We start from the raw sequence: 143,781 nt of genomic DNA on the forward strand, positions 1-143,781 counted from the left end.
AACCTTTCATTTCTTTAATTTCCCTTCTTGTAAAGTGGAGTTAATTAATATGCTTCTTAGGGGACTCTCTTGAGAACAACTTACGTTATCATAAAGACTTAAAAAAATAGTGCTACATAAATGTTGAGTGAAAATAAATTGTTCTTCCTCATTATATAAGCTCCTCCCTTAAAAAGTCAGCTGACGTTTATTTATGTACTCTGTGTTCCTGCTACTTTATCTAAATATTTGTCTTTCTTTCTTGGTTAGCTATGTGGATTGGGTCTGTATCTTCATTTGGTATAGTGGCCATTGTGGCCACTAGTGACTCAATTGTCATTCGTGTTCATGATGTTTTTGACAGTGATGATTCTGTCCTGCCTAATTCCCCAGATCATCAATCAATTTGAAATGAGTTCTTGGACACTTTCAAGAGAGAAGAGCTTGTATTCTTTCAACCAACCAACCAACCAACCAACCAACCACATGTGAAAAGCAGAAAGATATGTGGGTCAAGACTCTGGCCCTGAAAACACGGTAGTAAGGGACAAGGCACAGACTTGGAGGAGAGAGACCCATGGATGCTCTTGCCAGGTGACTTTCCTGCTCTTTTAAATTAATACTATTTTTTTTCCCTCCAACTCTATTGAGGTACAATTGACAGATAAAATTGTTTATATTTAAAGTGTACAACATGATGATTTAATATACACATACTTTGTGAAATGATTACCACAATGAACACATCCATCACCTTATGTAGTCACCGTGTGTGTGTGTGTGTGTGTGTGTGTGTGGTGAAAATGTTTAAGATCTATTCTGTTAGCAAATTTCAAGTGGTCATTGTGGGTTTTCTTTCTTTTCTTTTCTTTTCTTTTTTGGCCACACTGCATGGCTTACGGAATCTTAGTTCCCTGAACAGGGATTGAATCCGCGCCCTTGGCGGCAAAAGCTCAGAGTCCTAACCACTGGACCACAAGGGAATTTCCTCAAGTGTTCAGTATAGTATAGTTAGTTATAGTCATCATGCTATACATTGTATCGCCAGAACTTATTCATCTTACTGAGGCTTATATCCCTTGACCAGCATCTCACCATTTCCCCCATCTCTAGCCCCTGGTAACCACCATTCTACTCTCTGTTTCTATGGGATTGGCTTTTTTTACTTTTGATTCCACATATAACTAAGATCATACAGTATTTGTCTTTTTCTGTGAAGCTTATTTCACCTAGCATAATGTCCTCTAGGTTCATACGTGTTTTTTGCAAATGGTAAGATTTCCTTCTTTCTCATGGCTGAATACTATTCCATTATACTCTATCCACGTATGTATGTATCTATCAATCTCATTTTCTATATCCATTCCCTATCTTGGCTATTGTGAATAATGCTGCAATGAAAATGAGAGTACAGATATCTCCACAACGGACTGATTTCATTCCCTTTGGATAAATATCCAGAAGTGAAATTGCTGGATCATACAGTTCTCTTTTTAAGTTTTTTGAGGAAACTCCATACTGTTTTCCAAGGTGGCTGCACCAGCTTACATTCCCACCAACATTGCACAAGGGTTCCCTTTTCTCCACATCCTTGTCAACACTTGTTATCTCTTGTCTTTCTGACGATAGCTATTCTAACAGGTGAGGGGTGATATCTTACTGTAGTTTTGATTTGCATTTCCCTGATGATTATTGACATTGAGCACCTTTTCACGTACCCATTGGTCATTTGTTCGTGGCTTTTTTCAATAGTAAATACTACTACACTATCTGCAGTTAGTTGAATACGTGGAGGCAGAACCTCGGATATGGAGGAACCTCGGATATGCAGGAACCTCGGATATGAGGGCCAACTATAAGTTATACATGGATTTTCGACTATGCGGAGGGTCAGTGCCCCTAACACCTGCATTGTTCAAGGGTCAACGGTAGTTATTTATTTATTTATTTTGGCCGTGCTGCGCGGCACGCAGGATCTTAGTTCCCCAACCAGGGATTGAACCTGCGCCCCCTGCAGTGGAAGTGTAGAGTCTTAACCACTGGACCACCAGCGAAGTCCCCTGTAGTTATTTTTAATACTTTCGTTCTTTAACCTTTATACTAGAATTAAATGATTAACACACCACTATGTTACAGTATTAAAGTATTCTGAATTTGATTATATACTTACTTTTATTTTATATGCTCATATTCCTAAGTAGCATCCTTTCATTTCAGCTTTAGGAATACCTTTCAGCATTTCTTGTAGGGCAGGTCTATTGGCAATGAATTCCCTTGGCTTTTGTGTGCCTGGCAAAGGGTTTATCTTTCCTTTGTTGCTAAAGGACAGGCAGCTTTGCTGGGTAAAGTGTTCTTGGTTGGCAGTTTTTTCTTTCAGCACTTTTATGTATCACCCCACTCTCTCATGGACTGCAAAATTTCTGCTGATAGCCTGTTCAGGGTTCCTTTGTATGTGAGATTCTTTTTTTTCTCTTGCTGCTTTAAAAATTCTCTCTTTGTCTTTGATTTTAGAAAGTTATATTGCAATGTGTCTTGGAGAAGACCTCTTTGGGCTGAATCTGTTTGGGGACCTATGAGCTTCATAAACTTGGATGTCCAAATCTCTCCCTAGATTTGGGAAGTTCTCAGCCATTATTTATTTAAATAAGCTTTCTGCTCCTTTCTCCCTTTCCTCTCCTTTGAGGACTCCAATAACATGTTGTTTTGTCTGATGGTATCCTATAATTCACATAGACTTTCTTCATTTTCATTCCCTGTGATAGCTTCTTTGCTTTCTAGAACAACAAAGTATCCCAGGATCAACCTGTACATTTCTGCCCCCAACATGGAATTAATGATTTTCTTTAAAGAGTCCTGGCTCCTTGTATAGATAGAAAGGAATGGTGTTTAGGGATCACCTCCTGGGTGTCAGGGATGTATGCTGTTATTAAACCCAGCAATAATGCATCACATCAAGGATGAAGAGAATGTACAGAGCCAGACAATAAACTACAAGTTCATACTGATATTTCCAACTTAGTTTTCAGATTGTAGAATTTTCCCTAACTTCTTTGATTTTATATTTCTTTTCTCTTACACTGAAAATCTTGATTCTGAATGAATTTACTATAATTGATTATTTGCTTATTCTAACTTATACACATTACTGAGTAATAAAAATATTTCCAAGTAATATCTCTAAATACATGTTTTTAAGAATGTTTGTAAAACATACCAATATTACTTAGTAACAATAAGACTATGAAATTCAAGATTTCTCTGTTCTTTCTTTCCCTTAGGGTATATCCCTTTGGTAAACAAAACTGTGTTTTAAAGTCACGTGAAATAATTTTTGTTTGGTTGTGCTACCCACTTGATATACAGTTAAGTTCATTTGTCTCAGTATGGTTTCAATTTTAGGAGCTACTCTTCAGAAATTAGATTTAATTTTTCAATTATATTAAAGGTTCCCATGGTTTCAAAGTCAAAACTATAAAACAAGGTGTATTTAAAGAAGCCTAGCTTCCCTATCTTTCCCCTCTACTCTGTTCCTCCTTATAAGTAACCACTTGTCTTAGTTTTTGGTTTTCCTTCCATTGTTTCAGAAAATATAAGCAAATGCATAAAAATATCCACCTCTTGTTATTACTCTAAAGGTAGCATACTATAAACACTTTTTCCCACTTAATAGTATTTTCTGCCCACTAGCCCATAGTGTTTTATCCTAGTGATCCTCCCATGACTCAGTGCACAGTTCTCTATGGTGTGAATATATCATGGTTTATTCAATCATTCTCTATTAATGTACATCTGGTTCCCTCATTCTTAATCCTGAGCGGATAACCATCTGAGGAAAATCCATAACAAGGAAAACAAAACAAAAAACAGAAACAGAAAAAGGAACCTGGAAAACAGAGCCTATGTAGAGAAAACAAAAACTACTATATCTGCAGGGAAATTAGAAAAGTTATGTAACCATGGAAAAGAGAACAGGGTACTCCAATGAAGGAATGCTTACAGAATAAGAAAGAGCTCTTGGAAAAATCAAAGTGTGGAATCAGAAATTTAAAAAAATAAAAAACCAAAAACTTCATTAAGAAGGATCAGAAGATAAAGTTGAGGAAAGCTCTCAGAAATTAGAGCAAAAAACCAAAAAACCAAAACCCCATAAAGATGGAAAATAGGAGAGAAGTGATTTGAAAATCAGGGGACTACATCATAGAGATCAGTCCTGGAAGTCCAATATTTGAATAATAGGAATTCCTAAAAGAAAGAATAGGGAAAATGGAGGAGAAGAAATAACAAAATTATTTAAGATAACTTCCAAGAACCAAAGAGCTTGAGTTTCAAGACTGAAAGAACTCACTCAGTATACAGTGGATGGATGAATAGGCTTGCATCACAGAATATCATTGTACAACTTCAAAACATTGGGGAGAAAAAGAAGATTTTTTTAGATTTCTTACAATTAAAAAAAAAAAGAGGTCACATAAGATGAGTAATTGGATGTTTTCAGAATTTGCAACAGCAGAAGTGGAAGCTAGTGGTCATTGGAGTAATAGCTTCAAAGTCCTGAAGGAAAATGATTTCCAACCTAGAATTTTATACCCAGCCAAACTATATTGAGGGTGAAGGTTTTCAGACAAGCACAATCTAAAAAAACATAAATAACCCGATGATGCATAAAACTGGAAAAAAAAAACCCCAATAAGAAGTAGAATGTTATTTACAGACACAAACACAGCCATCAAAACAATCAGCTAACAGAGGTAAAAGTGGTTGCCCCTGGGAATAGATCATATGGGAGGGGGGAATTCTCTTTCAACTGTGAGAATGAGTAATTTTGATAAAAATAGCAGATAAAAAATATCAGAGAGAGAAGAAACAATTTTTTAAAAAAAGATGACTTTTGAAAACTGTTTTAAGTTGATGTGACTGTTTTGAAGACTATGATAAAAGATACAGAGGAAGAAGTATGACTCTGAGATGTTTATGGAAACTGGCTAAAGCATCAAAGTTTAGAGGCACCTTTTAAACCATCTGCACTCACCAATCTCCTGGCACCTGACTAGGCCTTCTGGAAAAAGAGACTCCTTTCAGTTGGTTAAAAAAAAAAAAAAAAAAAACATGAGAAAGAGAGACATGCTGGAAGAGCTGGCTTGGGCCTTTCCTAAATACAGAACTGGGAGATGTTGGGAAAAACATTGAAGAAAGGATATGTCAACTTTCTTAAAAGTGAAAGGACCAGTGATGCCAGGAAAATGCCAAATAGCTCCAATGATTTGGAGAGTAATAGTGTTTCCCAAATTTATTTCATGTTATAATCACCAGGGGAGCCTTTAAAAATCCTGAGGCCCATATCATACCGCATACCAATTAAATCAGACTAAGTAGGAGTAGGGGCCAGACATCAGTATTTTTTTTCTTTTTTTTTTTGGCCATGCCGGGGGACTTGCAGGATCTTAGTTCCCCCACCTGAGCCCTCAGCAGTGAAAGCATGGAGTCCTAATCACTGGACCACCAGAGAATTCCCCGACATCAGTATTTTTTCAAAGACCCTCAGGTGATTCCTGTGTGCAGTCAAGTTTGGGAACCATTGGGGTAGAGTGTGTGTATGAGGAGGATAAGACTGAAAGGATAGGGTAAAATTGTGAAGGGTCTCAAATGCCCAGCTACTAGAGGGCAATGGAGGTGCCACTGAAAGCTTTTGAACTGGAAGTGATGCAGTGTGGTATATGGGGAGATTAATACATAGAAGAAGTGGGAGGAGGTGAGTTCCAGAAGCACGGAGAACACTGGCTAGACTGATAGTCTAGTTCTTAAAGTCAGAGGAAGCAGCACAGAGAAGTACGCAGGCTGTGTGCGTTTGGTGTGTCCACGGGTCACCAAGTCCTCCCTGCCTCATTGGAAACTACTGTTCCTCTCTCTCAAGCTCCATGGGGCCCGTCTGGTGTTGTGGTCCCCCAGATGGGTGGGAAAACCACCAGGAAGCAGTGTCGGCCAAAGCCCGGCCCAAGAGAGGGCGGCGGACTCTGCTCTCTGATTGCGCCAGATCCCCGGCGTGGAGGAAAGTGATCCCCGTCCCGGAGAAGTTGAGGACCAAGCAGGGGCGGTGGGTAAGGAGGCTGTGCAGCTTTTTGCGCCAACAACCGAAGGGGCAATGACAGCCTGAGGTCGTCCTAACTGCCCCCCAACTCCTTAGGTCGTCACTGCACTTCCTTGCTATTCCCGCCTGCGGTGAGAGGTTCACTCCTCTGCCGGCGCCATGAAAAAGCCAGTGAGGATCTAGAAGTCGGCGGCCTCGCCGGCCTCTTCCCACCCGAATCCCCAGGACCCCTACAATGGAGGGCCGAACGCACAGTAAGTACTCCATATGCAAGGAAAGACTCAACGGAGGCAAACAGGAAGTGGGAGCTGCTGGGCACGAGGGGCATCGACCCCGGGCTTGTCCCCCTAGTTTCTTTGTTGTCGGGGACGGGAGGCCAGGGGCAGAGGCGGGCCAAGGCCGTGGGCTGACCATTTCCTCAGTCCCCCCGACAATCGCGGCGACCTAGCTAGGGCGAGAAGTCACGGTGACCGAAACCTTTTGGAGGGGGGCTGTATGCTCGCCCGGTCCCTCGTGGTGATCGGCTCGAAGCACTCGTTTTCCAAAGGCGGCCGAGAGCCACCCCACTGGAGCGCTCGCCCGCAAGATGGGATACATCGAAACGCCTCTTTTGAACACACGTTGACAAAGACCCCCTCCCACACAGCGGCGACGTGCACGTGACAGTTTTCGGGCCGTCGCAACTACGTGGGAACTTGGAATAGGTCTGCGGCTGCACACAGCCGGGCGCCGGGGTTCCCGCACCCACACCCCGCTCGTCAGGGCCCGGGGTCCGAGCCACTGCGAGCAGGGACCCCCCCCCGGGGACACCCCCCCCCCCGCCGCGTCTGTCCCCCGGGAAGCGGCTCCCGAGGCGGCGGCGCCGGCCATGTGGGACCCGCGGGCAACCAGGTGCGTAGCGGCGCGGGAAGCGCGGGGAGCGCCTCCGCCTTCCGGGCCCCGGGCCTCTTTCCGGAAAGAGGCGGACCCGCGCTGGGGCCGGCTACCCCCGAGGCTGCGGTCGGGCGGGCTGCCTTCGCGCACATCCAGGTGCAGACTTGGGCCTGTTGGGCGGGGTCGGACGCGGGGGGCGGCTACGGCCTTCCAGGCGAAGCGGGACGGGGCGCGCGCTGCGACAGGACTGCGGCGGCGTGCGGCCTGCCTCGTCCCCACCCGGGCACCGAAGATGAGGCTCCCGGGCCCATCTCCCACCTCCTTCCGGGGACCCCGGGGCCGCGAATGAAAAGACCAGAGAACGCGCCCCCGGGGCACGCCTCGGGCTGGCAGGCGCCTGGGCGCAGGGCGGGATTTGTGGGGAACTTGGGAGAGTGCTGGCCACTTCCCGGCCGGAGGAGGTTGGCGATTCCAGCTCCAGGCAGGCTTCTCCCCCAGCCTGCTGGATCGTGAGCTGGCCTTGCCCGAAAGGGGCTTCACGACCCACCGTCCTCGGCTAAACGAGTGGGAGGAGAGGATTGCAGTAGGGGCCCGGGGCTCAGAAGCAGAGTCCCCAGAAGCCCAGGCTTCTGCTTCTGAGCGTTTGCAAACGCGGACTCGGAGCCCGGAGCCTGGGAGGCGCAGTCCACCCCCTCGCCGCGCGCCCACTAGGAGCCCTAGCCGGATGAAATTGTGACTTTCTGCAGGCCCGCTCCCAGCTGGGGGCGTTTCTGTGAGGCTGCAAGCTTTGGTGCTTCCCCGGGAAAATACTTCGGGAGATGTGCAATTTGGGGAAAAAAAAATTTAAAGAGGAGAGAGAATGGGGGCCTCTGAGGTCTCTAGTCCCCAGCCCAGTTGCTTGTGGTCCAATCAGTCCATACTCGGGAAGAAAGCAGGGAGCCAAGGGCCTTTTGTCCCCAGCACCCAGGTTCTGCCCCCTGTCTGGTGCTGAGCCTCCAAGGTGGAAGACGCCTTTCTGAAGAAAGGCTGTTACCCGGATGGCTTGGTCTTTTGTAGTTCACACTGTTTTGTGCTTTATAGAAGTACTACCTTGTAGGAGAGTCAGAAGTTTGTTTCAACTGTTTTGTAGTCAACTCTGTTTTGTAGAATTGCAGGATGGATGCTTGAGTTCTAAGTACCCTGTGCTGGCCCTTGCATCCTCCACAGGGCATGGAGGTGGGATGGGTGTGTGTGGCATTCGTCCCTAGGGTCAGATCCCTCTGCTTCAGGCCTGTGATCTTTTCAGTCTTTTCCTGATCAAGATCCACAGTAGAGAAGCACACCCACCCACACACATCTATAAGTACAAAACCGCAAGAAGAGCTTCACAGGATATTTATTCTCTCTACAGGGAGAGACACAGTGATATTTTCTATCCTATTCTATTTTCTGATTTTTAAGAAAGCTAGTCATAATCCCTTAACTTGATTTGATGACTGACTAACCAATTCTAGGTGGCAAGCTTTCTTTGGGGCACACCCAGAGGAGCTGAGGAGAGAGCATCAGCATTTCCCTGGGAACTGACTTTGGAAGGGATGAGCTGGTTGATGAAGAGACATGAAGAAGGCTGAGATTCAAACTTGAGTAAGGAAATTCATACTTGAGTAAGGAGAGTATTACAGGTTGTGGCTGCAAAGGTGGGCTGAAGGGTACTTCTGGTTACTCTGGCTCCATGTGTCTGGCCCTGCCAAGCTGGCCGCCTGCCATAAGCACAGTGAGTGGGGTCTTGTGTGAGTGCTGGGGAGGTAGGGGAGTAATGGCTTCTTGCCATCATGTCTTTTTTCTTTTCTTTTCTTTTCTTTGGAGGAAGAAGGAAGGAGAGTGCTGAAAGGCTGCCACGAGCTCTGCATTCATAAATTCGAAAGGGGACTCTTAAGTCTCTGCGTAGAATTTCACAGCAGGGCTGTGAATATTTTATAGATGAGGAGCCTGAGGCCCATCACCTGGTAGTCATTATAGCTAATTAGTAGTAGGTCTGGGGTTAGACCAATAAGAGGCTTTGTCTTTGTGGAATTCTTAAACTTCTCATTGCTGACCAGTCCTGTTGTCCTGCACTTGCTACCAAAGTCTCATGGCTATGCTGTGTACCCTCTTATTACTTTATTTTTGCTTCTTGGGATGAAGATTCTGTTAGCAGGCAAAGTAGAGCTTGCAAGCCCCATGTTTGGGTGGGGAAGGTAAGTGACCCTGAGGATGTTTTTAAAAACTGAAGTGGGGGGCTTCCCTGGTGGCGCAGTGGTTGAGAGTCCGCCTGCTGATGCAGGGGACACGGGTTCGTGCCCCGGGCCGGGAAGATCCCACATGCCGCGGAACAGCTGGGCCCGTGAGCCATGGCCGCTGAGCCTGCGCGTCCGGAGCCTGTGCTCCGCAATAGGAGAGGCCACAACAGTGAGAGGCCCGTGTACCGCAAAAAAAAAAACTGAAGTGGGGTTGGGCTGTGGGCCTCTGGTCATTGTCATGGTGTTGGCATTGCTTTTATTGACCTCGAGGGACAAGCTCTCCTCTGCCTTTCCAGATGAAGAAGTGGAGCTGACAAATCAGTGCCCTGCCTCTGGGTTTCTAGTCAGTGACACAGCTGACCTTGGCTCCTGGCTTTTGTAATAAGTTTCCTTGAAGTGTAGCCTGAGGTTCTTAAGGCCAAGAAATCTTTGTTATGAGAAATCTTTACAAGAAAGAAGACTTTGGGGGAAATGGACAGTCTCTTTAGCAAAGATGACACTTTACGCCACTGCTGAGATTGATGGTGTGGACAGTGGCAAGGGTGGGGATAAAATTTGGGTTTAAACTTTATTTTTTATTTTTGGCCGTGACACATGGCTTGTGGGGAGTCTTAGTTCCCCGACCAGGGATTGAACCCGCGCCCTCAGTGAAAGTGTGGCGTCCTAACCACTGGACTGGCAGGGAATTCCCTGTTTGTTTGTTTTTTAATATTTGTTTATTTGGTTGCGCCAGGTCTTAGTTGCAGCACGGAGCTCCTTAGTTGGGGCATGCAAACTCTTAGTTGCGGCATGCGTGTGGGATCTAGTTCCCTGACCAGGGATCAAACCCGGGGCCCCTGCATTGGGAGCACGGAGTCTTAACCCCTGTACTACCAGGGGAGTTCCTCCCTGGGTTTAAACTTTAAAATAAAGGTATTGAACCAGGTAAACAGACATCTTGTGAACCCCAAAATCTCACAGTGCCCAAACCAAGAGCAGTGTTCTTTCTTTGGTTAGTGAGGTTGTCCATTCTGCCTGATCAGACTTTTTTCTGTTTCAAATTTCCTAAGTAAGCATTGCCTTGTTTCCTTGATTTTGTGGAAAATCTGGAAGTGTGAATGAGCCTTACCTCTGACCCCCTGACCCAGCTTACCTGATCTACTCCATCTTTCGCCTGGGCGTTGAACATCAGCATCAGTGCCCACCTGCACCCCCGTGGCACATTTGTCTGAGCTTCCGTGAGCCTGGCGAGCTGGTGGGACCTCCTGTGTGTCTGTTGGAGACAAGCCACATCTGAGTTTAGCTATGTCTATGTTTGAAGTTCCGATGACATCTAGATTGAGATGTTTTTATCTTTTAAGCACTGAGTCCTCCGATCAATGGGGTCAGCACTTGGAAAGGGGGCGGGATTGCTAGCCTTAGAAAATGGTGATGACCTTTTGAAGGTGTGGGGGCAGAAAAATGTTCCCGTCTTCTCTTTTATGTTCTTTGGCTGGTTCTAATAATTAAATTGACATAAGAGAGTAACAGGAAAAAACCAAATTTAATTTCCTGCATATGGGAGCCCCATAAAAACATGAGACTCAAAGAAGTGACCAATACAGGAAGCTTTTATACCTTTTAGGCAAAGAAACAATACATTTGTGAAGCATTACAAAGGGGCTTGGGGTAATAAATTGGTGAAAAAGTAACAAGGTTTGTTTACACAGCTCTCTTGGCCCTAAATTCCCTGTCTCTGGTGACAAGGATGCCTTCTACCCTCCCGGTACAGGGAGGGTGCCTTTCACATGGGAAATTTATTTTCTGCTTCCAGGGGGACAAAGGAGGGTCACAGTGTCCTTTTCGCACTGGCTGTTTGTCAAGTACCTTTAATTCGAAATAATCACTATGCCAGAGGGGCATATTATTGGGTGGCATATTCAGAGGAAACCGCGCCATTTTGGGGAAAACTGCACAACAACAGAAAATATAGAGAATTATGTGCTCTACTGAGCAGCTGGATTTACTGTGAAAAATACTCTGGATCACAGCCTTGAACTGGGATGACCTTCGTGTCCACCTGCGGCCCCTGGGGCTGTCTCCTTTGGTCACCCTCTGCCATCAGAGTCCACTGCACCTGGAGGCTCCAAAATTGGTGACTTCCAAGGCTTATTGGCGTCTGGGGTCTGAACTCACTGTCCAGGTACTAAGGGTCCCCGTAATCTGGCCTCAGACTTTCTCTCTAATAGACCCTTTCTTCTCCCGTCAGTGTCAGTGTCTCACCTCTTTTTGCTTTTCTGTTTTCCAAGGCAGTTTCCTCATATACCTGAGGGCTCGTACTGGCCGATGGAAGGTGTAAACACCCAAGACCTAGGCACTGCTAACGGGGTCAGAACAGAGGCAGTGCCAGGCAGCCCTGTGAGAAAGGGTGAGTGGACCTGCAGACAGGCCCTCCAGGAGGGTTCCCAGATCCTGAATCCTTCCCAGGACGAAGTCTGGGAGGTCAGCTTTGAGCTGTGCCCGGACAGATGGAGGGCACTTCAGCAGGCAGATTGAGGGGCGCCAGGAGGGAGAGGGGACATTCCAGGTAAAAGGGGCAGCTTCGGGCTTCCCTGGTGGTGCAGTGGTTGGGGGTCCGCCTGCCGATGTAGGGGACACGGGTTCGTGCCCCGGTCTGGGAGGATCCCGCGTGCCGCGGAGCGGCTGGGCCCGTGAGCCATGGCCGCTGGGCCTGCGCGTCCGGAGCCGGTGCTCCGTAACGGGAGAGGCCACGGCAGTGGGAGGCCCGCGTACCGCAAAAAAAAAAAAAAAAAAAAAAAAAAAAAAAAAAAAAAAAGGGGGGGGGCAGCTTCTTATGAAGAATAATGGCGAGCACCGTTTCCTTACATACAAACTAGAGGTAATAAGACCTTGAGAGCGTGTTTGGAGGTTCTGACTGGGAGCGAAGCTCCTTTTAAACCCTGACTGAAAAGTGGTCCTCCTCTATGGGGGGAAGGGCGTGGTCTTCCACCGGACATGCGCAGGAGGCCGTGAGGGAGGAGCCGCGGCAGATGTCATTTAAGGGTACAATCTTGCAACTACTAGTTTTGGAGACCTAATGCACAGCCTAGTGATTATAGTCAACAGTATTGTATATAAATCTCAAAGTTGCCAGAAGACTAGATCTTAACTGTTCTCACCACAAAAAAGAAATTATACTTGTGTGTCATAATAGAGGTATTAGCTAATGCTATGGTGGTAATCATATTGAAATAGATAAATATCGGGAATTCCCTGGGGGTCCAATGGTTAGGGCTCCATGCTTTCAGTGCAGAGAGCGTGGGTTTGATCCCTGGTCCGGGAACTAAGGTCCCACAAGCTGTGAGGAGGGGCCAAAACAAAAAGATAAATATCAAATCACAGTGTACACCTTAAACTTACAAAAGGTTATATGTCAGTTACATCTCAATAAATTTTTTTTTTTTAAAAAGAATAGTGGTGGGCTTCCTGGTGGCGCAGTGGTTGAGACTCCGCCTGCCGATGCAGGGGACACGGGTTCGTGCCCCGGTCCGGGGGGATCCCACATGCCGCGGAGCGGCTGGGCCCTTGAGCCATGGCCGCTGAGCCTGCGCGTCCGGAGCCTGTGCTCCGCAACGGGAGAGGCCACAACAGTGAGAGGCCACAACAGTGAGAGCCCCACGTACCTCAAAAAAAAAAAAAAAAAGAAAAAAAGAGTAGTGCTGAGCAAAAGGCCTTATACGCACCGGTATAATGATAATAATAATAGTTGACTCTGTGCCAGGCTCTATATTAAGTGTATTTCATATATTTTTATTTAATCCTCGTAAAAATATTATATTTTATATATATATTTAAATATATATATTTATATATATATTTATATTTATATATATAAATATATATTTATATAATTATATATATATTTATATAAATATATAAATAAATATATATATATATAAAATATATATAAATATATATAGTTAGTTGTATATAACTATATATAGTTATATATGTATATACAATATATACAACTATATATAGTTGTATATAACTATATATAGTTGTCCATTCCATATATATATATTGGTTAGTGAGGTTGTCCATTCCATATATATATATATATATATATATAATATATATAAAAATATTATAAGCAATCTCCATTGTACAGGTTTATCTGCACCAGAATGCTTCATGAGGGCAGCAGAGGTTTGGGTCAGTCCTGCTTATTCCCATGTCCCAGCATCCAGCAGAGTGCCTTGCACACAGGAGGTGCTCAATACTTGTTGACTGGCTGAGGAAAGAGGGAGTCCAGTCATGTAGGTGATACTGTCCCTGTTTTGCACTAAGGAAACTGAGGCCCAGGGTTAAGGGAATTGGCTACCTGACACCAGGCCTGGGAGAGGCCCAGTGGAACTGGATCACAGGTTTCTGGACTTTCTCTTCTGTGAGGAGGAGAGAGACACTCCTATCCTCCCCGTGGTGCTGGCTGTGCAAAGGCATGTGACAGGGAGGGAGCCAGATGAATTTGGGTTCATGTGGTTACAACATGGAGAAGGGTGGAAAGGGAAGTTGAAAGGGGTGTGTGTGTGTGTGTAACAGCTTTGTATTTTATTTAGAAGGCTGGGAGAGTGGGTGAACCACATCTTTTCAGCCTGGCCCAAGTTCGTATTTTTTTCAAGGCCAAGTGCCAAGCCCTGTGTTTCAGGAAACTGTCAGCTGGTGTTAGAACTTGGGCTAGACCTCAGGTCCCCCCAGCACTGCTAAGGGATCTCCCTTCGAGGGCGTGCCCTTCAGGTACACCTGTAGTCTCTTATTTATGGGGAGCTCCTGGGCACCTTTGGATCCTTCCCATGCCCCAGTGGATGGTGTGTCAGGCTCTCCGCTGTGTTTGTCTTGCCTTTCAGACTGAGGGGAAAGCAGGTTGCTGTGGTCTTAGGGGTGGGAGGTGGGACAGAGGCCATTAATCTGCATCTAAAGTATTACAGAGGGGCTTGGGGAGGGATGTGGAGGTGAGCGTGACTGGGCTGCTGTTATCCAACTTGAGTTCTCCTCTGAATGAGAAAGCACCGTTGTTCATGGGCTGTCACAGGGGCGGGGTGGGGGTGGGGCTTATGCCCTTGTAGGGGCTGCTCCAACTTCACAACCATCTGTAGCTCCCAGGTGCTCTGAGGGAGAGCGGGAAGCCTAAATGAAGGGATTGTGGCAGTAGTTGGGCATCCTGGATTTAGCACAGATACTGAGTCAAGACTTATGAGCAGCCTGAGCTGGCCGATGTGTAACTTCCTCATTTGTCTTGGGGCAGAGTGTGGAATGCCAGCTTTTCAGGGTCGCTTTTTTCCAGGTTTGATTTTAATTTTCAAGGCCACCCTTCCTGTTTCCCCCAGTCCCCCCTGACTTCTTGTTCACCTCATCTCTCTGGGGTATTGTGAACACAGATTTTGGTATCAGACTTGGCTTTGTGCCTTGTTTGGAGAAGTCCCTTTTCTTGTTATTTTTTTTTTTGTCCTTTTTAAAATAAATTTATTTATTTTATTTTTGGCTGCGTTGGGTCTTTGCTGCTGCGCTCGGGCTTTCTCTAGTTGCAGCAAGCGGGGGCTACTCTTCGTTGTGGTGCGTGGGCTTCTCCTTGCGGTGGCTTCTCTTGTTGCAGAGCACGGGCTCTAGGTGCGCGGGCTTCAGTAGTTGTGGCTCACGGGCTCAGTAGTTGTGGTGCGTGGGCCTAGTTGCTCTGCGGCATGTGGGATCGTCCCGGACCAGGGCTTGAAGCCGTGTCCCCTGCATTGGCAGGCGGATTCTTAACCACTGCGCCACTAGGGAAGCCCCCCCCACCCTTATTCTTTGATTAAACCTGTTTTCTGATCTGTAAAATTGGGATCATAATTATACTTCCCTCACTGGCATTGTCAGGGACATTTGATGAGAAAATGTCCGAGAAGGGCTTAGCATAGGGCCTGGCACATAGTAAGTGCTCCGTGAATGTTACCTGTTACCACACAGCTGCCTGGGACTACTCTCATTCGAACTGAGCAGTGCAAAAAGGCCAATCTGTGACACCCATGGAGGAGAAATTGTGCCCACCCCCAGCCACCAACTGGGAGGGGGGGGGCCTCCTTATGGCCTTCCTCTTTGGGGGTCAAGTGATTGAGACTCCACTTCAGAGCCAGGAGTTGAGATGCATCCATCTTGGCCCTTCAGCGATATTTCTTGAGCATCTTCCAGGGACCTGGTGGTTTTAGGTACTTGGAACATCTGCCTTTCAGGGTCCAAACCATCTGCACTCTATCCAAGACTAACATGTGCTGGAAAGCTCTTAGCTCTTCCTTCCTTGAGAATGAATTTCTTTAGTCTGAGTTTACATTCTTCCTCCTATTTATTTATTTATTTATTGGAGTTAAAATACTCCTCTTGTGAAATTGTGGGGACAGCAGATGGTACACCTTTATTTCTTTCTTTATAAAGATGGTACACTTAAAAAAAATGTTCTGATTTGGCAAATTAAGGAGTTGGCAACCTTATTTAGATTCCCTTCGATTTCTTTTCTGTGTGTGCAAATGTTACTGTTTGTCAGTTCCAAAAGTCTACCACTGATCTACAGGATTATTCTTTGCTTTTAGCCTTTCTGAATCTCTGGGGCTATCATTTCACAGGTGATACGTGGCCCTGTTTGCTGACTGTTGTATTTTCAACAGGTGCTTGTAAATTTGGGTAAACGTCTTTCTCCTTTGTTTTCCCCAAATTGCCAACAGCTTTGGCAGTTTTATTTTGGTTGGGGTCATCTGGTTGTTTCTGGTTTGTACTTTGTGTGGTTGGCTTTTATTAAATTTGTGTCCTTCTCTGAGGGAACAATTGACATTTCTTGGCTTTCCCCGGAGATGGCCAGAAGGCCAAACCACCAGTGAAATCGGCTAGTTTAAATGAAACCCCCCCAAACCTTTCTTCCTCTCCCATTTCTCCCGCTTAATCTGTTTTTGATAGGTAAAGAAAGCCAGAGAATCATTTATTCAGGCAACAACGCTGAGTCCTCGGTTGCAGAAATAATAAAACTTAGTAAATTTAGTAAAACTTAGTTTCTGCCTTAAGGGTTCAGGCTACTGGGGAAAGGCAGAAAAACAGTGTCTAGCATGGAGCTTTTGAGACCTAGCACAAGGCCTGCAATATCGAGGTTATGGGGGAAATACATGTTGAAAGAATGATTAGATCCTAACTCAGAGCGTTAAGTGGTTATAAAAGCTACACACAGGGCCTGACAGAGGCGTTGGGAGCAGCAGTGGTGACTTCAGCTGGGGTGAGCGTGGCAGCTGACAGGTTTGCAGGGATGTAGAGTGTAGGGGAGAAGGGCCACAGAATCTGGAAGTCCTTTGGAACTTTCATGGAACTTGTGCTTGAGAGGAGGTGGGGGTGGAGGAGGCCTCATTCATGATCCTGGAGGCTTTTTTAACCTGCGCACAGCACATGATCTGATGGATCTGGGGACTGTCTTGCTGATGGAGATGAAGAGGCTGAGCGGGAGCTGGGTGAGTGTGGAGCAGGGAGCGCTAATTACAAGGCCGATATGGTAGCAATCCAGGCTGATGGGGGCGATATCTCTGGAGGGTGTGTGTGAACCCAGCTTGGGGACACCTGTTCCGGGGCCTGCATGCCTCTTTAGGGGAGACAAAGCTGAGGGTGAGGTGGGGAAAGTGACTTGCTGTAGGGCACTTTGGGTGTTCGTGCTTGGATGCACAAATTGATTTTGGCCCAAGTCTTTGTTATGCAAATTAGGAGTGGCACACAGGATTCATCTGGGGCATGAAAGTGTGGCCACCTAGAATGAATGTTGCCAAAAGGATTCTGAGGCCTCCTCAGGCCCTGCGGGCATGAGTAATGTGACCAGAGGCATCGGGTGGGAGGGGCAGGACCCTGGATAGGGACGCTTGCCTAACGGCGAAGCGAAGTCGTAGAGAAGGGTGAAATAGGCAAGCCATTCTCACTTCCTTCCTTTCTAGTGAATGAAAGAAAAAACTCCAATGACTTAGGCCAAAGGTAGAAAGTTCTAGAAGGCTGCTGCTGTCTTTGGCAACCAGGGAAGGTGCAGGGCAGCTGCTGGGCCTCAGAGGCAGGGGAATGTGGACTTGTGGGGCCCCAGAAGGCCCTCCTTCTGCCTCTCCTCTCTCCAGGTATAGGAACTGTCATCTCTCTCCCAGAGTGGTTTCTTCTCTGGGCTGGGGGTAAGGCCACACACACTCCTCTGGAGCCTCCTACCCGAGCGGCCACCACCAGAGGAACTTTTCCCAAAGTTCCAGTCAAACCCTCCCAGGAAGGGGGACTCTCTGGCCTGGAGGTCTGGCACCCAGAGCCCAGTCGAGGCCCTGGGCCTGCCTCCACACACTTGGGCCCATCCTTTCAAAGGAGCAATCCCAGTAGAGAAAGATTTGGGGCCATTTTCAGATGTTAACACCGCTGATCCCTCCCACCCTTCATTCAAGGCCTTGAATCACAGATTTTCCTCAGCTGCTTAACTGGTAATTTCAGGGAACCCCTGTGAAAACCGGCAAATCCTAGGGCTGTGGTTTTGCCCCCCCTCCCCTCAGGGCTATGTATATATGTTTGTGTGTGTGTGTGTGTATATATATATATATTTTTTTAATTGGAGTATAGTTGATGTACAATGTTGTGTTAGTTTCTGCTGTACAGCAAAGTGAATCAGTTATACATATATATATATCCGCTCCTTTTTAGATTCTTTTCCCATATAGGTTATTACAGAGTGTTGGGTCGAGTTCCCTGTGCTATCCAGTAAGTCCTTATTATCAATACTTATCTATTTTAAGCCAGGACATGGAAGCAACCTAAGTGTCCATCGACAGATGAATGGATAAAGAAGATGTGGCACATATATACAATGGAATATTACTCAGCCATAAAAAGAAATGAAATTGAGTTATTTGTAGTGAGGTGGATGGACCTGGAGACTGTCATACAGAGTGAAGTAAGTCAGAAAGAGAAAAACAAATAGCGTGTGCTAACACATATATATGGAATCTAAAAAAAAAGAAAAAATGGTTCTGAAGAACCTAGGGGCAGGACAGGAATAAAGACGCAGACGTAGAGAATGGAGTTGAGGACACGTGGAGGGGGAAGGGTAAGCTGAGACGAAGTGAGAGAGTGGCATGGACATATATACACTACCAAATGTAAAATAGATAGCTAGTGAGAAGCAGCCGCATAGCACAGGGAGATCAGCTTGGTGCTTTGTGTCCACCTAGAGGGGTGGGATAGGGAGGGTGGGAGGGAGACACAAGAGGAGATATGGGGATATATGTATACATATAGCTGATTCACTTTGTAATACAGCAGAAACTAACACACCATTTTAAAGCAATTATACTCCGATAAAGATGTTAAAAAAATAGTTATTTTATATACAGTAGTGTGTATATGTCAATCTCAATCTTCCAATTTATCCCTTCCCCCCTGGTAACCACAAGATTGTTTTCTACATCTGTAGCTCTATTTCTGTTTTGCAAATAAGTTCATTTGTACTGTTTTTTTAGATTCCACATATAAGCGCTCTCATAGGATATTTGTCCTTCTCTGTCTGACTTACTTCACTCTGTATGACCCCAGGGCTATGTTTTTAACAAAATATTTTCTCTTTGCTGGATAAACAAAGCAAAGGTTCTGTAAATGTTGCAGGGATCACCACAGCCCGTACTGCTAACCTGAACCTTCCTGAACTGGGGGCAAGACCAGGTTCTGGTCCTGGCTTTCCTGCCCACTCACAGGCGGTGTGGCCCAGGGTGCTGGGTGGGGGCAGGAGTCAGCCCAGGTCTCACCCCTGGTGCTCACCACAGTGTGACTGTGGTCAGGCCCCCGAATCTCTGAGCCTGGGGTTCCTTGCTCGGGAAAGTTTAGTCCAGCCATCTCACTTTCTGAAATCCTTTCTCTTTATATAATTCTGGGAATATATTCAGAGAGGTGTTGTATTATGTTCCTAGGTCTGCAGGAAGTAATTGTGCAACCACAAACTGGGTGACTTGACAGAAAGGTATACTTTCCTAGTTCAGGAGCATCTTCCCCAGTTTTTTCAGATCTGCTCCTCAAAGATCACCACTCTTATTCATTTCTTTTTTTTTTTTTTTTGCGGTACGCGGGCCTCTCACTGTTGTGGCCTCTCCCGTTGCGGAGCACAGGCTCCGGACGCGCAGGCTCAGCGGCCATGGCTCACGGGCCCAGCCTCTCCGCGGCATGTGGGATCCTCCCGGTCCGGGGCACTGAACCCGTGTCCCCTGCATCGGCAGGCGGACTCTCAACCGCTGTGCCACCAGGGAAGCCCAGCCTTATATTTTTAACAACTATAGTGTTCTCTACTGAGCTGTCCATTCTTTATGTAAACGTCTCCACTTGTTGGACTTTTGGATTTGTATCCTTTTTGCTTTGACAAAGAATGAGGCAATTAACATCCTTATGTACTTGAACGAAGTAGGTCTGTAGAATAAATTCCGAGCGGCTGTGTGAGAAGTTTGTGCATTTCTGAAGACAGATGCTGCACCACTTAATCTTGCCATTTTAGCTGTATGTGAGAGTGATTCTCCACCCATAATCTTGCTACTTAGGATGTTATTAAACTATTTTCAGGGCTTTTTGATGTACAGAAGTTTTAAATTTTTAATGAATTCATGGCTATCACTGTATGGTTTCTGTTTTTGGTATCATTAGAATGGCCTTCTCAGATGTGAAGATTACATACATTTTTTTCATTGCATTAAAACCTTTTCGAATTTATGTAATTCAAGAATCAAAAAATACAAAAAGGTTACAATGAAAAGGCGGGATTAGATCTCTCCGCTCCCTCCTCCATCCCATACCCCAATAAAGGTAAATAATTTTATTTCTGGTGCATCCTTCCAGAATTTCTTTATGCATATATAAGCAATTGCAAATATATATTCTTATTCAGCCCTCCCCTCTGTCTTTTAAAAATTTTGCACAAAATGGAACGTAATGTACACAGTTCTAAATTTGCTTTGTGCAAATATATTTTGCAGATTATCCCAGATCAGTAAATACAAAGCATCTTCTTTGTGTTTTTTTCTTTCTTTCTTTTTAAAAACTTGTGTAATACTTCACTGTGGGGGGGGGGGCTACGCTATAATTTATTAAACCAGTCCTCTGTTGATGGGCATTCAAGCTGGTCCCAGTCTTTTATTATTGTAAACAATTTGACAGTGAATAACGTTGTACATCTACCATTTCCTGTGTGTGCAATCGGTCTGTAACATTGATTCCCAGAAGTGGAACTGCTGGGTCGAAGGTCCTATGTATGTGGCACTTGATTAGATCTGACCAAGTTTCCTCCTGGAGCAGTTGAAGATAATCTAAAATTTGTAGCTATGGTTTCTTTCTCTCAATGCTTTTTTAAAAAGCATTGGTATAAAAAAAATGAGATATTTGCAGCTAATAAAAGGCACAGATTTTAAGGGTACTGTTCAATGAGCTTTAACCAATGTATATACCTGTGTGACCACCATCCCAATCACAGTAGAGAACATTTCCATCCCCCAGAAAGTGCACTCACACCCCCTTTCCAGTCAGTCATCCTCCCTCCTTCCCTAGGCAACCACTCTTCTGCTTTCTTAGATATGCCAGTTTTAGAGCATCAGCCAAATGGAATCACACAGTATATAGTCTTCTGAGTCTGGCTTCTCTTGCTTAACATAATGTTTTTGAGGTTCTTTACGTTGCTGTGTGTGCCAGCAGTTTCTTTTTATTGCCGTGGTGTCTTTTATTTTTTAACCTTTTTTTTAAACACTTTAAAAATTTTTATTTATTTTATTCATTTATATTTGGCTGCGTTGGGTCTTCGTTACCGCGTGAGGGCTTTCTCTAGTTGTGGTGAGTGGGGGCTACTCTTGGTTGCGGTGCGTGGGCTTCTCATTGCGGTGGCTTCTCTTGTTGTGGAGCACAGGCTGTAGGCACGCGGGCTTCAGTAGTTGTGGCACACGGGCTCAGTAGTTGTGGCTCATGGGCTCTAGAGCGCAGGCTCAGTAGTTGTGGCGCACAGGCTTAGTTGCTCCACAGCATGTGGATCTTCCCGGACCAGGGCTCGAACCCATGTACCCTGCATTGGCAGGCGGATTCTTAACCACTGCACCACTAGGGAAGCCCCTGCCATGGTGTCTTTTTAACACTAGCAGTTTTTTCATTGACTTAAACGAATTTTGGTATATGATGTGTTAGTTTTCTATGGCTACCATATTAAATGTCCACGAACAGTGGCTGAAAATCATGCAGATTAATTACCTCACAGTCTGTAGGTGAGACATCCGGGTTTGCGCAGCAGGTTTTACAAAGCTGAAATCAAGGTATTGGCTGGCCGGGCTCTTACAGGGAGGGTCTGCCAAGAATCCTCTTCTTTTTTTAAAAAATATTTATTTAGTTAGTTATTTGGTTACACCGGGTCTTAGTTGTGGCAGGTGGGCTCCTTAGTTGCAGCATGTGGGCTCCTTAGTATCAGCACATGGGCTCCTTAGTTGCAGCTTGCTGGCTCCTTAGTTGTGGCAGGCAGGCTCCTTAGTTGCGGCTTACCGGCTCCTTAGTTGTAGCACATGGGCTCCTTAGTTGTCGCAGGTGGGCTCCTTAGTTAAGGCTCCAGGGCTCCTTAGTTGTGGCATACATGTGGGATTTAGTTCCCTGACCAGGGATCAAACCTGGGCCCTTGCATTGGGAGTGCAGAGTCTTATCCACTGTACCACCAGGGAAGTCCCCAAGAATCCTCTTCTAAGCTCAGTCGTGTTGTAGGCAGCATCCAGTTCCTTGCAGCTGTAGGACCAAGGTTCCTGTTTCCTGTCACCCAGGAGCCTCTCTCTGTTTCCAAGGCCACCTGCATTCCTCCCCACGATGCCTCCCTCCATCTTCGAGGCACGAAGTGATGGGGCTAGTCTTTCTTGGGTTTCACATCTGCTGCTGCATCTCTCTTGCCTTCCTCTTCCCCAGCATCTTTCTGACTCCAGCCAGAGAAGGTTTCCTGCTTTAGAGGATTCATGTAATTAGATTGGGCTCACCCAATCCGGGATAATAGCCTTGTTTTACAGTCTGTAATCTTGATTACATCTACAAAGGCCCTTTTGCCACACAATGCATTGACAGGTTCTGGAGATTGGGGCATGGGCATCCTTGGGGGAGTGTGTGTGTGTGTGTGTGTGTGTGTGTGTCTATTATTCGGCCTATCAAATAGTATGAATTAGAAATTTGACTTCTTTTCCAGATATTTCACCAGTTGTGTCAATGGATTCATTCTTTCCCTATTTTAAAAGCTGCCTTTTTCACACATGGAATTCTTTTATAGTGTATGTTTATTTCTGGACGTTCTGTTTTGTTCCACCGATCTGCTTGCTTTCACGTTAGTATCAAACTTTAAAAATTAGTTAAGTTTTATGAATACATTTTAAAATGTTAGAGAAGGTTTTTCTCTTGATACTTTTCTTTTTGTTAAGAATATCTTGGCTATTCTGTCTTGTGTATTCTGAGATGAATTTGAGAATTCTTGCATTAATTTCTTTAAATATCCTGTTTTTTAATTGGAATTTTGTTGAAAATACATTAATTAATTTAGAGAGGATTTGATATTTTATAATAGTGAATTTCTCCAGACAGAATAATGTTGAGTATTAAAAGTTAAAATTCAAGACTGTTTATTGTTGGGTTTTTTTTGGCGATATGCAGGCCTCTCACTGTTGTGGCCTCTCCCGTTGTGAAGCACAGGCTCCGGACACGCTGGCTCAGCGGCCATGGCTCACGGACCCAGCCGCTCCGCGGCATGTGGGATCTTCCCAGACCAGGGCACGAACCCGTGTCCCCTGTATCGGCAGGCGGACTCTCAACCACTGCGCCACCAGGGAAGCCCAAGACTGTTTTTTTGAGTAAAGTTTTTTTTGTTTTTTTCCATATCAGTTTTGCAATTTTAAGAGTGCTAGTGGCTATTTTATACGGAGATTTTTTTTAAGTTTCTTTGAGAATTTTATGTGTAATAGATACTTACATTTTTTTAGTTAAAAGTTTTCTTATTACTCTTTTTTCTTTGAAAATCTGTGTCTGTTCCCTCAGGTTGGACAGATAACAAGGTTTTTGTTTCTGCTTACTTGGGTTTTTTGTTGTTGTTGTTGTCCTGTGTTAATTTAAGCCTGTAAACATCAAATTGTAAAGCAGTGTAAATATAACTGACTTCCCAGGAGTCCTGCTTCTGCTTTTCTGCACATAGTGACATGTTCCATTTGTAATCGAGAATTTAACAAAAAACATGCTTTGAAGTACTGTTTAGTTGCAGGAGAGGAGTGAGTCAGTCTGAGGTGAATCGAGTCAATATGAATATCTGGGGAAACAGGACTTTCAGTTGGCTGTATTGACAGGTCTGAACAGTAGGGATCAAGCTTGAATAGTGGACTAAAACTATTCTGTCCCCCTCAGACAGAAACCAAGCTGCTTCATGAAATCATGTCAGAACCTTTTCTTCTTTATGCTTGCTTCGCAAGGTCAATAACAGCTTAATTGACTTGTACCTTGCTTTTGCACATCTTTGCTCTGTTTAAGGGAATAAGTAGGATGGAAACTCAAGGTTGTGTATTTATGGGGAAGCTATGGAACAGTGAGCTAGTTTCTAGTTGTACTACTGCGGCCACTAAACGGAGGATATGTGGCAACCTGTGACCCCACGTTCTATGCCGAAATGTGGTGCAGAAGTAATTCCATGAGAACTTAGCTCCTGATAGCAGATATTATTCATCCCAATGTGTTAGATGTTGTGTGGGATAGAAAGACAGCAAGGTGCTCAGAGGTGGGAATAAGATAGTGCAAGGAGCGTGGAAATTGCACCCCTTCCCCCAAGAGAAAAAGAAAGAAAAACAAATTGGAGTCCCCAGAATGAGTTCTGACTTTCGATATTTATCCCGGACTGTCTGTACCCACCTTCCTGTGGGGAGCAGGAGGGAGTCGGTTTTAAGAATTGCTGTCTCTGGCCTCAGTCTGGAATTGTCTCTACACCCAGCTTTCCAGAGTTGATCTTGAATCATCCACTAATTTGGGGGTGTTTTGAAAGGATTTTAATAAAAAAAGAAACATCACCACCAGAAACCAAAAACAGTAAACACATTTGCTGTTAGGATGTCAAGTCGTACCCAGATAAGATATAGGGGAAAAGCGTCTCTCTGCCCCTTTCAGCTGTCCCGAGCCCACCCCAGTTTTCAGTTTTGCTCCTACAAGTCAGTTATAGAAAATTTCATGTGTATATACACAATGGAACTATAATGGAAAAGAATTGAAAAAAAAAGTATAGATATATACATATGTATGTGTAACCCAATCACTTTACTGTACACCTGAAACTAATACAACATTGTAAATCAACTATCCTTCGATAACCAAAACACACACACACACACACACACACACACACAAAACTATAACAACCTGCATCTGCTCTGTTTCAAACTTGCTTGTTTCAGAACCTCCCCCTTGCGTTTGCATTTTTCTTGCATCTCCTTCCTCCATTGTTGCCAGGCAGCCCTGGCCACCTCCCAACAACTGGACCTTGAATCCTCCTAGGGACGTAGTGAAACTGAGCAAAAGACAACTCTACCCTGTGAAACTGCCTTTACGTTCTAATCTTTCAGCTTTAGCCCCGCTGACAAAACTGAAAGTGCAGGGGTGTGATCGCTCCGTGCCAGCAAGTGTCACGCTCTGAGGGGTGTGACTGCCTGCTGACCGTTTAGCCTCTGCCTTGGCTCTTCAGGGTGGAGTCGAGCTCCCAAAGTCAGCCCACCTACCTTTGGATTCCAGCACTACCACTGTCCCTGGGACTATGGGAAGGCGCTTACCTCTCCTTGCCTCAGTCTCCCCATATTGTGTCAAATGGGGACACAGTCAAGCCTACCTCCTGGGGCTTCTTGTAAGAATGAAATGACGTGATGCTGTAAAGCATGTAGCAGATGCTAACTACATATTCGTTCTCAAGGGTATTGGCATTATGGTAAATTATTACCACTTGTATTTAACGGTTTCATCCTATAAATAGACTGCTCACTTGTTAAAAAGAAGACTCAATAGCTGAGCCCTAAGTATTCAAAGGCAGAGATATAAAGCATTCTCCCCTGCAATGAGGATGTAACTGTAAATAAATCCTACTGAGAAACAAAAAACCTTCCCTGTGGTTGGCAATCTCCCTTTCCCCTGTCACGTGATTGCACCAAGAAAAAATAGAGATGTAAGTGGATGAATACATTTGATGTCTACTCACATAACGTTAAGAGCTCACTCTTGGTTTCTAGAGGAGTATGAAAAAAATTTCTGACGTGAATAATTTTTATTGTATTTGTAAATACAGTGGAAAGGTTTTGTGTTTGAATTCTTCAATTAAGCCCTTAAAGAGTCTCATTTTAATAACATTTATGGTCTGATTATGAAGGTGGAACATTCTTGGGCAACTGGAAATTCAAAAAGCACGAGGAGGAAGATTAAAACCCTACCTAATCCCTATGGTGTGGCTTTTAACATTCTGGAGTGTTTTCAATACATTAGATGTGTTTAAAATTTAATTTGGGATTATACGCCTTTTTATGTAGCCCATATCTTTCATTTACTAACATAGCCTATCATTAAGTGTTCTTTTACAACATGACTTTAAAAATAACTGTGTGGGGCTTCCCTGGTGGCGCAGTGCTTGAGAGTCCGCCTGCCGATGCAGGGGACACAGGTTCGTGCCCCGGTCCGGGAAGATGCCACGTGCCGCGGAGCGGCTGGGCCCGTGAGCCATGGCCGCTGAGCCTGCGCGTCCGGAGCCTGTGCTCCGCAACGGGAGAGGCCACAGCAGTGAGAGGCCCGCGTACCACAAAAAAACAACAACAACTGTGTGCTGTTCTGCCATATGGATATTGTACAACTAATTCAAATCCGTTATACATTATGAAATATTTAGGGTTATTTCTGGTTTTTCACTGTGGCAAACATCCATGAGGCTAAAAATATATCAGCGATGTAGTGTATTTACCCTGTAAAGAGGATATGACTGGGGCTTCCCTGGTGGCACAGTGGTTGAGAGTCCGCCTGTCGATGCAGGGTACACGTGTTCGTGCCCCGGTCCGGGAAGATCCCACATGCCGCAGAGCGGCTGGGTCCGTGAGCCATGGCCGCTGAGCCTGCATATCCAGAGCCTGTGCTCCGCAACGGGAGAGGCCACAACAGTGAGAGGCCCGCGTACCACAAAAAAAAAAAAAAAAAAAAAAAAAAGGATATGACTGCTCCCGCCACTTGGGGTCATTCTTTTAAGTATTTCCCAGTGATACCTTGCCATTTTAATTCTTCATTTCTTTGCTTACTAGTGACGGTGGACCTGGGTATCCACTCTCCATGTATTTAGCAATAACTTGTATTCGTTTGTGAATTTTCTGTTTAGGGCCTTACGCGTTTTGGTCAGGGTTGTTGGTCCTTTCTTGCAGTGAAAAGGTATTTATCAAAGAGGGGTATCGGGAATTCCCTGGCTGTCCAGTGGTTAAGACTCAGCGCTTTCACTGCCGTGGGCCTGGGTTCAATCCCTGGTCGGGGAACTAAGATCCCGCAAGCTGAGTGGTGTGGCCAAAAAAAAGGGGTGGGGTATTAACCCTTTGTCAGTTGTTACAGCCATTTCCTTTTTCTAGCTGTCCAAAACTGGCCAGTTTAAGATTATTCATTGGACACACTGGCCTGCAATATTTGAAAGAGAAACATGTTTTTATTCTCTATTCAATCAATTCTTTAAATTTTTTTCATGTTCTACTCTGTCATCTCTGTATAAATGTGAGCCATAAAATTGAGAGATTATCTAATGCAAAGTCTAGGTGGAATTTCATATTCTGACTTGTTTAGCAATCACATGCCTCATTCTGGTACAGCTCTGCCTGAGGAACGCAGGAATGCAGTTCAAAAGCCCAATAAGCTCATATGGGTTTAAAATAAGCCACCACTTCTATCTGCTTGAGTCTGCTTCCCCAGCCCCAAAACCCCTGGACAAGATTTGAAATAAGAACAATAAGAATTATTCGCTATCCAAGAATTGTGCTAGTGGAGAAGGCCTTTGGTAATCGTATGACCCCACAGGTACAGGGCCTATGCAGCCACCTGAAGTATCCTCATTTTTAAGACCCTCCCCACTGCCTTGCCTTTGCTGCTGCCATCTTGGGAGGAGAAAATTCTAAGGGGCATCTCTTCTGACCCCTACCTTTTCTTTGGCCACAGCGCGCAGCATGCAGGATCTTAGTTCCCCCAACAGGGATCGAACCTATGCCCCCTGCAATGGAAGCACATAGTCTTAACCACTGGACTGTAGGAATGAAATGACGTGATGGAAGTCCCTGACCCCCACCTGTTCCCTGCCTCGTTGGCAGCTGCTTCTCAGGGCTCTCCAAGGCCTCTCCTCTCCACTACCTTGGTTCAACAAACACTTGCTGAAGCCCATCAGCTGGGCAGGGCTCCAGGCCCTTCTCTCCAACCACCCAGAGACCACACCAGAGAGAATCAGTAACAGACAGCCTGTCTGAGTCTGGCATTCAAATTTATTACACCACAAATATTTAAGTACCCGTTCTGTGTTAGGCCATAGCATTACAAAATAAATAAAGCAAGAGTCATGAAAGAGGCAGGTGCTTCCTGGGGGATGCAGACAGGTAAGCAGGCAGTGGCAGTCTCAGAGACAAATACTCCGAGGCTTATTTTACTAGTGTTTTTAGGAAGAGAGGAGGGTGGGAGAGGCAGTGGTGGTGGCCCCGTGTCCTAGCCCCTTGAGGCCTTTAGGACTGTACCTCCCCTCCCCTTTCCCTCCTTCTAAGAGAGTGCAAGGACTGTCAGCTCCTTGTATGAGGAGGTGATGCAGGACAGGGTCAAGGGCAGAAATTTGGAATTGGAGTCAGAATCGGGGAACGCCATTAGCAGATCCTTAGGCAAGTGACTTGAACCCCTTTGAGCCTCAGTTTCCTCATCTGAACAGTGAGGACAGAGCCTCCTTCTGGGCTGCTGTGATGGATAAATCAGAGAGTAATACTAGTGGCGGTTATGGGAAGAGCTGCCACTACCTACCAGCTTTATGTCGGCTTGTGCATGGAAGCAGCCTCTTTGCTCAGAGCCTAGCTGGTCATTAACACAGAATAAATGGAATCATTCTGGCTGCTGCTCCTGAGGTCAGAAGAGAACTGAGGAAGAAACCGTCTCATCAGAGCAGACATCCAGTCTGGTTCCCGGGTGGTGAGGGGTGTGGTCAGGGTGTAACCTAGGCCGGTGGGAGGGGCCAGGATGAACCACCAGCCTCTCCAGACTCAGCGATGCAGATATAGAGGGGAAGGAGACCTGTTCAGGCGGGCAGCCAGCCTTTCCTCCGTCTCCTCACAGGATGGACCCCACAGCTTACGCTGAGCAGTTGAAAGAATTTGGCAACCAGGTTTTTAAGAATGGAAACTTCTCTTTGGCCATCAGAAAGTACGATGAAGCCATCCAGATTCTCCGGCACTTATACCAGTGGGGGTAAGTGTTTGGATTTTCTCCCTGCCTTTTGTTTGTAATTTTTTTAAGTAAAGGGGGACTCACTCTCTTGCTTTTGTTTTCTTCTCATTTGTTGCCACACCACCTAGTTTCTGTTTCCTTTCTCCTCCCACTTTCTGTTTCTCTTCTCTGCAGTGTTAGCTCAGAGACTAGAGGAATTCAGGAAACGGAAAGTGAAACATAGGGGACTGTTGATAAACATTACAAACTTCCCCTTCTTTCTGGTTCCTGGGATGACTGAAGCCCCCAAGCCCCTCACTTGTCGTTCATTTCATCTTGTTTATCCATTCCATCAACCCCCTGGCCACAGGGCACACCACCAGGAACTAAGCCTCACCTCTTCCCCTGCCCCTTCAACTTCTAGCAGACCTGTTCCCAAACATTTCAGGATCACGACTGCTTACAGGCAGGACCCCAGAGAGCTTTTGTTGATGTAGTTTGTAACTATCAATAAAGCCTGTATTAGAACTCAAAACTGAGAAACATTTAAAATATGTATTTATTCATCTTTTTTAAAATAGCAGTAATAAACCCATGACATTAACATAAGCAGCATTTTTATGAGAAATAACTATTTTTCAAAATGAAAAATTTGGTGAGAAGAGTTTTACATTTTCGCAAGTCTCTTTAATGTCTGTCTCAATGGAAGATGTCTGTCTTCTCACATCTGCTTCTGCATTTAGTCTGTTGTGATACCACACGCCAAGTAGCCTCTGGAAAATTCCCCGTCCACGTGAGAGAATGAATGTGAAAAAGGCACACACTGTCTTGGTATTATTGTATTAGTTTCCTGTTGCTGCTTTAACAAATGACCACCAATTTAGTTGCTTAAAACAATACCCGTTTATTATCTTACACTTCTGGAGATCAGAGGTCTGAAAGGAGTCTTACAAGGCTAAAATTAAGGTGTCACCAGGGCTGGTTCCTTGTGGAGGAGACTCCATTTCCTTGCCTCTTTTACCCTCGAATGGCTGCCTGTATCCTTGGCTTGTGGTCCCTTCCTGCATCCTCAAAGCGCATCATTCCGGTCTCTGCTTCTGTTGTCACATCACCTTCTCCTCTGCTGTGGCCGGCTCTCTCAGTCTCCCTCTTATAAGGACCTTTGTGACTGTATCATAATCCAGGATAATCTCCTCCTCTCAAGATCCTTAAATTAATCCCATCTCCAGAGTTCCTTTTGCCATAAAAGAAAACATTATTTGACATATATACACTAATATGTATTAAATGGATAATTACTAAGAACCTGCTGTATAAAAAAATAAATAAAATTCAAAACAAAAAAACACGTCATTTGGAAACCATTATTCAGCCAACTACAATTGTGAAGATATTTTGTCCTTGGGAACTACTGTTGTTCCCTCTGGGGGAACTACCCCCCAGAGTTTCCCAGATCATACTCTGGGGACAGCTGTAGTAGAGGAAGCAGAAGTTGGCATTTGTAGGGTGTATGCAGCCTAAACGTGTACCGAGAAGGGGCACTGACTTGAATTCCCGACACATGGCTCCCACCTCCTCCCTCCTTGGTGTCTGCACTCCAGCTGGACTTGAATTGACTGCAGTTGGCCTGAGCCTGTGTAGTTCTGTCATTCTGCCCCCTCAGGTCAGACTGGGCCTAGAGCTCCTCATTCGGGGGAAAACATTGACCTTTCTTGAAAAGTTAATGTTGTGTCATGGTTGTGGCCATAGACTGACCACACTGTGAGTACTCAGATCTCAGCACCACCACTTACTAGCTGTGCGACCACTAATGGGACACCTGCCTGCACCCTCACATGTCACCTGTCATGGGACCTTCCTGACACAGTTCCCCGTGCCCATCACTGCCTTCCTGCTGCTGCCAGCTGACATAGGGGTTTAGGGAATTGCGGTTAACTGAGCAGGTGCTCTCAGGAGAAGGGGACTGAGGGAGAAGCAGGATGGGGCAGGGATGGTGTCTCCGCTGGAGTCAGCTGCAGCCTGATCCCCTGGGGAGCTCTGGGGCCCCTGAGATGTACTGCAGAGCTGTCCCACTTTAGGAAAGGAGGCTGACCTTTTAATTCCCATGTCAGTCAGTCACCGGTCATAGGCTGTCTGGCCCCAGGAGTTGTCCTAGGGAGTGGGGCTGGATTAGTCAGCTCAGGCTGCAGTAACAAACTACCACTGACAGGGTGGAATAACAACAGAAATTTATTCCTCACAGTTCTGGAGGCTGGGAAGTCCAAGGTCCAGGTGCCAGCCAGTTCAGTCCCTGGTAAGTGCCCCCTTCCTGGGTTGCAGCCAGCCACATTCTCACTACATCCTCACATGGTGGAGAGAGAGAACGGAAACCCTCTGCCATCTCTTAAAAGGGCACTAATCCTATCGTGAGGGACCCACTCTCCTGACTTCATCTAAACCTAATCACCTCCCCAAAGGCACCCTCTCCAAATACCATCACTGTGGGGGCTGGGGCCTCAACGTATGAATTTGTGGGGGGAGGGACAGTCCATAACGGGGGTGTAACTTTCTGGGGAGAGGGCAGCTCCCATTAGGCTGAGGATAAATCTCTGGAGAACGGGGCATCAGGAGACCCTAGCTGCAGCCAACACTCATTCCTGCTGGGGTCGGCTGCACTGGCCAGGTGTCTGGGCAGGACACGTGGCGACTACTACACTGTGGCCACGGCTCCATTGTCAGTTACCCTCTGACAGCCCCACTGCTTCTGTGCTTCTGGGTCCTCATCCTTCACTAAGAGGGAATGATGGGCAGTGAGAGGAGCCGGATACACCAAGCACTGTGGGTAGGGACATAGTAGAGGAGATTTTTGCTTTGCTTTATTTTTGTGGGTATCTATATTAACTAACTTTTCTGTTTGTATTATTTTTACAGTTAAAGTATTCAATAAAAAAAAAGAAGCATAAGCCTTGCTTTTCCACCTTGTGTGTCTTGAATTCAGCAGCACTTGGGCTTCTGTTGACCTGTTATGGTATATTTTGTGTTTTGCTTCTTGCAGCCTGGTTTCAGCACTAACGTTGCAGCTGTGTGACCCCCTAGACCCAGGCAGGAGGGGCCCTGCCCTGCCAGGCTTTACAGGCCTGCTTTGGCCGTTCTCCAGCTGTACCCTCCCCACAGGTGGGAGTCTGGGGCCACGGGCTTTACCCAGCCAGAGCCCTTGCCTCCTCTTTCGTCCACACTGTGGGTACCAGGCCCCTGGAAGTCCTGTCCATGGACCCTACTCCTAGGGCCTACACAGGCCTCTTACCCGCAGTCCATTCTTTGGAGCGCCGTCCAAGGTCAGGAGTGTGGACAGAGCTTGGGATTGTGTCTTCTGCAGTGCAGGATGAAGGCTGAGATGGAAAGAGAAGAGGGAGTGGGCAGGGGTGCCAGCTTGGCTCACCCTCCCCTGACAGTGCCTGTGTTCTAAATTTGAAGCTTGCCTTTCAGTTATTATAAAGTAGGCGGCTAAAAGATATTTTATTGAACATTTGTAAGCGTGAGTTATGGCCTTCAAATACTTAGACTAGCACTGTCCAATAGGACTTTCTGTGATGATGAAAATGTTCTATAGCAGAGAATTTGGCTATTGAGTACTTAACAGGTGGCTAATACAACTAAGGTACTGAATTTTAAATTTTATTTAATTTTAATTAATTTTAATTTAAATGGCTACACGTGGCCTGTGGCTACTGTATCAGACAGAGATTAGCCACATGGTGTGAGGGCCTCCTTTTGCACTCTGGCCCTGGGTTCTGCACGCATTTGGGTGGCCCTGCCTATGTAGTAGAACAGTGTTCATCCTGCATCTTTCGCAGGGCCCGTGGGGACAGTGTGGTCATGTGTTCTGATGAGCTCTGCCTCCGTGCATGTGGGGTGGCTCCCACGGTGTCTGTTCTCTGCGAGGGCTCGGTGGGAACTCCCATCCTCTCCATCTTTTCGCAGCATCTTCTCCAATGGTCTCTAAAGGATAAAAAGACCTGTGGAGATCAGTAGGAGGTAGACCCAAGGTGTTGAGAACATTTGTTGCGAAAAGTTGGGAACAGGATTTGGGAGTGAGGAAGGGAGATTGGGACATCGCAAACATCCCAGGCTTTCCAGGCTATGAGGGTCAGATGTCATAGGCGTCATTGGGACGCTTCCTGCTGAAACTCCAGCACGATGGCAGCAACCAGCACCAGAATGGTGGCCTTCGAGCTTCTGTATTTGCAGGACGAAAGAACTATTTACTGACCACCAGTTGGTCCTTTCTCACAGGGTTCCCCGCAGGGACTTGGCTGTGCTGCTGTGCAACAAATCCAATGCGTTTTACAGCCTCGGGAAATGGAACGAGGCCTCCGTGGCCGCCAAGGAGTGTCTCCAGTGGGATCCAACCTACGTGAAGGTATGGTGACCACCAGATGCTGCGGCTGCTGCCTCTTCCTCTTAATCTGCCTCCTTACCTTCCTTCTTTTTAAAATGGAAATGCTAGGAGTGCTTCTCATTCAACTTTCTCTGCGCTTAAGACAGATGTGCACAGAGCACGCGTGCTGTATCTGGAGAAGAGCAAGAAGGTTGGTGGCCAAGTGTTGAAAGGCATTTGCAGGGGAGAGTGGAGCCGGGCCTTTTGGCAGATGGAGTCCAGTGGAGATCCCGGTGGAGCTCATTTTCTTCTGATGTAGTTGCACCAAAATTCATAGTCTGTTCATGTTCTTTGCAGTTTGCAAGTTTCACTGTCTTCTTTGTGGCCATAATAATTCTCCGGGAGAGGGGATTTATGGCAATCTATATTTCTTGGAGTTTTCTGCTTGTAATCAGAGAAGGGAGGCTCCAGGAAGGCTCCTTTCTTTCTTTCTTTCTTTCTTCCTTCCTTCCTTCCTTCCTTCCTTTTCTTTCTCTCTCTCTCTTTCTCTCTCTCTCTCTCTCTCCCTCCCTCCTTTCCTTCCTTCCTCCCTTCCTCCCTCCCTTCCTTCCTTCCTTCCTTCCTTCCTTATTTGGTTGTGCTGGGTCTTTAGTTGCAGCAGGCAGCCTCCTTAGTTGAAGCACATGGGCTCCTTAGTTGTGGCAGGTGGGCTCCTTAGTTGTGGCATACAAACTCTTAGTTTTGGCATGCATATGGGATCTAGTTACCTAACCAGGGAATGAGCCCCGGCCCCCTGCATTGGGAGTGTGGAGTCTTAAGCACTGGGCCACCAGGGAAGTCCCAGGAAGGCTTCTTTCTGCATCTGTTGAATCTCAGAGGCCTTCAGCTCAAAAGAATCCTTATGCCAAAGTGTCACATTTTGGGGTGATGTATTCTGATCCCCTTCACCTTCCTCCAAAATAAAAGGTGAAACTTAGAACTGAGGAAGGTAAAGAAATGGGAAATTCTGTACCATCTTGCTTGGTTGGTGGGGGGAACACCTTTTTTTCTTTCCTTTTTCTGATTGTTATCTACTGTTTTAGACTTTTAAATGACGGTGAAAACAAATCAGTAAATAATCAGGGATTTGGTATTTAGTGGAATTTCAGGTGCTTGCTTTTTTATGAACCCAGTTGGTGAACACTTTGTGTTATCTTAGACAGAAAATTGTTTTGGTACCTCTTGATACTGATTCATTTTGATGGTTAAAGTGAGGAAAGCAGTACGAATCATTTTGTTCCTTCTCGAGAGTTTGACAGTTTGTATACAGGCAAAACTGACCATTTTCTTGTATTAATCATTGTAATTTTCCTCCCTCTCCAGAAACCAAAAAAATTTTTTGACCTCTGGTGTATGTTGCCTATAATGTGGGGCTGGGTAAACCTCAGTGCTTGTCATTACCATTGGAAATTGTGTTTACTTTGATTGAAAGGAGCAGGGAACAACTCCTATGCTGACATGACAATCTCATTCTTCTCCAGAACACTGTATTCGTAGGATTGGTTTCATTCCTCCCTTCTTGGCCAGGCTGCGATTTGAAGCATGAATACATAAACCACACATGTCATTGGAACCAGGCCTGCTCCCTTCTCTCTGGGTCCTATGTTAGATGCTGTACATGTCATGGACTTGAAAGGGATTATTTTCTTGCCAGTTAAAAAATGGCAGGAACAATGTGGAAATCCTGTATCCAGAGCTTGTTAGAAATCTGTATGTACCTAGAAGTCAGACTCCTGCAGTCTGTTTCCTCACAGCCTCAATCTTGCCTTCAGCAGCAGGTCAGAAAAGATGGGTGTGTTAACGGTTTTGCTTTTCTTCGTTGCAGGGATACTACCGAGCTGGTTATTCCTTGCTGCGGTTGCACCAGCCTTATGAAGCTGCTGACATGTTTTTCAAGGGTCTGAGACTCGTGCAAAGCAGCCAGGACCAGACCCAGGTTGCTGATTTCTTGGTGGGAGTCTTCACCACGATGGGCAGTAAGTCAGGACTGGGGGAGGCCCACCCTCTTTCTTTCTTTTAAAGTGTTTGTGATTTCTTTGAAAGCCTCCTGGGGACTCAGGTTTCTGGGGAGATAATTACAGGGTGTTTTTCTTTGTGGCTCATTTATGTAGCTTGAATGAAACTGGTTTTTACACTAGAAAGCACATGGGAAGCTTTGTTGGCTGGGGCCTTTGTGAAAACAACTGGGTCTTTTTGCACAAATCACTTAAAGCTGTCCCAATTTTCCGGTTTTGTTTCAGACTTCTTAAGTTTTCTGTGTTGCTAGCCATAGGGATTTCCCTGCTTATACTACGTGTTTTACGTGATTTTTGCATGTATCTCTCCAGTGTGTCGAGAAAATGTTCCTGTTTGCTATAAAACCAATCTGAAAAGGCTGAGGGAGGGGCCTGTGGAAGCTGACAGTCTACGAGGGACACACCAGGTTGGGCGGGGGGGTGGCGGTTTGCATCACTTATTGGGTTATTAGTCTGAAGACCTGGCCTGTGAGATGGCTTTGTCCGTGGCCTGGAATTGGCAAAAATAGACAATTCTGAAACACAATGTAATATGCTCCCTGCCAGGGACAAAGGAGCTCTTTCCCTGGTTATCACAGCGCAGTCTAAAGTTCTGCCAGTGGTCAGGCTGTTGTTTTCAAATACTGTGTTTGGTCAAATTTAAGATTGCACTAATTTAAGATGCGCCACTAATTTATGTTCTGCCGTTGAGACAGCATCAATAGCAGCACATGCCCCGATTCTACAGATGGTAGAATGTGAACAATGACACATGTTAGAATTGCTGGAAAATGCTCTCAGCTTCAGAAATGGGGAAGTTACTGCTGACGATAGATTCAACTGATATAGATCCAGCTCTTCCCATTGCAGTTGTGGGCAAGCAACTTTTGTGCTCTGTGGATGGGATCCTACAGATTTTGGGAAGTTCGGCACAGAGAAGGGGAGAGAGCAGTGTCAGGCAGTGGGTGGGAAGGGGTTAGAGGTGGGCTCAGCTGTGTCTCCTGGCAGAGAAATAGGTGTCCAGACAGGTGCTAATGGGTCGCAGCTTACCCGTCAGCCTTTTGCCGACAGTGACTAAAGCCTGCTTCCCTTTCCTCTGAACCTGATGGCTTGACCCATTCCCTACACTTCCTCATTGTTCTCTGTGTCTTTTAAAAGCCACTGTTCTGTCAGAAGCCAGGCCAGAGTTATGGGAATTCCAGACAACTGTCTCTTGGTGACTGCCCCTCTAAGAAATCTGGATCCTGAGGGGGGCAGTTAACAGGATTTCTTAGGGTAACGCATCCCAGACTTTTCTACCAAAGTATACCTGTTTGGAGGATGAATGTTATGCCCGTGGCCCAATTTCTAAATTTTGAAAAATGTATTTATGAAAATTGTGTATCTTTTTTATACAATATATGTTTTACTATTTACTCATTTTTGGAAATTGATAATCCTAGAAGAGGTGCCATGTTATTCTGGCCCCTGACCTGTCGCCTTGGATGTTCGCATCCACGAGTTTGCAGGGTCATGAGATGCAAAAGGCCACTAGCTTGAAAGGGTGCAAATTGACCCAAAGAGCTGCTCGACCTGGGTTCCCGTCTTGGTTTCGTCATGAACTAGCTGCACGATAAGCCACGAAGCTTGATCTCATTTCTCATAGTTTCTCACTGTTGGATGAAAATGATATTTGTCACCTTTCTTTCTTTCTTTATTTTTTTTTGCGGTACGCCGGCCTCTCACTGTTGTGGCCTCTCCCGTTGCGGAGCACAGGCTCCGGACGCGCAGGCTCAGCGGCCATGGCTCACGGGCCCAGCCGCTCCGCGGCATGTGGGATCTTCCCGGACCGGGGCACGAACCCACGTCCCCTGCATCGTCAGGCAGACTCTCAACCACTGCGCCACCTGGGAAAGCCCCTGTCACCTTTCTTAAAGGAAGTGAGTTTTATAACTTCCCTTAAGCGCCCATTTCCTCCTCCATATATGGAGGTAATACACTGCCTTATTGGTTTGTTTGAGGGATTAGTATAACACCCATCACTGGGCTTGGCAAATAGAGAAGCTAAGTGAGTGTTAGGTCACATTATGCTGCCTTAGGGGACAGTTTCACCCAAACTTAAAATGATTACCACTTCAATTATATAGGATTTTATATACTTTGAGAAGGCCCTTCTTTTTAAATTTAAAGTTTTAAAAATTTTTATACAGTTTTTAAAGGTTGCTTTCCATTTACAGTTATTACAAAATATTGGCTATATTCCCTATGTTGTACAATACTTCCTTGAGTCTATCTTATACCCAGTAGTTTGTACCTCCCACTCCCCCAACTCCTATATGGCCCCTCCTTTTTTTTTTTTTTTTTTTTTTTTTTGGCTGTACTACGCGGCTTGCAGGATCTTAGTTCCCCAACCAGGGATCGAACCCTTGCACCGTGCAGTGAAAGCATGGAGTCCTAACTCCTGGACCACCAGGGAATTCCCAGTTCTCTTTTCTTTTTGATATCTTAAATTTATCATTTGTCTATGTGTGGTCTTAATTGGAGGACCTTTTCGTAGATGTTCTAGACTTTCTCTAAGTTAAAATTTCTAAATTCTGGAACTTTCTTTCAGGTGACCCTATTGTTTTGCAAAGTTTCTTGCCCTGCTTTGATTATATTTTCACTACTGGATTCTCAACTGAAGTGTGGCAATCTGTAATAGAAAAGTTGGCAAAGAAAGGATTATGGCATGTAAGTGAAAAGAGATCTTGTGGGGAAAGTACATTCTTGCTTAAACGATTTCTTTCTGCTGGCACTGGGGGATTATAATTTAGTACTTGCTTATCTTGATGCCAAAGTAACTTTTAAACTTTAACCTCATTAAAGATGAAAAGCCTCTGAGATATATTGGTTCGCCAGTTTCCATTTTTTAAGCTAGGAAAACAGTTTGTGGCAACCTCACTCTTGGCTGTGTCTCCACTGTCATCAAAGAAGTGTAAAGTCCAGATGCTAAGGGTGATGTGGAATGAGGGAGATAAACAATTGCCTATTCATCTTCATAATCCTCTCTATACGGCATTTGCTAGCCAAGGCCTGATAACGTGCCTGTGCTTCTCAGAGGGTTGCTGTATGATTTCAAGGGACTGTTACCCTCAGGAAGCAGCAAGGCTGTAGGACCTGAATCCAGAGCCGGGAATCCATAGGATGGAGGAGCCCAGTGGACTGTGGAAGCTGGGCTTCACTGCCACACAGGTGCCTCCCTGAATCCAAATCCTCCCCAGTCTAGTCTGGGCTAATTCCTTCCTCTCTGAGCCTCATTTCCTCATTTGGAAGTTGCAGGATATAAACCTTTTCCCTCCCGGTTGAGGTGAGGATTAGAAATAATGGACCAAAAGCACCTGATAATAATGTTCATTGAGGGTTTACAGCGTGCCAGACACTGAGCCAAAGGGGTTTTATAACACCTGGCACCTGTATGCTCAGTGCCCAATGAGTAGTAGCTGTCATTGACGGCAGCCTATAAGCGCTCTTGAGAATGGGCTGGCCCAGGCTGGGAATTTGGTTAGAAAGGGCCTGCAGGCTTTTTAAAGCCAGGCAGTCCAGAAAAGTCTGGACTGCAAGGGCAGCCTGTAAGGACTCTGGACCCAGGAAGGCTGGATGACTGTAGGATACAGGATTCTTCGGGTTTTGAGAAGGTCACGGGTGCTATTGGGAATCTAATGAAATCGATGGGACTCTCTTTGCACACACACATACACACAATTTACGAGTGTAGCTTCAGGGAGTTCATGGGAACCCCCTAAAGTCTGGCCACGGGCTCCCAGAAACACATCCCCATATTACAGTCTCGAGAACATGGCAGTGAGGGGGCGGAAAGCAGGCTGCACTCTTGGGGAACCAGGAATCAGAAATCCGGGGCCCTGTTAACAAGAAATCTGGGATCTTCTCTTTTCCGATAAGATGGGTAAACTAAGAGATCTTTCTAGTTTTATTTTAAAAAGTCCTAAAATTCTGTGATTCCAAGTGTTAGGGTAGATCTGTGAGTGGGAGGGCTTAGGCCTCATTAACAGGAAAGCAGTTCCATTTACAGCCCCCAGGAAAGAACGTTTTACGTCCCCTCTTCCCCACGTGGGATGAATGTGAATAGAGCTCCGTAGTCTATGTGGGGAGGGAGGGAGTGGGAACCCAGTAGCTGACGGGCTATCACCTGATGGGCTATCACCCAGCCAGCCATGGAGGCCCAGGAATCCAGCCCAAGTGGTGGTCCCATATCCTACCAGCAGTGGAGCCTAGGCCATTTTCAAACACTGCAGACAGAGGCACCTTATAAAAGCCAGGCCAGCCATCAGGATTGTCAGAGCCCTGAACCTGTCATCTGGGAGTGTCTGGGCAGTGGGATCTGTTTAGGGTGAGCAGTTAAGAGTGGGCATCAAACTGAAAGAAGCTGGAAGCAAGATGTAGCCACAGACTGAGTCCCTGTGGTGCCACGCCCACCGGCAAGAGCATATGTCAGGGACATGGATTCTGAGACTGGGTCTCCAGTCATGGCCATGCCAAGCCTAGAACTCCTGGACCAGCTGGCGTACCTGGATGATCCCAGTAGGGGCCTTTCAGGATTTGCTCTCTGTGTGACCTAGGGAAAGTTGCTTAACTTCTCTGGGGTTCAGTTTAGGGTCAGTGGTTTAACAACAGACTTTCTGAGGAAAAAAAAAAAAAAAAGTCCTGATCTGCAGCATTTGCCGCTTCCTGTAGTGTAAATTCTCTCGATTTCAATGGCCAATTTCAAGCTGCTAAGTCGACTGGAGGACTCACATTTGGGAAGAGATGTGCACAGTGAGCTCTCACTGATAGGAGCTGCCCCAGCACACCACTCGATAGGGTCTTGTGGACCCCAAATAGCAGTAATGTGCTAAAGAATTAATTGGGGTGGGCTATTTCAAAAGGATTTGATTCTTCTACTTGCTAAGCTTTAAGAACTTTGCAGGAAATTACTTCTTTACCTCCCTGCCCCTGTACTGTCCCAATGCTGCCCGCCATCGGCTGCTCCTGTCCTCAGCAGACTTTGAGGAAAGGTGGAGAGAGCTTAGCTCTCAGCACCAACAGGAAGTTTGCCAGACAGAGACACTTTGGTTATCATGGCTCAGGCTGAAGAGCTTGGCAGGTGACTTAAACAAAGAGACAGGGCTAGAGGGTGTCTTGTTCTGTTTTTTTGTTTCTGTGTTTTAAAGCTTAAGATTAATTTTGTTCTAATAACCCATGTGGAGACCATTATTGTTCCAGCTTTTTCTGTTTCTCCCCTTTCATCAGTCATTTCTACTTCTGTCAGCGAGAAAAGACCGGCTACCGAGAAATCTCCACGTCCCAAATTTATCACTGAAAAGTCTCTTTGAGGTAAGGTGGCTTCTTGACACATACGGTTTCAAGTCAGGCCACTTCTGGACTGTGGTGTTTGGGACCTTCCCCTTCAGCCACCTCACTGCAAATTTGTTATTTATAGTAATCTTAGGCTGGGGCCACAGCTAATCAGGGTTTTACTGATTCTAAACTTTATGGGTGGGGGGTGGGAGAAGGGGGAATTGGATGAAGGCGGTCAAAAGGTAACCACTTCCAATTATATGATAAATAAGTCCTAGGGGTGTCATGTACAACATGATGAATAGAATGAACACGGCTGTATGTTCTATATGAAAGTTGTTGAGAGAGCAAATCCTGAGCGCTCTCATCACAAAAAGAATTTTTCTTTTTTTAATTTAATGTTGTATCTATATGAGATGATGGATGTTCACTAAACTTGTGGTCATCGTTTCACGATGTAGGTAAAGCCAGATCATTCTGCTCTACACCTTAAATATATACAGTGCTGTATGTCAAACTATATCTCAATAAAACTGGAAGAAAAAGAACCCCAAACTCTATGGGGAAGGAGTTTGAAGTTTCATATCGATAAGGCCACTGCCATAATTCTTCCTGTGTATTTTTTTTTTCTCCAGAAATTTGTCTTCTTCGGATTTCATGAGAAAATGGAACAGGTGCCCAGGCTAGTCCAGTGGCTCATCTCCATAGGTGTGAGCATCGAGACCATAGGACCCTACCCTCTGCACGCCCTCATGCGCCTCTGCATCCAGGCCAGTGAGTTCTCTCCTGACGGTGCGCCCTCCACGCTGTCCTCCAGCTTGGACCTCAGGGACTGTGCTTAGCTCAAGTGAAACCAGAATGTGGAATATTCAGATGATTTGAATAGTTCATGACTTGATCATTCAGATGAATGAAGGCAGCAGGGAAACAGCATCATTTTTCCTTCTCCCGGGACCTCATAGCCAGAGGCCCACACTGAAAGGATGCTGTGTTCTCAGACAGATCCTGGCAGCAGAGTGGAGCCCTGGGATTCAAGGACAGGCCTTGGGACAGACAGCCTTTGCTGGACAGAGCTCTCAGGGAAGCTGTGGAGGGAGTTTCCTCCCGGTGGCAAAGGCAGCCATGGTCTTCTTCCGAGTTCATTTTCTCTCGACTAGAGGACCAACTACTGTGGGGAGTGGGAGGGGGGAAACCCCAAGGGAAACACTGGCTATTGCTGATACAGTTTGCTTGTGGTTCTTTTAAAGGAATCCTATTTTCATAGGTGTATATATAATTTGTCTTTTTTTAGTCTTCACCACCTGGCTATAGGATTTGAGTTTTTAAATATTTTTATCATTAAAACACACACATACAATATCCACATTTACGCTTTAGATAGAAGTCTGTTTTTCTTTTCGAAGCATATGTAGCTTCACTGTTGGACCCTGACCCACACTATCTTAGAGCCAGAAGGAGCCAAGAGAACTTGTCTACACTGTCTTCCTCTTTTAGGCTGTAGCATCTCCTCAGGATGGGAGTGGGGGTGGCCAGTGGCTTGAAGACCTGAGCCCCCATCTTTGCTTCAGCCACATTTGCCCTATCGTGATACATTTCATCTGTTGGAGAATCCATAAAAGGTTTCACTCTCATACAGTGGATAAAACATTTAAAAGTATGAAGTCTGACTAAAAGCAATCTGATCCAATCCTCCCAGTTTCAAATTAGGTGTGCCTCTGGGTATGAAAGTCACAATTCCTCTCTGTGTCTACTTTTTAAGTTTGCTCCTGCGGTTAGAGGCAGATGTGGATGAGATCAAGTCTTCAAGTTTATCCCCGATTTGTCTCTCAGAGGAAAACTGACATGGTGACAAATGGTGTCCACAGAGTTGGCAGAATTATGTGGCTTTCCAGGACTTACAAGGAAGGAGTCTGGGGAAAGAGTTTGAAATCTCTGTCCTGTTGATAGTAAGGTAGTGGGGTAATGATTGTTGCCCTGCCCAGGTCCTCTTTGCGACCAGTGCCCCCAGCCCCACCTGCTGCACCACAGCTGCCTCCTTTGCCAGGGAGCTGCTCTTTGCCAATAGGCACCATGTCCCTCTCTGGAGGTGGTTCTGTAGCTCTGGATTGATTGACACCGGGGTACAAAAGGTGAGCCCCTGCCTCAAGGTGGGTCAGCACTGTAGGGCAGTGCCTGCTCCACAGCTCCCCGTGGGATCAGGCTGAAGCCGACTCAGCTGAGGCCACATCACTGCTTGCCTTCATCCCCTGCCCTGCTTCCCTCCCCGTCTTTCTCCCTCTGTCAATAAATCACACGTACAAGAATCTCTGTCTCAGGCTCTGCTTATAGGGAATCTGACTTCAGTTTCCTATGAATAACTTTATATGACTCATCCTTTCAATGCACAAACTCTGTGTCTCCACACCTGTTTGTGGCAAGTGACAATGTGTGTTGGATGCCCCTTGGGTTCCCTCGGTGTGGTGCACAGTGATTTGCTTTGCAGCTTTTCTGTGTGTTGAAAATAACATCAGTAACTCATTCCTTCAGAGGAAAACCATCTTTTCAAGTGGTTAATGGACTACAAGCCCGAGTGGAAAGGTCACATCAACCAGAAGGACGAGGATGGCCATACCGTCCTGCACGTGGTTGCCGCCCACTCCCCAGGGTACCTCCTCAAGCGTAAGTGGCAGCACCCCTCAGAGCTGTGCTGTGGGTGGAGTGACTTCAGGCGCTAGGGAACCCACACAGCTGACCGCTTTACCCGTGCCATCCCGTGACAGGCTTTAATAGTCAAAAATATCAAATTATGCACTCCTTTTTTTATTGGATCATATTTTCAGTTGGCTTTTCAGAAAGAAGTTTACTCTAATATATTTTATCCTTGAAAGTCTTATCCAGTGATACTGTTCTTGAGCAAAAGTACTTACGTAGCTTTAAATTTTAAAAAACTTTCTGTGATTTAAGACTCTAAGCATTAATTTTTTTCTGGATTTAATTATTACAAAATTATTATTACTACAGAGATCACCAAAGCAACATAAATATATTAAATTTTCTGTAAGTAATTGGTAAAAAAAATAATTTTGGAGGGAGGTGAGAGAAGGATGTGTCATGGTGCCTTTTAAAAGGGGCTTGACAGCTACTTGATTTTCCCTTAGGTTGATACTCTGGAGGTCACGAGCTGTCACCTCCTTCGGGGCAATACTTTGGTAATTGCATGAGTTCTCTATACTATGTAACCAATCACCGTAAACTTAGTGGCTTAAAATGACACTCTAACTCTGTAGGTTAGTAGTCTGACATGATATGACTGAGTTTCCTGCTCAGTGTCTCTTGAGACTGTAATCAAGGCACTGGCTGAGGCTGCATTCTCATCTGGAGTTCCAGCCCTTCCTTCGAGCTCACATGATTGTGGCACAATCCGGTTCCTTGTAGTTGTAGGACAGAGGTCCCGTTTTCTTGCTGGCTGTCAGCTTCTACAGATCACACACATTCTTTGTCCTATGGCCTCCGCTGTCTTCAAAGCCAGCAGGGGAAAACCTCTAAACCTTTGACCTTTAGGGCTCATGTGATCAGGCCAGGATAATCTCCCTATCTTAAGGTCAACTGCTTTGGGACCTTAAATACATTTGCGAAGTCTCATCATAGCAGAGTTTAGATTAGTATTAAATGGGTAACTGGGAGAAGGTGTGTGTACACCAGGGGTTGGGAATCTCAGGGTCTGTCTGAGAATTCTGCCTATCACAGTGAGGTACTTGATGGGTAAGAAGTATGACTTTTTAATTTTGTCTTATTTTTGTAAAATGGGAGAAAAGCAGTTGTGACTGGGGAGATGGGGAAGGAGAGCATCACCAGCAGGACGATACCTGGAGTAGAGGTGCTTTGTTAAGGTGGTGAATTTTAGGAAAGCACGGTATGGAAGCTGGGAATTGGGCATTGATTCCTTTAACCTCTGTGCTCACATAAGTCTTGGTACCTCCAGGGATACACCTGTTACATTCTGAAATCTGTTGCACCTGTGATCACAGAGCCACCTGAATGCTTGGCAAATAGATATGTCAAAGCAGCAAATGGAGGGGCTTCCCTGGTGGCGCAGTGGTTGAGAGTCCGCCTGCCGATGCAGGGGACACGGGTTTGTGCCATGGTCCGGGAAGATCCCACATGCCGTGGAGCGGCTGGGCCCGTGAGCCATGGCCACTGAGCCTGCGCATCCGGAGCCTGTGCTCTGCAGCGGGAGGGGCCACAGCAGTGAGAGGCCCGCGTACTGCCAAAAAAAAAAAAAAAAAGGCAGCAAATGGAGCTGGCAGCCAGAGGTGGGGCTGCAAGGGTTGAAACAGTGACAAGAAGACCCTGATGCAAAAGCAATTGCCACTTTCTTCTCTTGTCTCCAGACAGGCTTTTTTTCTGGGAGTATATTCTGTTTCCTCTCTAGGGAATAAAGAAATCCGAAGTCACAGCTTGCTGTCATCCTTACAGCTGTAACTGTTGCCTAGTAACCAGATTCCCCCTCTCCTTGCTTGTTGCCAAGGAGAGGGGAGAAAGGTAGAGAGGAGCGCACTTCTGAACCTCTTAAAAGCTATTGTCCTTCCCACTCCACACAGGACTCCTTGCTCTGGGGACTTGGCTGAATTGCCCAAGGCCATCAGTTTCTGTAAGCAGAGAGGGACACTGGTCCCCTTGCCCCAGGCTGCTCAGGCCGGGAACTGGGCGGAAGTGCACTCATGGGGACGTCTCCTTATGGAAGAAACCATGACAAACCCCAACCCGCTTCTCACTTTGGCCTGCTCTAGGACAAACAGATGATGTGCAGATGCTCCTGAGCTTTGGGGCAGACCCCACTCTGCTGGATCGACAGTCCCGGTCCGCCGTGGATGTCCTGAAGAGGAACAAGAACTTCAAAGCCATTGAGAAAATCAACAGTCACTTGGAAAAGCTGGCAGCATGTTCTAAGGACCTCTCAGGTACAGTTTCCAGGGAATTAACTTTTTAGAGGGGGCAAAACTGGTTCTGCGCCATTAGGTACAAATCAGTTTATCTTTTCTTGGTACATGAAGATGGAAGTGAGCACCCCCCCCGCCACCAGTCTTTGGAAAACTTGTTTGCTTTTTTTGAAAGATAGAATGAAGCAACTCTTACTGTGAGAGTGTCTACCACTTTCTGGAAACTTGGCAAGTCTACCTTTGGGCAGTAAGCGTGATTTTTTTTTTCCATGCATGCACACAGTAAGAAAGAAAAAATTCAGACAGAACATGAGATAACAGAAATCAAGCCCACTTTTCAGAAACCGTAGCTAACAATTAAAACTACACTTATAGCTCTATTTTTTGATCTGTAAGTTTGGGACGGCATATATGGACTAATTGCTGTATAAGGTAAAGTGCAACAAGTCAGCTCTCTGTTGAATTTTGTCTAGTAAAGTTATTTGTGTCATTTACATCCTGTTCCTGAACTCTGGGTTTTCTGTGCTTCATCTATAGATTGATTCTGAACATTGAAAACCATTAAATCACATTTACATGGTAGTATGATTTCTACAAATAGTAGCATAGGTGGACCCATAAAAAAGAATCACCAAATGCCCTGAAAACTTTGCTCTTTAAATGTGATACTCTTTGAGCATCCTGGCTTGATGAAACATATACATACACATTATTGTATATGTGTGTGTATATATGTATGTACACACATATATTTTTAGACTTTATTTAGACTTTAACTTAGACGGTAGCCCCAGCACATATATATTATGCTTCTTTTAGTTCTTGCGCTCATATGTGGCTCTTGTGGCTCACACTGTCTGTCTAGATTTTTCTCTTACTCTGCTAGGTACCAACTCCAGGTACCAATATCATGGAGGAGATATGCATAGTAGACTTATGGTGTTTTTGAAAATGTCTTTATCCTTAGATTGAGAATTGGTCTGCATATAAGCACTGTATTTTATCGGTCCTCAGTTGCACTTTCCCCCCACATTTTGCCACCTTTGAAACGAATGTGTTTCACAATCAGTGACGTGTCCCAGTTTAATGGCAGCGTTTTCTGGTGTGTTTGACAATCTGGGGTCTCTTAGATTTATGAAATACTCTGTAAAACCTCGTTCCTTACAACTTGGTATTCTAGCCTCCGTTACTGATTAGATGTCAGTTTGATTTATTTTCCCTTTTAGAATTTTCTGTCCTTAGGGTTGTGGAATTTCCCTGGGATGTGTCTAGATGTGGGTCCGTATTCATTCTTCTTGTCTGGCACCTGCTGGCCTCTTTCAATCTAACTTTTTTTAGCTCAGAGAACTTATTTTCTATCATTTTGTTCCCTTCCAGCATCTCTTTGCCCCCACTTTCACGTGGATGAGCTTCCTGAATCTGTAACATGTCTCTCTACTTTCCCTAACGTCTTCTATCTCCTTTTTTTCTTTCGAGATCTTTAACTAGGACTTTAGCTTTTCCTTTTATAATTCAGCTTGCCTATTGCATTTTTTAATTTGGAAACTCAGTTTTCATTTCTAAGAACTCTTTCTGGTTCTCTGTTTCTTATCTGTGACAACTTGTGCTTGATTGACATTTGCCACTTCTCGAATGGCCTTTAAGAATGGTGAGAATTTTTTTAAAGACCGTTGTCCTCTCTTCTGTGAGTTATTTATGTTTTTGGGGGGCTTAGTTGATCCCTCTTCTTGCTTCTCTTTTGTGCTATTGCTTTTCCTATTTTATCTTCTGATCTTTGGATGGTTTGTATTTATGAATGAACAACTAGACTTATTAATACTTAATAGATGGTTAGTGCGCATTTATTGAAGTTATTTGGATGTGTTTCTCCAGAAACACTCCCCCACTGGAATGGGTGAGTAGGCGGCAGGTTGTAGGCAGCACATGGGGTGTGTGTGGTGGGGAGAGTGGGAGGCACCCTGCCAGGCTGGGGATCGTGGCAATTTTCAGGGTCAGGAAGGTTTTATGTGAGGGAGATTGAAGCTGCTTTTCCTTTAACACTGCCCCCTGTTTCCCCATCTATGTTTTAATTTTTATTCATTTATTTAAAATATCTCCTGTTGTTTCTGTGAGAACATGGGAATAAATGTATTTGCAGAGTCCTGTTTTCCTGGGATGTTCTTTTAAAGCTGTGATATGTCATGTTTAGTTTTTAAATGATTTCTCTTTTAAGGAATTGGTGGTGTAATTAATAAATTATTGTGAGAGGCCTCCTGAGAGCTTATACCTGTAACCTCAGTTTCGGGGTGGTTTCTACTGTTTGAGAAATTGAAACTAACCAAACAGATTTCTCTGCCAATGAATTTCAAAGTTTTAAAATAAACTTTTAGAGAAGGACCACCAATGAATGGTAGAAAATGGCTGACGTGCCTGCAAATTTATTGTTCATTAATTCTAATCTTAATGCTTAGAATGCTGTAGACTTTAGTATGTCATGCAGTTTTGCTGTTGTTTTTAAAGTTTTGATTTTTTTCAGTTTCCTGGTATAATAGAATCTTAAATATCTGCTGATTCTGCCTTTCTCACTAGCTGCTGGGGAAAGCCAGAGCCCACAGGGAGTGGGCAGGGTGGGGGTGTGAACCTGAGTGGTCAGGGTTACCTGTCTTTCCCGGCCTCTCACAGCCACCACTAGATGGCAGCATGTCCACCTTCTCCAGCAGCTGATGCTCTACTGTCCTCAGGACCAACAAGATTGGAGTCTTTGTTTTTCTCGCAGTTGTTTGTGATTTTCTCTGATTCACTAGTGCGTGGCCTTTCAGAGTGAGAACGAATCCAGGCCTCTGAAGCCTTTCTCTCTGGTCCTCCCCTGGGCGCCAGCTGCTTTCTGCTCTGTGAAGGCGCCCCTAGCTCTGCACTAAGAGGATGCGGACCTTCTCTGTGTGTCTGTTTCCCGCATAAACGGAGCCTGTGACTCAGAGGCCATGGTGTGTCATCCTCAAATCCTTCAGCACCACACAATGCCCTGTTTTCAGTAAATGCAGATGTGCGGCATTGATGATACTTCTTCCTCTTTATAAAGCAATAGATTCTTTTTTAAAAAAGAAAATTTACAAAATGTAGGAAAGGAAAACAAGAAAATATTAATTCTGCATAAGCCCACCTGCCTGAAAAAATTAGTATAGTTGTGATTTAGTCATTTACTCTTATTCTATGCATTTATAGTTACACATTTTTTATTTTCTTTTATAAAAATGAGATGGTTACATAAATTTCAATTGATAAAATATATGTAATAAAACTTACCAGTTTCACCTTTTTTAGCTCAAAAGGAAGAGTTCATGCAAAAACAAAATCTCTTTGAAATGATTTATTTCTATCTTCTAACACTTCTGAGTGCTTGCAGCTTCAGATCTCTTGTAGTTTTAATTTTTAATTTCAAATCTGCTTGTATATATCTACTAAATATGATCATTGTAGAAAATTTGTAAAAATTTCATTTTATATAAAAACAAAAATTTATTGTAATTACACCTTGGCATATTTTTATCCAGTCTTTTGGTTGCTGTTCAGTACTTATGTAGTCATCTTTTTTAAAAACCCGTGATTATCATGTATAAGCAATTCTATATCCTGATGCTTCTTTTCTCTCTTAGTAAGCTTATAGAAAATTTAGAAAAAAAAGAAAAAAACCAGGCAAGTTCAGAGTAATAAACAAATCACCCGTACCTACCCAGAGATGCTGACCCAGGGCTACCATTGTCAGTGTTTCAGCACCTTTCCTTTTATACTGTTTTATGTTGTTGATATATCACTCTCTGGTTTCTTTTCTGATTTCAGGACCCTTCCCTGATCTGACCGCCTTCTTAATTATTCTGAAGCACACAACCATGCGTTTATTATACAACTGCATCTAATTGTCTCTTTTGTCAAGCTTGGTATATTTCTGTTCAGTTTCAAGTGACTTTTGTACTAAACTAACTGCCCTGGTGGAGGAATGATGCCCTGAGGCATGAGGTAGGGGGACAAGTGGCAGGTTTCCATCTGCCTGGTGGTGAAGGAAGTTCCTCCTTTACCAAGCGTCATATTCTCCTGGTTCGTGAGTTTTCATTGTTTTCTGTGTCTTCATAGGCATTCTAGGATGAAGGTGGGATGCCGAACCCAGGGGTGCTAGTCCGTCATTGTTACACCACACAGTTCATGTTCTTTGCCTCAGAACAGGCAGCTCACTGAGGTGATAATAAGTCTTCCTTTGCCAAGGTTTTCCATTTCCTTTTCTCTGGAGGTTAGTGCTAGGGTTAATGTTAGTTCTTGCTTCCATCTGGCACCAGAAGGTCTCTTGATTAGAGGGCAGTGGGCGTTTGCCCCCGATGTTGGGGTGTGTGTGTGTGGGTGTGTGTGTTTCTGGTGCTCTGATCTGTTGAAAGGTGATCCAGGTGTGTATCAGAAGGCAGGCAGCTGACATCAGAACTCTGCTTGGGTCCCCTGGGTCCTTTCCCATTGTTGTGTGCTCCCTGGTGTGCCTTCACTTTGCAAAGCCAGCACCTAAGGCTCGTTCTCAAGGAGAACAGCCTATGGGCTTATGGAGCCTGTTTTGCTCAGGCTCCTTCAAACCAGAAGTGCCTGGGAATTTACATCCTCCCCAGGCAGTCTGTGGCCGGTGGCAGAAAGAGGTGAGAATCTGAAAGCCTGGTTCCCTTGCCTTGGCTGGCACAGCTCTGAGGTGTGACTCACTCCAGATCCCCCCAGGGGTCAGGCAAGGCACACCCCTACCCTGTGGGACTCAGCCTGAGCTCACACCCTGCCTGGTTCCTCCCTGACCCTGACCTGATTCCCCCACCCTCACTGGTCTCTTCCTTCATAAACTACATGCACACAAATCCTTGCCTCAGGGTCTGCTGTGGGAGACATGGCTGATAATAGGATGCTTTTATTTTTCCATCTCTAAAGTGTTCCTATTCTGTTAGAACATGACATTGAACATGCATTCACCTGTTCATCACATGATAGCACTTATGCTGTGGGCCAGGCCCATCTCATTGGGTGTGAAAACAGATGTCCAGTTATCTGTTCAGTAGGATTCCATTTTAACCAAGAGAGCTTTCTGAGTGTATAATCTGATACCAAATAAAACATTTGCCTTTTTTTAACCTTTCTTCAGTGGTTGATTTCTAATCATGACTACTTTCTCAGTAAATTAAACCAAGGGGATAATGTTTTCCCTCTTCTGGCCGGAGAGGTGGCTTCTTACTCTTGGCTTTTTCCACTTGCCAGTTAGATGCATGGGTGGCTGGCATGTAGTTGGATGTTGCTGCTGCAGTAAGCCACCCTCCTGCCATCACTTCCCTGAACTGTTGTATCAGTTATCCATTGCTGCATAACAAACAGCCCTCAAACTTAGTGGCTTAGAGCAACAAGCACTTATTTAGCTCATGATCCTGCAGCTCAGCCATTGAGGCTGGGCAGTTCTCATAGCCTTAACAGAACTCCTTCAAGTGTCTGCTTCTTGCTGATCGTAGCTGGGCTCTTTCACATCTCTGGGGCTCAGTTTGGACAACTGAACTGATTCCTCTTTGTTTTATGATGTTTCTTATCTAGCCTGGATCTGAATAGAACTAAACAAGGCCTCTTGAGGCCCAGGCTCAGAATTGGCACAAAAATCACATCTGCTGCATTCTCCTGGTCACAGCAGGTCATGAAGCCAGGCCAGAGTCAGGGTCGGGGAGGGGAACAGGCACTTCAAAGTCTCCTGGCTCCACAGAGGAGTGGAGAGGTGTGGTCATCCTTGCAATCTACGGGGCTGTGATCTCTGCAGTCACAAGCAGCACTCGGGGGTATTTTGCAGGACTGAGCAATGGCAGGGGACCAGCTAGCGAGGGCGACATTTTCCGGAAGGCCTCTGAGCAGCTAGTGACATACATGAATTCAGGAAGCCGCTTGCTGCAGAAAAACTTTTGGAAGCAAGGAGTGGTTCAGAGGTTCTTGCGCCTCCTTTCTTCTCAGCAAGGTAAGGTTTCTTACAACCTTCAGTAGTGTTCAAAGATGCTCTACGCACCTTAAAACTCTTTTCTACTATCTGTTTAAACATTGATTAAAAAATAAATGCCATGATCTACATGTAAAACATTCAAACAACACAGAACATTCTTCAGTGAAAAGTCGATCATCCACCCCTGAACTTCAGTCTCTAAATCTCATCCACAGAGGCAACCTCTGTTATTGGTTTTTCATGCAGCCTCCTGGAATTTGCATATACTATCCTTATTTAAAATACCACAGATGTTTCTCTTTTCTATTGGCTAGGACTCTACACTCCTTGGGTATTCCCAACCTTCCCAAGAAGCTCACGCACCAGTGCTGACACTGAGGTTCACACGTGGTTGAGTAGCATGACCCAGATAACTAAGTACTTGTTTATGGTTTCCCCACGTCTTAAAGATACTGATCCGTAACTTGGGGTGATGATGTCCCTCTGTGTTGGGTTTTGGCTGGGGACAGAAATCACATGAACCTTTTTCTGGAGTGTGGTGTGTTCTTGTTTTTGAAAGAAATCCCTCCCGACCTGGTCTATGACATTGACCGCGACTGTGCCAACGCCTTCATCAAGTTTTTACTGGAAAAACAGAAATGGCCTGAAGTGCTTCTGCTGCTGACCCGCAAAGTGAGTGGGGAGCCACCATCCGGGGACTGTCTCATCAAAGACTGTGACCTCTCGAACCTCAGCCTCTGTGCCATCCTCCCCCGCCTCAGCGCCTGGGACCAGCGGAGGACCCTGCTCCTGGGCCACCTGATAGACCACGGAGGTGAGTCCCAGATGCTGAGTCAGCACCGGGAGGACATCCCAGGGGAGTCCAGGTGCCACAGTTCATGGGGCTTTTTGCTTGATTTCAGAGACTCCTTTAAATTCTGCCTCATTCTCTTCCTCCTCCCTATCTTCTCATTGGAAACAGTGATAGGGTCGATGCATTTTTGTGAATTCTTCCCTTTCTCTCGTGTAAGAAACCTCAGGCCTGTGGAGGGGGCCTGGGCCCTGGTGTAGCCACAGCGGTCATTTCCTCCCAGCCTCCGACTGGACTTTTCCCTGCACTCAGTATGCCGCATGGGTCCTTGTCAAACGCTGTGACATTCTTTTCTGATCCATGGATTGGGATTTGTGATGCTTGTTTTTTAAAGAAACAGCCAAATAATGGGTGGGTGGAAACATCTGCTGTTTTAATCGGCACAATCAGGCTTGGCTGAATGTATGTCTGGAGTGTGCAGACGTCTTGCTGGATCAGGTTTTATTTTAAAACAAATTTGGAAGCACTAACCTTCTCCTTACGCTCCCCCCACTTAGGCCACTACTAACTGGCCACTGTAACTACTGACGTCTCCTCATTTATAAAATGGGAATGAAACTAATCCCCCTTTCTTAGAGCTGTTTGGAATATTCAATGAGTTCATGGACGCAGACTCTCGGCGGAGCGCCTGGGCTGTGTGGTTTTCCACCTGCCTTGCCGTTTAAGGGGAAATGACCTTCAGAAGGAGTGATGCCACATTGGTCCCAACTCTCAAAGTGACTTACAACGCCTTCAGGCGTTGGCTCTACCCACGGGTTTCAGGAGATAGATGGAAGGCCGCCTGTGGTTTATGTCTTCAAACCCATTCCTTGCATGGAGTGTTACTACCTTTGCCCAGAAACGATGGCGGTTATGGAATTCCTATTTTGTTCCTGATGAAGCAAGCACTTATTGAGGGCCTCCCCGGGGTCAGGTGCCAGGGCACAAGGATGGACAGTGAACATATGGCTGCCGGTGGGTGGCAGTGCAGGAGGGCTGCAGTCCTCAGGGGGTGGAGGTCAGGGAGCTTGCAGCGCAGAGGGGAGGTGTGGACTGAGCTAAAAAGAAGGTGATGTGGCAGTGGGGATGTGTCAGGGAACATGGCAAATGAGGGCCGATGGGCATTCTCGGGAAGAAGCTTCCTAGAAGCAAAGGATGTGGGAAGCACGCTCACGTCCAGGTCACCGAGTGTATGTCCAGGACTGTGTTGGGCAAACACTGGGAGTTCCGTTGTTCATGCCATCCCTACTCCGGTGCTGATGGTGGTCCCGTGGCGGGGTGGGAGGGGGAGATGGAGAGACAGAGGAGGTGAGGCCCAGGGACAGGACACCTGAAGGGGGCAGGCTTTCCCTCCAAGGGCACTGGGAAACCCTTGCCTCCCAGAAAGGGGGCGTGGCAGGAGGCCCTCAGAAGTCAGGTCAGCACCCCCTCTTGATTTGGAATAAAGGGCAGAATCGGTCCCGCCCCCCTCAGGTGGGCCCTGCTGACCTTGGCTCAGGGATGCTGCTCACCGGTCCCTTCTCTCTGCCTCCCCCAGCCTCGCCCGAGGGTCTCCAGGGCAGCCAGGAGCAGCCGCTTGTCATGTGCCTGAAGCACGGGGACTTTGAGCTGGCCTTCGTCCTCTTGACCAAGGGTGCGGACCCCCGTAGCATTTCTCTCACGGAAGGCGACACTCCTTTGCATGCCGCACTCCACATCTTTCTAGATATCGAAGGTAGGCCTTTATTTTGTAAGCAGTCTTTTTCTTGAGGAGGAAGCTGGGTGTTAGAATGGATGCTGTGCTCCTTGGTCTTTCCTGCTGGGAAAACTAACCATCTGGAAAAGGCCCATTTCTTGGCCAGGCCTGTATCTCCTGGCCCCTCACCCATAGCTTGATGGGAAGGAGTGACCATCATGGTGAACGGTCAGGGTGGGTTGATGGAGGAGGATTCTTAAGTTCCAAACTTAAGAATCGGCTGTCCATAGCTGCAAATACTTTCCATTTATTTACGCCATTTCAAGGGTCCTGACATAAAGGCTCTTACTGGAATATTTACGGTGATTTCTGGGTTTCTCCACCTTTGACAGTTGGGCAGGGTAAATCCTTTGCTGGGGGGGCTGCCTTGTGTATTGTAGGATATTTACCAGCATCCCTGGCCTCCACCCACTAGATGCCAGTAGCACCTCCTAAATTGTGACAATCAAAAATGTTTCCAGACACGGCCACCTGTCCATTGGGGAGCAAATCGCCCCCAGTTGAGAACCACTGGGTTATCAAATCCTTGGGGAAGTTCAGTGTTCTGAGGACCCCCGGCTGGCGTCTCTGCTCCCCAGAAAAGCCGTTCAGCACTCACAGGATTTTTGTGTCTTTCAGCTGACATCGGTTTTAACTTCCTCAGCCACCTGCTGGATCTGTTCTGGTCCAAGCCCACCGAGTTTGACTACCTCAACCCCAATATCCAGGACAACAGCGGTAACACGCTGATGCACATCCTCTTCCAGAAGGGCATGCTGAAGCGCATGGGGAAGCTGATAGATCTGCTGGTGAAGTTTGACATCAACCTCAACCTGAAGAACAAGGAAGGCAGAGATGCCCGGCACCGAGTGAAGAAGACAGACGCACTGCTCTTGGCCTGGAACAAAGCCCTGCAGGAGAGCAGGCGCCGGGGCCGACAGGATGCTGCCGCCCACCCAGGGAAGCCCCCACGCCGTGCAGCCCCGGCTCACACGGCTCCACTCAAGGGCTCCTCCAAGTCCCTGTCCTGCAGCAGCACTGCAAGAGCCCCACCCAGAAGAGCCGGGGTCCCTGAAAGCTGGGAGACCCTGCCGGATGCCCAGACTACGAGGCCAGAGCCTGGGGCTGCCAGGCCCTGTTCGCAGAGAGACCGCCTTGTGCAGGACATCACGGCTTTGATTCAGCAGATGGAATTGGATCCGTCCCTCCAGGAGGACTGTCCACAGGACTCCGAGCCTCTGGAGACAGGAGCTGGCACCGTAGGAGAGAAACAGGAGCTACAGGGCACCCCGGGGGCGGGGGGCTCTGACTGCAGTGGGAACAACCCCGCAGTCCTTGAGGCCGCGGAGGGACATGCGCAGGCAGGCCTCGGGACTCCGCAGCTCGTGCCTGCTGATCGCAGGGGGACAGAGGGCAGCGACGACCAGGACGACCAGAACGTGCCGGAGATGGAGGCCTGCCTCCTGGACTTCGAGAACATGACATGGGAGATCGAGTGCACTTCGGAGATGCTGAAGAAGCTGTCCAGCAAGGTCATGACCAAGTTCATGAAGAAGAAAATTATCCTCGCCATCCAGAAGCTCGGCAATGGTGAATGGACCAGGGGCCTGCGGAAGCGGCTAAAGAACTTGAAAGGAAGCATCCAGCTCTTCGAGGCCAAGCTGGACAAAGGGGCCCGGATGCTGTGGGAGCTCGCCATTGACTTCTCCCCGCGGTGCAGCGAGAACCCCGAGAAGATCATGGCTGCGGAGCACAGTGCGCATCCCACCGAGAAGGCGAGGCAGGTCTACACAGAAATCATCCGGATCTGGGACATCATCTTAGATCACAGCAAACTGTCGGACTCCATCAGGGCCATCTGCAGCGCCTACAACCGGGGCCTGTCCTGCATCCTGCGCAAGAAGCTGAAGGGTATCAACAAGCGCCAGGTGTCCGACAGTATGAAAATCCAAAAGCGGATACCCCGCTGCTACGTGGAGGACACAGAGGCCGAGAAGGGCGGGGCACACGTGGATCCTGAGTACTTCCCCCCTGCCAGCGCGGTGGAGACGGAGTATAACATTATGAAGTTCCACAGCTTCAGCACCAGCATGGCCTCCAACATCCTCAGTGACACGACGGCCACGGTGGAGTACCCCTTCCGGGTGGGCGAGCTCGAGTACGCGGTGATCGACCTCAACCCCAGGCCACTGGAAACCATCATCCTCATCGGGCGGAGCGGCACTGGCAAGACGACTTGCTGCTTGTACAGGCTGTGGAAGAAATTCCACGGTTACTGGGAGAAAGCCGAGCGGGCGGGAAGCCCGCTGCTGGCCAGGCAGATCTGGCTGAAGCGAAGGTTGGAACTGGAAACCGGAAAGGAGGGTCCAGGTGGGGAGGAGGAGGACGAAGAGGAGGAGGAAGAAGGACCCACTGAGGTGGTAACAGTGGACAGCCTAGAAGAGGAGCAGGAGAGTGAAGCCTGTGCAGGGGGAGCCAGTGGGGAGCCAGGGGACCCCGAACAAGGGGTGGAAGGACCCACCCCAGAAGAGCCCCACCAGCTGGAGCATCTACATCAGATCTTCGTGACCAAGAACCACGTCCTGTGCCAGGAGGTGCAGAGAAATTTCATTGAGCTCTCCAAGTCTACCAAGGCCACCAGTCACTACAAACCACTGGAACCCAATGTCCACAAACTCCAGGACCTGCGGGATGAGAACTTTCCTCTGTTTGTCACTTCCAAGCAGCTGCTCCTCCTGCTTGATGCTTCTCTGCCCAGACCATTTTTTCTGAGAAACGAAGATGGCAGCTTGAAAAGATCCATCGTAGGATGGTCCATGCAGGAAGAGTTGACCATCACCAACTGGCAGGAAGATGAGGAGGCCGAGGCAGACGGGGACTATGGTGAGGAGGAAACAACCATGGAGACACGCCCATGTGACAGTGACCCCCGGGTGTACGTGACATTTGAGGTGTTTGCCAATGAAATATGGCCCAAAATGATCAAAGGGAAAACTTCCTACAACCCTGCCCTGATTTGGAAAGAAATAAAGTCTTTTCTGAAGGGGTCTTTTGAGGCCCTCAGCTGCCCCCAGGGGAGACTCACAGAAGAAGCATATAAGCAATTAGGGCGGAAGCGGTCCCCCAATTTCAAGGAAGACCGGAGTGAGATCTATGGCCTCTTCTGCCTGTATCAGCAGATCAGGTCTCAGAAAGGGTACTTTGATGAAGAGGATGTGCTATACAACCTGTCCCGGAGGCTGTCGAAGCTCAAGGTGCTCCCATGGTCCATCCATGAGCTCTACGGAGATGAGATCCAGGACTTCACCCAAGCGGAGCTGGCGCTGCTGATGAAATGTATCAATGACCCCAACGCCATGTTCCTCACCGGGGACACGGCTCAGAGCATCATGAAGGGCGTGGCCTTCCGCTTCAGTGATCTGCGCTCTCTGTTCCACTACGCCAGCAAGAACACCACGGACAAGCAGTATGCAGTGCGCAAGCCCAAGAAGATCTACCAGCTGCACCAGAACTACAGGTCCCACTCAGGTACGTCCAGGCCTCGGGCTCTCCCTACAGGGGAGGTGCTTGGGCACTGACCTTGGGCTACTTTTGAAGCTGTGGCCTAGCTTTTGTTGGGTTCTTGTAGCTAAGGATAATATTTTGATCTACCCACATGAACAAGAGATCTTATGATTTTTGCCACTACTCATTCTTTTCTCTCTCTCTCTCTTTTTTTTTTTTTTTTTTTGGCCACTTGGCTTGTGGGATCTTAGTTCCCTGACCAGGGATTGAACCTGAGCCGTCCGCAGTGAGAGCGCAGAGTCCTAACCACTGGACCGCCAGGGAATCCCCCTTTTTTCTCTTTTTTTATTGAAGTATAGTTGATTTACAATGTTGTGTTAGTTTCAGGTGTACAGCAAAGTGATTCAGTTATATATATATGTTCTTTGTCAGATTCTTTTCCCTTATGGATTATTACAAGATGTTGAGTATAGTTCCCTATGCTATACAGTAGGTCCTTGTTGGTCATCTATTTTAATATATAGTAGTGTGTATATGTTAATCCCAAACTCCTAGTTTATCCACTCCTCCTTCCCCTTTGGTAACCATTAAGTTCAGTAGTCATCGCTACTCATTCTTAGGTTGATGATTTAAGCTGTGGTTGAATGGAAATGAACCTCTAAGTAATTACAGCTTAAGGTGTTGGCCATGACATGAAAACATTTCAGGGGAACATTTAAACTGCTTAAGAAGTTTTGTTAAAGCACTTTGGAAGCACCTGCTTCTAAAATGTAAAGTAATACGTCAATTACAAGTCATTAATCCTGAAAGAAAGCAGCTTTTCTTCCGAAGAGAAGCAAGAAAAGATGGCGGGGGTGGGGGGGGGTGGGGGGGGGCGGGAGGTTGTGGGAGATAATGCACTCTCAGGTGCTTTTAATTTGTGCCTCACGTGTGCCCCGTCCCTGTGCCAGGCACGATGCCAGGCAGTTGACATAGGTACTGAACCTGGGCCACGGAGGTGAAAGCCCGGAATCCTAACCACTGGGCCACTAGGGAACCCCCATGGGTACCTGTTTTTAAGCCTCCAAAAAACCCTACAAGGTAGACATCATTCCCATTTTACAAAGGAAGAAACTGAGGCACAGAGAATACTTCCTTTGTGGTTTATAGAATGCTCACCAATTCACCTCCTATGTCCTGCATGTGTCCATGAACAACATAGAGTATTATTTTACATGTTTAAAAACTTTGTTTAATGGACTCATACCAGACGTACCTTTCTGCAACTTCGTAATTTTGCTTATAGTAATGTTTTGGGATTTCTGCATGTTGATACCATGGAGCTGCAGTCCATGCATTTCTCAGTGCTGTTAGTAGTCTAATTCATGACTGCACCACACTTTGTTATCCACTTTCCAGACAAAATTATTCTTCCTTTATCCCTCAACAAAAATATTTTCGTTTTTTATACTTCTCTTGCTGACAACGCATATCCTACTTGCTTTACACACTGAAATGCTTCCCTTATCATTTTTACATATTACAGTTTTTAACTTAAAAGACCTTAACAAAACCAAGAAACAAGTAATTGAGCTGTTTGTTTATATCAGCATTTTCTTTTTCTTTTTTTTTTTGTGGTACGCGGGCCTCTCACTGTTGTGGTCTCTCCCATTGCGGAGCACAGGCTCTGGACGCGCAGGCTCACGGGCCCAGCCGCTCCGCGGCATGTGGGATCTTCCCGGACCGGGGCACAAACCCGTGTCCCCTGCATCGGCAGGCGGACTCTCAACCACTGCGCCACCAGGGAAGCCCTATATCAGCATTTTCTGATTGGCAAGCTTAAGAACATAACCTCTAAAAACATATATTTTTCTCATAGCATAATTTCTCTTTAATGTGGTACAAGATGCTGTTTAAGGAACCCAAACATCTTTTGTAGTTCTGCTAATTAACCCAAGGCTGAAGTCTCAGGCAAAGTGGGCTGTGTTTGTATTTCAAGGACATGATAAGCGTTAATTTCAAGCTTTCTCCTAGGCATATTTTTGTTCTCTCAGGGTCAGAATTCTGAAAACAGTATTTTATCAAGCTAGCTTTCTCTAACTGCATATGCAAAAAAGAACCAGTTTAGAGTGTCAGAAGAGTTTCATCTTAACCAATTTTCTCTGGAGTCTGAAGAATACTGTTGGCCCACAGTGTTAAAAAGAAAATCGTCTTTTTCTTAGTCATAGGTTCATAGCCAAAATTTTTCTTAATGAATTGAACCTGAATTTCCCATTTTACAAAAAGCAACAAGAATACCAATCACACAAATGGAATACACACTCACACACCAGAAGACAGAACTGTCACAAATGCACTGAGAGGATGACCGATACAGAGTCCCAGACAAACACTTCCCAACACAAATGGTCCTCAACGTCAGAAACACGTCAGAACCAACTGGCAAGATGCCCAGATAGCACCTCATGCTCAAAAGAAAATGTGCCTTGTGCTCACCAGTGCCCTTACTCAGGCTTGGCGCTCGTCAGCTCGTCCAGATGCGTGTTTCCGTTGCACCAAGGAAAAGCATATGTTGGCAGCCAGTGCCGAGCAAGGAAGAAACAGGGAGGATCTCGGAAACAAATGGTTAGGGCAGCTGCTAGGAACGTCCCCCCAAATCCCCCTCCCGAATCCAGTGAGCCACGAGCAATGGGCTCCTCACAGCCATCTCAGTGCTTCTTCATGGCGGCAGCTCTTCCCAAGAAAACCCTGGAAGCCAGATATCGCGAGAGCGCAGCCTCACGTTGGGTGTCAAAAACTTCCCGCAAGTGGGTCCAGGTGCTCGCTGCTCAAAAGCCAATAAAGAGGCAAGGTTGGTGGAAAGGAAAGTTTGCTTTATTTCAGAGACCAGCAACCCGGGGCTGGGGTGTCAGATTCACGTCCCAAGGCCAACTCCCCTTCCCCCCACCCTGCCAATCAGTGGTCAAGAGCTTTTATAGAGGGAGGGAGGAGGCTACATGCAGAAACAGCACAGTCAGCTCTGACAGTCATCTTGAAACTGGTCATCGGTGGTCTGATGATTGTCTTACTTAAATCCTTCTGACCTGGGGTTACGGTAACCTCCTATGTAGTCTTTTAATGGTTTTCAATTGTGCTCCTTATATTTAGGTAGGTGTCAAAATTTAGGTAAATTTAATTAATTCAGTTTAAAATGTATGTGTGGTGTGACATTGTCTTTATTGAAATCATGCTTCTGTGATCTAATTTTCCTTTTTTCCATAGGGATAAACAGTTGTGCTGATGCCATTTACCTCATGGTCCATCCTTTCCCCTCATTTGCAATTCTTGCTTTTCAAATATCTGTGAGTCTGTTTCTGGGCTCACTATTTTTTTTGATTTGTCTAATTTGTCTGTTTTTGTACTATTATCACACTGTCTTTATTTACTGTATTATCAGATTTCTCCATTGACTCTTTGTAATTTTGATTGGAATTGAAGTTCTCACTCTTTGGGAAGAAATCACATCTTTACATTGTAGGGATTTCTGAACCATGACCTTGGCATATTTCTCTGTTCAGATTTTTTTTTTTTACTGCCTTCAATAATATTTTATAATTTTCCCCAGACATTTTACACAGCTCTTAGATTTGTCCCAGAAACCTTATACTTTTGGTTACTATCATGGCTGCACCTTTTTTCTCTTTTTAAATTTTCTAGCCATGTCTTGCTGGTACAGAGGGATGCTGTTGGTTCTTGTGTGTTGATCTGGTATCTCACAATCTTGCTGAACACTCTTACTACATTTACCATTTTGATATTTTTATGCAGGTAAGGGCAGGTTTGATCTTCTCTTCTATACTTGTCATTTCTTTTTTGTATCATATTTTATTGGTTAGGACCTTAAACAGAAACAGTAAGAGGCATCCGTATGTTATTCCTGAAGTTAACGTGAATATTTTTTTAACATTTCACCATTTAAGTCTGGTGCTTATTGTAGGTTTTTGATAGATTCTCTTTTTCTGGATGCATTTCAGGTAGGCTATGGTTTGGTGAGAAGAGAAAATACACACAGACCACACACACGTACATACACATACACACACACATTGGTACTCTTAACACCCTTACAGTGTAAAAATAGATTAACATTTGTTTAGCCAAGGATTCAGAAAACAATTCGAAGCCAGGTGGCCTCCCAGAGTGTAGCATACACCACACAGCTCAGCCCAGCTTTCCAGGGCTCTCACAGTCTTCCTGATGTTGCACATCAATTACAGGGTCTGCCTGGGTCTGAGCAGCTCAGCTTCTTGCTCTTCCGTGACTTTCTACTTGTGCTGTGCAGGAAAAACTGGCACAAAGAAGTTTATGCTCGAAATACGAGATTTTATCCATTCAGGAAGCATATATTGAGCTCCTCCCCTACCTGACACTGTGTGGGGGCTTGGTGACCAAGACATTCACATTTCTCTGTCCCCAGGGGGTAGCTCCAGACGGCACCCCCTTTTTTGTTGTCGGACTCTGTAGAGGGGACCTGGCATGAGTAGTTGAATGAGCCCCTTATTCTGATGGTGTACGTGGGTTCAGCACCACTGGTCTGGGGCAGCAGCCTTTATGATCAGCAAGATAGAGTATGGCAAAGGGAATTGTCCTGTGAGCAGTTGTTTTTTTGGGTTTTTTTTTTTTATGTAGTAGGCAACCCACCCAGATGATCACTACATAAACTCCATTTTCCACCTCCCGTCAGGATAGAGGGAAGACTGTGCGTAAATGTTTCTGTGTATAGAACCAGAAAAAGCCCCAATAATATGTATTAGATTTGAGAGACTTTAGAAAACACATAAAACGTTAAAAAAAAAAATTCAAGCCCCTGTAAGGCTACTCACTAGCCACATTTTGTTTCATTTCCTTCTGATCTCTTTACTGGCCATATACAAATATGCATTTATCACACACATTTATTGATTGATTATGTGTATTTACATAATCAGTGTTATGATTGATTAACATTGTTTAATCAATCATAATTTAGTGAATATTTAGTGAATACTTCCCCCATCTTTTATTCTTTTTTAAATTGAGATTCACATAGCATAACATTCACCTGTTTAAAATGTGCAATTTCGTGGTTTTTTAATATATTCATAAGGTTGTGCAACCATTACCACTGTCTAATTCCAGAACATTTTTATCACCCCCAAAAGAAACCCCATAACCGTTAGCAGTCACCCTTATCCCCTCCTCACCCCTGTGAACTACCAATCTACTTTCTGTGTCTGTGGGTTTGCCTCTTCTGGACATTTCATATAAATGGAATCACAAAATATGTGACCTTTTATGTCTGCCTCCTTTCACTTAGCACAGTGTTTTCAAGGTTCTTCCATATTGTAGCGTGTATCAGTACTTCATTGCTTTTTATAGCTGAACCATCTTTTATTCTTTGAGCATGTTTGTATAAAAAATTTTATCTAGTTCCCTAGAAGGGCATTTAAGTGGATTCCAGTTTTTCACTGAAATGAACACTTCCGTGCTTTTTTCTGATCCTCTCATTAGTGTACATCTCTGAACCACAGTCGCAGCTGATCTGCTTAAATTCAACAGTTTCCACTTGTATTCTTGATTTCTTTATATTGCATAGTGTTAATAATAATAGCATTGGATAGTAACATTTCCCTTTACTATTTGGTAACAGCAATGGGTACACATATGCCCATTTCATAGAATTCTAGCTGGTGTTGGGCAAAGGGCACATGGCCCCTAAGAATAGTGGGAGACCCAGGATGATCCGTATTCAGTCCAGCTTCTTTTGGAGGTGTTTACTAACTTCTCGGACCTTGGAGTCCCTGTTTGTAAAAGTGGGGTTGTCTGGTCTGTCTCACCGGGCTGTTGTGAGAATTAATAAACAGGTTAATCTTTATGAAGGTGCCTCTTGTTTAGTCGACATCACTGTCAGTGTTACTTCAGCGCTTAGACAAAAATGGGACCCAAGGAGAAAGCTCTTTGGAAAATCCTTTATCCAGCTCTGACAATTATTTAGTATACTCCTCTCTTTGCTGGGTATAAACCTGGTGGAAAAGGGCAATGGAAGCCGAGGTTGCTGCCCCACCTAACGTCCAGCTCTTACCATGTAATGTTGTCTCCAGTGCTCTAAGTACCAACGACAGGGGACAGGATAGTTCTTGTTTTTTAACTGTATATTAGCCCCTGTATTAGCATTCTAACAGCTCTAAGTGTTTAGTTACATTTCTGCCTTGACTCTTCTTCATGAGGTCATTTTCTCTCACATGAATATAGTCCAGGAATGAGATTTACAAAACCTTCTTAGGACAGCAAACACATCTCTGCCTTTGCGGTACCCGGAGTAATACAGCTCGGAGCCAAAGTGATAATCTAACAGGATCTGGAAATTGGCTGCAATTGTATGTACTCTCAGGACCAATACTGCTTCTCAGGAGAAAAGCAAAACCAAAATAAGAACACAAAATGCACGGGAGTTCCCTGGCGGCCTAGTTGGTTAGGATTCCAGGCTTTCATTGCCGTGGCCTGGATTCAGTCCCTGGTCAGGGACCTGAGATCCTGCGAGCTGTGCAGCGTGGCCAAAAACAAAACAAAACAAACCAAAAACCCCAGCCATGTTGGCGTGTTGTACAGTATCTGACTTTTTTTATCCCAGGAATCCTCAATCTGGCATCTGGAGTGGTAGATTTACTTCAGTTCTATTTCCCGGAATCTTTTGATCGCCTTCCAAGGGATTCTGGCCTCTTTGATGGTCCCAGACCAATTGTCCTGGAGTCCTGTAGTGTAAGTGACTTGGCAATATTGCTTCGAGGCAACAAAAGAAAAACCCAGCCCATTGAATTTGGAGCCCACCAGGTGAGTTTCTTGAGATTGTATGTTTTAAAATAAAAGGCAGTTTGCAGTTGAAAAAAGGTTTGAGAAGCTGAGTTCTTCCACAACGTAGAATTCAGTAGCCCCTGTCCCAGAACGAGGAAGTTTCAGAGATGGGTGAGTGACGAAGTGTTATTAATATTCCCACCACGATGGCCGTTCCTCATCAAAGACATTACTTGCCTCCCACAGAAATAGTCTCAGCTTTACTAGATCTCTCTTTGTACAATGTGAAGTTTTTTCTCTTCTATCCCCCTTTGTTTCCTAGGTAATCCTTGTAGCCAATGAAATGGCAAAGGAGAAAATTCCAGAAGAGCTGGGATTAGCGCTTGTGCTAACAGTTTACGAAGCCAAAGGCCTAGAATTTGATGACGTGCTCCTTTACAACTTTTTCACTGATTCTGAGGTATGTCGTACTCAATTCTTCTTCTCACAGCGCATGTGTGTGTAGGAGCTCCACTCCCACTCCAGGAAAGAGAGTTTTGGAGCTGAGTAGATGAGAGTTGGTCACAGGTGACCGTTTCCCCTTTTGGAGCATCATCCATTTGGTGTGGGGTTTTGTGTGTTTGGATGCGGCTTTCGACAATGTCTGTGGGTTGTTTCATAGTGTGTTGTGGGATGGCTTTCCCCGTGCCTTGCCCTTCCCTGTTTTCTTGTATTCACCTTTTCTGAATGCCTGGTACCCAAGCGCCAGCTTCCGGTTTTCACTAGCTACTGTTAACCTTGACTCCCAAGGATCCTCAAGTTGGAGCAAGGTCTAAGGAGAGCCTTACAAATGAAGGCAAGGTTAGCAATGTCCACCCTATGAGGACAGAACCGGGCAAGGTCATTCATAGGGAGACAACTGCAGGAAGACACGTGAGCCTTGGTTCCTGCCCACAGGATCAGGTAATGCAGGGGACGAGAACAGCCATCCTGCCTGAGCTCCCTCCGGGCATGGCTTTGCCACCACTGCTTGCCACCCTTGCCCACAATGGCAGCAAAAGAGTCCCCAGACTGACCCCCAGTGACCTCTGTGCCAGCCGATTGTCTTGACTTGGCTCCTGAGTCCTTGTGATGGTTTTTCTTCCCAACCTCAGTACATTATAGGTAGAGCCGCCAGCTCAAGGCCATTGTCCTCAGTTTCATAGCAACTGCCTTCTCTTCACCGCCGTCTTCGGTGGAGGCTCAGGTTGGCTGCTGACCATGCTGTGGGGTCTCCTTTGGGGACATAGCTGGCTGTACCCTGGTGCCCGTTGCAGACTCCCCGCTGCACACAGTGCATGCTTGAAGGGGCTGTTTTCATACCCAAGTCACGAGCACTGTTAGCTTTGACTCCTTAAAATCTGCTCCAGAACTCACCCTTTAAATGGAGTCCTTTGTTTTTGTTTTGTTTTTTTCTGGTCTTTTTTTAAATGTCACATTTGCCTCGATAATACCTATGACTAATATTGCTATGGATGTTTTACAGTTTATAAAGTGCTTTTTGAAGGCATTGTCTCAGTTTATCCTCCACCAACCCTCTGACGTTGTGTGTATTTTTATTACTCTCATTCTACACATGAGGCTGAGGGTCATGGAAGTTACATAAGTTGCCTGTAGTCGTAATGTAGGTGGCAGAGCTCGGAGATGAACTCAGATGCTTTGAATTCCAAATCTCAAGATCTTTCCACTGTACTCCCTTCCTTTTAATACCCTGCATGCAAATCGGCTTCCAGAACCTTCCACAATGAATATATCATTACCATACCTTAAGTGCACTCCTTTTCTATCGACTTTTCTGATAAAATCAGATGCATTCTCATTAATCCTGGAACCATTTTTAATCTCCGAGGACTAACTTTTTTTTTTCTCATAATACATCCATTGGTCATGGTTGGACCGAGGCTCTCCTAAAAGAGGAAAGGGTAAGACTTTGTTGTTCGTGTCCTTTATTAAGTGCCAGTTGTATGCTTGTGCTAGTAAGAAGCTCCAGGAGCTCTGGACTTATGGATCGGTAACTTGTGGTCAACTCTGTTTGTGAAAGAAAAATCTACTTAATTCTCTTTCACCCTGACCCTGGAATGGCACAATCTTGGATCCCTTGACCCTAAGCTCCCACCAAGGGATCAGTGAGTTGCATGAAATTAAAACAATCACAAATTAAGTCTTGTGGTAACATCCACGTCATCCTATACACAGAATGAGAATTCTAAAAAGACTTCTGATGTGATGCCTCCCAATTACCAGGGAATGGAATCGTGCATTCCCCAGCACAAAGCACACCCTCAGTTTATCATTCACAACCACAGGACCAAAAGGCACCAGTCAGCAAATGAGAGGAGATGCTACAATCAAAGGAGAGGAAAAACAGAGGTCACAGGAGTCCCCATGCGTCTGTGGTCTGGCTGCTCACGTGGGGTTTCTTTTCGGGGTGATGGGTGAAGGCTGCTGAACAGTACTTGCTGTTTGACATGGAAGACTGTGGAGGACTCCTCTCTCCATCCCTGGCCTCCTCTTCCACCGCCGTTTATGTATCTGGAAGGTGCTGTGTGTGTGTGTGTGTGTGTGTGTGTGTGTGTGTGTGTGTGTGTAGGGGGCTTCTTATGGCCCTGGCTTGTGATTTTTCTCTTCAGAGGATTCAGTGTTACCTGTTCAACCACATGGACACCAGGGTCATCTTCTGAGATGAGAAAGGAACCAAGGAATGGTTATATCAAGGCCTTCTCTTGTAGGATTTTGCCTCATTTGGGGGAGGGGAAGTCATTCTCTGGTCACCTCCAAACTCTCCTCCTGTGGGGACTTGGAGGGGTGCTTGCCATGGACACTCTGCCCCAGTGGGGAGTCCCTTCCTTCACACTCATGTGTGACCAGGACAGGAGAGGCTTTCAAAACCACAATTTTTAAGAGTTGCTGAACTAATCTAGAGAACAGGCCCCACAAAAGAAGCCTTGCTGGTAGAGTCTAAGTCCTTTTCCTTCATAATTACTAATCCCCAGAGAAGAAGCTGGAAGACTTCTAGATGCTTCTTCCTTTTATTGCCGGGAGTGCTGCAGGCCTGTATTCTTGCTGTAAACACGTGCTCGCTCCTAGGAGGCTCTGTCTTGAGAGTGAAATGTGTTTTATTCATGGAAACAGGTTAGTCGTGTGCCATACGAGCAGCTTCTGTGTCTCCTTCGAGCAGTTTTAAGATACAGGTGCTTTGGGCTTCCCTGGTGGCGCAGTGGTTGAGAGTCTGCCTGCCGATGCAGGGGACACGGGTTCGTGCCCCGGTCCGGGAAGATCCCACATGCCACAGAGCGGCTGGGCCTGTGAGCCGTGGCCGCTGAGCCTGCGCGTCCGGAGCCTGTGCTCCGCAACGGGAGAGGACACAACAGTGAGAGGCCCGTGTACCGCAAAAAAAAAAAAAAAAAAAAAAAAAAAGATACAGGAGCTTCACTGGCCCTTCCAACTTCAGGCAGCCTGCACCTCCCGCTGTCTGCCGGACCTCCTCCGATGTTAGCATGCATGTCTCTGGCCTGCTTTCTTTGGCAAACAATTAAGTTGGGTAAACAGCTTTATGAAGATGAAAAGATAGTCACAGATGTGTCCTGAAGATTTTTTTTTTTTAACTTTCAACTACTAAAATTGATTACATGACTTACATCTCTTCTCATAACCTGGTGATTAATTCCCTAATTGGTTAGTAGCATAACCACTCTTATTTAATAGACAGTATTTAAAGCATTTAACCTAATGTGGTTTTTTTAAATTTAATTTAATTTTATTATTTATTTTTGGCTGCGTTTGGGTCTTCGTTGCTGCATGCGGCCTTTCTCTAGTTGTGGAGAGCGGTTGCTACTCTTTATTGTGGTGCATGGGCTTCTCATTGCTGTGGCTTGTCTTTGTTGCGGAGTCCGGGCTCTAGGCGTGCGGGCTTCAGTAGTTGTGACATGTGGGCTCAGTAGTTGCGGCTCACCAGCTCTAGAGCGCAGGCTCAGTATTTGTGGCGCATGGGCTTAGTTGCTCTGTAGCATGTGGGATCTTCCCGGCCCAAGGCTTGAACCCATGCCCCCTGCATTGGCAGGCAGATTCTAACCACTGAGCCACCAGGGAAGTCCCTAACCTAATGTTTATAGAGTTTACATTATAGAGGAACTGAAGGGAGGTAATGAACTGTATCCACTCCACCTTTCCATCATCCTTGAAAAGATACATAGGTGGCAAGTGGCACCATTTTATAAAAAACTGAAGGATAGGAGAATTGACTACCTACTCCCCCAAGACACACAATGAAGTATGAAATCTGAAACTTCATGGGAATTATTCACTGTAGATACTGTGTATAATCTGGTCACGTTTGCCTCCCCAGGGTCTGCAAACTATGGCCTGGGGGCTAAACCCAGCTCACTGCCTGTGAGCTAAGAATGGTTTTTACATTTTTAAATGGTTAAAAAAATCAAAAGGAAAATCATATCCTGTGGCATGCGAAAATTTAGTATTAAATTCAATTTTAGTGTCAAAAGATAACGTTTCATTTCATCACACTTGCCCGTTCATTTACTGTTGACTAGAGCTGCTTTTGCTCTACAGTAGCGGAGTAGAGTAGTTGCAATAGAGACCATATAGCCCACAAAGCCAAAAATATTTATCATCTGACCCTTTAGCAAAAAAATTTACAGACCCTGATCTACAAGTCACCGTGGTTTTGTGGTTTGATTTGGGTAAAGGGGAAAATGGCTAAAATGTCAACTCTTTATCGAGCATTGTAGAGACACTTGACATTGATTATCTCCTTTTATTTTTCCAACAATGTGGTTAGTTCTGTCATCCACATTTTACAGAACAGGAAAATGAGACCTAGAAGAGGCATTTGTTAAAGGTCACATAATAAGTGGACAAATCGAGATTTAATTTGTTCCATCTGACCTCAGAGTCCACCTTGCACAGCATACCCCACGGCTCCTGAATTTCACTCCATCCTTTTTTTGGGGGGACGGGGGGGCCTTGTGGCTTGCGGGATCTTAGTTCCTCAACCAGGGATTGAACCTGGGCCCTCTGCAGTGGAAGTGCAGAGTCCTAACCACTGGACTGCCAAGGAATTCCGGAGCTCCGTCCTTGATTGGATCACTTGGTTAGGAAATTTTGTCACATGTCTTTTTTTTATATCATAAGAAAATAATTTTAATTTTTTATTCTTACATTTCCTAGCATTCATATTTTCAGTGAAAATGTTTCAAATTATTTACACTTTGAATGCAATTACATCTCTTAATCCTGGGCATTTAATATAACACAAATTATGTGAAAATTCGGTTATAACACAACTAGTAATTTTGCTGACATAAGGGCAAGACTCTATTTTATAGAATAGATGTAAAAATAATTTATGAATTATTACATCTTTATTACTCATTTAAACATGGCTAAACTATCCACATGTAACAGCAGTAATTATATTTTTATTATCTTGGTTATTTGTGACTCTTAGTCATATGAAACCCAAAGCTTAACACAAATTATTTTGTATTTATATTTTTTAGACTTATTTTTTATTGAGGCAACACTGGTTTATAACATTATATAAGTCGCTCGTGTACAAGATTGTATTTGTACTTCTATATAGCCTACAGCATGCTTACCACCAAAAATTTAGTTTCTGGGACTTAGGGAACTAAGATCCCACATGCTGCGTGGCATGGCCAAAAAATTGAAGGAAGGAAGGAAGGAAGGAAAAATAAAACTTAAAAAAAAATTTAGTTTCCATTTGTCACCATAGAGTTGATATTTTGCCATTTGTGACAACATGGATGGACACCGCGGGTACCACCCTAAGCGTCACATGTGTCTTAATGACTGACCCTAAGTGGCATTTTTTAAACACATTGTGAAAAGAGGTGAGGATACTGGTTTTCTCTCTCCATTCTGCTTGTGGACATTCTTTCAACAACAGGAACCTCCAGGCCATAAACACTCGTGCTAGAAGTGAGCACATGTGCCTGCTTCTTGGCCGTCTTAGCTGAGCGTCTTGGGGTCTTCCCGGTAGCTGCCCTGATCCCTGCCTGCACCACCTGGGCCCCGACCCCCACTCTGAGGCCATAGGATGGCCACCTCCTCACAGCTGGTGCTGAAGGCCTGGCCGCCGTGCCAGGCAAAGGGGGCTCAGTTCTCTGTGAGGCCCAGGGAGGCTGGGTGTGCACTGCAGAAGCATATTCTGCTGGTCTTTCATTTGTCTTTGTTGTTCAGGCTTACAAGGAATGGAAGATCATTTCCTCATTTACCCCTTCATCCTCTGAGTCCAGAGAGGAAAGCCGTCGGCTGATTGAGGTGCCCCTAGAGAAATGCAGCTCCTCTCAGGGCGGGGCTTTCATGGTGAATCCAGAAATGTACAAGGTGAGTATCAGCCAGGGGTCCATGAGCTTGCTTGACAGGGAGCCAGTAAGCAGGGCTTGGCCGATAAGATGGGGTTAAAGATGGAGCCTGTGCTGCGGGTCTTCCTGTCCGTCAGCACTAGCGGGTGGAGGATGGGAAAGGGAATGTGGTGGGCTCAGCGCTGGTGACCCCCTCTTCTCAGCAGAGAGCCAGGCTTGATGTGGGGCGCCAAAGGGGGAGGGTAGCACCTTCTGTTCGCCTCTGGAGCTCTGTTCAGAAACTCTGACATGGCTGACGGGGAACTCAGAAGTGAAGTCCGTGACTGTAGTCAGTGGAGACCATTGTCTTCCAGCCTTGTCTGTGAAGGGACCCTGTCTCCCTTCCCCTGGGCGTCCCACTACATCACCGAGAAGTAGGCCAGAGCCGAAAAGCTCTGTGGAGTTCTAGACCGACGAAGGCCGACAGAGGCCTCGAGAGTGAGGGCAATACCACAGAAAACCGAACCGGCAAAAACCAAAAGCTTTGGGAGAAACTGCTGTCCTAGTTTTATGTCTCCTACATAGTAGAAAACAAATAAATAGAAGAGCAGTTATCCGGTTATTTCTGTAACTACCTGGAAGGCTCTGCACATAGATGTTAAATCATCACCAAGCTGTGCAGACCTCTGGGTAGCCACAAATCCGTTGTTTTGAAATGTGCATGATTTAATCAAGGAGGTCCTCCCTGAGTCTAAGACATAGTCCCCTTATACCCAGAGTCCTCAGTCATGGGGTAGGTCAGGAGTAATATAGTGCTAATAGTAGTCACAGTAGCAGCGTGGGACTGCTCCATTTTTTTAATTTTTTATTTTTTTTTAAATTTTGGCCGCACTGTGCAGCTTGTGGGATCTTAGTTCCCCGACCAGGGATTGAACCCTGGCCCTTGCCAGTGAAAGTGTGGAGTCCTCACCCCTGGACTTCCAGGGAATTCCCACTGCTCCAATTTTTAAAAATAAGTTACAGTAATTGCGTAGGATGTGACTTTTGGGATAAACTGAGTGAAAGGTACATGGGACCTCTCTGCAATATCTTTGTAACCTCCTAGGGATCTATAATTATTTCAAAGTGGACAAGTACAGCAGATTCAAGGGTGGGCCTGTACTAACACTGCCCCCCTCGCTAGAGTTTGCTTCCCTGTGCTGTGGCCATAGTGGGCTCCCCACGTCCTGCTCAGGCCTGGGCTGTACTTCATAAAACTTACTTTTTGAATATTCCTCCAAAATCAGAATAAGCCCGTTGAAGTGAGACACGTTGTATTGTAGCCTGAAGGCTCATGCCTTGGTCCTCATCTTGTCTTTAGCTCCTGAACGGGGAGCTGAAGCAGCTCTACACGGCCATCACCCGGGCTCGGGTCAACCTCTGGATCTTTGACGAAAACCCAGAGAAACGGGCTCCTGCTTTCAAATATTTCATGAAAAGGAATTTTGTCGAAGTCGTGAAAATGGATGAAAATAAAGGTAAGCGCTCATTAAAATATTCTGGCTGTTGGACAGAAAGCATGTTACTCTCAGCTGCCCTGTGGCCGAGGGTAAAGGGTATCGTTTTTGGAAAACACTTTCTTTCCACATTCTTCTGAGACATGAGTGTTCCTATTTATCGCTAAAGTGTGTGGGAGACTGAAGTTGTAATGAGAGTGGGAGGGTTAACTCCTTCAGGGAAGAACTTTTATTTGTCCTAAAAGGTAAGGATCATGGGCAAAGGATAGACAAAGTAGGCTTTGCTGGGAGAATACAAATTAACTGTGGACTTTTGGACAGCTGTTTGGCAATATCTATCAAAATAAAAAATACACCTACCTTTTGACCCGGTAATTCCACTTCTAAGGATCTATCCAGAGATACTCTTTTATACAATCTCTAAGATAACATGCAGGAGAGCGCTCGTTACAGCCCCGTTTGTAATGATAAGAAACTAAAAATGACTTAAGTGTCCGTGAAGGTGAAAGTGTCTGCAGTGGCTCCTCTGGTGCTGGGACCGGTGGGTGTGAGATTGTTAACTAGATGTGGACCTCTTTAACTTTTCACCATTTCTGTGCTGCTTGCAGTGTTTTTTAAAAAAAAAACAACATCATTATTTATTGTTTTTCATAAGTTACAAAGGCTAGCTAATTAAAAAATGGAATGAAGGTCTCCTGATGGGATAACTGGGAGATAAATAATCAGCCCTCATGAAGAAGAAAATTGTTCTGTTTCTTGGGGGTTAGCTGTTGAGTTGGCTGCTCCAGGCCGTGGTGCATTTCTCCAAAGATGGGGAAAAGCCCACGGCTCTGTGGCTACAGAGAGGTTTGTTGGTTTCCTGAGCATTTTCCAGCCAGTTTTACGGAGACTGTTTCTGGTTACAGCCAATGGCTCAGTTGGGGACCAGGATTAGAAGCTCTATTCCTGGGACCTGACTGTGGTGCTATAATGTGAAAAGTCTAAGGCTTGGGGTTAACCTGGCTTCTCATTAGAACTTTCCACCTGTGCAGCCATGGGATTTAATTCAGCTAACACTTTCTCCCCCTGGGCCTCCACTTCCTCTACTAAAAGGAAAACAAGCGCGTTGACCTACCGTGGTGGTTCTTATTCCTCCCCGCAGCTCCGAGTCCTTTTATTCTCACAATATGTTCTGGCAACCCATTATAAGAGATCAAGATTGGCGATTTTTTTTAATTTAAAAATTCAAAATGAAAAAGGATTGCAATTAATATTATCTCTTGTTTGCATTAAGAATGCAAGGAAAAGTCCCGTCTTAATTGTGAGTTACGACTTGCACGTGGTAAAGTCTTTGAGGACATCTGTTCTCACTGTTCTGAGGAGCTGGGGACGAGTGTGGTGACTTTGCATTTGGGGGTGTCTTCAGCGCGGCACCAGTAGAGGTCACCGGCCAGATGCAGAGATACTGTGTGGGGCTTTGCTGTGGAAATAAGATGTCACCTGGACACTCACAGTGCACACAGCACCAGAACAAGATGCTGCAAAGTCAGCTTTGCACACAGTGCGTGCGGGGGGCTGCAAGGATTGGCATGTGTTTTTTTTGTTTTGTTTTGTTTTAATTATTTATTTATTTATGTATGTGTTGGGTCTTCGTTTCTGTGCGAGGGCTTTCTCCAGTTGTGGCAAGCAGGGGCCGCTCTTCATTGCGGTGCGCGGGCCTCTCACTACTGCGCCCTCTCTTGTTGCGGAGCACAGGCTCCAGACGCGCAGGCTCAGTAGTTGTGGCTCACGGGCCCAGTTGCTTCGCGGCAGGTGGGCTCTTCCCAGACCAGGGCTCGAACCTGCGTCCCCTGCGTTGGCAGGCAGATTCTCAACCACTGCGCCACCGGGGAAGCCCTGGCGTGTGTTTTTGCACCACCTAAACAAAGCTGGCCTGTCTGCCTGGCCCCTCTGGTTGACCTCTGTTGGCTGAGGGGACTCTGACCTTTCCGGCTCAGATTTGACTTCCGCGTCGTCCTGATATTCAGCCTTTTGTGTGTTTCGTGAAGCTGTGGCTCGGAATCCCCAGAGAGTGTCGCCTCCGCCCCCACCCCCAGCACCACTGGCGGTGCTCGGGGGTCCTCGGCAAGGGGGGCCAGTGCAGTCACCGCCAGCTGCTGAGGCTGACAGACGGGACCAATAGCAGGTGGTGGCAGTGGTCAACGTCCGCCAACCAGAATGTGTCAGATCGCTTGCGGTGATGAGGGCAAAGTCTGCACATTTGGAAATACTGTCACATCCTATCACCTTTTCCCCTGCTAAGGCCCCGGCATGGGAGTTTGCCAAGAGCTACATGGCTTTGGGTTTTCAAGGAGGAACTGGAAATTGCTGTCTGTCTTCTAATTCGTATCCCTAGGAAGGGAAGGCAGACCAAAGTTCAAAAATCAAAGAGCATCTTTTCTCACCTCCACCTCCTTCTCCCAAAACCCACTACCACCTGGCTTGGTAAGCTACACTCTGCCTTACATGAACGCTAGACAGACAACGTAGGTGTGTTCGTTTGCTCAGGCCACCATAACAAATACCACAGACTGGGTGGCTTACACAACAGAAATTATTGTCTCAGTTCTGGAGCCTAGAAGTCTAAGATCAATAAAGCTGTCAGTGGTTTGATTTCTTCTGAGGCCTCTCTCCTTGGCTGTAGATGGCTTTTTCTCTGTGTGAGCCCCCTGTGTCTGTTCGTATGTGTTAATCTCCTCTTCTTATAAGGATGCCAGTCACATTGGATCAGGGGCCACCCATATGACCTCATTTGACCTTAATCACCTCTTTAAAGACCCTTGTCTCCAAATACAGTCATATTCCAAGCGACTGGGGGTTAGGACTTCAACACTTGAAATTTTGGGTGTAGGGGAACAAAACAGAGCCCATAACAGGTTTCAGCGAAGGGATCCCCAGAGAAGCAAACCCACGTTTCTCTTTCATTTTAGACCTCGACGATAGCATGTTTGTTAAAACCTCAACCCCTGCGGAGTGGATCGCCCAAGGAGATTACTATGCTAAACACCAGTGCTGGAAGGTAAGGAGAGAGAGGTCTGGGTGACCTGTGGCCTCGTCAAGCCTCACCAGCAGGTTTCTCATCACTGCATTTGTCACCAGGACGGGGAGGGGGTCGGGGTCATGGTACTTGTGCTGCTGCCCCTTCTGTGACATCAGGTCACCCGCCATGCAGAGATCTCCCTGTCCCGCTCCCCACCACCCCCATGCGGTCATGACAAGCCTTCCTTTTGGCCAAGTGCCAGCGTGTGATCATAGGAAGAGGAAGGGTCCTGGCCTCTGCCCGCTGAGGAATCGTTCTGTCGGGAGGGATGGGGAACAGGCTGCACTCCCGATGGGGGAAGCTGCAGAGTTGCTCCATAAGGGGGCTAGGATGGATACAGAGAGGGGTGAAGGCCTGTGGTCACCCCTGCCATCAGGTGTAAGGGAGGAGAAAACAGTTTGCACCGTTGTGTGTTTAGTCGTGTCGGGATAGTGTTTCCATAAATATGCAGCTGCAGAAGTTGACTGAGCCCTGCACTGTATTCACTGCCCATCCCTGTTGTAATTGGCAAGGAATACTAAACACCTGGCTGTTGTTATAAAACCAAGATTTTTTTTTTTCCGGAGAGGGGATAGGGCAGGACAATGTGGGCAGCAGGTGTGGGTATGAAATTAGAAACCTATAAAGTCTTTCCCTTTCTCGCTTCAGAACACAGCTGGTGTTTATACGTATTGCCCGTGGATTTCCAATTCTTTATCCCTTGAAAGATACCTTTTGAATGTTTGAATCCAAAATCTTTTGAGGGGAGTAGCACAGACGAGAATGTTATAAAAAGCCTCCCCCTCACCTGACTTTATTTTGACTCCGCTAAGGGCTTTGGGACTCAGGAAGTATATTGTTTGGGGCTGCATGTCAGTAAGTGTCTCAGAACCACCGTACAAGTAGAAACCCTTGAGATCCATTCATTCAGCATATCCTGTGGAGCTGTGGGCCCAGCATTGCGTTTAGGTCATGGGGATGTGACAGTGGGCAGGACAGGTATACAGAAAAGGGCACAGTGCCAGCAGTTCCCGGTGTCACATGTGAATGACAAGCTGCCTCCAGAACCGCCTGTCCTAGACGGTGTGGCCAGAGAAGGCTACTTTGAGTGGGAGCCTTGAGCTGGGACCTGTAAGGTACATGACGTTAAGCAGGCAGAGGAGGGATGGAAGAGCATTTCACTCAGAGGGAAGAGTGTGTGCAAAGGCCCTGTGGCAGAAAGGAGCATTTCGCGTGTCACAGGAATGAAAAGAGGCCCACGGGGCTGGGGAGGCTGGAACAGAGAGCCCGGGGGGAGAGATGCCATCCTGCCTGTGTTATCAGTAAGTGCCACTTAATCCTTCTCTTGCCCACACTGAGGCCTAATCCCTACATGCTGGGCAGAACATGAACTTTCTGCCCTGTAGTCCGTACTTGGAGACATGATGTCAGCAACTTTCTGCTGGTGGGGAGCAGGGAGCAGGCTGACTCCCCTGAGACACTTGTCTGCCCATCTTCTGTTTGCTACGTACAGGTCTGCATGTGCCAAGGATCTGGTCAGTCATCTTCTGGGATGTGTTGGGACACCATCTCTGTCCCCGTTTCTACCATAATAGGTGCACTGCTGCTGCTCTGCCAACACTGCCCACTAGCCTTGGTTGTTACCAACTAGAGGGGACCTATGTTGAGCCCAGAAAAGCCACTGGGCAACCTTGGGCCAGTTTCTCCATGTCCTTGACTTGAGGTTGCTACCAAATAGTGTGGGAAGGATGAAACATCTCACACGTGGCTATTGAAGATCAGATGAGGGTGTTATTACGGTGACCTGTAAAAATATGTCTGATGTGCCTTTTCCATGGCTCCTAGGTTTCCAAAGGGAAGCTTTGAGTCCAGAGTGTTAGCTGGTAACACAATTAGGCTTTATCCTCTGGGGCTGTTTTTTCTTTTCTTTTTTAAAAATTTTTATTGGAGTATAATTGATGTACAGCATTGTGTTAGTTTCAGGCACACAGCATAGTAAGTTATACACACACATATATCCACTCTTTTTTAGATTCTTTTCCCACATAGGTCATTACAGAGTATTGAGTAGAGTTCCCTGTGCTATAAGTAGGTCCTTATTAGTTATATCTATTTTACATGTAGCAATGTGTATATGTCAGTCCCAATTGAGGCTGTTTTCTTTAGTGTTTCAGCACCTTCCTGCCCCTCCCTCACAGATTTGGCTGGGGTGAGACCCAGTGCTTTGTCCGTGAAAACATGGAATGTGTGCTTTAACTCTTGTTCCTGTGTCACCTCTGCGACCTTGCTGGAAACAGAAACCTTTGTTCTATTCCAGGTTGCAGCCAAGTGTTTCCAAAAGGGAGGTGCATTGGAAAAGGAGAAGCTGGCTCTGGCCCACAGCACCGCCCTGAACATGAAATCCAAGAAAGTCAACCCCAAGTAAGAGCCTCAGGGGTCATTTCAGGTTTGCTCTGAGAGAGAGCTGCAGGTTCAATCTACTGGTATCACATTCCATGGAAACTCTGTTCTATTTCCCCCTCCCAGGGAAAAGCAGGTGGAATATTTGGAACTGGCCAAGACGTATCTAGAGTGCAAGGAGCCAAAGCTGTCCCTTAAGTGTCTGAGCTACGCCAAGGAGTTCCAGCTGTGTGCCCAGCTGTGCGAGAGGCTGGGAAAGGTACGTCTGGCCCACGGCTGCTCCTAGGAGAACTGGGCTCCGTGGGGCAGATGGAAAGGTGGCCCCCAGCCTCCGCCTGTGTCAGGAAGGGCTTCCGTCCTCCCAAGAGGGAGAGGTTGGCCCTGTCGACTCTGTGGGTGGCCCTTCTTCCTCCATCTGCTCGAACATTTAGATGGTTTCAGGGACTCTGTGTGTGTGTGTGTGTGTGTGTGTGTGTGTGTGTGTCCGTCCATGTCTGTGAATGTTTGCGACCCATTATTAACCACAGGGAGGCCAAATGTTCACATCAAAGGGAAGATGGGTTTAAGAATATTCCTGCCTTTTCTTTCTCCATGTTCAGTCTGGAGTCAGCCTGGGGGGACGGTCTGGCAGTTACATGGTGTTTTCTCTGTGTCCCAGCAATTACTCTAGATCTGCACTGACCAATCTGGCAGCCACTAGCCACATGTGGCTACTTAATTAAACATTTAGGTTAACTAAAATGTAATAAAGTCAGAAATTCACTTCTGCAGTCTCACGAGCCACATCTCAGGTGCACGTTGTGATAGAACATTTCCATTATTCTAGAAGCGCTAGTGGACAGAGTTGCTGGTCCAGAGCACAGGGCTCACAGTGTGGTCTGCAGGCTGGCACAGGCCACAGACACTTATTATCTGTAACAAGATGAACTCCAAAGAGGAAAGTAGACAGAGATTTTTATGGCAATTTGGCATCGTTGTGACATCCGAGAGGTGATGATTTTCATAGTGATTCATTTTTCTTCTTTTTATTGAGATATAATTGATGTATATAATATCAAATTGGTTTTAGTTATACAGCATAATGATTCATTATATACATAAATTGCAAAATGATCACCGCAGTGTTTAGTTAATGTCCGTCACAACACATAGTGATGATCTTTTTTCTTGTGATGAGAACATTTAAGATCGTTTTCATTTACATGTGGAATCTAAAAAATAAAACAAATGAACAAAGATAACAAAACAGGAGCAGACTCACTGATAGAGAGGACATACCAGTGGTTACCAGAGAGGAGTGGAAGTAGGGGCAAAATAAGTGAAGAGGATTAAGAGGTACAAACTACCAGGTGTAAAATAAATAAGTACAGGATGTAATGTACCGCACAGGGAATATAGCCAGTATTTCATAATAACTTTGTATAGCGTGTAATCTATAAAAATATCAAATAACTGTGTTGTATACCTGAAACTACTATAATATTGTAAGTGAACTATACTTTGATAAAAAATAATAAAACAAAAATAAATAAAAATTTTAAAAGATCTACTTTCTTAGCAACTTTCAAATACACGCTACACTGTTATTAACTACAGTCACAATGCTGTACATAAAGCAGTTCATTTTTAAAATTTTAATTAAAAAAATTTTAAATTGAAGTATAGCTGATGTACAGTAATATGTAAGTTACAGGTGTACAATATAGTGGTTCACAATTTCTAAAGGTTATACTCCATTTATAGTTATTATAAAATATTGGCTATATTCCCCATGTTGTACAATATATCCTTGTAGCTTTTTAAAATATATATATATACTTTTTAAATTTTATTATTTAATTTATTTATTTTTGGCTGCGTTAGGTCTTTGTTGCTGCCCGTGGGCCTTCTCTAGTTGCAGTGAGCGGGGGCTACTCTTCGTTGCAGTGCGCAGTCTTCTCATTGTGGTCGCTTCTCTTGTTTGCAGAGCACAGGCTCTAGGCGCCTGGCCTTCAGCAGTTGTGGCACGAGGGCTCTAGAGCACAGGTTCAGTAGTTGTGGCGCACAGGCTTACTTGTTCCACAGCACGTGGGATCCTCCCAGACCAGGGCTCAAACCCGTGTCCCATGCATTGGCAGGCAGACTCTTAACCACTGCGCCACCAGGGAAGCCCCTATCCTTGAAGCTTATTTATTTATTTATTTATTTTGCGGTACACGGGCCTTTCACTGTTGTGGCCTCTCCCGTTGCGGAGCACAGGCTCCGGACGCACAGGCTCAGTGGCCATGGCTCACAGGCCTAGCCGCTCTGCAGCATGTGAGATCTTCCCGGACCGGGGCACGAACCCGTGTCCCCTGCATCGGCAGGCGGACTGAACCACTGCACCACCAGAGAAGCCCGAAGCTTATTTTTTACCTAATACTTTGTACCTCTTAATCTTCTACTTCTGTCTTGCCCCTCTCCCCCACTGGTAACCACTAGTTTGTTCTCTAAATCTGTGAGTCTCCTCCTTTTATGTTTTGTTCACTAGTTTGTTGTATTTTTTAGATTCCACATACAAGTGATATCATACTGTATTTGTCTTTCTCTGTCTGACTTCTTTCACTCAGCACAGTACTCTCCATCCATGTTACTGCAAATGGCTGAGCAGTATTCTTTTTTATGGCTGAGTAGTATTCCATTGTATATATGTACCACATCTTCTTTATCCATTCCTTTGCTGATGGACACTTAGGTTGCTTCCATATCTTGGCTATCATAAATAATACGAAGCAGTTCATTTTTACCGTATCCGTTGTGGTGGGTTGGATGTGGAACCATCTGGTCCTCACCACGGATGCTGCTGTAGGGTTCCCGGCTGCAGCTACTGCATTTCCTCCTGCGTCAGGTGTTATGACCGTCCAGTAGGGAGGGGGCTGTTCATGTCTGTATGTGAGCTGGAGGAACTCCTGGACCCTCAGAGCACCCTGGGCATTGGGCTGGGTGGAGGTGGGACCTCCTGGGAAGTTTGAAGTGTGGCCCCAAGTCAGTGTCAGAGAAGATAAGGCCGTCCCAAAGCTGCCCTCCCTGCCCCATGTTTAGTATGCGACGTGACTAGTTAGCATGTGGGAGAAGGGGGTGGAATGGAGATTTCAGCGTGTGAAGGAAGTTTGGGTCATAAGATTCCAGGAACTAAAATGGTTTCTGAACTCTCCATGTTCCTTTGTCCCCCGGCCTCCATCTCCAAGGCACCCCCTTGGGCCCTAAGCAGTGACAGCAACAGGGGACAGGCCTGAACCTGTTGCTTTCCCCTCTTTGCCTGACAGTGCCCATCCCGGCTAAGCCAGAGCCCCCTTCCTTGTCTGCTCACCTTGCCTCCCCGAGGCCCGCCGAGCTCCACCTCTGAAAGCGGGTGGGGCCCAGCAGGCCAGATGTCCGGCCGCGTTCCCTTCTCCAGGACCTCAGAGCCTTCAGGATATGGAGGCCGCCCTGGTCCTGGAGACACAGGCTGCTGGCCTTCCTCACGTCCCCAGGGTTGACCACCAGTGCCAGCTCCTTCCGCCTTCTCTTGCCAGCACATTCCAGTAGCTCTGAGCCCCAGCTGGGGAGGAGTCTGGTCCCTTTCTTTGCTCAGGCCCCTTCCTGGCAGGATTTTCAACCCTCAGACAGCATCAGACCTCTTGTGGTCATCCCACCAAACTAGCCAGCATGATTCAAGTTGACCACCCTTTGCAAAATCCTTAGGCCACACCGCCTCCCTGTTCACAGTCCCCAGACATGTGCTGACCCTGGGGAGAAGGGTTTGTGAAGTGGCTGTGGGAGCAGAAGGTTTCCTTTCAGGGATTCCTCTGCCTTGCCTGCTTCCTGCCTCTCCAGAGGTCAACACTGGTTTCCCTGGAAACCTCTCAGGGCCCTTGCTCTGGGCGGCAGGAGCCCAGAGACCCGGGGTGGGGGGGCCTGCTTAGAGCCAGCCCTCCTCTCTCTCGACCCAGTTGGGTGCACGCTTGCACCTAAGGGGGCCTGCGTTCACCCTGGGGGTTTTCTTCTGAGTAGTCAGCCTTGTCAAGGAGAGGTAAAGGTGGCTAGGTGTTATGGTTATGGGGTTTGATTGATGTGGGGCAATGGGTCTAGTAGCTCCCTGGTCTGTGAGGTCTCTGGACATAGAAGAACCTCACACCTGGATCTTGTTCGTATTTTGGCATTTCGTGTAGCTTGTCTCGTTAAATAAAACCCAGCTGAGATTTATTAGAGAGTCTGGCATATGCATTTTGTTTTGTTCCATTTTGATTCTGTTTTCTCTTTGGATGTCGGGTGCAGCCAGTCGAGTTAGGAAATGAAATATTCAACAAATAGGTAGCCCCCCGCTGCCCCCCGCAGTGTGTACCAGGCACTGTGGGCGCGTGGCAACCAACAGGCAGCAGAGCAGGGGCCTCTGCCTTTGTAGTTTTCCTTTCTAGTGTGGGAGAGAGGTGACAGAGCCAATAGGACAGAAGATGTCAGCGGGGATGAGGGCTGGGGGAGGGGAGAGGGGGTGTCAAGCGTTGCTGTTTTAGGTGCAGGCGGGGTCAGGGAGCTGACTTCTGCAGGGAGACCACGAGAACAGCTGCCTCCGGAGGACATGGCAGATAAAAGCCCCCAAGGTGGGAGCGTACGGGCGAGTTTGAAAACAGCAAGGAAGCCAGTTTGGCCAAAGCAGAGTGAGTGGGGTCGAACTGGTAAAATGAGCCAGAGAGTGTGGCAGAAACAAATCAGGTAGGACCTTGTGGTCCATGGTAGGGACTGGATTTGTTCCGGGGTGAGGGGGAGCCAGTGGAAGGTTTTGATTGGAGGGGTGACATGAAACGAATTATTGGGATGCTCTGTGGAGAGCTCTGTAGGCAGCAAAAGTAGAAGCGGAAAGGCCAGTTCGGAGGGGTGAATAGTGGCTTAGGCTGGGATGCTACGGCTTGGATTGCCTCCATGGCGGTGGAGGGGCTAGGAAGGGGTCCTGTCTGGGAAATGTTGGGAGAGCCAAGCCAACGCGATTAACTGATAAGCTGGGCAGGAGACGTGAGAGGAAGAGGAGTGGAATATACGCTTCTGTTCACGTAAAGCCACCATCGTTTTATATTCTTCATCCTCTTCCTCCTCATGGCCATTTCCATTCTCTTCTCATTGGCTGCCATTCCAATGCAGTTAATATATGTCCCCATCCACGTGCATAACCGAAGAATAAATAGTATTGTATTCTCTGTGCATATTTGTTTTAAGCTTATCTAAATAGCATCTTGTTCTGTTTGCTACTTTTTCCACCCTCTGCTATGGTGTTAAGGCCCAGCCAGGTGTCTGACCACTGTTCGTATTCCAGAATGGGCATCCAGTGCGTTTGACTTACCCATTTCCCTCGTGGTGAACATCCAAGTCGCCACCAACTCCCAGCTGCCACACACAAGTATTATGACACAGCGCATCCCCTTCCAGTGCTGTGAACTGCTAGGAGTGGTTTTGCTGACCCCAGGGGGCGCATGTGTTTAATTTCACCAAGTGAAAGTTGAAAGCCACTTTGCTTTCCAGAGCAGCTGTACCACTCCGTGCATGAGGGGTCCTTGTGCCCCATATCCATGACCACGTTCAGAGGGTTCTGATTTTCTAATTTTTGCAGACCTCATGGATGTATCTCACTGTGGCTTTAATTTACGTTTCTCTGGTTATTAGCAAGGTTGAGCATCTTCATTTATTTGTTAGTCATTTAAGTTCCCCCCACTGCAGACTGCCAGTTCATACCCTTTGCCTAGTTTTCTGGAAGGTCTTTTTCTTGTGTTTGCAGGAATCCATTTTATGTTCTAGACCTGTCCACTCTAGTACAGTAGCCAGTGGCCACATGTGGCAATTTATAATAACATTAACTAAATGAAATCAAAAATACAGTTCCTCGGTTACACTATCCACACATTTCCTGTGCTCACTGTTCCCACGTGGCTAGTGGCTACCGTATTGGATAGATAGATACAGAACATTTCCATCTTCACAGAAGGCTCTGTCTGACAGTGCTGGGCTAGATGTTAATGTTTGTCTTCTCTATGTTAACTTTATTTGATGTGCTCTTTGTTGAACAGTTTTGATGTATAGCTGACCCTTGAACAGTGCAGGTATTGGGGCACTGACCCTTCATGCAGCTGAAAATCCACATATAATTTATAGTTGTCCCTCCATATCCGAGGTTCCTCTGTACCCTTGGTTTCATATCAGGAATTCAACCAACTGCAGACCATATCACACTGTAGTATTTATTGTCAAAAAACATCCTTGCATAAGTGGACCCATGCAGGTCAAACCTGTGTTGTTCAAGGGTCAACTGTAATCAAATCCATCAATTTCTCCCCCAAAGTTCATGTGTTTTGAGTTTTGTTGAAGACTTTCTTTACCTCAAGGTCACAAAGATATTCTCATACATTCTCCTCCAATAGCTTTCTCACTTAGACCTTTAACCCATCTGGAGCTTCCATCTGTGTATGGTGTGAGGTTGGGATTTCACTTTATTTTTCTCCCTATAAAGCAGTAGTTTTCCTAAATTACCTATGTTTTAGTGTTTTTCACTAGATTCTAATAAATTGCAGACATCCTCTTTATTATTCATGGTGTTGGTTTACTTTTAAGATGAAAAGTTATATTATAAATACTCTGAGTAAAATTTTACTCTGTCCTAGATAAGAGATGCCGCCTCCTTCTATAAGCGAAGCCAGTGCTACAAAGATGCTTTCAGATGCTTTGAGCAGATTCAGGAATTTGATCTAGCCCTCAAAATGTACTGCCAAGAGGAACTTTTTGAAGAAGCTGCTGTGGCAGTGGAAAAGTAAGTGGTTTTATTCTCTTCCTTTCTCCCCCAGATACCCCCAAGCCCTGCCCTCCTGTTGCTCCTTGAGTAGGTGTTGTCTTGCTCTTCTGAAGTGACTTGACCAAGTCACCCTCCTTCCACTTGGGTGGTGACCTCCGTGCTGAGTCAAGAACTCCTTGAATACAGCGTCCTGGGGAGAGGGGGCAGAAGAAGATGAAGGATGCGTTACGAGTGTCTATAACATGCCCAGCAATTTCGTGCTTAGTGATAGTTCTGTCCGCTCCACCTTTACCTGCTGAGTTGACAATTTCACTGATGTGTGGATGGATAGAGGTCAGAGTACTAGTGTGCGGTCAGGATTCTGCTTCATCATGGTTTACTGGCAGATGCCCAGCCAGGCCCTGATACATATGTGTATGATACGTATATACACATGCCCTCAGTTGTAGGACACACAAGTTTCATACATGGCCCGGTAGAGCCTCCTTGAGCCTTCAGCCTAACTGATGTTCCAAAGGTGAAGTGCAGATGGGTGGGGTTAATGGATGACAAGGAATCTAGAAACAGCATGTGGTTGATGCCTGTCGGAGGTCTTCCTGGTGGAGTGTAACAGCTAGAATTGTAGAGTCTGCTGTTCTGTATTTCTGCTCAACAGCTCCTGGAAAAGTAGGCTGTGGCTTAGTTCTGTATTTTCTTTGCTTTCTACCAAATTATACATGTGACAAAATGAACATGATTGACCAGGTGTTTGAAGTTTATATTAAAGTTAGCATTTATTAAAGTATATCATATATTTTTAAAAAGCACGTAATTTTCACAAAGTAAATACACCTGTGTAACCAACACCTAGATAAAGAAATTGAGTTTTATTTTTGGAAATGGAAAAGAAGGTGTCCAGTGTCAAGGTTGGTAATTGAGCATATTCCTTTATCCAGGTCTTTGGTTCCATTATGTGGAAGATATACACAGTGTGTATGTATTAGTCAGCTCAGGTTGCCATAATGAAATGCCATAGATCGGGTGGCTTAAACAACAGAAATTTATTTTATTTTCTCACAGTTTTGGAGGTTAGAAGTCCACGATCAAGGCTCCAGTCAATTGGATTACTGGTGGGAGCTCTCTTCCTGGCTTGCAGACAGCTGCCTTCTTGCTATGTCCTCACGTGGACTTCCCCTGGTGTTTAAGCATGGAGGGAGAGAGAGATTGTGGGCGACAGAGAGCTCCCTCTCTGGTGTCTCTTCTTTTTTTGTTTTTTCTTTTCTTTTTTCTTGTTTGGCCACATTGCGCGGCTTGTGAGATCTTAGTTCCCCGACCAGGGATTGAACCCGGGCCTTGGCAGTGAAAGCACAGAGTCCTAACCACTGGACCACCAGGGAATTCCCTGGTGTCTCTTCTTATTAGGACACTAATCCTATTAGATCAAGGCTCCAACCTTATGACCTCATTTAACCTTAATTACTCCCTTAGAAGCCTCATCTCCAAATACAACCACACTAAGGGTTAGGGCTTCAACATATGAATTTTAGGGGACACAAACTGTCATCCGTAACAGGGTGCCCCCTGTGACATTGATTGGGTGCTGTGTACGCTGAGTAATCAACCACGCCAATTCCCTTGTGAGGCCATATGACAAAACCACCTGAGAGGGTTTTATTGTACTTTCAATTATTTAGTTAATCTGTTCTCACTTTTCCAGGAGAGCATTGAATAATCATAGATTTTCCCCAGAAACATTTTTTTGGGGTCTCTCATTATTTTGTTTATCTTTATCAGCTTTCCTGAGGTATTCAACTGACTCTTTTTAATGATATGTTGAGTTGAGATCTAATGTCATCAGTACTAATTGGAGCCTCACACTTGATTTTTCTGTGTCTTTTGAATTCTCTATATAGTGTATGTAGAATTCAATTGCTAACTGGCCTGACTCAAAACGTAATGAGGACATTTTAGATTTGAAAAGAAAATACCTAAGTAAATTTTCTTAGTTTAAGATTTTTTTTTTAACATCTTTATTGGGGTATAATTGCTTTACAATGGTGTGTTAGTTTCTGCTTTATAACAAAGTGAATCAGTTATACATATACATATGTTCCCATATGTAGTTTAAGATTTTTTTTTCCTTTGGCCATGCTGCGTGACATGAGGAAAATCTTAGTTCTCTGACCAGGGATCGAACCCAGGCCCCCTGCAGTGGAAGCATGGAGTCTTAACCACTGGACCACCAGGGAGGTCCCAAAAAATTTTTAAACTTGCTGTAAATACCCCCTACTCCATCAGCCAAAACTCACAAGAGAGGCTAATCCTCAGTTACACCCCTTCACAGAGGGCCTGTTATACGAAGGGATCTGATATTTGTGAGATGACCCTGGGGCAGCAGGAGGTCCCTGGGCACCTCTCTGGTTGTGAGGAAATGTGTTTTGTCTCCTGTGAGAGTTCAAAAGTAAGCATGTTTCATTGGATTGGCCCAATGCCTTGAAAATTCATATGTGGGGTATACTCACTTGGATCAGCAGAGTCAAGAGGAGCTTGACTTTGGTGACTTCGGGGCTTCATTCATCTCACACTAACTCAACCGCTTACATTCCTGGCAAAAGAGAAAAGTCACGGGTTGGTTAATAAGAGGAAGATTGATGTAATGACTGGTGTGTCTGCAGCCCCCATCTCCACTCTTTCTCATTAATCAGGTATCAGACTCAACAGGGTTGTGAACCCAAAGTGATTAGCAAGCTTTTATGCAAGTTTAAGGGATTTTTTTCAAGGATGATTTTGGCTATGCGTAATTTCTGCCTTACAGATTGACTTTCCAACATAATTGTTACTTGCCTAGGTTGCAACTCCACTATATTTCTTTTTTTTCTTTTTTGTTTATTTTTTCTTTTTTTTTTGTTTTTTATTCTTTTTTTGGCTTTTGGGAGGGGTTTGTTCTTTTGTGTGTGTGTTTCTTTTTTGGTTTTTTTTTTTAGTATTTTTTCTTTTTCTGCAACTCCACTATATTTCATTAATTAAGCATACTATTGCTTGGTTCCTTCGAGGAATAAAGAATTAATTTTATCAGTGTAAAATGAAGCCTTGATAAAGATGCTGGATAACTTTAGGTCCTATTCTGCAGGTCCTATCTACAAGTGGTCATTTTATGATGAGTTGTTCTGTGCTGCATTTTGTAAAGTTTCTGCTGGGTGGTACTGAGTTGACATTGGTGTTGTCTGTCTGTCATTGCAGGTATGAAGAAATGCTAAGGGCCAAGACCCATCCCATTCCCAAGCTCTCCTATTCAGCCAGCCAGTTTTACTTGGAAGCTGCAGCCAAGTACCTGAGCACGAATAAGATAAAGGAGATGATGGCTGTGCTCTCAAAGCTCGACACGGAAGACCAGCTGGTGTTTCTGAAGTCTCGGAAGCGGCTTGCAGAGGCTGCCGACCTGCTCAACAGGGAAGGTCGGAGGGAAGAGGCCGCCCTGCTGATGAAGCAACATGGCTGCTTCTTAGAGGCTGCCAGGCTCACCGCCGACAAGGACTTCCAGGCCTCATGTCTGCTGGCAGCCGCCCGCCTCAACATGGCCAGGGATTCCGATGTCGACCATACCAAGGCCATCCTCAGAGAAGCACTGGACCTCTGCCATCAGACCAATCAGGTGTCCGGCATCGCCGAGGCCCACTTCCTACAGGGGGTGATCCTGAGAGACTTTCCAAAGCTCAAGGACGCCTTCCTGACGTTTGACACCCTCAACCACTCGGCAGGGGCAGTGGAGGCGCTCTACGAAGCCACCAGCCGCTGTGAGGCCCAGCCCGAGGATGTCCTGGCCCTGGCTCCGGCGGGCCTGGAGGTCCTTCTCAGTCTGGTCAGGGCCCTCAAAAGAGTGACCAACAACGCCGAGAAGGAGATGGTCAAGTCTTGCTTTGAGTTTTTTGGGATTTCGCAGGTGGATGCCAAGTACTGCCAGATAGCTCAGAACAACCCCGGACCCATATCAAGAATCATTTCTGACCTGGATTTGAACTTGAGAGAGAAGAAAACGAAAGAGCATTTCTTGATAATGACGGACCAGGTGAAATTAGCCTTAAACAAACACCTTCTGAGCAGGCTGTGTCAGATCACACGGAACCTGCTTGGGAAGACCTACCTGGGCGTCTGCACGAGGTTTATCGTGGGCTTAAAATGCGAGGATGAACACTGTGAAGATTTCCACAGGCCTTTGCGGCGTCATGAGGCCAAGTGTTTGGTTCAGACAAAAATACACCTGGTGGCGATTAGCGGATTGCTTTTGGAAGCCAAAAAAGTATTCCCTAAAGTCTTAGCTGAAGAACTTGAAGAAATCGATTATATTTTGTCTCCGGATAAATATGGCCTTTGCAAATCCCTGCTGAATGTCCTCTTCCCTAAGCATTTCCATCAGAGAGTATTGTCAGAAAACCCCATGGCATGCAAAGAAGTCCTGAAACCACGTTACAGATCCTTCTGGTCCTACAGGTCTGCCCTGAAAGAGTACATCCATGTCCTATTTAAAAACGAAAGGGCTCGAAGCCGCCGGGAGTCCACAGACCTGTGGCTGAGCGCCATGCAAGCTTTCCTTCTCTCTTCTAGCTACCCTGATGAGCTTGAAAAGCTGCTCCACCAGGAGGAGGACCAGTACAACCGGGAACTCAAAGCCCTCCAGGCTGAAAAAGAGGGAAGGAGCACGGGGAGAAGCAGCAGGATGAAAGGAATAGAAGGGAAATTTGGCATGCTGACGCCCAACAAGGATGATGAGAGCGTGGAGAAGACCCACCTGTGCTTCATCCGGCTGCTGGAGGATTCCATCCACCAGTTCTACGTGTGCAGGAACCCAGAAGACTACAAGAGGCGCTTTTTCCGTTTCATGAACGTCGTTGTCAAGAGGTGCAAAGAGCCACTCATCCCCAGCATTGGGAACACGGTGGCCCTGCTGGAGTTCCAGTTCATCCACTGTGGGGCAGTTCTGGCTCGCCTCTGGAAGAACGCCATCCTGTGCCTCCCTAAGAGCTACATCGCACTGTTGCACTACTGGGAGTTCCTGTTCAGCAAGAAGGACCGGGAGCCTGGGGATGTGTTCGCCATCATTCAGGAATACAGACCCAAGGATGTGACCAGAGCCATTCAGAATTTCCAGTTCCACCTGTCCTACCTCGTCAAGGTGCTCTGCGGCCACGAGAACAAGGACTTCAATGTCCTGCTCGATGCCTTCAGTGAAATTGACTACCTGGTGTCCGGGGAGGCAGAGCGGACCCTGGTGCTGTGCTTGGTGATGCTTGTGAACACTGAGGGGGTGCTGCAGCCGTCATGCAAGCCTCTTCTGTCAAGCCACTTCCAGGAGATCAAGGCCAGGCTGCAGCTGATGAGCAGGGACTTCCCGGGCCAGGTCCCCGAGAGGCTCCTCAGAGCAGTGAATCGGGTGCAGCTGGTGGTCAACGTGAAGTCTGTGGTGGAGGCGCTGCAGGACCTGCTCTTTGAGCGGGATGAAGAATACCTGATGGACTGCCACTGGCAGTGGGACAGCGGGCACACCAAAGGGACCACTGTCCGAGGCCTCTACCACGAGGAGGTCAGACTGAACCGCCTGTTCTCCGAGGACCCCATGGGCTACTTTGTCGAACCCGAGTGCGAGGTAGGTCAGGACGAGATGGAGGAGCTGGCCTTGGAAGACCGGGACCACCTCCTTGCCACCATCCTGTCGCAGAAGCAGCGGAAGGCCTCCATCCAGCGGAAGCTGCGGAGGGCGTACCTGGTGGTGTCCCTGTGCATCAGCTGGAGGAGGAGGGTGGGGGCCCAGGCCGAGCACTTCAGGGAGGAGGGCAGGGAACCCGGGGCTGGGAGCTTCAAAAAGGCCGATGTGGACAGGACCCAGTGTGACCTGTGTGGGGTGAAGTTCACCCGTGGGCCCGAGAACTATTTCGGCTCTGATCAGGCATTTGAGGGAGCGGCTCCTGAGGCTGTGGCCCTTTCCGGGGGCGAGCTGGAAGACGAGCAAGGTCGGGAGAGGAGCAGTGAGTCTTACGAGCAGCACATCCGCCTGCAAAGCCACCAGAGGCAGCAAGCGGCCTACCAGAAGTACTCAGACTTTTTCCACAAGAAGGTGGACCCGGCTATTGATGAAGGCAAGCTGGTGGTGCAGGACATGGAGCAGAACGTGTGGGTCCGCAGCCACCTGGGCTCCAAAGAGCACAGCCACATGTTGCAGAGGAAGGTCCAGGAGAACATCAAGAAGGTCTCGGACATGGTGGAGGATCTCTACAGGCGGAAGGCCTGGGCTGGTGGTAAGGGCCCTCAGAAGTGGGGCGCAGATGGTGTCAGAACCTGGGCTTTGAGAACACATGTCCGACTCCAGTCCTTTGTAGTGATGTCTGACCTGGGGATGATGGAATCTTGGCATTAGCAGAAATACAAGTGAGGACCATGCGTTCTCCAATTACAGCAAAGCCCCATTGTTTGGACCACCCCTCCCACAGTTAACAATGTGTCATCATCTTGGGTCAGGATGGTTTCCCCTGGCACAACAGACAAGAAAAATGTTTGCTAACCAATTCTATGTAGAGCATAGAGGGGGAATGTTTCAAATTTTGAGGAAACTTTTTTTTTTTTTTTTTTTGTGGTACGCGGGCCCCTCACCGCTGTGGTCTCTCCCGTTGTGGAGCACAGGCTCCAGACGCACAGGCTCAGTGGCCATGGCTCACGGGCCTAGCCGCTCCGCGGCATGTGGGATCCCCCCGGACCAGCTCACGAACCTGCGTCCCCTGCATCGGCAGGCGGACTCTCAACCACGGCACCACCAGGGGAGCCCTTGAGGAAACTCTTTAAACGTCCCCTGATTCATTCATTCAGTGATTGTTTCTTGAGCACCTACTATGTGCTGAACTTTTGACTAAGATCTAGAGGTACGTAGCTGGTCTCTTCTTTTAGCAGGGTCCTCACATCATACCCAGTCTGAGCCTTTAATAAGAATTCTTATGTGGTCTGTGAATCAGATTTCCTCTGACATCCTTATTAGCTACATCTTAGCAATGCTGAGTGGAAGTTATGTATAAAATCAGTGAAATTCCATATTTTTAAATCATTCTAGAATTCAGACACTCTGGTTTAAGATAATCACAGTTTGAACAAAAGCTTCCTCGAAAGGCTTGCTACTGGCAGTGTCTCCAGACGGGCAGGACTGGTAATCAGGCTGGCATCTACTTGTGGTTTCTGCTCCTGGTGGCAGACCAGTGGCCTTATGCTGCCCCTCTCCACAGGGGAAGCAGAGACGAGCTCCCAGGAGCTGGGGGCTTTGGCTCTAGTACTGAGTGTCCTGGTCCCTACAGCCGCCCTTTCACTCAGAGCTCTCGTTCTTTGGTTCACTAGCGGAGGAGGTCATGGCTCGGCTGATCAACGTCCTGATCCCGTCCGCCAGGGATGCGCGGGAGTGGCTGAGGAAAACAGAGCTGCGCTTGAAGGAAGAAGGTGAGGAGTCCTTCACCCCAGGGTGAGGCTCTGGGTCTTGTGGTCCTTGATTCTGCTGGCTCCCAGGTCAGTCTGAAGTAGGGCCGCCTGTGATGTGAGCAGTCACTGCCCCCAGTGACTCAGGTCAATAGTGATAGAGTGGCTGGGTTCCCCCATCTGACTGTGAGGGCTGTTATTCAGGGCTTGTGCCAGTTGCTTTTCCAAAAACGTTTGCCACTCATGAGCTGTTATCAGTGATGTTCTGTCACTACTCCCATGGTGGGCAAAGTGTTGCAAAGCCATCCCTAGATAAATGTTTGCCTGTGCAAACCATTCATGTAAGTCCATGAATATGTATTGAGTGTCTAGAATGTATCAGTACTGTTCTGGGCTTGGGGATATAAAACAAATTTGTGAACAAAACACATAAAATCATTGGGGAAACTTGCATACATCTTCCTTCAGAGGGTTTAAGGCTGGTGTATAGTGAGTTGGGTTTCTTTCTCGACAGTCAGCCTTATCTTGCCGAGTTCTATTTGATCTGGAAAGTCTCCCCCTCTTGGGGAGACCTTATTTCTTCTTCCTCCCAGTATCTCACCTGCCCCAGATTGCCCTTCTGTGGGTCCTCATAATCCAGAGGCTGCTGGAAAATCCAGACCCCCGAGCTGGGGAAAACTGGAAAGGACTTGACACACATGTCTGTGCCAATAAAAGGTCTTTAGATTATAGTCACTTCTGGCACTATGACTTTTGTGATGGTTTCAAACAGGAGAATATAACTGGGACACCAGCTCAAGGCTGATGTTGATTTTAGGCTTTGTCTGACAGATTTTTCGTTTAAAGGGCCTCTAAAATAAGGCCAGAGGAACTAGCCTGTAAAAGAACATTCTGGAGAAGGGTGTTTACTTTGGCTCTGCCTGGTTTTTTTTTTTTTTCTTTAATTTAAAACAACGATTACAGAGACATCAGGTTTTACTAGGATGTTATATGTTGCAGTAGAGTGAAAAAGATCACCATTCTGCACTTCATTTCTGTTTTCTTTGCTTTTTAAACAGGTGTCGTTCAAGAAGATGATTACGAAAATGAAGTGGAAGACTTTGGTGAGCTCCGTCCCAGAAGGCGTTTTCGGAAATGTGCAAAGCGGAGAAAGTTGTAACGTCCACCCGGCTGCTGCTTCCTAAACCTTCAGGACGTTCCATCCTGACTTAGAATCCCGAGTGCTGGGGCGGATGAGGAGAAGAATATACGTTAGCATAAGAAGTGGCGGGAGGGGTCTGACAATGCCTTTGCTTTTCATTCTTGTCATTTCTCTCTCTGTGGTGGCTCAGGGTCTGACTGCTCCCTCAGAGCAGGGGCCTCTTAAGTGTTTTCCAAGTTCAAGTCCAGCAGTACTGGGTCCCCCTAAAAGAGGCTCAGGCGAGAGGAGTCATAGCTGGAGGGAACATTGGGATCCACCCCCTGAGGCCCCCGGGTTCTCTGGCTCATGATCACCATGACACTGGTCAGTAAGTAGCAGGGACATCCCTCACCTCAGAGTTACCACTGCCCTGGCCCGGGAACACTGCCCCCGGATCCTCTCATCTCTGTTCATGCTGCTGGCCACCCCCGACCCCAGGCCACACTCTGGTCATCTCTGAGCCCACCTGTGGCTTAATTCCTTCTGTTATATATGTTAGCCTTTTCTCTCGGTGGCAACGTTTCTAACTGCCTTCCCCCCATTGTTTGAGACCATCCTCAGCTGCCCGTGCAAGTCGCGATTAGACTACCTCAGAACGTAGTCAAGAATTCCCCATTGTCTTCTGGGCGGCCAGCCTCAAGACCAGCCCCCTAGAATGAAAGGCTGGGGGATGTTGCCGGGAGTTCCCAGCCTGTCTCTCCAAGGTTGTCCCAACTCTACCTTGGCTCTGGTGCAGACGTTCCAAACAGTGTTTTGTATGTAGCCCTCTACGTCTGGTTTCCTTGGGTCTCCCTGGCAAGTTAGCTGTCCTAGCTTAGCTTGACGTCCCGATGAGTTTTCCCCCACTGAGCTCTCCACGGGAGCACCAGGACCTGCAGAGCTGGAGGTTGGGGACGGATAGAGGAGAAGCCAGCCTTGTGGTGCCCATCCAATAGGATTTGGCCATGAATCACTGCCCTGTGGCCAGCAGGTCTGGGAAGAAGAAGGGGCCGTGGGCCTGTTTGCAGGAGGCCGTGGCTGCCCACTGAGCCTTCGGTATGTCCCTTTCTGGAAGCTCTTCCACCTCTCTCATGGTCACTTCCCTCCCTGTCCCCCACCCTTCAGCCCGGCCTGGTGCCAGAGGTCAGGCTCACACGGGTCCGTCGTTGTTTCATCGTCACCACAGAACCAGCCTTCTCCCCGTGCTGCTGCTGCTTTGGCTACTCTTTGTTTTTTTCTTCATTGTCTTTCTAAATGACTCTGTTTCCTTGAAATGTATGGTATCTAATTTTTATTAGTTTATAGTTCTAATTTTTATTCCAGGTGTTTTTATAAACTTTACTTGCCAGGAAAAAAAAAACCAATCAAATCTTGCTGTATTATCACATTTTTATAAAGTTAAATCATTTCTCTTACGTTTCTCTCCACTTGTTTATTTCTCATCTCTACTTCGAGAGTAAAGGGGTAAATCGTGGAGCAGATTCTTCCTGGTCAGCTGGTGAACAGAAGCTTGCCGTGTCTTCCGAAACTGAGAAATCCAGGGGCCCACAGCTGCAGCTGACTGCACCATCTCTTGAGGGCCTGCCTGTGTAAATTCTTTCCCTTTGGGTGTTTCCAAGCAGGCAGGGTGTGGACTGGAAGGGGTTTTGTCCGTGCCCCATAACAAGAACATTTCTCTTGGAGACGGGAGACCTGGAATTGAATCCTGGTCCTGCCCCAAGAAGCTGTATAGCCTGGGACAAGTCAGACCCGGTCCACACTCGCTGAGGGCTAGAATGCGGAACCACCCCCGAGGGACAGGGGATCTGGTGTGGCAGGTTTGGGGCACAATATTTAATAACAACACAGCATTGTGCCTCTTGTGCTGGTCATTTCTCCTCACGCATCTGTCTCTTTCAGGGTTTTTTCAAGATGGGAATCTGGCATCCATGGGTTCTCCAGCCATGACACCATCTTAATCTCAATGCCTAACCCCTCTCTCTCTCTCTCTCTCTCTGTGTCTCGCTCTCTCTCTCTCTCTCTCTCTCTCACACACACACACACACTCACTCACTCACTCACTCACTCACTCACTCACTCATTTCTCCCTGGCCGTCTCCAGCAGGCTGACTCAGGGTCTGAGTTGCCTGCAGTGTATTCCCACATCGATACCATGTAGTTGCCAGAAATCCACCCCTGGGTCGCCCTTAAGTTCCTGATCCAGAGGATGGGTAAATCAACACAGCAGGTAACGTTGCTCTCCCTCTGCCACAAGTATCTTTCCTCAGCCCTGAGACTGTCTTTGTCCGATCCTGTCCCTCTAAACGTGCTTCGGAGATTCTGCCTGTAAAGTGCAAGGCAGGTGGGGACACCAGGAGCCATCTCCCCACCCAGCAGCCCCCCGTAGCAGCCGAGAGGTCGAACGTCCATGGGGGGGTCTCCCTGTTGAACTTGACAGACCCGCCCACCTTACCACAGCAGAGACAGCAGGCCTGCCAACAGCAGTATAGAGCTGAGCCTCACTCCCACCCGCCGCCCAGAAAAACTTGTCTCCTCGCCTGCTAAGGGGGAGGGAAAGCCATCAGCCAGGTACTGGGTGTTCTTTAGGTGGGTTGTTGTTGACAGACCTGCCTCCCGGTTCTGCAGAATCCTAACTGTACTCAGAATCCTATGTTCTCTGCTTAAGACACAGCATCTCACCCTCCTCAGTGGTGATGTGACCTGAGCATCTGCTAGGACCTTGGTGGGGGGATGGGCTGCACTAAAAGGAGAACTGTCATCACGGGATCTTGGAAGTGAGCCATTAAAATAGAAATTTGGCTTCTTTTACTGGCCATGGGCGTTCAGAGACGTTATTTAAAATCTCTGAGCCCATTTAGGCATTTATAAAATGGAAATAATGACACAAACTTGGAGCTTGCGTGTAATTACATTATCTTCCCTCCTCCCCTGCCTCCCTTCCCTAGTGGGACCAAGAATTCAAAAAAGATTCCAGGCAACTATTTCCGGGGCAGGGAGGGGGGGTCACGAAGGATGATGAGCTCTGGGGACAGAGCTGGGTCGGCTTTGTGATGCCTGGACGGAGGTGGGGACATTTCTGAGAGGGCTTTGTTCCCAGGGGCCTAAGCTTTTTAGAGACTGAGACTATTTTTAGCCCAAGTTTTTGTGATTCTGCAGGACAGCTGTTTCAGGCATGTATGTCGGCCACCCTGTGGTATTTGGAGACATTTTAAGGTTAGGGAGTGGGATAGGGGAAGAGAATGAGAATAACTCCCGAGACGTTTCCTTTGTGGGTACTCCAGAGCGTCTGGAGGGGCCGAGCAGGTGAACACCCTTTTTTTGTTTGGCTGTGCCACGCAGCATACAGGAATCTTAGTTCCCCGACCAGGGATAGAACCCGTGTCCACTGCAGTGGAAGCAGAGTCTTAACCACTGGACCTCCAGGGAAGTCCCCAGATAAACATCCCTTTTTACACTTCAAGTTGAGAGTCAATGTCTGCCCACTTTTCCATTTTTCTGCCATTCCGTTTGCCAAAATGAAATCATGATGGAGAAAAGATGGGCGACACCCGCCCTGATGAGGCTGTAGGAGGTGGACTTACCCCTGGCAGCGGGAACAAAACCAGGATGGCCTTCCTAGAGGCCATGCCGACAGTATCTGTTAAGTTTGAAAACAGATTCAACTTTGGACCCAGCATTCCTACATTTTGTTTTTTAATTGCTATCATTTTTAATTGTGGTAAAATACACACAACACGCAATTTACTGTCTTCATCATTTTTCAGTGTTAAATACATTCACACTCTTGTGCCCACCATCACCATCCATCTCCAGAACTTTCTTACTTTGCAAAACTGAAACTGTACCCATTGCACAACAACTCCCCACTTCCCCTCCGCCCAGCCTCTGGCACCCTCCATTCCACTGTCTGTGTCTATGATTTTGACCACTCTAGGGACCTCAGGGAAGTGGAATCATACAGTATTCGTCCTTTTATGACTGGCTTATTTCACTCAACATAATGTCTTCAAGGTCCATCCATGTTGTAGCATATTGCAGAATATCCTTCCCTTTTAAGGCTGAATAATATTCCATTGTATGTATATTATCAGCATTTTTACTTTCAGGGATTTTTTTTTTTTTTTGGGCCGTGACTCGTGGCCTGCAGAACCTTAGTTCCCCGACCAGGGATCGAACCCATGCCCCCAGCAGTGGAAGTACAGAGCATCCCTAGGGATTTCTATTAGCAAAACATTCCTAGAAGTGCCCAAATAAATGTCCACTTCTGGAGCCTCAGGAGAGCACAAAATTGCAGACAACTCAAGTATTCAGCTGGGGTGTGGCTGAACGTTGTAAATATGGGTCACGTTTTAGAAAGATGGAAATGCGCTGGCATGGAAATGTGGTGAAGGTCAATTGCTCCCTGAAAAGCTATGAAGAGGAGGCTCTGTGGTTCAATCCACTTTTGTAAAACAAATAAAAATTTAATTCCAAATTGTTGTTGATGGTGATCTTGAGTACTCTGTAAGACGTGGGATTTTAAAAATAGTTTGGAGTCTACGTGTGGTCACAAAAACCAAAGATATTTATGGAGGTCAAAACGGAGATGTGCAGGAGGGCAAATATTTGTTGCTCAAAGAAGCAGTCAGAGAAGAACATGCCCCCCATCGACTCAGGTGCTTACAAAGCGGTACTAAGAGGTGATGATAATCCAGTAGGAAAGGATGCTCTTCAAGACACCCCTTGAGGCCTCACAGATCGACTCTGTCCTATGCTTCTCATCCAACTGATCCCATCCAACTGGGGTGCATCTGCAGCCAGCAGTAAATAAGAGGGCACCTCAGCTTCTAAGGTTGTCCATCAATTACACCTTGAACTTGATCACCTGACCCTGCTATGTCCTATTCTTAGTAATCTTGATTCAAGGATACTCCCCGAGAGCATCCTTGCCCTTGTGTCTCCCAAATGATGGCATCTTCCTGCTGCCTTCCCTGGCTTCTTTCCTAAGCTCTAAGGACACACTCACCTAGCTGTGGGGCTTGAGACAGAGCAAACAGCAACAAGAACAGCTGTCGTTTAGTAAGTGAGTACTTCAGTGGTGGCTTATACAGGTACCACCCTAGTGAGTACCCACAGCAACCCCATGAGGGAGACGTCATGATCACACCCATCACAGATGAGAACTGAGGAGCTCCATCTAGAGTCCCTCAGGACTCTCCTCTCCAGCACTAGCCCGTGGGGATCACAGATCTAAGTTTGTTTGAACTGTACACAGATAAAAAGGGTAGAAGTTTTCTTGAAATAAAAACAGTTTTCTTCCATCTTCTATTCCACCAATTTCCTCCTCCCTTTAGTTTTCCTTCATGCAGATGTCATCGTGTTTCCAATTTTCTGGGGTCCTTTGACCATTCTGACTACCGATCTTCCAGGTGCTAATTTGGCATCGGTGGGGGGAGCATCTGGTTTTTGTCACTGCTCACAAAGTCCCTTTCCCTGGGTGAGAGCTTCAGGGCTTCTTTCCCACCATGTCTTTGGTCTCATCGGCCCAGGAGTGGGACCCCGGGGCCAGTACAGGGCTCAGCCACATCCAAGGGAGGGAAAGAGCATCTCATGTAGAATGTTCCTGACTTACCGAGGAGGAAACAACAGACCTGGTTGCTGACTTTTTCCCTTTTACTCAAAGCTTCTGGGTTAGAGCTAGGGGGAAACACTTTATCCCTCCCTCTGGGGCTGCGAGATGTCTGAACAGCTGGACGAAAGGGAGAAGATGCCGTGTGCCTTCCTCAAGTTTGTGTGCCTGATGCCAAAAGTTGCAATCCTTGCAATCAACCACGGGATGGATGACCTTGATCATCAATTCTCTCAGCTCATCAAAACTCAGCTCTTAAGGACCCAAGTCAGGTTAGAGTTTTTAGGGACACCTGAGTTTGTAATTGAGGCATTTTCTGGAAGAACTCTAATCTTCCTCCTATCAAGGGCTTTCAAATAAAATTTTGAAAGAAGAAGAAATCCTATCAGAATAAAAGTACTCTGGAGATGTTAGTCTGTCAGGCTGTCTGTGCGGCAGGAGGGGAGAATGTGGCCGGGCCCCAAGGGCACAGCTGTGAGTAGGCAGGACACGTGTGTGTGTGTGTGTGTGTGCGCGCGCGCGCGTGTGTGTGCGTGCACATGTGTATGTGTGCGCGCGCGCGTGTGTGTGTGTGTATAGGGACCAGGACACGGAAGAAGAAGGTGCATGTGGCTGAATTTCTCATCCCTTCTGTTCCTTCTTTGTATTTAACTCAAAGGAAGAAAAATGCAAAGGCTGCCCGGCGATGTCCAGGTGGAATGAAGCCACCGCAGTTTAGTCCAAGTGAATGGCAATCCGCAAATATATCTGAGAAAGAGTCTTTGCCAAGGGACGAACACTGTTTGTCTACCCTTTTTACAGGAGATATTTTAAAAAGTCAAGTGAGAGCCTGCCATCTGAAGGGTCTACACACCCTTTTTTCACCCTGCACTGATAGGAGTAGGTGTGTGGGGTAGGGTCGTCAGGGAGGGGCAGGGGGAGTTCTGTGCAGTGCGGAGGCGGCTGCCTTTTCTACATATGGAGAGGAGAACTATAGCCCTTCTTGGCTAGGGCTGTCACCCCACTAATGATAACCAGGTATATTAGTCTGTTTATATTGGGCTGCCATAAGAAAGTACCACAGATTGGAGGGCTTAAACAATGAAAATGTATATTCTCACTTCTGGAGGCTCGAATTCTGAGATCAAGGTGTTGGCAGTTTGGTCTTTCCTGAGGTCTCTCTCCGTGGCTTGTAGACGGCCATCTTCTCCCTGTGTCTACACATGGTCCTCCCTCCGTGCATGTCTGTGTCCAAATTTCCTCTTCTTATAAGGACACAAATCCTACTGGATTAGGGCCCACCCTAATGACCTCATTTAACTTAATCACCTCTTTAAAGACCGTCTCTCTAAACACAGTCACATTCTGAGGTACTGGGGGTTAGGATTTTAACATACAAATCTGGGGGGCGGGGCACAACTTAGCCCATAGACCAGGTTACAGCATCAGCTTTTCTGAGCCACTCGAGGAAGAAGGAGTTTGGTTGAACCATTAGCCTCAGTTGTCAAGTCACAGAGAGCAGAGCCTGGGACAAAAGTTCTGGCTGAGCGAAGGGGACCAAAGGCTTTAGTCATCTGGTCAACTAGGATGCTGCAGGTGCTGGAGGAGCTTGGACAACTGGCTAGCAGGGCCGCAGGAACGGTAATAAATGCTGTCCTTTGAGCTCTGCCTTCTGCCTCCCTTCTGTCTTTTCTGATCTTACTCCCAAACGTCTCCATCACTCCTGGGGCCTCAGTTTCCCTGCTGTGCTCATCACTTCTCAATCAAGTCTTCCTGTCCCAACACCTCTTCCAAAGACCTGCTGAAAGTTCAAGGTGTAGGAGGTGCTATCTTTCTGGGAACCAAGTCTTCTGTCACTGATTATGTGTCATTTGCTTTCATTTTTTAGAGAAAGCCTTCTTTCAACCATATCTTGAATTTTTCATTACCAGTAATTTCCATTTGTACTCTTCAACTTTTGTTTTCCTAAAGACTAAGATAGTGTCTGTTCCTGCAAGGCATTTGATTGATGTTAACCTTGTTTTGCACTAGAGATCTCTAGAGGTCTGAGGCACCAAGTTCTGTAGACACGAAGGAATACGATGAATCCCACCCGTCCCTTTAAACAAAAGTTATCTTGCTGCCAAGGGCTGTGGAATTATATAATTATCAGTTTTGCTTTGTTAGATAATTGTGATATTTAAATGCTTTCCTGAAAATAGCTTTTAAAAAATATACATTTTTATACCTTCTCTGAAACTTAGGGATCATTTAAGGTTGGTTTTTTTTTTTTTTTTTTAATTTTTATTTATTTTTGACTGTGGTGGGTCTTTGTTTCTGTGCGTGGGCTTTCTCTAGTTGCGGCAAGCGGGGGCCACTCTTCATCGCGGTGCGCGGGCCTCTCACTGTCGCGGCCTCTCTTGTTGTGGAGCACAAGCTCCAAATGCGCAGGCTCAGTAGTTGTGGCTCAAGGGCCTAGTTGCTCCGCGGCATGTGGGATCTTCCCAGACCAGGGTTCGAACCCGTGTCCCCTGCATTGGCAGGCAGATTCTCAACCACTGCGCCACCAGGGAAGCCCCTAAGGTTGGTTTTTTTTTTCCCCAATTTTCTTGTTGCTAAAATGCTGCAAGAAATGACATTATTAATAATGAACCAGAACAAAGTTAGGACATTTTTTTTTCCATCCTTATTCTCTTCTCTAACACAGAAGAGGCTCTTACATTTCCCTGGGTCTCCTGTTCTCCACCTACTCTCAGTGTAAGTGGGATGGTCTAAAGATTCATGGAACACTTGCAAAATTCTTGAAATTTCAGACTGGGAAAGTTCTATGCAAGTGTGGAAAACAAAGAACAGGACTACACACAGAACAATGGCTATCCAGACGCAGCCACGGCTGCCCTGCTTTCATAATGCAAAAATAGCTATGCTGCAGTAGCTTTTTGTTTGTTTTTAATATGCTTACTTGAGAATTTATTCTGTTTTTAAATTTAGACAACTCATGGGAATTTGGATCACACCATTTACCAACTTTAGGTTCAAAAAAATCATCACAACTTCCAAATATTACAAAGCATGACATTAAAAACTCAAGATTAATAATAATAGTTTCAGATCACCCAGGAGAAGAGTATTTTTCCCCCCACTAAGGTATCTATATCTGCCAGCTTAAATAGTAGGTCATGCTAACTCTCCAGCTGTTTTCTTTTCTAACTCTTTGCTTCTTCTAAATCATAATTTTAGGCACACAGGACACCAGAAGGTGTATTGATAGCTCTGTTAATTGGTTTGGATATTGGAGCAATTTCTTACGGAAGGCTGTGCTCCAAGGCTGCTAGGCCGACAGTTACACTGCATTGGGATCCCAGGAGGGTGAATGTTTGAGCCTGGAAGGGAACATTGCCTGCAGTCCTGTTCTGCCCTTGATTGACTTGGCCCAGGAAAGAATTTCTTCATGGTCTGGTACAATGTTTGAATGTGACTTTTTAACAGGTTCAGTAACATATTGACTTCTTTCTCTGATGAATGAAGAAAATAAATGTTGAGGAAAAAATCCTGCTTGGTGATAGAGTCTTCTGTACCACAGTTCAACCTCCTTGTGAAATTCTGATACCTCTTTTTTTTTTTTTTTTTTTGGCCATACCGTACAGCATGTGGGATCTTAGTTCCCCAACCAGAGATCAAACCCGAGCCCCCGGCAGTGGAAGCACGGAGTCCTAACCACTGGACTGCCAGGGAATTCCCCTGCTATCTTATTTTCAATATTTACAATTGTGAGGTTTGAGATTAGAAGCTCAACCATCTCTAAGCATGTCACTGACACTTGCCCCTTGGAATCACAGAAGAGGTCTTTCTTTACATTATCAGTGACATGAAAAAACCATTATTATAACCTCATCCTCCTCTCCATAATTTAATGGAAGCACACCTCTTCTTGACTGCTATCATACTTGAGTATGTTTCATATAAATCATGCAAAACAGATTCTTGTTGCCCATTTCTTCTCACAGCATGCCAAGAGGGCAGAGGCTAAGTCGCTGTGATTTGAACATGCTCGTGATTTTCAGTGGCTCCCTTGACATGATACCCCAACCAGATGGCATGTTGATGACCACTGCCTGACCTCTGTCAATAAAGCTATGTATGGACTGGCCTGCAGGAGCAGGCCCTGAACTATACAGAAATACTCTTTTTTGCTTCAGGTGTGGCTGATGCTCCATTAACCCCGACCCAACACTTGTTTTCTAGTTTACAACAGAGCTGCGCAAACAATCTCTCCTCCTGCTGCATGAAAGTCATTGAGCGCTTCTCCCTTGTGTATGTGCCATGCTTGTGTCAACAGCTAGGTTACTTTTTGCAGTGTTTTGTCCCAATCTAAGCTGAAGAAACTTCTATCATGCACACACACACAATACAGGTTGCTCCTTCCTCTTGTATGTCCCACCGATTTTACGGGACTTCCTATGCTGTCATTTGGTAAGGACTTTTGCCAATAACCATCTCTGCTTTGTTTCTAGGCGTAATTTTGTCCTGACTACTGCGGTTGATTTTACAAGATACTTACTCCTGTTTTTGCTATAAGGAGTTCAAAGTGGAGTGATACACGAGAGCCTTAGTCTTTCTTTCAGCCATTAATTGTTGGTCAGTTTCACAATGGAATATGTGACTTATTCTGGGGTGAGTGGGGAGGATTTGGTTTACCTGTAACTGTGGTTCTGTCACTGTGCTCAGTTTGAGAATAACAAATGTATAGATAACTTCCTGCCAACTGTGACAGTTTCAAGATAGACAGTCCTTGAGCATTAGGGGTCAGTAGATTGCTGATGCAGTGATGATCAGATTTCACATATTCACTGTTGAGGCTCCTACTTGCTTATTTATTTAAATTTTATTTTATTTTTTGGCTGCACTACCCGGCTTGCAGGGTCTCAGTTCCCCAACCAGGGATTGAACCCGGGCCCTCAGCAGCGAAAGCGCCACGTCCTAACCACTGGACTGCCAGGGAATTCCCATCCTACTTGCTTTTTTAAAACAAACAACCTTTCTGACTGTGTGAAACCACATACCAGTCACTTGTTCCAGCACAGATTCACATTTGCTGTTTCTACTGGAATCTTCACTATTTACATATAAAACACTATTTAGAGTTGCAATGTGTATAATACTTTTTTTTTTTTTACCACTTTGAGGATTCTATGAAAGGCTTCATACAGCTATGAAGATTCAGTGGAAAGAAATAATATAATCATCATTTAAGTAACCAGAGCTGTTGGAAATTAAAGATGCTCTGTCAAGATTGTAAAATGAACTTCCAATATCTTCAGCGTTAGACAAAAAAAAATTGCCCAAGACTACATTGAAGAAATAATGACACCCAAGTTAGAGACTAGGGAATAGTGACTATGTAGGTCATCACTGTCTGGTGGGTACCATGCCAACAGGACACCAGAATTAAGTCTGGTATTGTGGTTAATAGAAATTCAAAGGTAATCTAGATTTTTAAAAACTAAATTGGTTTGAGAAATTGCTTTAATTCATGAGCCAGGCAACTTCTCTGATATGATGTCAACAGTCTATATATTATGCTTATACTTCAGGGTTACAATCTAATTAGTCAACACTAGATCTTTTAGGAAGATATAATCATGGAACTATCTTTCATAAGGATATGGATACTCTTAATTTTTTAAATTAAATTATGGATTGAGGGGATTCTGACCTGTGGGAGGTCACATCAATCTTATTTGAAATGTAACCCTGGTCAATTCCTCTTCATTGTTTTTCGTGATCTTTGTGTCCTCGGGGTTTGACATAATGACTGAACATAGCAGATACCCCCAGAGTGCTCAGTGATTATTCACTGAGTGAATAAATGAATACATTGATCAGGCAGCAAGGTATGGTGGAAGGAGCATGTGCATTGGAATCAGACAGACCTGGATTCCAATTCTGCCTCTGCATATTATTATGCTATTGTGTGACCTTGGCTGAGTTTCTTAAGCTCTCTGATTCTCGGCTTTCTCAAGTGTTTAAAAAGAGGAGACAGCCTCAGAAGAATGGCAAAAATGACCCTATCTCACAGAGTTCTGGGTTTTAAAAGAGGGGTCCCTCTGTGGAAGCTCCTGATAGATGGTTCAGAAATGTTCATCTCTCTTCCCATACTGGGCTTCTCCACTTGGTAGAGATTTTAAGAATATTCAGAGAAGGAGTTAAATCTACCAAGTGGGTTGGACGCCAACAGGGTTAGATTAAAGCAAAATGACTGTTGCAAACCTGAGAACGAGAAACTTTAATTTTTTTCCAAAACAGTTCTCATCATTATTCAACACATAAGGAAGTAAAATTTGGTGGCTTGCACTTCTCCATTTCATCCAAAGACAGAACACAGAATGTGCCGACACAACAGCGGGGGTCTGCAAACTTCTTCTGTAAAGGACCAGATAATAAATAGTTTTAGCTTTGTGGGTCATATGGTCTCTGTCACAACTATTCAAAAGCAGCATAGACAATATGTAAATGAATAGGCATGGTTGTATTCCAATAAATCTTTATTTACACAGATTGGCACTGAGCCAGATTTGGCTGCACTGTCTGTATAGTTTGCAGACCCCTGTCCCACAGCAGCAACTTTCAGCTAAATATAAGAATCAGGAAAGGTCTGTCTACTTTGTTTCTGTTTATCTTTGAGGACAGCACCCATATCCAAGGTGAACTTCTATCCTTTATATGATACTAAGACGAACAGGAAGAATTTATTTGAGGCCAACTGAATCACTAATATATTTATTTAAAATTTTTATGTAAGACAATTTGAGCCCTAACTGAGGAATTTCTTTATAACATGCTCAATTTCAGTGTGGCCCATACATAGGCATGAACCATACATCACACTTTGCAAACATGCTTGTGTATATGTACAGCTTTAACTGTGTGCCTATGTGTTTTATTCTGGAATCTTAGGACTGGATATAATTTACTTATTATCTCTTCCTTTTTTTGAGGGCAAGTTTGGTAATTCAAGAGAGATTACACATATTTTTGTACTACAGTCTATCTTTTTCAGACTTAAGCCCAATTTTTCTAGCTTTTATGCCTAATTATAGGCAGTGTTCTGAGAATGTCATGTCCTATGATACTTGAAATCTTGCCCTGAATCTGCTACTATACCGTAAGGGCTGGAGAATATTTCAGACTTACCTTTTATTACCATTCCACATTTGAAGATCATTTAGTAGTTTTGCAAGTGAGTTTGTTTTTATTGCTATAATACAGAAACAATTATCTGCATCTTGCTTTTTACCGCACCGAGTGCCATATTCTTGGGCATCGGGAGGGCCCAGATGGTAAGTTTAGCAGACATCGGAAATAAACTGATTCGTTTAAAAGCAGGGGCTTGTATCCAGAAAAAGTGGTATCGTATCTTTGATATATTCCTGAAATCATGTATACACACAGCTGACACACAGTTATCTGAACCAGAGTGAGAAGAGTGATCGTATGCATTAATGTCCTCCACAGGAAATCCTTCATTTTATCTTAGGCAAGAGTTTCGACTTCTTCCTTGATTTTTGTTTCTTTGGCCATGCCGCTCGGCTTGCAGGATCTTAGTTCCCTGATCAGGGTTCAAACCTGGGCCCCAGCAGCTGAAAGCAGTGAAAGCGCTGAGTCCTAACCACTGGACCACCAGGGAATTCCCTGACTTCCTTGTTGAAAGAAGTCTACTGGAGTGAGTGGACTTGGGTCAAATGGGATGAGTCTGCTGAAGCCAACGGAGGCATTCTGACTGACTTCAATGTCGATAGGAATCACCGGCTGAATGGAATGTGCCACTGACTGGGTCACTTGTCAGTACTGGAGGGAAACCAGATTGACCATGATGCAGCCATTTCAACACCCTACTTTCCTATCTTCCTGCTGGTAGGGAGTTAGGGCTTGAATCGTGCATTGGCAGTTTACTTAGGGTGAGGAGATGATGACTGAGTAAGGGCTACACGGGGGCAGATGGAGCAGTGGATGGAAACAGATGCTGCCCGAGACAAAGCAAGGAATTTGCACTAGCTGGAGCCCAGAGCATCCCTGGGGGACTGGCAGGAGGTGAGGGCTGAGAGGTAGACAGTGAAACTGAGTCCCCCTAAAACGGAGTTCCCCTGCTAAGTTTCTATCCAAAGCTTTATTCCCTTTCTTCTCCCGTCCCTGTACCCTTCAGGATGGAGGAGTGTTAAAGAAAAGGTGGGGGCGGGTAACACTGAGCAGGTCCCTGTGGGCCCTTTCCAGATACAAAAGTCCACTGGGTCCCCTGTTTCTTGTTTGCAGAAAAAGGCTTTAGTCTCCTAGGCTTTTCCTGAGTTCCAAAGTGGACTCAAGCAGTTACTAATTAGGGACGTGAGGGAATGCAGAAACAAAGGAAAAGCCGTCAAGCAAGAAAAGTAAGGATAGCTTAAACAATAGTTCAATGATAAAACAGAGCCCGGGTTCCTCCTCAAGGAATATGCATAATAATCTGACGCATATCTGTTTTTTTTTTTTTAACTTAACAACGATTTATTCACAGAAATACATGTAAGTAGAGAAAAATAACAGAAAAGCTAAACAAATGAAGAGGATCCAAACCAACTTTCACTCTGTAGCTTTTTACTTGCACACTGTGTGCATATATCTAGGGCATAGAGGGCCACCAACATGTGCCAGTACAGTGTAGGAACCCTGCCTTACATCCATTAACTTAAACATATCTTTAAGATCCTGCTTTGAATCAAAAAAGAAAGCTTAGAAGGCAATATGTTGAGTGGGAATAAACGCTGAAATATAGCAATCATGTCTTCAACTTCTACAATTTTGTTTATGTGCCAACTAACATTTATGCAGCCTCTTACAGATCCTTTACCATGCAATTTAAGTTTTAGAAGTTTTGATAAAATCACTAGTAGTATATAGCCATGCAGAAAGCACATCACACTGACAGCACAGAGGCAAAGATGTTGCACAGGCATATCAGCTTTCCACATTGTGCAGGTCACACACAATACAATATCAATCTTATTCCTAACAGATCCTAAAAAGATATTTCAAGGCCTAGCTGTAAACTACAGTACTTTATATCTGTATTCTTAATAAAAATAAAATCCACAAATCTTAAAAAGGAATTTTAAATGCAGGGCTATATTGAATTGGTAAACTGCAACACAAACTGGCACAACAGAGCTAACTGAATACCAGTCTCGCTCTATGTGATGCAAGCATGCTACTTTCCCACTCATCTAAAGTACTTTCAATCCCTATGAGCCAGAATGCATGCCTGAACCTTAAACTGCACTTTAAAAGTGACCTCTTGGTTACAAAGCAGAAACTAACACACCATTGTAACGCAATTATACTCCAATAAAGATGTAAAAAAAAAAATTCCTTTTAATAAAAGGTTAAAGGCACAGTGAAACAATGAAAAAAAAAAATGACCTCTTGGCCGAGAAATTAAATCTAATGAAGTACAACCATCAAATTATATCCACTACATTAACGTCTTAATGCAAAGTCAAGATGTCAATCTTTAGTTTGATATGTCCAACCCCATTTATTCCTCCCTCCCTGCCCATCCCACAGAGGTAAAAGGAGTGACTCATTTGGCATTTCACAGGGTGCTTCATTGTTTAAATTTGTTTTGTTTTATTTCCAACGTTTTGGGGTACCTTAAATTGTAACTTCCAAGAACCTGCTTCTACTATGGGTAGGCAAGCTGCTTTTAACTCTTATTAGCTTTCATTTGTGTAGTTCTTCATCAGTATGCAAGAACAAGTCCCCATCATGTGGGAAATTTTATAAAAACCTTTAAATTAAAAAAAAAAAAACTTTACTGTTTTCTAATCCCCATTCTTAGGCTTCCTTTATTGTGCTATAGAATTTTTCCTCTTTCTCATCCCTATGCATCATTTATATGGTTCTTGTTTTGGTACAATTCCCCACAATATTCCAGAATGTATTGTGAGTAGATTGAATAACTTTTTCTTTTTTTTTTTTGCCTCTTCACATCTAGTGCAGCGTTGTAATTGGAGACAGATTTCCACCCACAAAGGCTCCAGATGTTAAAACGTTTCCCAACAGCGACTTAATACAGTGACGACAACACCTCCCTCCAGCCCCTCCCACTAGGGCTGGGACTGTACTGTATTCCTTACTGGTTTACCCTTCCTCCCTGTAAAGGGTAACATCTTCCCTGGGTGCAGAGGCTCCCTCATAGTCTCCAAGACTGAAGGACCCCTAATTATGGGACTGTAGCATAAGTGTATGAGATTAAACACCATAAAAAGCTGCAAGACACTCTTTTAAGGGAAGTGGAAACTGGTCAGAGAAATGCCTCCAATTTTCATCCCCAACTTGATTTTTAAATCCATGAAGGATCTTACAGAACATGTCTCGCAGATCATCTTTTGGATTAATCCATGATGCAAGAGCATCACAAAAAGGTATAAAATCTTGGATTACTCCACTGGGATTCACACTGATCATGGTACAAATCCCACAAAATGCTGAATCCTTTTCCTCATTGTTCCTTATGTTTCTCAGAGAGGTGCACCAGGGTCTTATAAACTGCTGTAGCATGGGAGCCACCTCTTGAGGACAAATGTAACCAAGATGACCAATTGTTATTGCTGTATTCTCTAACAACGTCTTTGGTGTGTTGGGTCTGGTGCAAAACTGGTGCAACACCATAGGAATATAAGGCTGCATCTCTACGCCCATTTGAATGGAGATTTCTCCAGTTGCCCACGTGGCATTATTGCAGGCTGAAATGAACTCTGGATTTAGGTAGGTTCCCAATATTGTCATGAAATCAGCTATACAAGGCTTAACATGCTGGAAGCAAGCTTTTGTCAGGTCACCTAACAGGGCGAAGGAATTCTGTCTAACCTCTGGCATTTTATCCTGCATGCACTGATACATTAGTGTTAGAATGTAACTTCGGGCTACTAGCTGTTCAATGTTGCCTCCAAGTCCTTCAGCCAGGCCACTGAGTAAATCAAGAGCCACTATCATAAAATCTTTATCTGGAGCCTCATACTGATCTCGTTGAGCACTGTTCAGCATTGCTTGTGCAAGCGTCTTCTGTACTAGGTTTACACACGCTGATACACAGGTTCACAGTATGGAAGGAAGCCAGACTGCAGGGCTGTGGCAACTGAAGATAGGCACTCAAGTAAAAGGAAGAGATCTTTATCTTCATCCTTTAACATGTTCCATTTCTGGATCAGTGGAGGCATTAGCATCTGAATATATTCAGGTTTGTTTAAGTGATGTCCTACTGAATCTGCTAACGTTCCTATGGCATCATAAAGAATGAGCAGGTTTTTATGCTGGTATTTACTAAATGCAAAGACCAAGGTATCAAGTACATAAGCAAGGTGAGGAACAAGTTCTGTACAAGCCTCCTCTTCCAGGGTAGCAAAGGCACTGCAGGCAGCTTCTTGTACTCTCTTGTTACTATCCAGGATACGTTTTAGCAGTTCTGTCATTAATGGCTTCAGGTATGTGTCTGAGGGCTGGCTGACTACCCCGTGTGCATAGCGGCTAAGAGTCCAGCACGTTATGAAACGCACAAGAGACTTTTTATCAGAGAGGCACTGAATAAGGTGAGGAATGAGCTCAGGTCGGTAGGGAATCATGCCCAGCATGCAACCTTCAGCAATTGCTTCTAAAACCAAGATGCCTGATTCTTTAACAACCCATTCATGATGAAAAAGTAATTCTTTCAAAAGGGGCAAAATATGTGGCAAAAGTTCATCACGATACACATTTGCAAGAACATCTAGGGCAACCGCAGAACATTTTCTTAGATTCCAGTCAGAAATTGTATCATCATCATCAATTTCATCGTCATCATCACCTTCCTCTTCAATTCCATCTTTGTCATGCTGCTGAGCCACTGTCCTTGATCGATGAAAACGTGGCCTTGTATCCTGTTCACTATCAGGAATTGTTTCATCTTCTTCAACATCACCCTCAAGTAGGATAATATCTATATCTGAGTACTTCATGCCATTCACTAACACAGGAATCAACTTAGGAAGATGCCTTATGAGTACATCTTTGCATATTGGTTGCTCAGCCAAAGTAAGCCAAAATTCGCAGGCTTCTAAAGCCACATTTTCACCTTGATCTTGGGGCCTCTGTAGCATGTATTCAACTACATTATGCATGTGAGTAGGCAGGCGATCCATTCGAACTTCAAGCAACATCACAAGTGCCTGGCACACATTTTTCTGTACCTCTGGTTCTCCATCACCAGCCAATGCAAAGAGATTCTCAATAAAGGAATCAAAGTGCAACATCACAGCTTGAGTTCCACCTGATGATAAACTGATTGACACATGCAACAACATGAGGCCTTATTTTTGGACTACTGTGCTTGAAGAACTGTAAAAATTTAGGAATCATGATGTTGAGAGGAAGATCTAAAACATCACTATCTAAAATCTCAGCAGAATCTTCACAAATCTTCTGAAGGGCACCAAATGCTCCCTCACAAGTGTTGTAATCTTCATAATCCAACAGGCTACAGAGTTTTGGTAGGAGGTCAGGCCAATTCTGCAGTTCTCCCTTGGAGGCTATAGTTGTAATCAAAATGCCTACAGTAGCTCTAATCAGAGGAGAGGAGTCACCAATATTGTTTAAACATTCACTCTTAATAAAGTCTGTTACACCATTTGGGAAATACTGAAAGTGTGCTTTCACGTTATTCTTCAATATGAGACCACTCAATGATCTTGTGGGTTCATCTTCAGATTTTAATTTTGTAAGAACAAAAATCAGGTAGTTGTTAAAGTCTGGATATTGATTGAGTTGTTCCAGTTTCTAGAATGGTTTTCTGGATGGTGGTGTCGGGGGACTGGGGCTCCAGCAGCTGCAGGATCTGCTGAAGCCCTTGCTCGTCAGGTTTCCACTCATACTCCATCTTGGTTTGCTGCCTGGGGCGCCCTGAAGGAAGTCTGGGATGGTGAAACCCAGGGGAACTGATCCTAGCAGCTGGGCCGCTAATGTCTGTTGCTGCTGCCGCCATGGCCACCGAGCGCAAGGAACCGACACATATCTTTAAATTGTTCTGCAGAAACTGAGACCAGCTACCCAGATCGAGGATGGTGACTACGTGCTGACCTCAAGCAAGTAGACCCCAGACGGGTTGGAACCAGAAGGTTGATGATTAAGATTCCTGAAACATCACCCTGTTACCTTACCACCAACTAATCAGAAGGAAGTCCACGTGCTGCAACCCTCATCCCAAATGTTGCCTTTGAAAACCCTTCCCTAAAAGCCATGGAGGTGTTCAGGTCTTTTGATCATGAGCTGCCCATTCTCCTTGTGTGGTGTCCTGCAATAAACACTGTACTTTCCTTCATCACAATCTGGTGTCAGTAGATTGTCTTTGCTGCGTGGTGGGTGAGCAGACCCTAGTTTGGTTCGGTAACAAAGGGAGGCTAGAAAATCTATTCTTTATTCTAGGTTGCAGTGTGGTCAGCTTAAAATTGGGGTCTGTTACTAGGTCAGAAAGGGAGAATAGGAGTAGGTAACTAGCATTTTCTTCCAGTGTTGGAGAAGATGTATCATGTTTAGGGACTTCCCTGGCAGTCCAGTGGTTAAGACTCCACACTTCCACTGCAGGGGGCATGGGTTCGATCCCTGGTCAGGGAACTAAGAGTCTACGTGCTGCACGGCACGCTGTGGCCAAAAAAAAAAAAAAAAAAAAAAAAAAAAAGATGTATCACGTTTATCCCTCACTGCTGGGAGGTAATCTGATAACTTGAGCTAAGTTGTTCCTTGTATGTTTAATGTGTATATAATGAACATATAAATGATTATCTAGCCAGTAATTAAACATTGCTGAACTGCTGCTTTTCAAGAAAGAAAATACAAGTCATCTGAATTCTCCTCCATGAGAGTTAAACCTTACCCTAAAACTCAGTTTTTAAAACTTTTGTTTGCTCCTAAATCATAGGGCCAGGAAGAGTAGCTGCAATGGCTTCTAAAAAGGAAATATTTAAGTAGCTGAGGGGCACTTACCTCCAAGAGAAATTTCCAAATAGTTTCTTCCTTCAGGCTTTTGCTCAAATGTCATCTTGTCAGTGAGGCTTTTCCTGTCTGCCCAACTTAAAATAACAACAGTCCCCACTCCCTATTCCCTTTTCCTTCCTTTGTTTTCTCCACACCATTTAGCACCATACTTGCTATTTCATTACCTGCCTCCCCTGACTAGTGGGGAGAGACTGGGAGGCAGGTCCTTTGTCATTTTGTTCACTGTTGGTGAACTGGATTGCTGAAAATGGTCCTTGATGATCATTTTGGGTTGTCTGGCCATCAAACCAGCTGGAAGCAGAAGTTCCTTTGCACACAATGGCTTCCAGAGGTTGTTGCAGCCATTTTGTGACCCTGAGGCAACAGTCTTGAGTCTGAGGGGAAAAGGCAATATGTTGAAGGGGGCCATGTGGAATCCTGGAAAGAGATTTATACCTAAGGTTACCCCTGAGATGCTGAACCAGCATGGAATAGCCTTCTCCTAGATTTCGTTATGTGTGAGGAAGAGAAAGACAGACCCTGACATACAGGAGCAGATCTGGCCTCAGTCTTAGTGTTCTGCGGAACGTGAACAATTTCACAGAACACCAACATCAGACAAGCCCACTCTGTGACTTGATGGATCAAGGAAACATCAAGACCATTGCTGTAATCATGTCAGTGGCCATGTGGAGATGTGGGTGTTGGGGAGAAACAAATTTTCCTCTACCTTCTAGGATCTTCTGGCTGGTCTCAGAATTGACATGAGACAGACTAACAGGAGAAAAATGAAGCTAAGTTTAATAACATGCATACATGAGACAGCCCCAGAAAAACTTGAGTAACTTTCTAAATGGCTGAAGCCCTCACCTTAAACACCATCCTCACCTAAAGACAAAAGAGGATCTTGAGGGTGTAAAGGTTACCATGAAAAGCACAGTAAACAAGGGGAAGGTTGTGATGCAGATTTGTCATCGCTTTCTCCATTGATTAGAATTTCTAGGGAATTCCCTGATGGTCCAGTGGTTAGGACTCCGTGCTTTCACTATCGAGGTCTGGGGTTCAACTAAGATCCCACAAGCCTCGCAGAGTGGACCAAAGGCGGGGGGAAATGTCTTTAAATACCTTTCCTTAGTTCTTGAACATGAACTCTCATTTATTCCTTCTATAGAACCATTTCTTCATGATATATTAATATAACTGTGTGCTCAAATAACTTTGGAAAATAATACTTGCTCTATATCAGGGCCTTTTAAAAATGTTGAGAAATAACAATATATGTTTCATATAATAATAAAAAAAGAAAAACTCAGAAATGAGGTGACAATACTCAGGAAAGACTTAGAAATGAAAGAAAAAAAAAAGAATTTTGAGAGATTTGGTCCTTCTCCTCTTCCAGGTACGGTGAAAGAGACACCTAATAAATGGAGATTTCCTTTACAAATGTAAATGTTTCTTACACAGGGGTAACTCCTACTTGGTTTTCGGAGTTTTTCCCACGTCTGCTGTTTCTCAGAAAATAACTAGCTTAAAATAATATTCCAAAGAGACATCGTTTGGGGTGGCAAATTCTGCTCCCCTACATGGGCATGGTCTTCCCTGCATTAATCATCTCTCCCAGGAGAGGCCTGGGAGCTAGTCTTTGAGGAGATGGGATTGTGACTGCAGACATGGGGGATCTATCTGCAAATGGGAGGATTAGACGTGTGGTGGGCTTGGAAGGGGTAGAACAACGCAAGGGGCACTGAGCAGCTTTTAGATGGTACCAGGAAGACGTGAGGCTGGAGGGAGGTTTGCAGGCTGTATCTTTGAGGTCACGGGTGTGGACGGCATGTGAGCAGTTCTCTGAATCTGTGGGGCAAGCAGGATATAGGACGGCTGCAGGGTCAATGTGTGAGCGTAGCGGGGATGGGGTAGGAGGAAGGGATCAGTGAGGGAAGCCTGGTCTCTGAACGACCAGGAGGGGCGAGGACTTCCCGGGTCCTGGGGACGCCTTTGGTCCGCCACCCACAGAGAACGTGGGCGAGGCTCAGTTTCAAAGCCCGACCGCGCCTGGCTCTAGGGCACGCCCTGCGATCTGACAGAGGCGGGCTGCGGAAGGGTCCCCGAGGGCCACCTCGGGCGCTCCCTGGAGAAGACTGGGGGGGCGTGAGCAAGTTCAAAGCGGGCCCCGCCCGGCTCGGCGCGCGGAGCAGGGCGGGGCGGGTGCGGGTGCTGGGAGAAAGGCTGGGCGGCGCGCTGTTGCTAAGCCGGCGCCCCCAGAGACGTTCCCCGTGGCTGTTGCCCGGCGCTGCGCGGCGCGGGGCGGGCGGCGGGAGGGAACGAGGAGAGAGGGCGGAGCGGGTTCCTCGCCGCTTGCGCCGCGCTCGCCCCGCCGTCGAACCGCGGCCCCGCGCCTCCAAGCCCTGCGCCTAGCTCCCGGGCCTCCGAGCCATGCCCGCCGCCTCGCCCGCCCCGCGCCCGCCGCCGCCCCCCGCACGACCCGCCCCCAGCTGCCCTGCTCAGCCCGCCCCGGGTAAGTACCATGCGCTCTGGCGCCCACCAGGTCGGGGCCGCCGCCGGCGTAGGGGAAGCCCTTGTGTCTCCCCGACTCGAGACCCCGCTCCGTGCGCTGTGGGGCCTCAGTGCCGGTCCCGCGGGGGTACCCGGAGCAAGCGCGGTGCGTGTGTGTGTGTGTGTGTGTGTGTGTGTGTGTGTGTGTGTGGCCACACCAGCTGAAGCTCGCCTGCTCGGGGTCGGGGTTAACGCTGTCCCCATCTGGGTTCCTGTCCCTCGCTGTCCAGAGGGGCTGGCCTGGGAAACGCGGGGGCATCCTGGGAGGTGCGGTGGGGCTGTCGGAGAGGGAAGGCGCCCGCGAGGGAGCCGGGCTTTATTGAGCATGTCGACATGTCAGGTGCTTTACCTAGAGTTGACCTCATTTCATCCATCTTCTCCACAGACCTGTAAGGAAGGTGGATTTATCCCCATTTGTCAGATGAGAAAGCAGAGGTTCACAAGGTCACATGGCTTAATAGCGACCAAGCTGGGATTTAAACCCAGGTTTCCACAGCTCTTGTGACCCAGCTAAAGGAAAGGAAATTCTCCTTAGAACTAGATAAAGAAACACACAGAAGAACTAAAGACTATAGGGGAAAAGGCTAGAGGCAGAGCGTCTGGGCATAAACAGAAAAAAGAAAATGAGTTCGTGAAATATCCCATCAATAATTTCAAATATAGGACCGCATTTATACTGCCTTGGGTGTCTGGCTCTGGGGGCGAGGTGTTGTGAGGTGGGAAGAAGACTGTGCAGGGCTGGGCAGAGGCGTCTGGAGACACCTTTTCGGGGTATCCGCCTGCTGGGAGTGGGGGTTGAGGAGAAGTTGTGGAGAGAACTCCGCTGTTATTCATTTCCAGCATTAGTTCTCCCTCTGTCTTACCCCCTTCCCTGTGGATTCCATCTCCTTTCATTTACTTGCTGTGTTGTCCAAGATCACAGCTGCCAACTTGAAGCTGGGTCCTTCCTTCCTGATTGTCTTGGCATTAGGTGGTCCTGGGCCTTTATGGTTGTGTTAGGAGCTGTGAAGTTAGTCCATGTCACAGCTTACAGAGGTGATCTGTTGGCTAGTGTTGAGCTGACAATCACAATCACAATGAATGGGGCATCTAGAGTAGTAGCCAAGCATTGTGCTTATCCTTAAGGGGCAAGGTAGCAAGAAACAGGGGCCCCAGGAAGAAAGAAAAAAAGAAAAAGGATGTTGGGTTTGCCTGGCAGCCCAACTTCATAAAAGCATTTCAGTTTAATATTTGGATTGCTTTGGGTGGTGCCAGAAAATGCTTCCCTGGAAAAAGAACAGAGAGGCAGAAAACGATATCTGAAAGATGCTCTGTAACTCATTCCATGAAGGTCTGAAAGGTCTTTGAGCCAGGTACATTTATGGTGAGCTCAAAGAAATGTGAGAACCCCGTGAGGCCGCAGAATAGCTGAGATGGAGTCAGCGTTATCATGGTCAGGCTTTGGGCAAAACTTGGAGAAAGGAATACTGGACCCTGGACTGTCACAGGTACTTCAGTGTGACACAGTGTCCCCTCAGAGCCCTTTGTGCACACTGGTACCCTGGACGCTTTCACTCCCAGCCGCCAGCCCCTCCCCTTCGTTGGAGGATGATCGTCTTTGTTGGGGCTGCTGGAGTCTGCTTGGTCTGAAGGAGCTGAGAGCAAGGCGGGCCTGGGAGTTGCCATCTCCCTTGGGGGCAGCCCCTAACCAATGCCTGATGGGTGCCGGAGTGTATATAGTCCCGCTCCCTTGCCCTTGATTGGGACACAGCCAGGTGTGACATACTCTGTCTGTAGAAATCCACTGTGGAGTGGTGTCACATTGATCTCCAGGGGTCATTGCTGGGTTTGCTTCTCTTTCTGGACTCACGTCTTCACTCCCCTACCAGTTTCTTCCTAGGAATACTTCCCAATAAAACACTTTCCTAGGGATTCCTATCTCAGGATCTGATTCTAGGGAACCCAATCAAACATTTCTAGAGTAGGGCTGTATCATCAGCACTGGGTAGCCTGCGCTAGCCTGCAGAGTGCCTTGGTGTGAATTTTCACAAGGTGCCTCCTAGCAGATGGAGCCCTGTGCCCAGGCCATTAACTTCTCATCTGGGTGCCTTCGGCAGTGCCCAATGGGTGGCATGGTGCTTGGGTGTAATGCTCAGAAAAGCAAAACAAAATGGAGAGTTGCTTCATTGTCCCAAGATCTCACTCTTGGCTTCTCTCATCCCCCTTTTAACCAGTTCAAGGGAAATTTCCCTCCTGTGTTTTCCTAAATATTTGAATATTTCAGGCAGGTGTGTTGCTTTTCTCTGGTTACATGTGGAGCTGATTAAATGTCTTAGCTTCTTTCTAAAGACAATAAAGGGAAAGAAAGGGCTGTCTTGATCAGTGGAACCACAATACCACAGACTCCAGGGAGGGTGGGTGTGTCTCCACCAGCCTGGCCTTCCAGGGAGCCTCTGCCTTGACATGGGGTCATTGTGAGGGGCTTGAACGGGCTTCGTTAGTCAGAGGCTCTTGCCTGATGATGTTTCCTTTCCTTGCATCCAGGGGGCTATTGTATCTGCTACCCAGAGTTTCCCACCTTTTCCTTTGGTGGCCTCCTGTTAATGTCTAAATTTGGCCCATCTGGTGGTAACACAGAGCCCCTTTTGAAGATGCATATATGGGGGAGTTCTTTGACAAGGAAATTTTTTGTTTGTTTTTTGTTTTTTTGTTTATTTTTTGCGGTACGCAGGCCTCTCACTGCCGTGGCCTCCCCCGCCGCGGAGCACAGGCCCCGGACGCGCAGGCTCAGTGGCCACGGCTCACGGGCCCAGCCGCTCCGCGGCACGTGGGATCCTCCCGGACCGGGGCACAAACCCGCGCCCCCCGCATCGTCAGGCAGACTCCCAACCACTGCGCCACCAGGGAAGCCCGACAAGGATGTTTTTAACTGCCTGGTAATGTAGGTCAGAAGAGGGAAATACAGGGAGAGTGGAAGGGGCTGTCCTGGGAGTCAAGGAGTTCAGTTCCATCCTATCCCCAGAGGTCTGAGGCTTCCTGGTGATCTGGTGCAAGTCATTCAACTTCTCTGGGAACCTCGGTGTCTTCACCTTTCTTTACTTAATAATAATTATCCAGCCATCCTCAGAGGGCTGTCTGATGATGAAGGGGAAATATTTTCATTGACTCATCAAACAATCATTTAGCAAGCCCATAAAATCCTTGCCCAGGGAGAACTGAAAGTGTCTCAGGGACAGTGGTGTATGTGGAAGCATGGTGGTGTTGGAAGTAAGTGATGGAATAGAGGGAAATACTGTCCAGCGGCTGTGTGAAGGGGCACGGAGGTCTCTAGAGCTGGTCTGGAAGGCTAAGTGCTTGTGAATGGCAGGGTGCCGTGTAGTGGGTGGTGATGGGGGTTACAACTCTTGAGTCCAGCAGAATTGCCTTCAAATTCTGACTCTGACTCTTCAAAGCTGTATGATAGTGGGCAAGGTACCCAGACACTTTGAGTCTCAGTTTCCTCATTGGTAAAATGGACATGAGCAAATTGTTCTGAGGATTGAGTAATACAAAGCAGGGGTCCCCAGCCCCCAAGCTGCAGACCAGTACCGGGGCTTGTGAGGGGCTTGGACAGACTTTGTTAGTCAGAGGCTCTCGCCTGATGATGTTTCCTTTCCTTGCATCTAGGGGGCTATCGTATCTGGTACCCAGAGTTTCCCACTTTTTCCTTTGGTAGCCTCCTGTTAATGCCTAAACCATCTGGTGGTAACACAGAGCCTCTTTTGAAGATTCGTATGTGGGGGAGTTCTTTGAAAAGGCTGGTCCGTGGCCTGTTAGGAACTGGGCCGCACAGCAGGAGGTGAGTAGTGGGCCGGGCAAGCAAAGCTTCATCTGCCGCTCCCCATTACTCCCCATCGCTCGCATTGCCGCCTGAACAATCCCCCCCCTACCCGCCCCCCCCCCCCGTCTTGTCTTCCATGAAACTGGTCCCTGGTGCCATAAAGGCTGGGGACCGCTGATGTAAAGCACTTTGCAGATATTATTACGAAGAGAAAGTACTGTTATTTTTTTTCATGAGTTTTTTTCTTCTTCCAGTTTTATTGAGATATAATTGCATACATCAGTGTATAGAAGTATTGTTATTAAAGTTACCTTTCAGGTTGGAGAGATTCTGTTTGGGTGCCTTGGGCCAGTGCCTCTCAAATGTTATTGGGCATATGAATCATTTGGGGATCTTGCTAAAATGTGGATTCTGACCCAGGAGTCGGGATGGAGCCTGAGGTTCTGCTTTTCTCACTAGCTCCTCAGTTCTTAAGTGTGGACCACACTTCGAGTACAAGGTCCTAGGCTGCTCCCCTCGTCCCCCGACCCCGCCGCCCCAGGTAAAGTCTGAGTCCTTCCTGGGGGCTGAAGAGCAATGTGTTTGGGGAGATGATGGGGAGGGTTCAGAATTCCTTGGCGTGTCTGGCCTGGGACTGGGGCAGAGACAGCTGAGACTCACTGGTCTTGTTCCTGTTGAGTCAGGTGTTTCCTCCAGGGGCGTGATGGATCTAACTTAACTTCCTTCCGGTGCCTTAGGACCAGCCCCCTGGAGGAAGCTTTTCCTGGCCAAATGGCCAAATGCTGCCTACTTCTGCTGCATGCTGGTCTTGATAGTGCGGAGATGAATAAGCCACTGACCCTGCCACAGTGTGTTTGGAGGTGGGGTAGGGACAGGCATGTAAATGTGTAATTATCACATGGCAAGATAAGCATTCTGTAGAGTTGATGGGTAATGGTGAAGGGGGGAAGAGGGTTGGAAAAGGGAGGGAAATGTCCTGGTGGTAATTATATCTGAACCAGGTTTCAAAGGATGAATCACAATGGCAGGATAGGGAAGAGGGCAGAAGAGTGTGGGGAATGACATTCTAGGATTAAGGAACAGCATGTGCAAAGGTAAGGTGGTGCCATGAAACAACTTGATGTGTTCAAGTCATTGAACTAAACGTTGTTTGGAACCTGGAGTATGATGGGAAGGGCTTGGTCAGTGAGGTAGACTGCTGTTCCTGAAGATGTATTAGTCAGGATAGGCTAAGCTCTGCTGCAGTAACAAATCAACTTCATCATCTAGTAGCTTCACACAACAACAGTTACTTCTCACTTCCACTGTGTGTCCTTCCTAGGTCAGTGGAGGGCCAAGCTGACAGAGCTTTCCCATCTTGCAGCCACACCATTTGGAAAAGTTGGCCTATGTGGTCACCAGTGTAGGAAGAGATTGTGGGAGAGTTACTCTCTGGCTCTTCTGTGTTTCAGCCTAGAGCTGATGCATCGTTGCTTATGCCACAGCCCATTGGCCAGAACCAATGGTGAGGGGGCTGGGAAACAATGAGGGGTGTGTGGATGAAAGTTCAGAGAATGTCACTGTCTCTCCCACGTATGCCTTGTTTTGTAGCTTAAACCTCATTCTGAAAGCCCAAGTTTCTCAAATGGGAGTAATATGTGAATTTATTTAAAGGAAAAAGAAATCTTATAGCATCTAGTGGTGGCTTAAATTATTTTTATTATATGTCTAAGCACTTTATATTTAGAGCTCTCATATGACCATAAAACCAAAACAAATATATGAATAAAATATCAACACAGCTACAAATCGAGTAAATTCAGATTAACTCCATGAATTTAATGTGATGGATGAAGTCACTCTTGCTAAAACCAAATCATTGTTTCTGGGTCTAAAAACAGTTGTTCCATTCTTATGGGAGGCTGTGTGCCGTACCACATGGGTAATATGATGGCTTAATTTTCTCATCAGTTTCCTTTGTCTCTATTAAGTCTGACTTGTTTTCTCATTGGCCTGTGACAATTAAAATAATAATCATCATCATATTTCTTATTGCCAACTATACCATAAATGCAGGAATACACACAGTGGAATTATGTGGCAGTACTTGGTCATAACATGCTCATTTGGATGTTCTAGAATATGTTTCTATTGATATTCTATTAAAAAGATGCTCATTAAAGTGAAAGCACAAAGTTAAACAAAAAATAATTTTGGAGAACTTGTGAACCCCCAGAATATGTCTGAGGATCCCGCAGAATTTGAGAAACAGGTGGAAACCCACTGGAGTGTTTAGTTGAGGCAGGGGAAAGATGACCCACTTTATGGTTTAGAGACCTCACTTTGTCCAGGTGTGTGGGTAGGTGAGGGGTAGGAAGAAGAGCCAGAGACAGATGGTCCGGGTCCGATGTCATGGTGGAGGAGGGGCATTCAAGCAGCAAGTAGTTAAGAGAATGGAGAGGAGGTGTCAGATTTGAGAGACATTTAGGAAGTAGAGGGAGTTCCCTGGCGGCCCAGTGGTTAGTACTTGGCACTTCCACTGCTGAGGGCCCAGGTTCAATCCCTGGTAGGGGAACTAAGACCCCGTGAGCCATGTGGCGTGGCCCAAAAAAAAAAAAAAAAAAAAAGTAAATGGAATCTCCAGGACTTGGAGTGGAGATTGACTGGATGTGGGCAGTGAAGGAAGGGAATGGGAGTCCCAGCTGACTCTTGGTTGAGGGGGGGGCAGGGGACAGGGTTGATGGTGCCGCTGCCCAGGGGGAGGAGAGGGAGCACCACACACATCCACGGGAAGAACAGATGAGCTTTAGGGCAGAGCTTTTTTTTTTTGCGGTACACGGGCCTCTCACTGCTGTGGCCTCTCCCGTTGCAGAGCACAGGCTCCGGACGCGCGGGCTCAGCGGCCATGGCTCACGGGCCCAGCCGCTCCGCGGCATGTGGGATCTTCCCGGACCGGGGGCACGAACCCGTGTCCCCTGCATCGGCAGGCGGACTCTCAACCACTGCGCCACCAGGGCAGCCCCTAGGGCAGAGCTTTGTTCAGCCATATCCACCATCCCACCTTTGCTAACTGACTTGAGCCCTCCTGAACCAGTTTCCAAGGAGCTGTTGCATCTTGGGGTATCTGTTCTTTCCTCTCCAGGACATTTAGTTAGGGTTCATTCGGATGCTCTGAGTTAGCCTGTCTCTTGTGAGTGCTGCTTCTGACCCATGGGAGTGGGCTTGGTAACACTTTGCCTAATTAATCACACACTTGTTTTGTCTTCTGTATGTTTGAGGACAGTGAAAAATATTTGAAAAATTGGGGATGGTTTTGAGATTGAAGCTGTCATCCCATATCATGTGAGCTTAGTGATCTGCCTTCAGTATTTTTTTGTTTGTTTGTGTGTGTGTGTGTGTGTGTGTGTGTGTGTTTGCGGTACATGGGCCTCTCACTGTTGTGGCCTCTCCCGTTGTGGAGCACAGGCTCCGGATGTGCAGGCTCAGCGGCCATGGCTCACGGGCCCAGCCGCTCCGCGGCATGTGGGCTCATCCTGGACCGGGGCACGAACCTGTGTCCCCTGCATCGGCAGGCGGACTCCTAACCACTGCGCCACCAGGGAAGCCCTGCCTTCAGTTTTGAAGAGCATCAACGATTCACTTTCCACTCTGTGTTTTTGGACAGAGAAGCTCAAAATTCTCCGAGGAGAGAGAAGGCGTGCTGCCAGTTAAATGGAAGCCTGGAAAATAAAGAAGTATGGAAATTGCACTTTGTTGAAGCAGAGGGCAGAAAACACGAGGCCACCCAAACACACAAGTAAAAATGTCACAGAAACAAATCTCTGGTGGTTAGAGTGAAATCTTGTGTTAATGAAGGTTTTCAGCATTAATTAATTTAAAAGGTAGCTTGGTATTTCCTCTTTGTGTGAATTACTATCCTAATACACCAACGGGACCAAGCTGCTGGAAGTGGCTTCCATCCTGCCTGTCCTCACGCCTGACAAATTTCCACTTGTCTCTTGGCGTCTTCGTGGGCATCACCTTCATGGCAGCACCTCCCAGGCCCTCCAGGGATACGTGTGCCCTTCCTCTGCTCCGTCTCTTTGGAACTTGTGATAAATGGTTTGTAAGCAAGTGCTTACCGGTCACCCCCAGAGACCACATACTACTTGTGAACAGGCTTGGAATCCCCCCAAAACTTGTGGAGCATTTTTCCTAACAGCCATCTCCACACCCACAAACTAGTCCAGGGCACCCTTCAAGGAGCATCTTTGGATCTCAGGGCCGATTGGATGAGCAGATCTCCCAGCAATAATAACCTTGGTTTCAGGAGTATCTTTCCAGGAATGGGTTGGATGAAGCTGGTTGTTCAGTTTCATTCACGTGCTTTGTTGGTTTCGGATCGGCTACAACTAGAATCCTCTGGAGCTTGGGTCTTTATATAGAGACAGCTGGTGCTCTCCAGATATCCACATGCTTCCCTTCTTTAGCAGATGCTAAGTCCCTGCCCACAGTCCTCATTCTGATGTTTCCCCTACAATGCACTGCAATCCTACTGGAGGGCTTTCTCTGGTTGCAGGGGCATGGTTGGACCATTCTTGGGGAAAGCCAGAAGTTCTGGGTAGTTAGTGCTCCTAGAAGCAGCCCTGAACCACTGATAGAGGGGAATGGGTGGATACATATCACAGTTTCCTTGCCCCACTGGTGGGCCAACCCTTGGGCATGCTCTACCTGTTCTCCCCAGAGGTTCCCAGCAGAGCTGAGTCCAGGTTGCTCACAGCAGTAACCTGCTCATTCGTGATGCTGTACTGCCTCATTTCTTTCGCCTCCTCCAGTACATCCCAGGATCACCTCCCCAATCAACCCAAATCCTTTCCCCAGCCTCTGCTTTGGGGAGAGTCCAACCCAAGACCTTTGGGTTGGTTGGAGCCACTGGACTATGGGTGGAAGTGCTGTGTGTCACTTCTCATGAAAGCAGGCACTGCCATTGTGTCTCTCCCACCACTGCGGCAACCCGGGAGGATGTGCTATGGAGGAAGGCTGCTTAGTCCACATGAGATTTCATAGGAGCAAGAACCTTTTATTATGGTAGCCACTGAGCTTCTTGGCATTTATCAGTTGAGGCACCTACCTGACACACAGCATCAGCCCTGTCCCTGTGGGGTGCCAACACTTAAGTTAGCCCATCCTTCATTTCTCCATCCTGTTCTGATAAAGTGTAAAAAGTGTAAAAAGTTACCAAATTAGATATTAGGAAATCACTGATGATCACCAGGAACCATTCTTTCACTTACCTTATTTATTTATTTATTTATAATTTTTATTGGAGTGTAGTTGATTTACAATGTTGTGTTAGTTTCAGGTGTACAGCAAAGTGAATCAGTTATACATCTATCCACTCTTTTTTTTTTTTTACATTCTTTTCCCATATAGGCCATCACACAGTATTGAATAGAGTTCCCTGTGCTATACCTCTGGTTCTTATTAGTTATCTATTTTATATATAGTAGTATGTATATGTCAATCCCAATCTCCCTATTTATCCCTCCCCACCCCCATCTCCTGGTAACCATAGTTTGTTTTCTACATCCGTGACTCTACTTCGGTTTTGTAAATAAGTTCATTTGTACCCTTTCTTTTGGCTCACATATATTTATTGAGTGTCTACTATATGCCACTGTGGTAGGCACAGCAATTTTTTTTTTTTTTTTTTTGCGGTACGCAGGCCTCTCACTGCTGTGGCCTCTCCCGCTGCAGAGCACAGGCTCCGGACGCGCAGGCTCAGCGGCCATGGCTCACGGGCCCAGCCACTCCACGGCATGTGGGATCCTCCCAGACCGGGGCACGAACCCGTGTCCCCTGCATCAGCAGGCGGACTCTCAACCACTGCGCCACCAGGGAAGCCCAGGCACAGCAATTTTTATTAATTTCAATTTAAATTGAAAATAGCCACATGTAGCTGATGGCTATTGTATCAGAACAGACCTAGAGAGCTGAGGAGACAGATTAAAGCATCTGTAAATGTTGTAGAGCAAAAGCAAATGTTGTAACACCAATAGTGGTAAGTTTCCATGAAGAAGAAGCAAGATGAGTGAAGAAGGGAGGTGGAGCCGGTTGAGGGTCTTCATACGTGTTACATAGACATATTCATACATACTGAGAGTGGGTTGAAGACTTCTTGGAGAAATGATATTAGATCCATCGCAGACCTGAACAAAGGTAAGAACGGTGTGTGAAAGAAATAGCTTGAAGACACTCGAGGCATCTCTGGGTAATTAATTGCCTTTTGTTTTTAATGAAACACAAGAGAAGGAATGCCTTCTACTTACAAATTTGGAAAATGCCACGAAACACAAAAACACTTAGTGTTCATTCTTTTTTTAAAATTTTTTTTTCTTTTTTTTAAATTTAAAGACCTCTTGGGACTTCCCTGGCGGTCTAGTAGTTAGGACTCTGCGCTTTGAATGCAGGGGGTGAGGGTTCCATCCCTGGTTGGGGAAACGAGGATCCCACATGCCGCTCAGCGTGGCCTCCCGCCAAAATAAAATAAAATAATAAAATATAAAGACTTCTCATAATTTGGGGCAGTGGTGTGGGTCTGTGTTCCCTAGAAGCAGAACTTGAGATTGGGATTCTTGTGCATGTGATTTTGGGGGGAGGGCCGGCAGGAAAAGGGGGTAGGGGAGCGAGGTGAGCGGGAGACACAGCCAAGCAAGGATGTGGTCTCAGCTGGGAGTTCTGGGGCTTGCACTGCACCAAGGAGCTGGTCTTACCGTGGGCTAAGGAGCCTGTCTTTTGTACCCTTCCTGTCGCCATCAGTCATAAGAGCTGGTGAGCGGCAGCCGCTGCCTGGTAAGAGCATCTGGGTGGGCACCTGCAGGGTCCATGACTGTGCTGACCCCATAGTGTGTTGATGACTGAGTAGCTTTCGATAGATTTGGGGGCAGAAACAGCTGAAAAATCCTGAGTACAGGATTGCTTTGATCACCCGGCACATTCTGAGGATTGTGAACTCAACCACGAGGCTGTTTTCCTGCACATGACTGTGGATTTACTGGGTTCATTCATGGAATACCTGTTTATGGATGGTCTACCACACATGCCTGGCATCAGGGCTGGGTGTTTGGAATCTTGCCAAGCAAGGCCCATTTACTTAGTAGACTCCATCCCTGCAAATCATATATTTTTGGGCAAACGCCAAGAGATAGCATTGCAAGGGATCCTGAAGAAGCTTAACCACAGCTAGAGAAGCCAGAGCTGCCAAGGTCTACCCCCATCAAGGCTCGGAAGGCAGCAGTCTTTGTGGAAATATTTGTAAAGGATGCTCTCAAAAAGCCTAGATGCAGCAGTCGGTCTGTTTGAGTGAACCACCTAAGTTTCTGCGCACTGAGATTGGCTTCTTTTTTTTAAATTATTAATTAATTAATTTAATTATTTATTTTTGGCTGCGTCAGGTCTTAGTTGCAGCACAGGGGATCTTTCGTTGCAGCGGGCAGGCTCTTCATTGCGGCAGTTGGGCTTCTCTCTAGTCGTGGCACGCGGGCTCCAGAGTGCATGGGCTCAATAGTTGCAGCTCATGGGTTCTGTAGTTGTGGCACACAGGCTCTCTAAGTTGTGGCGCACGGGCTTAGTTGCCCTGAGGCATATGGGATCTTAGTTCCCCGACCAGGGATCGAACCCCTGTCCTCTGCATTGGAAGGCGGATTCTTAACCACTGGACCACCAGGGAAGTCCCTGAGATTGGCTTCTTAATAGAAGAGCTGTAGCCTTGGTGCTGCCGTTGTCAATCTGATTTAACCACGAGGGACTGAATGCTTACTATATGCAGGTGACCTTCTGCCTGCCATCTTGCTATGGTCTTTGTAGCCATCCTGGGAGGTGGGGCTGGTGGTGGCCATGCAGGCTCCCATGGCAGTGAGGACTCTGACAGCAGAGGTGTAGGCGAGGCCCCCCTGGACTCTGGCACTCAGGGTGGATATTGGGGCCGCTGGTAGAGCTTTACGGAACCTGTTGGATGCAGTCAGGGTCTTGGCACTGCGATTTCCCCTACTTTCCAATGAGAGGAAAACCAAACCCGGTTTTAATTCCCTAAAGGAAGAAAAGTTTGTACCTTAATCTGCTTTCCCCTAGCATCACTCTTCTTTGTTTGGAATCTTAATTCACTTCAGGGAGTTGTTTTTTTAGATCATCCTGTCTACGGGGATATCAGGGACGAGCTCACTTGTTTATTGCCCACTTCAGGAGCACTGGGTGACTTTATTTTGCCAAGTTGGGATGCTGGATGGCTTAATAACTGGAGTAAAGCTAAAGTGAGGTTGCTTTGCGTAGGTATTATTGCCTGTTGAGGAGTCTGCGTCCGGCTCCATTTCCTCTGGATGATCCCGTGAGCTTTGCTTTATTCCATGGTTACAAATGACTCCCCCAAACCTGTCTGAACCATTGCTCCAAAAGATTCAGGATCTGTGGAAGAATTCTTTCAGTTCTTACTAACTAGCTGTGTGGCCTTGGGCTAATTGCTTACTCTCTCTGATCAGCAGTTGTATCTAAAAATTGAGGGTGTTGGGCTACTGGCCCTTTCAGATCGAACACGCAAAGATTTTCACCGACACAACCTTTGCGTCCAACACACGGGTCCTTCTTAAGATCCTCCTTTGCATCTTTCTTAGATTGGATCCATGGCATTACTTTTGTTTACAAAGGATGCGTATTTCCACGTAAGCAATTTATCGGTAAATCCAATCAGTCGTGTAATGACCACGCCTTAAATATTTATGTAAAGTTCTTCCTCAGCCTGGTGTATCTGAACCTCAGCTACTTAGGATATTTATTTCTTCTTGAGTGAACTTTGATAATATGTATCTTCTTGGGATCCATCCATTTCATTAAGTTGTCTTATTTATTGGCTCAAAATTATTCATCATGTTCCTTTATTATTTTACATGAGCAGCCCCAGTGTTTTCCAAATGTGTCACTTCTCCTGAATATGAATGAAAACTATGTATATTTTTGTAACAGTTCCTCTTAAATTGTTTTACTCGCTTGCTATTTAATTATATTGTACGTGGAGGTTGTCTTAACCAAGAGGTCAAAATCGTTTAAAAACCACTTTCTAAAGAATCCACAAGCTCTTTGCTTCCTCTGTCCTTACAATAATGGCAGGGTTTTGTTTTTTGTTTTTTTCCACACCGCACAGCATGTGAGGTCTTAGTTCCCCGACCAGGGATTGAACCTGAGCCCTTGGCAGTGACAGTGCAGAGTCCTAACCACTGGACTGCCAGGGAGGTCCCAATAATGGATAGTGGAGCTCTGTGCCTGCCCCTCAGATAAGCATCTGATAATGAGGGGTGAGAGTCTGCAGGGAGGCACTGGCGGATGGTGCAAATATTCCAGGTGCCTTTATGTCAATCTAAGATCTGTCCAACCAAAGCACAGAGATGTAGAAATGAATGAGAAGTGCTCATCTCTCTACAAAAAAGATGATGGAGGAGTTTGCTTTTAGAATGATTTCTGCAGCCTCACCTATAGGGATGGTGTGTGCTACAGCTCTGTCTAGCCCAGTGCTTGAATGTTGTTGTGACACAGTCCCGTGGAGATCAGTAGGCTGGTGAAGGCCTTGGGGTGCAATAATCAGACAGAAGAAGGACAATAGGAAGCCTTGTGGGCATCAAGTCAGCTGGAGACAGGTCCCAAGGTGGGATGTACTTTAGTGCTCCCTCTCCAAATAAACACACCCCCTTGAGCCTCCCTGAACAGTACTGAGAAAGGCAAAACTCAGCCCACATCAAGGTTATTATGAATCTCTGATCTGTAACAGACAATTGGGATTAAAAGTCCATATCATAGGAAACCACAGCCCGGCCTGGGAGCCGTGCCGTCTTGGAATTTTACTGAGTGAGTGGTGACATCCCAGGGATGCGATCGTGGGTGAGTTGGCAACTGTTGGGAGGAAACATTAAACCCAGGGGTCAGACCGAAAGAGAAGCTGTCCCCAGGGGAAGCCTCAGTCAAAGCAAACCGGTATTGGATGTCACAAAGGAGGACAACGTGAGGGACAACAGTGGCACACAGGGCAGCAAAAGCAAAAAGAGGAGCGTGCAGGCTTCGCGTGATGGAATAATCAGAAGGCGGGAGAAGGGTTCACCTGGAGGACCTGCAGTTGGAGAGAAGGTTATTGTCTTGGTCACTGGCATGTCCGAGGCCTCACCAGCCTGGGAGCAAACGAGGCCATGTTAATATTAATGCCCAGCGTCGAGTCCCAGCGGCCCCGCCTGCTCTCACAAGACCTCGGCCCAAGTCCTCGGAGTCCCCCGGGGAGGACGTCACCTGCGCTCAGGTGCACCATGGCTCCTCTTCTTCCTCCAGTCATGATGTCCCTCCTCACTTCCCCTGGCCTTGCTGTCCCCTGGCTGCCAGTGTGTCCCCAGGGCACCGCCTTGCCCCCTCCTGCTGCGCTGGGGAGGCAGGGGGCTGGTTCTCTGCTTACTCTGTTGTACCTCCGCATTTGGGTTCCCGTGCCTCGCACAGGCTTTCAAAACACATCTCCCTCAGCGTCCATCCTTAACCCTGTGTTCCAAGGCTTGGAGGGCAGGGCATAGATGCCAAGCTGTCCCCTCTTTTGTCATTGCCCCCGGGCCTGATCTCCTCCCAGGTGTCCGTTATACCTGGGCACAGAACATCTCCTTTGCCCCCTTCGCCCGCTCCCTTCCTGCCCATTTGGCAACTGGTGCAAATAGATCCCAGCCCTGGGCCACTGGCTGCCTTGGATCCCAGTTTGGATTTGGTTGAGTCACACTGCCATGCTCTCGGGGTTAATCAAATGGATATGTCCTAGTCCAAGGACCTTCTGATCCCTCCCGTTGTGCTCTGTAGACTTTGGTCCCACTAACTGGTTGGATGAAGTAAGAGACAGTCCAAAGCAGTGCTCCTCAAACTTCAATGTGCATCAGATCATCTGGGGATCTTGTTAAAATGCAGAATCTGATTCTGTAGGTCTGGAGTGGGGTCTGAAATCCTGCATTTCTAATGATCTCCCAGGGGATACCGATGCTGCTGGTCCACTCTGGGTAGTCAAATCCTTCATCGCTCCCTCCCCCGTTTCTGTTTGCTGTACTTGAAAGAAAACCGTTTGGCAAGGAAATCATGAGTGGATTTTGTGTTCCACCGCACGGGTGATGTCCTGTTTTGATTACCTATCACACATCGCTTATTCACATTATGAAAATAAAGATACTGTTTGTTATAACACTACTTTAGGGAATCGTTTATGGGCCGCTTTCAAAATGCTAATGGTTGACCAGCATTCCTGGAAGGATACTTGGAACTTCTCTCTATAGCTTAGCTCTATAGCTTTGCTTCTCAAAGTGTGGTCCTTGGGCCTGCAGCATTGTATCACATGGGACCGTGTTAGAGCTGCAGAATCTCAGCCCCACCCTCGACCTGGACTGACTGAATTGGGACCTGCACTTTAACACACGGTCCCCAGTGGTGTGTGTGCACATTAGCATTTGAGAAGCCCTGCCCTGTAGAACACGGTATATCGGAAATGGGAGGTGCTGGCTTTGCCACTTTAGCAGGATGCTCAAAGGAGGCAGGTGAGTGACAACAGGGAAAAGTTCATACTTCGGTCGTCAGTCCTTTTTGTCTTGGTGTGACCTGGGACATCTGAGGAGAGAGGAGAATACCTTCTGGCTTGCATGGAGTATGAAGATTCTTCAGACAAAATAAAACTAGCAGAGGAGGAAGTGGAAACTGTGATGTGATTATGAGATGGGTAGACTATGCAGGACCAGATCAGGGTGAGCGGAAAACTGAGGGAGGGAGGATGAGAATTATTGAGCGTGGTCAGAGATTAGCTTTGAAAACGAGGAACGACATGTAAGCTGGTTCACTTTAGAATCCCCTTGTAAACAACAGAGGCACTGCATAAAATGCATCACAATTTCAAGGTAGCTGGGACAGTAAAGGTCATCGTTAAATCAGCGAGTAGCTTAGAAAAAATGTATCAGGTATCTGTTGTAACAAGGACTGGCAAACATCCCTCACCGAGAGACCATAGAGGGCTCTTGTGCCAACATGCTGAGAGGCACTTGGGGAATTGGCATGGGAAGGTCAGCAGGTAAAAAACAACCCAAAACTGGGGCACTTCTGAGATGAGAACTGGAAAACATCTTTTTAATTACTCTGTTTCTGATGGCTTGGTTGATGTCCTCCTGGTAATAAAGAAGATTAAGTAGCAATGACGTTAATTAGAGTGTCATCAGTGATGACAGACAATAAATAGCATGGCATTTCATTTTATTACCTTACCCTTGTTAATTTCCCCAGTTTTGATCAATACAGCCATTGGCCAGGCCTCCCAGTTATGAAACAGTAGCATTTTCGAGGCTTAGTAAAGGGCTGCGTTCCAATTTTTTATTCGTTTAGGAAATCCTCCTTGGGATGTTTGCATAATCAAATATAAGTTCACAAATGTTTCTCCTGCCTCAGATTTGCATATGAGCAAAATGAGTTTGTTCCCAAACAAAGCCCTGGAAAAAGCCCAGGACAAATGATTACTCAGTGAAAAGGAAAATGATTTCAGCCAGTTCCACTCCATCTCCCACAGAAGAATGGAGGTGAATCGTCTCTTAGCACTGCCTACTGAGGCCATAAGTCTGGTGACACCATTAAGGAATGAAAGGTTGATAAAAGGGAAAGTATTTCAAGTGGAGCTTCCCTGCTAGGAAGGGGGATTACATGTCATTAGATGCATTACATTGACTTTTATTTACCAGGCATTTTTGTGTTGTTGCATTGCATATTACCAGATGTTTTAAAACACCAATTTCCATTTCTTTTAATACTCAGGATTAGTAAATGCTTAAAGAGTGATTATGTATTATTTATATCCTATAGCAATTTGGGTGTGATTCTCCTATTTCTTTTTCCAGCATGTTATTATAGGAGCCAAGGCAAGAATTCCAAAGTGGATGCTGACCTTGGACGTAGTTTTTCTTTGTGGTGTAATTAGGCATATGGGTTATGGTTAAAAAATGACTAGGAAGGGACTTGGCTGGTGGTGCAGTGGTTAAGACTCCACGCCCCCAATGCAGGGGGCCTGAGTTCGATCCCTGGTCAGGGAACTAAATCCCACATGGCATGCCGCAACCAAGAGTTTGCATGCCACAACTAAGGAGGCTGAGTGTCGCAAATAAGGAGCCCGCCTGCTGCAACTAAGACCCAGCACAACCAAATTAAATAAATAAATATATATATATATATATTTAAATGACTAGGAAAAGGTACACTTCCTTTGTTCTGATGAAAGAAGATAAGGAAAAGCTTCATTTTAGCAGTATATTTTCATTACTTTGTCTTGACCCTAAACTTGATGATTAGCAGCCTGAACAAAGGAATAATAAATGATTAGAAAAGAAACTGGGTTCATGTGATTTCCAGTCATTTTGGTAGCCTTTTCAGTGGAAAAACATAGAGATGACCGTTGTGAAACTGGGTTATGTTAATTCATCTGAATTGTGGTATCACATAGGAGGCACAGTTGCTAGGAGCCAAACCCATTAGAGGTAATAACAGCAAAATGCTTATGCAGTAACTGAGCTTATTGGCTCACACCAGTCAGGTAATTCTAGGATCAGTGAACGTGAAGTTTCTCTCCCCACAGGAGCTGTATGCTTAGATCTGCCCAAGTGTTTCTCTTAATATCCTGTCCCTACTGGTTTTCTATTTCAATCACTACATAAATGACAAATTCACCCTGCTGAGTCACATTTAGCATCGTGTACTCTTTGCCCTTGACATGTACGTGGATTTGGGGGAAAACCAAGGTTACAAGAGGTTGGAGAGGGAGAGGGAAGAAAATAAACAGTCTGAGTGCCCACTCTGTGCTAAGCAGCAGGCAGGGGTGAGGCACCAAGTTTAGCCCATGTAGAAACTGAGGCTCAGAAATATCACATAATGTTCCCAAGGTCACACAGCTACTTAGAGCCTGGTAGGACCAGGATTTAAATTAGAGCTTCTGACCCCATGTTCACGTTCTTTGTGCAACTCTAAACTGAAGCTTTCACAAAACTCTGAAGAAATATGCTGCTCTTCCCTGCCTGTATTAGCTGTTCTTGACAAATGCTACCTTGGCACATTTACTGGTAGTCAGTGGATGTCTGTGATCGTGTTTTCTGCAACGTTACTTGTTTCGTCTAGTTAAGGTCTGTTGTGGGATGTCTACCAATGTGGAAACTAATGACACTCAATTATTTACAAGGAGAGCCAGAAGCCTGAGACATGATATATGTGCTGATGTTAGGACTGAAAACGGGTTTCCCAAATCTCATGTGCTTATCATACGTACTAGGACAGAGGAAGAGAGTTTGCATAATCCACAGTCTCTGCCTTTGGAGAGCCTGAGTTTAGTTGAGAATACTTACACCTTTGAAGATAAAGTAACAGTGAGCTGAGGTGTGCAAAAGGAAGGGTCTCAAGCATTCAAATGAAATGTTTCATGAATGAACAGAGAGTCAGACGAGGGAGCTCTGACTGTGAACTTGTGAAGTCAGGGAGGGTTTGGTGGTGGATACGGGTCTCAGGTCTTACATGATGGTGAGGCTTGGATGAGTGGGACAGTGATGGTGGAGTCGGGTTGGGATGGGTGAGGGGCCGCTGGATGAGGGAGCGCCTTCCATGTCAAGGGTTTGGCCCTCAAAGCTGCTACTGAGGAGTCACCATAGGCTCTTGAGCAGAGGAGTGGCTTCGTGAAAGTTCTGCTGCATGCATGGGCTTGATGGGTGCTGGGGAAAAACCCTGTAGACATTTGTATTGGGGGCGTTTGAGGCAAAAGCAGCAGTATTGTCAGGTTGAGTCAATTTATGTTGCTGTACGAAATTAACCAAAAAATGATGCTACAAGAGCACCTTTTTCTGTACCCTTTCCTGGAAGCTGCTGGCTAGTGGCTGAGGACTGGGGATTAGGATGTTTAATTTTTACTATCTATACCTCAATTAACTACTTATTGTTGGTGTAGGGACACAGGAGGAGTTATTATCCTAGATCATGTTAGGTTGAGCCATATGAAATTTCCATTTGGGGGTAATTGGTACAACTACTGGTAATTTCATAGGGTTCCACTTAATTGATTTTGTAAGTTGTTGTTGGAGACGAGTGGACACAGTCAGGTTATCTGGGTAGGTCCTGGGATAGCGCTGCTTACAGCCAGCCCCAGAGGCCTTGAGGGTGCCGTTTTCCTTGGGAGATGGGACTGTTCCTGGAGACTGAGCCCAGGGCCCCAGGGGCGTTCCAGGCTCTTACTCTCCCTAATATTTGCTCTCCCTGCCTATGGACCAGGCATTCAGAATCTCCTGATTTTTTTTTCTAAAGGAGAAAAATTTGCTCTGGACCAAGAACTTTAAAGGAGGAAGGAGGGCTTGTGGAAGAGAGGATAAAAATAATTGCATCTTGGGACTTCCCTGGTGGTCCAGGGATTAAGACTTTGCACTTCCACTGCAGGGTGTGTGGTTGGATCCCTGGTCGCAGAACGAAGATCCCGCAGGCCCCGCAGCGCAGCCAAAATAATAATAATAATAATAATAATAATAATTGCATCTTGAGGTTGTGTTTTCCTAGGACTCCCCAGTAGCACAATGCAGACAGAACCAGAAGTGCCATTCCTGTAGCTCCTAATTATGTTGGGAAGGAGAGGGACCGAGTTCTCACTCTGGCCCCAGATTACAGAGGCTTTAAGTGAGTTTGAGAACGCCTGGGCAGTGGGCTGCGCATGCGTGACGGTGGTGATAGAGGCTGAGCTGTACTGTCTTCACATCCTTTGTGTCCGCACCCTGGGATGGGGCCACTCCTGTGGAGCCTCTCCTGGATTCAGGGATGGAGTGTGCCCAGAGTGCTCTCCTAACCGCCGGGAATGAGGACAGCTTCTGAGCTAGGGTCTGCAGAAACTGGCTGGGCACAAGCATCCCAGAGCATGCCCATCCCTCCCCCCGACCACTGCCCTCAGACTCTGGGTACCACAGGGCCTAGTCATCTGTCATTACACTCAAACTGCACAGTTTCACTATTTGGGACCCTGAGGTCTCATCACGACTTGCCTCTTTTGTCCTAAGTCACCACTCAACATGTGACCCACAGTGTCTGTCCTGTTCCAAGAGTACTGGTGTCTGTCTCCTGACATCCCATCTTGGACCTCCTTTGGGCCCCTCCTGAGCCCCCTTCCATAAACTCTCCTGCATCCCTAGGGTATTCACAGAATGTTCCTTTGTCCTCCTGATTCTCCCCTGAACCTTCCCTGGAATAGAGAATTCTTTTCCCTTTCCTTAGCCTGACAAATATGTATTGAGGGTCCCACTCTGTGAGAAGCACCCTAAGGAAAACAAATGAGAAGACTTAGTCCCTTTGCACACATGCGTCTGAAGGTTACCTTCCTTGGCATCCTTCCTGTTTCCTGAGGAAACATGAACTAGTGTGACTGCTGGAGACCTCTCTTCTCCTCTCTCAGCATCAACCCTCTCAGCCAAAAATGGAGGCAGATCAGAGAGACTATGAGAAGAAAGGAACAACAGATGTCCATAAATAAATAGTTTAGCTGTAAACAGGACTGGTAAGCTCATAAATCCTCAGCATGTGGGAAGATCAGTACTGGCCACCACTTGTCATCTAATCGGACACCTGTGTCTAGATGGAAATCATCTCAGAACAGATTGTATGTTATAATTAAAACCCAAAAAACATTCTGTGTCAATATGCTGGGCCAAATTGCCCATGCTGGCACAACTGGACTTTCTGCTACAATTCAAATGCACTTAAAAATTATCATTTGGGGAGAGACCTTCAAGATGGTGGAGGAGTAAGACGTGGAGATCACCTTCCTCCCCACAAATACATCAGAAATACATCTACATGTGGAACAACTCCTACAGAACACCTACTGAATGCTGGCAGAAGACCTCAGACTTCCCAAAAGGCAAGAAACTCCCCACATACCTGGGTAGGGCAAAAGGAAAAAAAAAACAGAGACAAAAGAATAGGGATGGGACCTGCGTCTCAGGGAGGGAGCTGTGAAAGAGGAAAAGTTTCCACACTAGGAAGCCCCTTCACTGGCGGAGACGGTGGGTTGCCAGGGGGAAGCTTCGGAGCCACGGAGGAGAGCGCAGCAACAGGGGTGCATAGGGCAAAGTGGAGAGATTCCCGCACAGAGGATCGGTGCCGACCAGCACTCACCAGCCTGAGAGGCTTGTCTGCTCACCCACCGGGACAGGTGGGGGCTGGGAGCTGAGGCTTGAGCCTCGGAGGTCAGATCCCAGGGAGAGGACTGGGGTTGGCTGCGTGAACACAGGCTGAAGGGAGCTAGTGCGCCACAGCCAGCCAGGAGGGAGTCCGGGAAAAAGTCTGGAACTGCCGAAGAGGCAAGAGACTTTTTCTTGCCGCTTTGTTTCCTGGTGCGGGAGGAGAGGGGATTCAGAGTGCCGCTTAAAGGAGCTCCAGAGATGGGCGCCAGCCGCGGCTAACAGCGTGGACCCCAGAGACGGGGCATGAAACACTAAGGCTGCTGCTGCAGCCACCAAGAAGCCTGTGTGCAAGCACAGGTCACCATCCACACCTCCCCTCCCGGGAACCTGTGCAGCCCGCCACTGCCAGGGTCCTGTGATCCAGGGACAACTTCCTGGAGAGAACACATGGCGCACCTCAGGCTGTTGCGATGTCATGCTGGCTTCTGCCTCCGCAGGCTCGCCCCGCATTCCATACCCCTCCCTCCCCCCGGCCTGAGTGAGCCAGAGCCCCCTAATCAGCTGCTGCTTTAACCCCGTCCTGTCTGAGCGAAGAACAGACGCCCTCAGGCGACCTACACGCAGAGGCGCAGAGGCGGGGCCAAATCCAAAGCTGAACCCCAGGAGTGTGCAGACAAAGAAGAGAAAGGGAAATCTCTCCCAGCAGCCTCAGGAGCAGCGGATTAAATCTCCACAATCAACTTGATGTACCCTGCATCTGTGGAATACCTGAATAGACAACAAATCATCCCAAAATTGAGGCAGTGGACTTTGAGAGCAACTGTAGACTTGGGGTTTGCTTTCTGCATCTAATTTGTTTTTGGTTTTATGTTTATCTTAGTTTAGTATTTAGAGTTATTGTTCTAGGGTCTGTCTGTCCGTTTTTTTGTTTTTGTTTTTTAGTATAGTTTTTAGTGCTGGTTATCATTGGTGGATTTATTTTTTGGTTTGGTTGCTCTTTCTTTTTTTTTCTTTTTTTAATTAATTTTTTTATTTTTAATAATTTTTAAGTTATTTTTTATTTTAATAACTTTATTTTATTTTATTCTTTCTTTTTCTGCTCCTTTTTCTTCTGAGCCATGTGGCTGACAGGGTCTTGGTGCTCCAGTGGGGTGTCAGGTCTGTGCCTCTGAGGTGGGAGAGCCGAGTTCAGGACATTGGTCCACCAGAGACCACCCGGCTCCACATAATATCAAATGGCAGAAGCTCTCCCAGAGATCTCCATCTCAACACTAAGACCCAGTTCCACTCAATGACCAGCAAGCTACAGTGCTGGACACCCTATGCCAAACAACTAGCAAGACAGGAACACAACCCCACCCATTAGCACAGAGGCTGCCTAAAATCATAATAAGTTCAGAGACACCCCAAAACACACCACCGGACACTGTCCTGCCCACCAAAAAGACAAGATCCAGCCTCATCCACCAGAACACAGGCACCAGTCCCCTCCACCAGGAAGCCTACACAACCCACTGAACCAACCTTAGCCACTGGGGGCAGACACCAAAAACAACGGTAACTACAAACCCGCAGCCTATGAAAAGGAAACCCCAAACACAGTAAGTTAAGCAAAATGAGAAGACAGAGAAACACACAGCAGATGAAGGAGCAAGGTAAAAACCCACCAGACCAAACAAATGAAGAGGAAATAGGTAGTCTACCTGAAAAAGAATTTAGAGTAATGATAGTAAAGATGATCCAAAATCTTGGAAATAGAATGGAGAAAATACAAGATATGTTTAACAAGGACCTAGAAGAACTAAACAGCAAACAAACAATGATGAACAGCACAATAAATGAAATTAAAAATTCTCTAGAAGGGGGCTTCCCTGGTGGCGCAGTGGTTAAGAACCCACCTGCCAATGCAGGGGACACAGGTTTAAGCCGTGGTCCGGGAAGATCCCACATGCCGTGGAGTGACTAAGCCCGTGCGCCACAACTACTGAGCCTGTGCTCTAGAGCCCGTGAGCCACAACTACTGAGCCCAAGTGCCACAACTACTGAAGCCCACGCGCCTAGAGCCTGTGCTCTGCAACAAGAGAAGCCAGAGCAATGAGAAACCCGCGTACCGCACGAAGAGTAGCCTCTGCTCGATGCAACTAGAGAAAGCCCGCGTGCAGCAACAAAGACCCAATGCAGCCAAAAATAAATAAATAAATTTATTAAAAAAAAATTCTCTGGAAGGAATCAATAGCAGAATAACTGAGGTAGAAGAATGCATAAATGATCTGGAAGATAAAACAGTGGAAATAACTACCTCAGAGCAGAATAAAGAAAAAAGAATGAAAAGAATTGAGGACAGTCTCAGAAACCTCTGGGACAACAATAAACACACTAACATTAGAATTATAGGGGTCCCAGAAGAAGAGGAGAAAAAGAAAGGGACTCAGAAAATATTTGAAGAGATTATAATTGAAAACTTCCCTACTATGGGAAAGGAAATAGTCAATCAAGTCTAAGAAGCGCAGAGAGTCCCATACAGGATAAATCCAAGGAGAAATATGCCAAGACACATACTAATCAAACTGTCAAAATTAAATACAAAGAAAAAATATTAAAAGCAGCAAGGGAAAAACAACAAATAACACACAAGGGAATCCCCATAAGGTTAACAGCTGATCTTTCAGCAGAAAAACTGCAAGCCAGCAGGGAGTGGCAGCACATATTTAAAGTGATGAAAGGGAAAAACCTACAACCAAGATTACTCTATCCATCAAGGATCTCATTCAGATTCGATGGAGAAATTAAAACCTTTACAGACAAGCAAAAGCTAAGAGAATTCAGCACCACCAAACCAGCTCTACAACAAATGCTAAAGGAACTTCTCTAGGCAGGAAACACAAGAGAAGGAAAAGACTTACGATAACAAACCCAAAACGATTAAGAAAATGGTAATAGGAATATATATATCAATAACTACCTTAAATGTAAATGGATTAAATGCTCCAACCAAAAGACATAGACTGGGTGAATGGATATAAAAACAAGACCTGTATATATACTGTCTACAAGAGACGCACTTCAGACCTAGGGACACATACAGACTGAAAGTGAGGGGATGGAAAAAGATATTCCATGCAAATGGAAACCAAAAGAAAGCTGGAGTAGCAATTCTCATATCAGATAAAATAGACTTTAAAATAAAGACTATTACAAGAGACAGAGAAGGACACTACATAATGATCAAGGGATCAATCCAAGAAGAAGATATAACAATTGTAAATATTTATGCACCCAACATAGGAGCACCTCATTACTTATCATAAGGCAAATGCTAACAGCCATAAAAGGGGAGATTGACAGTAACACATTCGTAGTAGGGGACTTTAGTGGGGTGCTAAAGATCATCCAAAATGAAAATAAATAAGGAAACACAAGATTTAAATGATACATTAAACAAGATAGACTTAATTGATATTTATAGGACATTCCATTCAAAAACAACAGAATACACTTTCCTCTCAAGTGCTCATGGAACATTCTCTGGATAGATCATATCCTGGGTCACAAATCAAGTCTTGGTAAATTTAAGAAAATTGGAATTGTATCAAGTATCTTTTCTGACCACAACACTATGAGACTAGATATCAATTACAGGAAAAAAATCTGTAAAAAATACAAACACATGGAGGCTAAACAATACACTACTAAATAACCAAGAGATCACTGAAGAAATCAAAGAGGAAATCAAAAAATACCTAGAAACTAATGACAGTGAAAACACGACGACCCAAAACCTATGGGATACAGCAAAAGCAGTTCTAAGAGGGAAGCTTATAGCAATACAATCCTACCTCAAGAAACAAGAAACATCTCAAATAAACGACCTAACCTTACAACTGAAGCAATTAGAGAAAGAAGAACAAAAAACCCCCAAAGTTAGCAGAAGGAAAGAAATCATAAATATCAGTTCAGAAATAAATGAAAAAGAAATGAACAAAGCAATAGCAAAGATCAATAAAACTAAAAGCTGGTTCTTTGGGCTTCCCTGGTGGCGCAGTGGTTGAGAGTCCGCCTGCCGATGCAGGGGACGTGGGTTCGTGCCCCGGTCCGGGAAGATCCCACATGCCGCGGAGCGGCTGGGCCCGTGAGCCATGGCTGCTGAGCCTGCGCGTTCGGAGCCTGTGCTCCGCAACGGGAGAGGCCACAGCAGTGAGAGGCACTCGTATCACAAAAAAAAAAAAAAAAAAAAAAAGCTGGTTCTTTGAGGAGATAAACAAAATTGATAAACTATTAGCCAGACTCATTAGGAAAAAAAGGGAGAACACTCACATCAATAGAATTAGAAATGAAAAAGGAGAAGTAACAACTGACACTGCAGAAATATAAAGGATCATGAGAGACCACTACAAGCAACTCTATGCCCATAAAATGGACAACCTGGAAGAAATGGACAAATTCTTAGAAAACCACAACTTTCCGAGACTGAACCAGGAAGAAATAGAAAATATAAACAGACCAATCACAAGCACTGAAATTGAGACTGTGATGAAAAATCTTCCAACAAACAAAAGTCCAGGATCAGATGGTTTCACAGATGAATTCTATCAAACATTTAGAGAAGAGCTAACACCTAGCCTTCTCAAACTCTTCCAAAATATAGCAGAGGGAGGAACACTCCCAAACTCATTCTACGAGGCCACCATCACCCTGATACAAAAACCAGACAAAGATGTCACAAAGAAAGAAAACAACGGGCCAATATCACTGATGAACATAGTTGCAAAAATCCTCAACAAAATACTAGCAAACAGAATCCAACAGCACAGTAAAAGGATCATACACCATGATCAAGTGGGACTTATCCCAGGGATGCAAGGATTCTTTAATATACACAAATCAATCAACATGATACACCATATTAACAAATTGAAGGAGAAAAACCATATGATCATCACAATAGATACAGAAAAAGCTTTCAACAAAATTCAACACCATTTATGATAAAAACTCTCCAGAAAGTAGGCATAGAGGGAACTTACCTCAACATAATAAAGGCCATATATGACAAACCCACAGCCAACATCATTCTCAATGGTGAAAAACTGAAACCATTTCCTCTAACATCAGGAACAAAACAAGGTTGTCCACTCTCACCACTGTTATTCAACATAGTTTTGGAAGTTTTAGCCACAGCAATCCGAGAAGAGAAAGAAATAAAAGGAATCCAAATCAGAAAAGAAGAAGTAAAGCTGTCACTGTTTGCAGATAACATGATACTCTACATAGAGAATCCTAAAGATGCTACCAGAAAACTACTAGAGCTAATCAATGAATTTGGTAAAGTAGCAGGATACAAAATTAATGCACAGAAATCTCTTGCATTCTGATACACTAATGATGCAAAATCTGAAAGAGAAATTAAGGAAACACTCCCATTTACCATTGCAACAAAAAGAATAAAATACCTAGGAATAAACCTACCTAAGGAGACAAAAGATCTGTATGCAGAAAACTATAAGACACTGATGAAAGAAATTAAAGATGATACAAACAGATGGAGAGATATGCCATGTTCTCGGATTGGAAGAATCAACATTGTGAAAATGACTATACTACCCAAAGCAATCTACAGATTCAATGCAATCCCTGTCAAACTACCAATGGCATTTTTTACAGAAGTAGAACAAAAAATTGCACAATTTGTTTGGAAACACAAAAGACCCTGAATAGCCAAAGCAATCTTGAGAGAAAAATGGGGCTGGAGGAATCAGGCTCCCAGAATTCAGACTATACTACAAAGCTACATTAATCAAGACAGTATGGTACTGGCACAAAAACAGAGATATACATCAATGGAACAGGATAGAAAGCACAGAGGTAAACCCACACACATAAGGTCACCTTATTTTTGATAAAGGAGGCAAGAATATACAATGGAGAAAAGGCAGCCTCTTTAATAAGTTGTGTTGGGTAAACAGGACAGCTACATGTAAAAGGATGAAATTAGAACACTCCCTAACACCATACAGAAAAATAAACTCAAAATGGATTAAAGACCTAAATGTAAGGCCAGACACTATAAAACCCTTAGAAGAAAACATAGGCAGAACACTCTATGACATAAATCACAGCAAGATCCTTTTTGACCCACCTCCCAGAGAAATGGAAATAAAAACAAAAATAAACAAATGGGACCTAATGAAACTAAAAAGCTTTTGCACAGCAAAGGAGACCATTAACAAGATGAAAAGACAACCCTCAGAATGGGAGAAAATTTTGCAAATGAAGCAACTGACAAAGGATTGATCTCCAAAATTTACAAGTAGCTCATGCAGCTCAATATCAAAAAAACAAACAAACCAATCCAAAAATGGGCAGAAGACCTAAATAGACATTTCTCCAAAGAAGATATACAGATTGCCAACCAACACATGAAAGGATGCTCAACATCACTAATCATTAGAGAAATGCAAATCAAAACTACAGTGAGATATCACCTCACACCAGTCAGAATGGCCATCATCAAAAAATCTGCAAGCAATAAATGCTGGAGAGGGTGTGGAGAAAAGGGAACATTCTTGCACTGTTCTTGGGAACGTAAATTGATACAACCACTATGGAGAACAGTATGGAGTTTCCTTAAAAAACTAAAAATAGAATTACCATATGATCCAGCAATCCCACTACTGGGCATATACCCTGAGAAAACCATAATTCAAAAAGAATCACGTACTACAATGTTCATTGCAGCTCTATTTACAATAGCCAGGACATGGAAGCAACCTAAATGTCCATCAACAGATGAATGGTTAAAGAAGATGTGGCACATATATACAGTGGAATACTACTCAGCCATAAAAGGAAATGAAATTGAGTTATTTGTAATGAGGTGGATGGACCTAGAGTCTGTCATACAGAGTGAAGTAAGTCAGAAAGAGAAAAACAAATACCACATGGTAACACATATATATGGCATCTAAAAAAAAAAATTGGTTCTGAAGAACCTAGGGGCAGGACAGGGATAAAGATGCAAACGTAGAGAATGGACTTGAGGAAACGTGGAGGGGGAAGAGTAAGCTGGGATGAAGTGAGAGAGTGGCATGGACATATACACACCACCAAATGTAAAATAGATAGCTAGTAGGAAGCAGCTGCATAGCACAAGATCAGCTCGGTGCTTTGTGACCACCTAGAGGGGTGGGATAGGGAGGGTGGGAGGGAGATGCAAGAGAGAGGGGATATGGGGATATATGTATATGTATAGCTGATTCACTTTGTTATAAAGCAGAAACTAACACACCATTGTAAAGCAGTTATCCTCCAATAAAGATGTTAAAAAAATTATCATTTTTATCTTCTTTTTAAAGGAAGCATAAATGGCAGATTGCTGCACGTAGGATATGACATACGGATCCTGTGGGGCAACTTTAATAATTAACCACTCTCATGGTTTAACTGAATCCCACATTCTGTCATTTTCCTATTTCCTTTCCTGACCTGGACAAGAAAAGGAGATTGAACCACTTTTGTCTCAAGTACAGTCACACCTTGGAGCTGTCGCGGGTTTGGTTCCTGAGCACTGCAATAAAGCAAATATTCCAATAAAGGAAGTTACACAAATTTTTTGATTTTGCAGTGCATATTAAAGTTTTGTTTACACTCTACCATAGTCTATTAAGTGTGCAATAGCGTCATGTCTTAAAAAACAATGTACAGATGGACCTAGAGAGTGTCATACAGAGTTAAGTAAGTCAGAAAGAGAAAAACAAGTACCATATATTAACACATATATGTGGAATCTAGAAAAATGGTATAGATGATCTTATTTGCAAAGCAGAAATAGAGACACAGGCATAGAGAACAAATGTATGGATACCAAGGGGGAAAGGGGATGGGGTGGGAGGAATTGGGAGATTGGGATTGACACCTATACACTATTGATACTATGTATAAAATAGGGAACTGTACTTAAT

General features: G+C 45.9%; 1 protein-coding gene, 1 non-coding gene and 1 pseudogene across 3 annotated transcripts; 1 reads left to right on the forward strand and 2 right to left on the reverse strand.

The window, feature by feature from the left end:
• The first annotated feature begins 7,029 nt into the window (after nucleotides 1–7,029).
• On the forward strand, nucleotides 7,030–94,103 carry TRANK1 (tetratricopeptide repeat and ankyrin repeat containing 1). Of its 2 annotated transcripts, XM_067753764.1 has the most exons (25): nucleotides 7,030–7,093; nucleotides 28,546–28,677; nucleotides 30,878–30,928; nucleotides 32,908–33,034; nucleotides 34,857–35,007; nucleotides 37,616–37,734; nucleotides 40,291–40,374; nucleotides 40,974–41,112; nucleotides 42,865–42,996; nucleotides 45,108–45,278; nucleotides 51,079–51,240; nucleotides 51,782–52,036; nucleotides 53,589–53,765; nucleotides 54,405–57,293; nucleotides 63,898–64,097; nucleotides 64,381–64,518; nucleotides 70,296–70,442; nucleotides 71,760–71,916; nucleotides 74,844–74,932; nucleotides 77,250–77,353; nucleotides 77,459–77,591; nucleotides 83,977–84,122; nucleotides 87,324–90,373; nucleotides 91,455–91,553; nucleotides 92,588–94,103. In XM_067753764.1, exons 2-25 carry the CDS (start codon nucleotides 28,547–28,549, stop codon nucleotides 92,686–92,688), a joined length of 8,952 nt encoding a protein of 2,983 aa, XP_067609865.1. In that variant the 5' UTR covers nucleotides 7,030–7,093; nucleotide 28,546; the 3' UTR covers nucleotides 92,689–94,103. The 2 variants fall into 2 exon arrangements, with proteins under 2 accessions (XP_067609865.1, XP_067609866.1); XM_067753765.1 differs by lacking the exons at nucleotides 7,030–7,093; nucleotides 30,878–30,928 and having other exon boundaries at nucleotides 28,433–28,677.
• On the reverse strand, nucleotides 69,078–69,150 carry TRNAG-UCC (transfer RNA glycine (anticodon UCC)). The gene has a single exon. It is a non-coding gene; the product is annotated as a tRNA-Gly (tRNA).
• Nucleotides 94,104–110,422: 16,319 nt separating the features above from the next.
• LOC137232232 (transportin-1 pseudogene) lies at nucleotides 110,423–111,311 on the reverse strand (annotated as a pseudogene).
• Nucleotides 111,312–143,781: the final 32,470 nt, after the last annotated feature.

The sequence above is a fragment of the Pseudorca crassidens genome, chromosome 10, assembly GCF_039906515.1.
Source record: "Pseudorca crassidens isolate mPseCra1 chromosome 10, mPseCra1.hap1, whole genome shotgun sequence".
Lineage (NCBI taxonomy): Eukaryota > Metazoa > Chordata > Mammalia > Artiodactyla > Delphinidae > Pseudorca > Pseudorca crassidens.

Coding starts and splice junctions, on each gene's coding strand:
- TRANK1 (XM_067753764.1), top strand. CDS start 28,547: ATGGACCCCACAGCTTACGCTGAGCAGTTGAAAGAATTTGGCAACCAG. Junction 77,354..77,458: donor TCCAAGAAAGTCAACCCCAA/GTAAGAGCCTCA, acceptor TCCCCCTCCCAG/GGAAAAGCAGGTGGAATATT. Junction 91,554..92,587: donor GCTGCGCTTGAAGGAAGAAG/GTGAGGAGTCCT, acceptor CTTTTTAAACAG/GTGTCGTTCAAGAAGATGAT.